The 144,179-nt window shown below is 33.5% G+C and overlaps 2 pseudogenes; both read left to right on the forward strand.

Moving 5' to 3' along the window:
- Nucleotides 1-7,643: 7,643 nt before the first annotated feature.
- On the forward strand, nt 7,644-100,358 carry LOC140955400 (uncharacterized; annotated as a pseudogene).
- Nucleotides 100,359-107,803: 7,445 nt separating this feature from the next.
- On the forward strand, nt 107,804-135,657 carry LOC140955401 (uncharacterized; annotated as a pseudogene).
- The last annotated feature ends 8,522 nt before the right edge of the window (nt 135,658-144,179 follow it).

The raw sequence follows: 144,179 nt of genomic DNA on the forward strand, positions 1-144,179 counted from the left end.
GTGGTGTGTGAAGCATAAATCCATATTCAATATATATGATGACATGAATAAATATGGATGCTAAAGCTGTAAAAATAAAATAAACCAAATAAAATAAAAAAAACAAATAACCCACAAGCATTTATAGCAATTTTAACAAATAAAGACAAAGCTTAGTCTTAGGTCCCTAGTGGAGTTGTCATTCTGTCGCACCCGACATCGCGGCGGCCTTAAAAATTAATTCTTGAATTATAAAAAAAAGAACAGATTTCTGGCATCGTGTTCTTTTAGGGGAAAAGGTCTTGTTTAAGGAGTCACCACCTAGTATTATGGTTGTTGCTACCCAATTTTTGACCCAGGTTTTGATATATTTTCAAAAAAATCCAAAAATAGAGAAAAACAATGAAAATCCAAAAAATATGTTTTTTTAATATTTTCTCGTCATTTTAGCATTTTCAACGTCTTCTAAAAAAAAGAATTTAAATTTTCAAAAGACTTTCGAACGCGTTCGACTTTTCACGCGTCATTTTTAAAATCATTGATTTTCCTCATTGAGTCGACGTTGATTTTGCTCGTTTTCAAAAAATACAAAAAAATAAGAAAAATCAAAATTTACAAAAAAAGAAAGAAGTTGAGGGACCAAGTTGAAAAACCTAGCAACATTTTGCCTATAAATACTGGTTTCCTCAACACATTCAAAGGGGGGGCAATTTTGACAAGAAAAAAAAAACACAAAAAGAAACCCTAAACCTAAACCTCTCTTCTTCAAAAAAAAAAAAAAAAAACCAAGCCGCCGGCCAGCCGCCCCCTCCCACATTCTGATTTTTCTTCTCCATCTGACCCCACACCTCCCCTTTTGATTTTTTCCTTCTTCCTCCCCCCAGCCGCTGACCAAGGCCAGCCCCCTCATCAGATTTTTCCCTTTTTCTCACCGCCGGCAGGAAAGTGAAGAGGGGAGCAAGCTGTGACTGACCCCTGCTTTTTCAGCGTTTTCTAGCGGCGGCGCGTGCACCCACGCGCCGCCAGTGGCGGTGGCGCGTTGGGAGACGCGCCGCCACTGTTCCTGCGGGTGGCAGAAGGGCTTCCCTGCAATTTTTGGAGTTTAGGGACTATTTTGTATTTTTTAAAATTATGTAATGTAATTTTTGTTTAGGGTTTAATTTTTTATAATTTTGTAATGTGATGTACAAAAAGAACAAAAAAAAAGAAAAAAAAGAAAGAGAAAGTGATAATAAAAAAAGAAAAGAAAAAGAAATGTTTGTGTGTGCTTGTATTTTTTTATGTATGTTATTGAATAAAAAAAAATGAATTTAATTTATATGCACAAATATCTAAAGGACAGATAAAAATCATGTTGTATTTTCCATGAAAATGTAGAACATGTATCTATAGATATTCTTGGAACTAATAACTGATTTATCAAAGCCTTAGAATTGAGCTAAAAATTTTATTTTTAAAATCACATCAAGTCCGCAAAGCAGCTTACCTCAGGTAGGGTGCGTTAGGGGTGCTAATACCTTCCCTAACCACAACCAGTCCCTTACCCGCGATCTCTGACGAGACCAGTATATCAGGTTTCCTAGTAGCCCTCAATGAATTACTAGGTGGCGACTCCAACGAACCAAATTCAAGCAATCAACGTGACAACGATGAAAAGTCGCCAGCCGATGTCGCGCGCGGATTTTTCGACGTGCGACAGAATGGCGACTCCACTGGGGAAGGTACTGTTTCTGACATTATTGGACTAAATTTTGTATATTTGATGTGTTTAAGTTTTTGCATTTTTATCTTTTTTGTTAATATTTATTTCCATGCATTTTATAGAATTGTCCCATGCATCACCTGTATTTATTGTTGAAAGCACACACAAGCTTCTAGGTTAGGTGGGGAACTAGCGATCTGCCCTAAGACTATTGGTCAGGGTTCAGATGCGTGAAACACCCAACTCATATCTGAGTGCCTGCTTGGTAATGGTGGGTATACGTACCTTAACCATTCCTTGCAACGCCCTCATACTGTCTTTACGAAGAACGTCACTGGGCAGATATGAGACCCTTTTGAGACCAGATAGAAAACCTACCCATGTTCACATAATGAATAGAACCTGTCCTTAGGTTGTATGTGCTATTGTTTTTTTTGCATAAGGGCAAACCCTTCTTGAAGCATCTTGAACTCAAGACTTGTGGGTGACACATTGGTCGTCGCTTCGAAAATTTTCATTGTAGAGTTTGGGCAAAAATCACGATTCTTGTTCCATCATACAAGAGTTACGACCATATTGTCACCCCTCGAAGGGTGAGTTCATCATATAGATTACATGTTCATATATTTTTCATGCATGCGCCAGAATGAAAAGTAGGTCCCCTACGAGTCTGCAACACCTGACTTTGAACGATGAAAAGTACGAAAGATGAAGAGTGTGCTCGCTGAAAAGTCCATTGTTAAGAAGAGTTGGAGTTTCTAAAGACATGTGTGACTCGCCTCTAGCTTACTCGAGCAGATACTGAAAAATAACTCTAGGAAAGTTTATTTCCAACCGACCTATCATCTTTGTTCAAAACCCAACAATGACTCAACCCGAAGAAATTGGGGGCAAAATTTGTCAAGAGCCTCGAAGGGAATGGCACTACTGGTGCATAATGGAGCCTATTCTTGTTCTACAAAAAAAAAAAACCTTAGTTTGATCATGCCTGCAAAATTTCTTGATTTTTGTTTCAACATATTCCAGTTTTTGTTGGTAACTTGGCTCAAAATTCCGCAATATTTTCCTTGTCAAATGAGCCTTTCTTGTTAATAAGATCATGTGTTTTTAACATACCTTCATTTTTGTTGTTGTTTCATGCAAATAACATATTGAGCATAACCTTTAAGCATGAAACCATCACACCAAGAATCTTTGGGTGTGTTTCCTTCCTTTCAAAGCTATGCATGATCGCACATGTTCACAAGGATTTTTGGAAATTCAAAGTTTAGTACAGAAACTGAAATCATGTTGATGTTTGTCCAAAGCAAACGAGTTCTGGAAATTCAGGTGATTTCTTAGAAAGGTAACCATACACCTAGAAAAACCCAAAAAAAAAAAAAAAAAAAAAGAAAGAAAAAAAACAGCAAGAACCCATGGAGTGACTTCAAAAGCTGAGTTTTTATTTGAATGAATAATGAGAAATCACATTACATACTCGCATGAAAGTAAGGCTTACCGATCCTAAATGCATGAGTTTGAAATGAAGAAAGGCCATCTTTGATAATCTTTTCACGAGGCTAAAATATATCATTTGCAGTCCCCTTTTGAGCCTTATGCTTTTCTTGAGATAAATAACCTTGGCTAGGATCACACCCCACACTGGGGGCAAGTGCGAAGACATAAAAGAAAATTCTCAATCATCAAAAGTGCCCAAACAAAGCTAGGGTCATGAAGAAAAAACCCAAAGGATCTAAAAGTTTTGAGCAAAAAAAAAAATTAATAATAATATAATGATGCTCAAAACCATAAGAAGAAAACAAAAGCAAAGAGAACAAGCCCAAGCCCAACACAAGGGGGCACGATAGACAATTTTTGAAAGACAGTCAAATGACAAAAGGTCAAGAAAGAAGCACAAGTGATCCTTAGTCTTTAAATCCCTTAAACACCTTTTGAGCCTACAAATATCATTTTCTTCATAGCCAAGAGCCCAAGCCTACATTACGTGCCTAATCAAGCCCTTTCTGATCAAAGGCAAGCAATCTGGATCGGTAGGCAATGCTTTCTCATGTGAACCAAATCATTATTCATGCAAATAAAATAAATGCTTTGAACCTCGGTTCTCAATAACCCTCAAATTGAAATGTAAACCTTTTCTGACAAACCAGATGCCACTTCATATTTGTTTTACGTTTTCATCACTTCTGATAACCTCTCCATAGGAAACACTTGAATTTCTTCAGAACGAGCTTGCTTTGAATCGATGTCAAAATGATTTCTGTGTTTGGAATAACTTTGGAATTTCAAAAATTCTGCATGAAAACAACTCCTTGTCAAACCTTCCTTCACATAGCCTCGTCCACAAACCCGAATTGAATACTTGGGGGCATGATCAAGCTAGGGAGCAATAAAGAAACATATGATAGGGCAGGCTCCATGATTCCCATTCTAAGAAAATGTCGAGCAAAGTTGGCAACCCTTGAGATAAGGGGGTGGAGGACAAAGAAGTATGATGATAGGTAAAAATCACAAGAGATGATTGGAGTAAGCAAGAGCGAAAAAGCCATCGAAGTCCACTGCCAACACTCCAACTTATGAGAAAGAAGAGACATCATGAAGAAAGGGGGACCTATTTTTCTCAGGTAAGTATACATGCATATTGATCATAATGCATTGCTTTTAACATTTGTCAGGTCGGTGTTTCATCATCATCTTTTGGGTAGTGTGTTTTCTAACCCTACCTCATTTTGAGTACGTCTTTGAGCTCTCACCTCTTTTTTGTGTGCGCCTTTGAGCCATCATCTCGAGTAGTGCATTTTTTCTAACCCTACCTCATTTCGAGTGTGCCGTTGAGCCCTCACTTCCCAGGTAGCGCGTTTTCTAACCCTACATCATTTCGAGTGCGCCTTTGAGCCCTCGCCAACATTTTTGGGTAGGTCACCCATTACAATGAGACCACACTTCATATTCTTTCCATCTGGGTAGGTCACCCATCATAATGAGACCATTTTTTTTCACATTCTTTCCACCTGGGTTGGTCACCCATGACAATGAGACCGTGTTTTTCACATTTTTTCCATCCGGGTAGGTCACCCATGACAATGAGACCACACTTCATCATATTTTTTCCATCTGGGTAGGTCACCCATTACAATGAGACCACACTTCATATTTTTTCTATTTTTTAGGTAGGTCACCCATTACAATGAGACCACACATCACATTCTTTCTATTTGGGTAGGTCGCCCATCGCAACGAGACCACCTTTTCATATTCTTTCCACATGGATAGGTCACCCATTACAATGACCACACTTCTTCACATTTTTTCCATTTTGGGTCGGTCACCCATACAATGAGACCAGCATTTTTCCAGGGTTCGTCACCCGTACAATGAGACCAGCATTTTTCTAGGGTCGGTCACCCGTATAATGAGACCAGCACTAGGGTTCGTCACCCGTACAATGAGACCAGCATTTTTCTAGGGTTCGTCACCCGTACAATGAGACCAGCACTAGGGTTCGTCACCCGTACAATGAGACCAGCATTTTTCTAGGGTTAGTCACCCATACAATGAGACCAGCATTTTTCTAGGGTTCGTCACCCGTACAATGAGACCAGCATTTTCCTTGGGTAGGTCACCCATACAATGAGACCATTTTTTACACATTCTTTTGTTTTGGTTGAATGAGGTCGCCAGATGGGATCTCATGTAGCTTTGGTTAAAGGGAATCGCCAGATGGGATTTCAGGTTAACCGAGTTACACATATTTTCGTTCCATTGAATGAGGTCGCCAGATGGGATCTCAGGTAAACCCAATATGTGGGCAGGTCGCCCGTGAAAATAGACCATTGGGAGAGTGTGGGTCGGTCGCCCATGAAAATAGATCAGTGTGAGTGTGTGGGCAAAAAAAGAAACCAAGCCGCCGGCCAGCCGCCCCTTCCCACATTCTGATTTTTCTTCTCCATCTGACCCCACACCTCCCCTTTTGATTTTTTCATTCTTCCTCCCCCCAGCCGCTGACCAAGGCCAGCCCCCTCATCAGATTTTTCCCTTTTTCTCGCCAGCCAGGGGATGAGCCCTTCCCCATCGTCACCCCCATTTTCCCCATTTCCTTATCTCCCGCTCACAGCCCTCTCTCCCTCACAGGTCTCCACTAACAGACCTCATCTTCAGCAACCAGATCAGCCTCCAGCAGCGCCGTCCGCACCCGAAGCAGAGGAGAAGAGGAAACCCAGCGCCCACTGATTAGTACTTAAAAGTGCATGTTTATCAAGGTTTTATATCATCATTTTGCACTTGAAGTATCAATAACTCCTTAACTAAAACATGTTTCATAATAACAAGTTTGATATTATAAGATCCCTTAATTTATGGTAAATGCTCATTTTAAATGCAGGAATATCACATAAATAAAAGGATTGATTGATGAGTTTAAGCATTGAAAGTTAAAGGACAAAGAGATGGCCAAACTTAGAAAAGAGATGTCGGTGCAGTCCAAACCGGAACATTGCTCAGTAATTGGATCATATCTGGAGCTCTAGATTTCGGATTTAGGTCCACTTTATATGGATGGAAAGGTAAGACAAAAGCCTACAACTTTCATGAGGAGCCCAAGATATGAAAAGGTCGTTTTGAAGTCCAAATTGAAGGAAAAACGAAGAAGTCCGAAGCTGTCCTGCAGCCCAAACACTATTTAGTGTTCAGCCCATATCTTGAGTTCTAGAAGTCCAAATGACCTCAAATCTTTTTTTTTGTTGGAAAGCTGAGACAATTTCCTAGAACATTCTTGAGGATTCTGGGCAAAATTATGATGTTCCCAATGACGTCTTGATCAGACAAGAAGATAAGGATTGTTATCTAGTCAAAGATGTGGCCACCCACTCATCAATTAGTCAACAAAATCAATAGTTCCAAATTTTTGGCCTATAAAAGGAGGCACTTACCATGTATTGAGGCATCTTGGTTTCCAGATCAAGATCATGCTCTTGCTTTCTCTCTTTGTATTGCTTATGTTTTTGCTTTCATATTAATATCAAGTTTATGCACTTCATTTCCTTTCCTTTACTTAGTTAACTTCTTTCTCATTTATGTTCTTATCTTGTTCATTTATGTTTCTTTGCTTTCATTATGTTTAGCTAAGTTAATTATGTCAAGGTGAAAAGGGTACACTAATTGGTGTAAGAATAAGTATAATATAAACTTAATATGGACCTTAACGTTGGATACTAACATGTTTTATATTTGTTATCTTGTTCACTTTTAATACTTTTGCTTGTTAAATGGTTTAATCTAGATTTATGTTGTATAACACTTGGTACAACAAATACTTGGTACTTTCATAGCCCATACTGTATGGTATAACCGACACCTGAGCTATGAAAGGGACTTGATTTGTTGTTAACATAAGTTATAATCATGAATGCCTGCCAACATTTACAAGTATTAGCTTTATTCGGAATAAGATAACTAATGTAATCATGTTAACAATTTTATAATATGATTGGAACCTCCTTTAATGTGTGGTTTCCAATTGAGTAATAAAAGTTTTATATTATACTTGTTTGAAGTACCATTAGTGGATCCTCTAACCTTGACATTTATTTTTATCGTTGTTTAATCCTTACATCAACTTTACATCTGAAAGCTCTCTTTATTATTACTATTACTATTATTGTTATTATTGTTGTTGTATTGTTATTTATAATTTATACAATTAACCTCTCTGTGGTTCGACCCCGGTCTTGCCGGGTTTATTTATTACTTCGACACTCCTGCACTTGGGAGAAAGACATCAAGCTTTTGGTCGTTGTCAAGGTTTTTGGCGCCGTTGCCGAGGAGGTAAATTCTTGTATAAATTATAATATTTAATTTATTTTCTCTTTTCACTTTTTCATTTTAGCTATTTTTGTTTCCTTTGTTTTGTTTTGTTTCTTTTTTCTTCTATTTTCTTTTCTTCCTTTTATTCTCTTCTTACACGTGCATGAGAGTTTGGTCACATACATTAAGTGGTCGACTTTGTAGGGTATCTTCATCATTTTCAGAAAATATGGCCGAAGAAGATAATCAATCGCTTTCATAATGAGAATAATGAGAATAACCGTATGAGAACACTTAGAGACCACATGAATCCCACAAGAACAAGTGCACCTCAATGCATAGTTTTCCCTCCTGATGCATCTCATTTTAATTTTAAAGCCAGGCATTATTCAACTTTTACCATCTTTTCATGGTTTAGACTTAGAAAATCCATACTTTGCATTTAAGGGAAATTTGAGGAGGTCTGTAATACCTATAATAACTCAAATTGTAGCATGAACACCATTCGATTAAAGCTTTTTTCCTTTTTCATTAAAAGATAAAGCTAAAAACATGGTTACAAAAATTTGAGACCAGGATCCATTCGTGCTTGGGATGAAATGCAACAACAATTTTTAAAGAAAGTTTTTTCCATCTCACAGAACAAACTCTTTTCAAAAGACAAATCATCACTTTCACTCAAAAGCCAGGAGAAACATTTTTACCAATGTTGGGATAGGTATCGAGATTTGCTTAAATACTTGCCCACATCATGGTTTTGAAACATGGAGATTGGTTTCACATTTTTATGAAGGTTTAAACACCTAGAGATAGGCAAAATGGTTTGAATTGATGTGCAATGGAACCTTTGAAGATAAAGACCCTAATGAAGCAATGGAGTACCTAGACTTGCTAGCCGAAAATGCTCAAAATTGGGACACCACAGGTACTTATGAGGCACCAAGTAAACTCAACCTCATACATCTAGTGGAGGTATGCACAACCTTAGGGAAGATCATGACCTCCAAGCCAAGTTTGCATCTTTAGCTAGAAAAGTCGAGGCACTAGAATTGAAAAGAGTGGTCAATTTAAAATCTGTTCAAGACATTGTGTGTCAAATCTGTGAAACAAGGAGCACTCAACAAATGATTGTCCAACTTTGCCTTCTTTCAAGGAATGCCTCCATGAACAAGCCCATGCTTTAAACAGTTTTCCAAAGGCCCAACCATAACCCATACTCGCAAACATACAATCCTGGTTGGAGAAATCACCCAAATTTCAGTTGGAAGAGTGACAACAATAATACACAAACTTCACATCCACGTTTCAAGCACACCATAATTTTCCAAAATTCTCATGGATATGCACCCCTTTATGCTCCACCTCTAGAAGAAATTTTGAAGGAAAAATTGCATGCATTCATTGAAAAGCAGGAGACAATCAACACTCAACTTACTCAAAGCATGACCGATTTTAAAGATGCTCTTGCAAAATTAACATCTGCTCTCAGTTTCCAAGAGAAAGGTAAGTTTCCTTCTCAACCACAGCAAAATCCAAAGGGGGCAATACAATGCAAATGCAAGTAATTCTGGAAGCCAACACATGGATCAAGTCAAATCAGTCATCACTCTTCGTAGTGGTAAAGGTTATTGAAAAAACCTATTCTTTGACTTGTGAGAAAGATGATGAGTCTATCTCTGAGGGTAAGGAAGGAGTTGAACCTAGACATTGCAAAGAAAGGCTGATTCCCCGCCAGCACTTCCATTTCCTCATGCCATGATCAAACAAAGGAAAGTTAGTCACAACTCTGAAATCTTTGAAATTTTCAAAACAGGTAAGGATCAATATACCTTTGTTGGATGCTATTTAAACAGGTTCCTTCCTATGCTAAATTTTTGAAAGATCTGTGGCACTGTGAAGAGAAAAACTGAATGTGAAAAAAGAAAGCCTTTTTAGCCGAACAAGTAAGTGCCATTCTTCAGAACAATAATGATTTGAAATATAAAGAAAGACTCCTGGTTGTCCTACAATTTCTTGCTTTATTGGAGAACATAAAATTGAAAGAGCCTTACTTGATCTTGGAGCTAGTGTGAATTTACTTCCATATTCAGACAATTTCTTTTTTCAAAGTCTCAATCTAGGTAGGTGAAGATTAGAAACCAACTTCTGTAAGGACTCTTTTACTCGCCGATAGATCTGTAAAAGTGCCTAGAGGAATAATTGAAGATGTGTATGTACAAAGTCGATAAAATTCATTTATCCTGTGGATTTTATTGTCTTGGACCACGCAATCTGTTGAAGCATGTAAATTCATTTCCTATTATTTTAGGACGTCCGTTTCTTGCAACTTCTAATGCATTGATTTAATTGTAGGAATGGACTCATGAAAGTTATCTTTTGGAAACAATGAACATTAGAGATGAAATATTTTCAACGTTTGCAAGCAGCCTGGAAGATGATATATGATTTACAAGAAGTGAGATCCTATCATATTGAAGAATTAGTTCATGATCACACTTGAATCTACTTTTAAGTAAAATTGAGTTGGATGAATCTGAAGATTTGCAAATGATTTTTTTTCTCTGGAAGCAAATCATGGATGAAAAAGGCAACGAAAAATATTGATGCCAATTCTTTTATCAAGAGTGACAACAAGATTTGAGTATCTGACATCACACCAATCGATGATTGATTACTTTCCTGAATATCCTTACTTTCTCTCAGTTCAATGCCTTGGTTTGCTAAAAATAATCAATTTTCTATGCAACAGGAGATTTGCCAGCTCACTGGAGTACGCAAAGACAAAAGGAAAAGTTTTTGAAACGAAGTGAAGAACTTTTAACTTAGATGACCCTGTTACATTATTCAAAAATTGTCCTGATCAAAATATTTCAAAAAATTGCATTCCCGACAATGAGGTAAAGTAATGTCATTAAACTTTTCGTCATTCTCTGAAGACATGTGGGAGTTCAATTCTCATGCGAAGAGAGACGACTGCCAGAAAATCTTACAAAATGGATTTTATTGGCCCCACCATGATTTCAAGGACACAGCATGCATTCTGCAAAACTTAGTGAAAATTGTCAAAAAAGTTGATACTGCCCTCTTCCAGGTCCCAAAAAGTTTTTGCTTTATATATTCTCAACTCCATTTTATTTCCTGAAAAACTAAGATCAAGATGGAGCGGTCCATTTATTTTGAACACAATGTGTATCCTTATGGGGCCCTTGATATTGAGAATCCAAAGAATGACAATGTTTTGAAGGTAAAATGAACATCGTTTAAAGCTTATCTTTGATGAGTTTCCTAGTGAAAATGAATCCATTGGTTTTGAATAATAGATCTTATTGATAAAGGGTTGATTAGTTTTGTTTTTCTCACATTTTTTTTGTTGCTTTTTAGTGTGACTTTTCGGTGCTCTGCTAGTCTCATCACCCCGGTCAAATGGCGGATAACGGTACTGCCGTTGACTCTTTAAGTCGGTTCTTTCAGTTTCCCAAAATAACTGATATTTGTAATATATTTGTACAATTCTCTGCTCTTTCTCCCGTTCTTTGAGATATTTTTCCCAATATCTAATTTTTAAAAATGGACACCACTCTTGAAAAGTTGAAAAGGTATTTTCCCGCTGGCCTTAGAATGCGATTACAAAAATTTACCGTGCTAGGTGTGCAAGATTGAGGTTGTTAATGAATCATGGAATTCCTGAAGATATTCGCTGGCTAATTGAAGCAAAGGTCCGATTATCAGGTGAGTCCTCCAATTCTTTTCATTTCACACACATGCCTGGAACAGGTAAAAAGCACTTTTGCAAAGAAACGTCGTGCAAAACGACTGAAAGTCTGTCATCGATGTGCCAGATGGACTTGTAATGCGACATGTCGTTCTTTAGGAATGGTAATCTGTAAACCGTGAAGATAAAATACAATTCATTAAGGATGGCCTGAGTAAGGGGTCTTTTAGATAATCTTTTTGTTGACCCTTGAGACGCAATCCTAGTGGAGATGTGCATCGTGTAATATCATGATTTATGGCCACAATTCCATATAAGAACATGATCGACTTAGTCTTGGGAATCTGACTAAAAAAGACCCTGATTGCCAGTTTTTAAGAAAACTGGATGGGAAGCCTATCCCCGACCCATAGAGGGCGTTTAAAGCCGTTCTTGGAGTAAAACCAAGGGAAGATGTGAGCCACAATCACAACTACCTGTACATACATGCTTTTTCCAAAATAAATAATTAATAAGAGAGAGAGAGTTTGTGAGACTACAGGCTGGCCTACATATAGGTGGTATGATTGCATTTTCACTTTTTCATCTATAAAATTCTTCTCTTCCTTCCTTCCATTTCTCACTCATTCCCATATATTCATCAAATATAGAAGTGTGTAGAAATGGCAGGTTCCTCAAGTCATCATATAAGAAATATTTGTGTTTTCGGTGGATCCAGTTCTGGGAAAGAAAAAAGAGTTTTTTAGAATCAGCAAATCATCTTGGTCGGGGTACTAGCTGAGAGAAAGATTCATTTAGTGTATGGGGGAGGGCAGCCTTGGGTTAATGGGAGGTGTGTCAATGGCTGCATTTTTAGGAGGCAGTCAAGTTTTTGGGGGTTGTCCCCAAAGCTTTAGCAACTAGGACATCATTGGAAAAACAATTGGAGAGAGGAACTACAGGTCCCAACAATGTCTGACCGACTGAATACCATGTTTAACCATGCTGAATGCCCTTCATTGCCTTACCAGTGGTCTGGGGCACATTTGGAAGAGATTCTTTCATATTTCATCTTGGGCCCAACTGCAACATTCACCATAAACCTATAGGTTTGTTAAATGTTAATGGTTTTTTATGATAAGTTGTTGTCTTTCCTTGATCAAGGCTGTGGAACAGGAATTTCTAACATCTTCGGCACGACGAATCATAATCTCTGCTGCTACTGCTGAACAATTGATTGACCAACTACAAATCTTTCATCCCTGTCATTGATCCCTGCATGAGTCGTCTAGATTGGTCAACTAAGGAAAGCCGTAAAAAAGCTTAGATTAGATTTGAGCCTTCATCTGTTGAAATCCTTGTGTGTCTTTTGGTTTTATTAATAGCATATATTTTGTTTGTTACTTCTTATGTTGTTTTAAGTGTGTTTCAGGTTTTGTCATTGTTCGCTGTTTCAAGTGATGTCTTCTATACTCTATCTTTTCTACCTTCGAACATTTGAGGACAATGTCTCGTTTTGGTTGGGGGGAGAGGGTAGTACTTCAAAAAAAAAAAAAAAAAACTAATTTGCTAACTGTTTTTGCTATTATTAAAAAACCATTTGACAAAAAATTTGTTTATTAGGATGACAAGAGTATGGAATCAATTTTATTGACTCTAAGAGACGCATCTTAGTAAGTTTCATTACCAAAGGTCTATCATAATACTTCTTGAAATATTCAGGTTTACAAACTCTCAACATTGTTATCACTTGATTCCTGCTCATATACTCATTTAACAAGTATTATTAAACCTTCATTTACACACACACACTTTAACATATGATTGTGGGTTGCACATTGGATTATTACATTATTATGTTCTTTTGTTGAAGGTAACAACTAAGGGAAAAGGATGTATTATAATTTGCAAAAAAAAAAAAAAAAAAAAAAAAAAAAAAAGATAGTATTGATGATAATAAAAACGTGGATAAGTTTGGTTTCGTAGCCTCCCTAACCTAAAGCAATTAAGCCCGAAGGGTGTTTTAACACCTAATGACCTAAAGTCAACTGACTTGGGAGCTATTGGCCCAAAGCTTGTTACATGGGTTAAGGAGAAAGCTTAAGGGAATCAAACATTGCATTTATCTACGTATCAGTATCTGCAACCCGAGTGTTAAGCTCGTAGGGGTGTCTCAACACCTAATGCCCTAAGACCAACTGGTCTGGGAGTCATTAGCCTAAAACTCGTTACATGGGTTAAAGATACATTGTGTTTTAAGTTGTATGTGTATATATAAATAAAAGAAAAAAAAAAAGAAAAAAAAAAAAGAGAAAAAAAAAATCCCAACCAAGGAAGTTCACCTTAAACATTTGAACATAATATTGTTTTCTTCCAACAAAAGCCCCATCATCTATGTTTTCATTGAGCACACAAAAAGAAGGTTTATTAATATCTTGTTTACGAAGTATGAAGCAGGAAATATAAATTTAATGAGAGTTTGTTTTATCTGGATAGATTAATGGAAGTTGAATGATGAATGCCTTGCTTTGTGGAACTTGCAAAACTGTTTCTCTATTTTTAACGCTTTAGATTACTAGGGACTAAGTAATAAGCTGGTTGGGGGGTGTGATTAGTACTTAAAAGTGCATGTTTATCAAGGTTTTATATCATCATTTTGCACTTGAAGTATCAATAACTCTTAACTAAAACATGTTTCAATAATAACAAGTTTGATATTATAAGATCCCTTAATTTATGGTAAATGCTCATTTTAAATGCAGGAATATCACATAAATAAAAGGATTGATTGATGAGTTTAAGCATTGAAAGTTAAAGGACAAAGAGATGGCCAAACTTAGAAAAGAGATGTCGGTGCAGTCCAAACCGGAAACATTGCTCAGTAATTGGATCATAATCTGGAGCTCTAGATTTCGGATTTAGGTCCACTTTATATGGATGGAAAGGTAAGAACAAAAGCCTACAACTTTCATGAGGAGCCCAAGATATGAAAAGGTCGTTTTGAAGTCCAAATTGAAGGAAAAACGAAGAAGTCCGAAGCTGTCCTGCAGCCCAAAACACTATTTTTAGTGTTCAGCCCATATCTTTGAGTTCTAGAAGTCCAAATGACCTCATCTTTTTTTTTGTTGGAAAAGCTGAGACAATTTCCTAGAACATTCTTGAGGATTCTGGGCAAATTATGATGTTAGCAATGACGTCTTGATCAGACAAGAAGATAAGGATTGTTATCTAGTCAAGATGTGGCCACCCACTCATCAATTAGTCAACAAATCAATAGTTCCAAAATTTTGGCCTATAAAAGGAGGCACTTACCATGTATTGAGGCATCTTGGTTTCCAGATCAAGATCATGCTCTTTGCTTTCTCTCTTTGTATTTGCTTATGTTTTTGCTTTCATTAATATCAAGTTTATGCACTTCATTTCCTTTCCTTTACTTAGTTAACTTCTTTCTCATTTATGTTCTTATCTTGTTCATTTATGTTTCTTTCTTTCATTATGTTTAGCTAAGTTAATTATGTCAAGGTGAAAAGGGTACACTAATGGTGTAAGAATAAGTATAAATATAAACTTAATATGGACCTTAACGTTGGATACTAACATGTTTTATATTTGTTATCTTGTTCACTTTTAATACTTTGCTTGTTAAATGGTTAATCTAGATTTATGTTGTATAACACTTGGTACAAAACAAATACTTGGTACTTTCATAGCCCATACTGTATGGTATAACCGACACCTGAGCTATGAAAGGGACTTGATTTGTTGTTAACATAAGTTATATAATCATGAATGCCTGCCAACATTTACAAGTATTAGCTTTTATTCGAATAAGATAACTAATGTAATCATGTTAACAATTTATAATATGATTGGAACCTCCTTTATGTGTGGTTTCCAATTGAGTAATAAAGTTTATATTATACTTGTTTGAAGTACCATTAGTGGATCCTCTAACCTTGACATTTATTTTTATCGTTGTTTAATCCTTACATCAACTTTACATCTCAAAGCTCTCTTTATTATTACTATTACTATTATTGTTATTATTGTTGTTGTATTGTTATTTATAATTTATACAATTAACCTCTCTGTGGTTCGACCCCGGTCTTGCCGGGTTATTTATTACTTCGACACTCCTGCACTTGGGAGAAGACATCAAGCTTTTGGTCGTGTCACCCACCGCGGCGCAACCAGCAGCAAGAGCCCCACGAACAACAGCAGCAAGGCCGACCATCGCTGCCACCAACAGGAGTGAAGACCGTCAATGCAGCGACCACCACCGGACAGCCACCCCATCTCCACCGCAGCTTCAGCAGCCACGGACGACAACCACCAGATCCAGCATCGGAGGAAGAGAGAAAACAGAAATGAGATGGATCTGAAGAGGAGACAGAACCAGATCTGAGAAAATAAAATTAAAATCAACTGTTTGTGCATTTTTCTCTTGTTGCAGGAGGCGGTGATCCTCACCACCGGCAGGAAAGTGAAGAGGGGAGCAAGCTGTGACTGACCCCTGCTTTTTCAGCGTTTTCTGGCTGCGGCGCGTGCACCCACGCGCCGCTAGTGGCGGTGGCGCGTTGGGAGACGCGCCACCACTGTTCCTGCGGGTGGCAGAAGGGCTTCCCTGCAATTTCTGGAGTTTAGGGACTATTTTGTATTTTTTAAAATTATGTAATGTAATTTTTGTTTAGGGTTTAATTTTTTATAATTTTGTAATGTGATGTACAAAAAGAACAAAAAAAAAGAAAAGAAAAGAAAGAGAAAGTGATAATAAAAAAAGAAAAGAAAAAGAAATGTTTGTGTGTGCTTGTATTTTTTTATGTATGTTATTGAATAAAAAAAAATGAATTTAATTTATATGCACAAATATCTAAAGGACAGATAAAAATCATGTTGTATTTTCCATGAAAATGTAGAACATGTATCTATAGATATTCTTGGAACTAATAACTGATTTATCAAAGCCTTAGAATTGAGCTAAAAATTTTATTTTTAAAATCACATCAAGTCCGCAAAGCAGCTTACCTCAGGTAGGGTGCGTTAGGGGTGCTAATACCTTCCCTAACCACAACCAGTCCCTTACCCGCGATCTCTGACGAGACCAGTATATCAGGTTTCCTAGTAGCCCTCAATGAATTACTAGGTGGCGACTCCAACGAACCAAATTCAAGCAATCAACGTGACAACGATGAAAAGTCGCCAGCCGATGTCGCGCGTGGATTTTTCGACGTGCGACAATGGTCACTAGGAACCCTAACTGGTCAACAGAGATTCTATGATCCGAGACTGATTACGTAAAAGGGAAGATATTATCACCCCTTAAACATTCTACCTAAGGCAGACTGCATTGCTGGTTTTGTCTTAAATTGCTAAATGTTTATTAGTTTATGCTATGATGATTTGTTTATAATATTCCTGACTCTGGCACCCGTGAATATTCGAGCTCGAATAATTCCAACTCTGGCGTTGGTAAAAATTCATAGCTGGAAAAATAAATAAATTAAAATATCATCATTTTTTATTATATTCCTGACTCTAGCGTCAGTGAATAAACAAGTATAAATCAATTTTAAAAAAATAAAATAAATTTACATTAGTATTTTTATTATTCCCGACTCTGGCGTCGGTGAATATACTAAATAAATTTATCCTATTTTATCTTATGTGAATAAAATAAAATAAAATCAATTCATTACTTTATCAAATTATTTTTTACGCATGTGAAACAAAAATAAAATAAAATAAATTTACCTTAGTATTTTTTATTCCCGACTCTGGTGTCGGTGAATATACTAAATAAATTTATCCTATTTTACTTTAGTATTTTTATTATTCCCGACTCTAGCGTCGGTGAATATACTAAATAAATTTATCCTATTTTATCTTATGTGAATAAATAAAATAAAATCAATTCATTTATTTATCAAATTATTTTTTACGCATGCAAAACAAAAATAAAATAAAATAAATTTACCTTAGTATTTTTAATTCCCGACTCTAGCGTCGGTGAATATACTAAATAAATTTATTCTATTTTACTTTATGTGTTTTTCTTTGTCAATGAATAAATAAATAAAACAATAAATTCATTTATGTATATATTTTTTACCTACACAATTTTTTTTATATATATTTTTTACATTTTTATATTTTTTTTATTTTTAGTTTTGGGCTGGGCTGGGCTGAACCCAGCCAGCCTGGCCCGGGTCACTGGCCCAAGCCAGTGACCCGGCTAAAAACAGGATGCACGCGTGAAACAAATCACGCGTGCATTCAACAGTGCGAAGGTAATTAAATTACCTCCGCACTGTTCAAACTTCAAACAATTAATTAGACACCGAAGAACAGAGAAAATATGGAAAAGGCGCACCTGTTTCTAGCAATTGAAGAAGGCTGCAGCACTGGTGGAGTTCGACTGCTTGCTGTTTCAAACGATGCTGAGGAGGGTTGCAATGCTGGTGTGGGTTCTACTGCTTTTTGTCAAATGCCCATGGTTCGGTGATCGATTGGGATCCTGTTTCAGACGGCGGTGAAGAAGGCTGCAGCGCTGGTGGAGTTCAACTGAGTTCTGTTGATAATCGATGGTTAGGGGATTAATTGCTTTCTTATAGGAACGAAAACAAGATTGATCTGTGACTCCCCTCAGTCTTTCTCTCTTTTTCTCTATTGGTATTTTGTTTGGTTTATGCCCCTTTTTTTTACTCTGTTTTGGGTTGATGTTTTTGTTCTTCTCTGTGTATTTCTGGTTCTGTTTTTGGTTGCTCTGTTTTTCTGGGATTGCCTTGCTTTTTCCGTTTCTTCCCCTTCTGCTGGGTTGTTGCCTCCCTTTTTTATAGATACACAGCCGCTAATCAGTCCTGCCTTTGCAGGACTGTTATCTTCCATGAACGAGATCATGGGTGAGAGCCGTGATCCACTATTGGATCAAATCTGTTGCAGATTTTCAGCCTGTTGACTCGGGATGGAGAAGACGAACACGGCTGTTCCCCCCACACCGACGACGTTTTGGCAACACTGGATTCCTAGTATCAACGGCACCGTTTCGGCAATAGTGGCATTTTCATTTTGACCCCTAAACTTTGGAATTGTAATAGTTGGATCTCAATTAAATAAAAATTCCTTTTAATTTTGCCCTTTTCTGGACAAATTTCAATTAAATCCCTCAATTGGTGCAATGTTTACAAAAAAGTCCTTAATTCCTGGATTATTCAATTTGGTCCTTAATTAATTCTTTCAATTTTTCCCTTTTTGGATAAATTTCAATTAAGTCCCTGAATTTATTTAATTAATTAAACCAAAGTTTAATTAAGTCCACAAACTTAATAAGTCTTCTAATTTCATTAATTAAACTAATCCAAATTTTAAATAAATTTCCAAACTTATTAATTCTTCAATTTCTGACCAATTTATTCTCAAATCTGATATTTTTATCCCTAAACTTCAAAATTTGTTGTCTTAACCCCATTCTCAAATATATATATTTTTTAATCATTGATTTTATATTCTTTATAAAAAATTGGGTTATGACACTATATATAATAAATAAATATTATCGGACGTTCATCGTTTGTGTTGACGATTAATAGATCGATAAAAGACATACAATTAAGATAGAGTGAGGTTAGAACAATTTATGCACCAAAGGATGATAAGTGTTTTGAATCAGTCGTTTGCTTCCAGCTACATATCCACCGACCACTTAGACATAAATTGTGAAATGGTCAACTGTCAGTCAGCAATTCAACTATTGATTGGTTTATGAACACTTTGTTTTGATAAAAATGATATGAATTTTCAATTAAACTATTTTTATATATGCCAGCTCTTTCCTGCATGCCATGACATCATCTACACATAAAATGCTAAACCAAAACAACGATGTATTATACAAGATGCTAGGTAGTGCGCTACCGCTCAAAAAAAGACCCTATTGACAAGAAATCAAAATACAATTTAGACTTTCATTTAAAGAAATTAAAGTTCAAGGGTCAAATTATAATTTTTAAGAGTTAAGGTGGTCAAATCAGGGGCTTAATTGCATAAATATTAAAGTTTGATGGGCAATTATGGACTTAATCCAAGAAATTCAAAACCAAGAACCAAACTGAAAAATATGTATAAATATAGGGGCTGGAATTGACCGAATTAGGGGTCAAATTAAAAAAATTAGAATTTTATTTATCAATTAAGGGTTAAAATACATAAATTCAAAACCAAGGATCAATTTTTTTTTTTTTAATGCCACGCTAGAGACTGGTGGCTGGGCAACCTTGTCGACCTTCTCTTCTTTCTTCTGGAATTCTTCTTTATCCCTGGTCTCTTTTTTTATTTCTGGGATCTCTCTCTCCGTTCTTGTTCTGTTTTTCGTTTGTCTGTGTTGTTCCCTCTGTCTTCGTTTCTGTCTTCCTGTTTTTTTCTCCAGTCTTCGTGTTTCGTTTAAGTGTCGTTCTGTGGTTCTCTGTTTATCTCCCTGTTCGTTCTTTTCCCCTGTGTTATGTCCTCTCTGCGTCCCCCTTTTCGTCCATGCATGGTGGGGGCGAGAGGGATCGTGGGCAGCTGGCAGAGACGAACCGCTTCTCCTTCCTGCACAGTCGGTTTTCCCCGTGTTAAGTAGAAGGTGATGAACAGTTTGAATTGAAACAGGGTCGTTTTCATCCGAAATAGCTATTTTCAAATTGCCCTTTAAACTTCTGATATTTAGCAATTAGGCCCTTGTTCGAGGAAAATCTCTCTTTTTTTTTTAGTTTTTCCCCTGGATCAATTACCATCGGACCCCTAGATTTTAGTGTCATTTACAAAACTATCTTTGGTTTCTGAATTATTCAATTCAGTCCTTAATTGACTCTTCTACTTTTAATTCTTTTAAAATTACCCCTGGAAAAATCAATTAAACTTCCTATAGTACCCGTGCCATTTCACCTTGATCCCTAGACTTTAATTTCTTACAATTTTATCTTGAATCAGTCTCAAACTTTGATATTTCTTCAATTAAGCCCCTGATTAATTAAACTAATTTCAAATTCAATTAAGTCCCCAAACTTATCAATTTTTCAATTAAGCTCTTAATTTCATTAATTAAACTAATTCAAAGTTTAATTAAGTCCCCAAACTTATCAATTCTTTCAATTTCTATCAAAATTGACTTCCAAATTTATAGTTTCATCTTTATTAGTCTTTAAACTTTTCAATTTGTGTTGTCTTGACCCAATTTTCAAATTATTTTTTATTTATTCATTTTTATTATTTATTTATTATTTATATATATTATTATTTTTTAGAAAATTAAAAAATTAGGTTAAGATAGTTATAAGAAAAATTATTGAATTGATAATATCCTTTATCGATCTGGATAAAAAACATCTTGTGTATGGAACAAATAAAAATAATTTTTAAAATCTCACCATAATAGCATGCCCTCAGAGTTTCTTGCTTTATTTATTAGAGTTATAATCCTAACTTTTTAATATTCATGTTGGAAAGCAAAAAAATTCAAATAAAAATAGTTTTAGTTCTCATGCAAAAAAAAAAAGAAGGTTGTATCTAACTCTAGAAAACATTATATTTAATGTCCATCAATGTAAAAAGTGAAATTTGTGTATATAGCCTAATGCACCGGATCTTGTAAGAACTTTAAACTTAAATGTGCTTGAGATAGAGTTTGCAGACTAAAAAATCTTGAAAGTAGCTGCTCACTCATAAATGACATCTAGAAGTGTATCCACGACATAAAAAAGGTAAAAAATATAAGAATTGAAAGTCTTTCTAGCTTGGTCTTATCACTATTATAATCCCAAAATGATGACTATTGCCTTTTCACTATGGTTCAAGGGAGAAGATTTTTTTTTAAGAACTATAAAAATTAAATTTTATATAAAAGATAAAAAGTTAATTTTTTATATAAAATTTAATTTTAGTACAAAAGAAATTTGTTTTTATCCAATGGTAGGGTTATTATTAATTTTTTTTTTTTTTTATCATGATGGGTCAAATGGAGTTCTTTCTATTTCTAAATTCAAGTACCTAAGAACATATTTCATCAATTATGACATATATTCTGACTAATACATTTATCCAATTATTTCAATATATATTTCACTTTGTTTTCCAATGGGAAAACTTCTTATAGGGAAAGTGTTTCTAAATTGGTGTTAATTAGATCATTTGAGGTGATCAAAGTAGTTGTACCCATTCATTTGAAGGAGATTCCTTGATCAATATTCTTACTTAAGAAGAATAATGTTCGAGCAATGTGTCACTCCTTCTTTTAATTAAAACCCAAGTGATATGTCACCTGGCCAAAACCCTAAAAATCAAGGTTTTAATTAGGGTTTTAAAAAATTTCATTCTAGTCCCTATACTTCGAGTTTTGGTGCATGCATCTTCAATTAACTTGAAAACTTTTTAATTCATGCGATCGCATCCCAAATAATATTAATTGGAATCTTTTGATTTGTGCATCATTTATTTATAAGTCCTTTATTTCAGATTGTTTAATTTAGCCCTTATTTGATCATTAAACTTTCAATTTGTCTCAATGTAACCCTTGATTCAACGATTTTAGTCCCTAATACACGCCCTTTTCACCTTAGTTCTTGATTTTGAATCTTTTCAATTAAGCTCTTAATTAATATTCAAATATCTTTATTTTCTTCACAGTTAAGTCCCTGAATTAACCAATTAACTTATTTAAATTCAAAATTGGTCCTAGAACTTGCAATTTAACCCAAATTAGGCTTTTAAACTTAGTTTTCTCTCAATTAAGTCAATGAAACCTATTAAAAATTTAATTAAGTTCTTGAACTTAATGAGTTCTTTCAATTTTGGCTAAATTGACTTTCAATCTTAATTTTGCTTCTAATTATGCCCTTGATTAAATCAATCAAGCCCATAAAAAAAACTAATTAAGTCCTTGAACTTAATTATTTTGCAAGTTTTCCCTAATCTTCAACATCTTTCTTCTATTTGGTCCAAAAATCTCATTGTTTCCTTTAATTAGGCTCTTCATTGATGCTATTAAGTTCCTAACCTCTGCTATTTGGTCTAATTTAGTTTTCCAACTTTCAATTTGTGCGATCAAGTCCTTCTTCAACCTATTTTTGTTATTTTCAATTTTTTTGTCCACTCAACCTATCTTTATAAGTTGTGCGATGAAGTCCTTCTTCAACCTATCTTTATAATTTCAAGAGTTTATTTGTGTGGCTTTGGATGTAGTAAATGGCGGTTTGTTAGAAGGGCTCTTGTACATACTCTGTCTTGAAGCTAACAATTGATTTGGGCTGCTCTCCTGCTATTTTTTTACCAGGTTTTGGGAGGATTGTTGGTGGGGTATTGCTCCATTGAAGTCCAAATTTCCAAGACTTTACCGTCTCTCAACCCAACAGCAGGCAACAGTTTGTGAATATCTAATTGCTGAAGTTGGGAGGTATTTTATCTTACATGGTGCCATGGATATAAAATTGTGGAAGCACAACACCTCGGGTGCATATTCAACAAAATCAGGCACCAATTTTTTTTATTGTGTTTTGTTTCCAGGAGAGAATTCGTTTCCTAATATTCTTCGGAAGAGTCACGCGCCTCCAAAAAATGATGTCTTCATTTGGTTACTACTTCATGGTAGTCTCAGCACTCAGGGTTTCCATGCCAGCAGAGGAGTTATTAGGTGGGAAGATGCTCAATACTATACCAATTTTTATTTTATTTTATTTTAACTAACCCATCTCATTTCCAATTCTAAATTGTCAATAATTTTATTAACATTATAAAATTTGATCAAGGTTTTATAATTTATCACCATTTCTATTTTATTTTTCACTATTCAATTCATCATAGTGAAGGTTTTTTGTTAGAGTTTTATAGAGTTTCCACCGAGTGATTCACATATTTAAATTATAAATTTTCAGAGTTTCAAATAAAGTATAATTAAATCCTTGCATTTAATTAAATTCTTTAATTAGATCAAAATTAATTCTTGAACAAGATTAAACTTTTAATTTGGCCCATGATTAAATCAATTGGCCTATTAAAAATTTAATTATGTTCTTGGACTTAATTTTTATACAGATTCTTCCAATAATCATTTAATTTGACCTTAAATCTTCATTGTTTCTTCGGTCTTTGGTATAATAAGGTACCATTAGGCTTTGAATTTCATTCAAAATTATAGCTTGATTTTTATGTAATTTTTTTTTATTCGTCTCGGTTTGCTTTCTCGACATTGTTATTTTATTTTTTATTTTTATTTTGAAAAAAAAAATTGAAGAATAACCTAGAAATGGGTTAAGACACCCAACATCGCGGCGACCTTAAGATTTCTATGGAAAAAGAATAGATATTTGACATTTTATTCTTAGAGAGAAAAATATATGGTTTAAGGAGTTGTCACGTATTATTATGGTCACTAGAAACCCTAACTGGTCAATAGAGATTCTATGGTACGAAACTTATTATGTAAAAAAAAATATTATCACCCCTTAAGCATCCTACCTGAGATAAGCTGTATCGCTGGTTTTGTCTTAAATTGTTAAAGATTTGTTGAATTATACTTTTGATTGTCTAACTATAATATTCCTGACTCTGGTGCCGGTAAATATTCAACTACAAATACTTTCAACTCTTGTGCCAATGAATATTAAGAGTTCAAAATAATTCCCAATCCTAGTATCTATTCTTAACTATGACGTTAGTGAATACCAAAGCACTCCCAATTTTGGTAATAGTGAATATGAATATTCCTGACTCTAGTGTCGGTGCATAAAGTAAAATTTTAATTGAAAGCAAAACATCATTTTTTTTGTATTTTTGCAATAAAAGAGCCATTTTTTTATTTCAAAGAAATAAAAAAAGATAGGTAAATTTTATACCAGATTCGCATTTTATGATATAAGCCTACAATCCAATACTAAGTAAAGTTATCAGGAAAAAACAAAACATGCGAGGGATCCATAAATAAATTCAATAAGGTCCCTAATTTTTTTTGAAATTTTATGATATCTTTAAAGGTCTATTTGGATAGATATTAAAATAAAGAAAAGTTAAAAACTAAGGAATTAAGTATAAAAATGTATTTACCAAACACACTCTTAACTCAAAGATCAAGCCAGCTGGACTCAAGGTCTAGGCCTAGTCTCAACGGTTCTATTTTTGGAGGGGTGGATTAAGCCCAGCCCTATAGAGCCTGGTCACTGGGAAACCCAGTGACCAAGTTTGGAACACTTAGCAAGCATGCGTGAATTATAATTCACGCATGCTTGCACAGTAAAAGGGTAATTAAAATTGCAAAACAGGGGAAGAGAGGCTTACCTGTGTGGGACGTGAGTTCCTGGAGTTTAGAAGGAAGGCAAAATTCCCTCTCCTGTGTCTTGCTCTGCTTGATTCTGGCTCTCCCTCTCATCTGCTCTCTGGTTTTCTCTTCCTCTGACTTTTGATGATCTGCTTTTTTTTTTCCTCTGCTCTCCTTTTTCTCCGCCTCCTCTCCTCTGCTTTTATAGGGCTGGACCCCTGGTTATGCCCGGCGGGTCCTTCTTATCTCTCCTAGGATAATGATCGTGAGGATAAGGATAAGCACGGCTTGAAATTGTCCGTGTTTTACGGGAATAAAAACACCAACAGTCCTGCCATTGTTGGACTGTTGGTGATGGGCTTCCTTAACTCCAGAGGCGTGTCGTAGGGCAAGAGGAACCGTACTTGCCACTCAGGTTGATGATGGATAACCTGGACTATGAATTGGATCTGGTTTGGTGTGGATTTGGTGGGGAATTGGGTTCTGGCCGAAGCCATTTTTATGGCATCTAGAACGGATTTCCCCTGCTCTCTGGAGAAGAGAATGAACAGTGCTTGAAACTATAATGTTTTATGCCGAAATGGTCATCTTTAATTTTCCCCTTGAAATTCTGATATCTTGCAATCAAACCCTTATTTTTTAAAATCTCTCCTTTTAAAAAAAATTTGCCCTTGGATCAATGCAATTGGACCCCTGGATTTCTACGTCGTTTACAAAATAGCCCTTTATTTCAAATTTAATCAATTTTGTCCTTAATTGACTCCTCAAAGTTTTAATTTTTTCAAAATTACCCCTGGTAAAATCTATTAACCCCCTTATAGTATTAGTGCTTATTCAATTTGGTCCCTAGAATTTTATTTCTTGCAATTTTGACCAAAAATGACCCTGAACTTTGATATTTCTCCAATTAAGCTAAACCAATTCAAAGTTCTATTAAGTCCCTAAACTTATAAATTCTTCTAATTTTTTATCAAATTGACATCCAACTTTATAATTTCATCCTTATTGGCCCCCAAACCTTCAATTTAAGTTTTCTTGATCAAATTCTTAAATTATTTTCCCATGTTTCTTCAATAAAACCCTATTTTTGTCTACCCCTGCGTTGTTCTGAATGAAAACACATGCCTGGTTAATATGGGTTATATTTTTTAAAAAAATATTTTTTTTTTATTTTTTATATATTATTTTAAAAAAAAAATCAAATTTGGGTTATGACACAAAACATTTTGTATAGAAAATATTTTGCATCCTTAATTATAAATACTTTATGCAAAAAAGCCCCTTAATTTATTAATTAATTAATTTTATTTACTCGTAGACCAATCAAAAAAAATTTTAATTGTGGCTATAATAAAATCAGAACTATTTCAATTTCGTTTTATTCCCACAAAATTTTAACATCCAAAAAGATTCCCCTGTATACTCTAACATGTTCTGATTACTTTTTTTTTTTTAATGATAATGTTCTCATTACTAGTCTTTAGACTACCTTGTTAAATTATGCATTCCCTCATCTTGTCGCCCCTGTGCTCTCTACCATTATCTATTTAATTTAATGTAAGAAACTTTTTATCACTTTCTTGCTTCAGTCGCGTTGAAATTAAGTACTTTATCTAAATTGAGGTCCCTGTATATGTAATGTCTGTGCACATGGTTTAACCAAACTCTGGGATTTCTTGTGCGTGGCAAATTTCGATTGATCATCATCGTTGATCTATCTTGTATTGATTCGGTCTCGCTTGCTGGAGATTCATGTATCGACTACATTGTTTATGTCTCCTTCTACATTTTCAAAAACTTTGGAATATATCGACTAAGTTCATTTGATGGTAGGGGCTCCCTCGGTGCTGTCTTGGAAGTATGCTGAGTTTGCTTCAACAGTGGAAAGTGGGTTAATAGAGTTTTTCGAAAAAGAAAAAAAGTATGGTCAATGTTTTTCTTTGCCATATCTAGGTCTCTTTGGCTTCTAAGAAACGATCAGATTTTTAACAAGAAGCAGCCTGATTACGAGACAGTTTTTCTGCTGTATGGGTCAAGGCTTTATTACCTGACTTCCCTTATTGTGCTCTTGACTTGCTTATGTGTGCTGATGGTTTGATAAAATGGTCGAATGTCAGGAAGTCACGACCGTTAGTTTCTGTGGTCAGCTCCAGAACCTCTGGTTTGATAAAATGGTCGAATGTTAGGAAGTCACGACCGTTAGTTTCTGTGGTCAGCTCCAGAACCTCTGGTTTTGAAATGGAATGTGGATGGCTCTTCTCTTGGTATAAGCAGGTCCTGCTGGTATTATTGGAGGTTTTCTACCTGATCATAAAGGATTGGCGTTGGGACTCTTTTCAATCCCTGTTGGAATAAAAGATTCTAATGAAACATAATTATTATTAGCTGCTGTTAAAGAATTGGAGTTATCTACATCGAAGGAAGATATGTTTGGAAAGGAAGTGGTTGTGGAATCAGATTCTGGAAATGTAGTCAATTGAATGACAAAGAAGTCTATCAGATCATGGTTTTACCAGAATCTCTTAACCCTTTCTCCACGTTTCTCATCATTTCTGGGTCCTGTAACTTATATTTGCACTCTGCAAGAAGCTAATCACATTGCAGATAATCTTGCAAAACAAGGTGTAAGTAGGTATGGTGAACTGGTAGCATGGCTGTGATTATAATTTGTTGTTCATTGGTTACTTGCCTCTCTTTTCTAGATAGACTGATTGGTTTATAGAAATCATATGTTCATTTTATTTAATGATTCTATGAGTTTTTGCTAAGATGCTATGTTGAAATGGAAGAAGAAAGCATTTAGGTTCACTGATGTGAGACAATGGAGTGAAATGAAGGCAGCCTTGCATCGATGAATTGGGTTCTTGAGCTTCTGTTCTTGGTTGGTGAATTCTGCTGGCAAGGTTGTGCTACAGATATGGAAACTATTTGGCCCATGAAATTCCAGAAGAGCATCCATTGAATTTTGACTTCATTTCAGTGGTAGCATCGTCTTCAAGCTTTGCGTTGATTCGTGGTTGTTTGAAGACAGATAGGATGCTACTGGGTAGAACCTGGCTGCTGCTGTTTTGTTAAGAGTTTTCTCTTTTGTATTTGCCTTCTCTTTTGTCGGCATTTTTTGGTGCTTTAAGTTTATACTGCATATCAAAAAAAAAAATATGTATGAACTATATAGCATGTATGGATTTGGCCTTCAACTTGTAATCATTGTATTGGTTTGTTTTTTACTATTTGTTCCAAGGAGCGTAGTATAATGGCAAAAAGCTTGAAATTTGCACAGCAGGTTTTGAGTTCAAGTTAGAACGTGTATCTCTTATAAGAGTCTGGGACAGCCGAGGTTTTACTCGCTCACCTGAGCCTATAAAGTACGTTTTTCAAAAATTGATGTTTCCTTGAATTCAATATATATATAGATATGGATCTGGCCCCTTCAAAATTTAAAGACTTTCACTTGGCTCGTGGCTTAGAGAAGTTGACACCAGAAGGTTTCACTATCACCGAGGAAAATTTAATGGAGAGTTAGGGTTTTAATGCTCTTGGCTCTATGCAAAAACATGTGTGGTTCTTGGTTTTTTACTGTCTTGTACTCGATTTGGTAAGCAATTATAGTCTTTCTAACGATACTATGCTTGAATTAATGAGACGATTAACATATGGGCTTGTTATGTTGATGGACACTTGTATGCTCAGGTGATGTTCCGATCCGAATCAAAATGTGTATCAACCATGTTAGAATTAAACTTACTACTATTTGGAAAAATACCTCAAAAGCATTAAAGAGTTGGAGGAGTCGTAAGGGAGCGTTAAAGAAACTTACTACTATTTTTATTTTTTTTTGCATCTTCTCGTCCCCAACTCTTAGAAAACAAATATGTACGGTAGAAGTTTATATGCACCAATGCAATAAGCAAAATTAAAAAATAAAAAGAAGGTTTGAGAGGAAAACAATCTTATTGAGTGTTTTTTCTCTTATGTATTCCTCTTTACATTTATACTTTAAGCTTTTAATTATAAATTTATTTATAGGTTTAATGTTGTAAACAATCAAGGAATTAAACTAATTATATATATATATTCTAAACAGGCAGACTTAACCGATCGATTGATTCCCAATCAACTATTATTTTGAAAAAACCTTAAAAGGCATTAAAGAGTTGGAGGAGTATTAAGGTTTTCTATGCTTCTTCTTATTATTAATTGTTGGAAGAAAATTAATGTGGTAGAAATTTAAGGATGGAAATGCAATAAGCAAAACTAAAGATCAAAAAGAAAAAAGTAATCTTATTAAGTATTTTTCTCTTGTGTAAGCTTATTTATACATCTAAAATCTTAGACAATCAAAAAGTTAAACTAATAAAAACTAAAAACTATATTCTGAATATGTTTAACTATTCAAGAAATTATTTTGTTTGTTATACGACATCAAGTGTTTCTATATATCAAACTATTTTATTTCAATCTCAAATTTCATATTTTGATTGCGTTAATTTTTTGTTTATATATTCATCTATTTTCATTAAAAAAAAATAAAAACGCAAGTGAATTCACACCCTCTTTATTCATTTGTTTATTGCTAATCGAGAATGTTACAAATAAAGCAAACGATAGTGGCAATTGTCTTTCATTGTATCTAATTTATGTATACGAAAATCAAATTCGGCACAATATTACAATTTGATTTTGAGATATCAATCTTTCTTCCGAATGAATTTATTCACGAAACTAATTAATACTTTATTAGTAAGAATAAATCACCAATATGGAGTGGTGGAGCATGCGGTGTGACCACTCCAAATCATTTGACATCAGCCCAAATATCCTTTCCAAACAATCTGATTTTCCTTTTCACTTCGATTTTGATCCATGTTCCCGTAGCTCGGTTGTTCATGACTTCCTCGAGAATGGTCACATTATCATCCACTTGAAGATTCCTTTCCCGAGCAAACTCTATCCACCCCACGGAAAGAAAACGTCCTACACTCTCATCTCCCTTGATGGAGCAAGAGAAGATCCATTCATGGCCATTACCATCGTGGACATGCATGTTCATCGCCTGGCCTTCTCGGAAAGGTAATGGACCAAGAGTGCTGGCAGGAATAGACAAGCCATTCTCGATATCAGCCTTGGTTAGCAACTTTGAAAAGAGTGTTGTCATCGCTTGGCAGAAAAAAAAAAAAAAAAAAAAAAAAAAAAAAAAAAAACAGATAAAGATGCTTAAGTAGAGCTCAACTTTGAGAAATCTGTGCTTGTAGCTAAATATGAGATGCTGCTGGAGTTGCTCCCTTCACTCTTCAACATGTTCTATATATAGGGAACATAGATGCAATCACGATTCTGCCATTAATGTGCTGTGAAAATGCAGTCACTTCTTCATGCAAAAGAACGTGGAAATTCCCGATCTCCTGGAAAGTCAGAGACTATTCGCTAATGCATCCAAACACTTATCCACCAGGCTGTTTCTGTTACGATAAAGTGCATGCAAAAATTCAAGTTTCTTTTCTGGGAAAATGCATTTTTGCTTGGATTGAATGCTTCTAAAGCATAAAATTCGACGCGGTTCGTGTTTAAAGGATAAAGAAAGTGTCAAACTTGGTATAAAATATTAATGGGGTACAAAGTTGAGACACGTCAACACTAATTTAGACTTGGTCTTTCTTATACTTGTTCTTTACGTTGAAATAGACATGCAATTTCACATCATTTTTATTTTCCACAATAATGATGACCGAGTTTCCAGCTTTAATTAGATTATCTTCCTTATTTTACTTTAAATTTGATTTGGTTAGAATTAATGCAAAAATGAAAGAAGAAACTTCAAGCCGAGAAATTTTACTGGTAACGAATATGTTTAGAAAGAAGGCTTTATTATCTATTCTATTGTTTCTAAATTCATCACAAATAAACTTGTCCAGGGCTTCTTGCTTTCAATATCTTCTTCACTGTTCTCTGAATATCCAAGAATAGAGGAGGAGTGGGTATTGGTTCTATTTTTGCCAAGAATAAGATACCATTTCTCATCACTCATTTTTGACCCATGTTTTTAATATAATTAAAAAAATGAAAAAATACCAAAATTCTCAGAAAATATATTTTTGACATGATTTGGCTAGTTTATGGTCATTTTGTAATAAATTTTAACCATTTCACATATTGTTTTTGTATTGACAAAATTTTTATGAATAAAATAATTCAGAAGAAAAAAAAAAAATTAATTTAACAAAAAGATTTTTTTAGTGAGTAAAATATAATTGAGAAAATAATAAGAACCGGTTTAGTTTAGTAACATAGAAGTTATTTTCATAAGTCTTTTTCATATTTTGTTGCTTAGAGTTTTCTAAACTTCAAATGTTTTCTTTTTATAATTTATAATTTTATTTTTTTAGAGCCCGAGAAATCCTATCTTCTTATCGTACATGTTCTTTCAAAGTTTATTTTTTTTTCTAATAAAGAAAAATGGTGCTGAGGGTTTTTGATGAGAACAAAGTTTTCGTGTTACAGTTGAATTGAATTGAATTTGTAGTCAGAAACAGAGATTTTAATAGTTTCTGAGTACAATAATAATTATTATTTATCTTAGATTAGGATAATTTTTTTTATTATTAGTGTTGTGATTTTATTTTTATTAGAATCCTTCTTAGGCTATGATATAAAGCTATATAAATAGTTCATTCATGCAATAAGAAAACATCAAATACCTTTTAGAATCCCCATGCTCATGAAGCTTATGAATCAGCAGCGATTCTGACTGCAATTTTAGAAAGAGTAGCGTCTTATCTCTAGCCAGCACAATCTTTATCCTAAAGATTAATTATTATCTGTCCCTTTCTAGAATTCTAAAGGTGATGGATAAATGCCACTAGGAGAAGATTCTTATGGTGCGGAGGGCTAGGGCTATTAAAAAGTAAATTAATACTTCAATTTAAAAAATAAAGAGTAAATTATAGCTTATTATTCAAGTACAATATTCAAAAAGAGTAAAAATTAATATTCTATGATTACAATATCACAAATACAAGAATATTAAGATCACTTTTATAAATTGTGGTTTTGATATTCTCATAAAATATGTTCTTAATTTTTATGTATTTTTTTAATTTTTTAATGAAAAGGTTCATCTTTGTTTTTAACAAATGAATAAAGTATTAGTGAATAATATAAATAATATCTTAAGACCTTACCTAACAGCTTAAACTATTGGGTTAAGATGACTCTTTGATATGATATCAGAGTCTTGATGACCAAACGGTCAGGAGTTTAAATCTCATCATTCCTATTTATTTGATAAAAAAGTCAAGTACAAAGTAATGTTGGTCTGTTCAAGTTTCAAGCCTAAAAAGCTTTCACTTGAGGAGGTGTGTAAGAGAATAATATAAATCATATATTAGGACCTCACATAATAACTTAAGCTATTAGGTTGAGATAGTTCTTTGATTTTATAGGAAAAGTAAAAGATAACTAAAATAAATTGTTAATAGTTATTGAAAATATATTTAAAAAGTATTTAAGATTATGGTAATAATTGATTTTTGTTTATAAATGTATCAAAATAATATTTTTTATATTTTTTTAAATTTATTTTTAATATCAAAACATCAAAATAATCTGAAAATATATAAAAAAAATTAATTAAAAAATTTTATTTTACTAACTTTTGTTTGTGCCCACTTAGTAATACCGCTTAACTTTTTCAAAAAAAAAAAAAATATTATGTCCGAAAGCTAAGAGGGGTATTATAGGAGGGGTGGAGACAGGTGCCTGGAAAAAAATTTTAATTTTTTCTCATGTGTAGTCCCTACAGGAAACAAAAATTTTAAGTTTTGACCCCTAGAAAATTATTTTAGCTTTAACCATCCTTGAAAAATATTCTACTTCCACCCCTGATTACACATGTGGGTTCCATCGTGGTAAAGAACAAAAACTCTCCATTTTAAATGGATATGGATTTGGGAGATGGTGGTGGTTCGGGTTGGCATAATTCCTATCCTTTGTTCTTTTTTGGGATTTGAGGAAATCCCATCTCTAGAAAACATATTTTGTAGGTTTAAAATAATGAGTAAAATTCGAATTGTTCCAGACTTTTATAAAAAATACACATTGTAATTTAAATTTGATACTTATTATTCAGATTTCAAACCTTTTAATAGTACGCTACGTTTCTTGGGAACATAATTCTTATCCTTCAAAAGTAGAAACGAACTGCTAAGCTGTTCAATTTTACTCCAATTTGGAAAGCTTTTGTGCCTGCATATACTAGTTTTGATCAATGCTCTCTTGCTACGAGTAGCTTGAGGTCTAAGATTGGTGATGGGAATAAATTTTAGTTAATTTTGTCATGATTTTTGGATCGGTAATGAAGCCTTGAAGGAAGTTTACCCCAACTTGTTCAGAGCTGGAAATTTAATTTAGAGGTCTCTTATGCAAGAGGAACTCAAGGAGGAGGCTGATCTACTTCAGCTGCTGCCCACTGCTCGAGTTTCCTCTGAATAGCTGGATAAGTGGCTTTGGGTTCATGACCTTAAAGGTGTCTGTCTACTCGGTGAAATATTGCTGCAAATTCTTCGCTGGCTGGAGAGAGCTCCATTCAATCAAACAAGAGATTTCCTTTTCCAGAGAGGAATCGTCACTGCTGCAGCAAACTTCTGTCCATTTTGTATTGTTGAGCAAGAAAAAGTACCGCAAAGTCTCCTGGGAAGCTGATTGCATGGAATATTTGGTGTTCGTATCTTGAAATGGTGGGGATCAACTAAGTTTTCCGAACAAACTTCTTAGATAAAAATCGAAAAAATATAGTTATTACTCCAAGCAAAAACACACTCCTTATTCCTTAACTTTTCCATGCTAGTGTAGCTGAGTCTATCGTTCAACGAATGGATCCAAGCTGTCGCTTTGTGAAAGAATAGACAGAGAACATAATCTCAATCCAGGTTGATTTTCTCAAGATAAATTTGTTCTTAACTTGCCAAATAAGCTAGATTATTCCATAGAAGAATCCTCGTTGCACTCTTTGTTGAAATTCACCAGAAATTCACCATAAACCAAGCCTTTTTACTGTAGAATAGATTGTCCAATGAATGAGGAATACACCACCAATTTGCTATTTTATTCCAGAAATTCCTAGAAACTGAACACTGAAAACAGCATACCAGTTACTGTTTCAGAACCAGATTTACAAAAGGGACATAGATCTTCCTGTGTTGATATAGTTTTTCTTCAAATCAAGCAGCGTGTGCATAACTCGAAGGATGCTGAAGGTCTGCAAAATGGATGACAGCTCAGGATTACGACTCCATGTATCTTGGCATGGATCTTTTCCTTAGCTCTGAAGAAATTCGATGCTGGAGCAATGTGCATAACTGCTGGCAAATTACCCAATGCAGTAGGCCTCCATGAGGTGCTTTTAAATAGAAAGCAGATGGGTCCTCTGTATTGAAGCTTTATGATTCACTATACTTTGTTATCTTTGTATTATTCTTGTGCGTTTATTATATTAAAATCTATTATATAAAATTCATTAGAGTTATATATATATATATACACACAATAAAAATAAAACCCATTTTCTCCCTTATTCTACTAGCCTGATGGGGGTAACTGGTGATGCAGGCAAAACTAGAAAGACAGCAAAACAAACACAAAGAAAATAGATTTATTGAGCAAACAGGTTGCAAACTTAAACTTTAAACTCACAGTTTATTATTTTGAAATAATGCATATCGATGTTTGCCTCTGAAAAAGGTTTTTAATATTTAAATATGCTAGAAAACTTAGGAAAATAAAATCAAAATTGGAAAGCATAAAAAAAACTATATAAAATCTAAAATAAAACAATAAATTCAAAAAGAAATTATGGAAAAATAACAAAATTAGCTCAAACAAGATTTTGTGAGTCTGATTTTAGAGGATCCAGACATCAGAGGATTTACAAAGCATGTTTCTAATTAAAATAAATCTCGGAACTTGTAAAATTTAAAATTAATTCAATAATTAAATTTTTTTTCATGGTTTTTTAGTCACTAATCTAGTCTATCATATCCAAATCTTTTTTAAAATCTAAACTTGTTTCACTAATACATAGAAAATAGTATAAAATCTAATGAACCATCTACATGGCCTATCTATGGTAAATCCTCGTATAAATACTGGGAAACTTCAGTTTTCACAAGTCTAATTGCATCAACAGGCCTCTATAAGTGATCATGGAAGACTTTTTTCATTGTATCTTCTCATGCCCAGCAAGCATTAAAGCGTCTGAAGCTTAAGCCCATAGATTTGTTTTGTTGTTTTTGATGGCTATTGTGAGGGCATAGATTTTTTTTTTATTTTTTTTTTTTTACCTAATAAAAGAAGCCCATAACTGGTCTTATACGGCGGCCTTCTCTCAAGTCTAGTTTTAGCCCATTATAAGTTTATTAGCTGGCTATTTGCTTTTAATGTGCCACGTAGCACCTCAACTACCATCACGCAGGAACATGGTTTATTGAGCACACAAATCCTAGAAAAAGAAAACAGCAATAAACTATAAGAAAAACTCACAAGTCTGAGTGTTTTTTGAAATTGATTATTGAGTTTCAAAGAACAAAAAGAACAAAGAAAAAGAGTTTGGTTAGTTTTTTATAATCAATCACGAGCTAAACAAAAAAACAAATAGTATAAAATTCAAAATTAACATTAAAATAAAAAGAAATGCTAGATAGAAAAGCTTAATTTTTAAAACATGAGCAATCTAAGATGGTTCTAAAGATTATTGTTGAGCCAACATTGATCATGCATTCACAAAACATTGTGGCCATACTATGTATTTTTTAATAATTCATTTTGATTCTTGAAGTTTTATTTTGTGTGATTTAATTCTAATTGAAAGTCAATTACATTTGCATTCTTAGTCAATAATAAATTTAAAAGAAAGAAGATCAAAAATAAAAAAAGTCATTAAAAATGGATAGTGGGCCAGAGATTACATAAAAAATACATTTAGAACCTTTATCTTTAAACATAACACATTATATACAATTTAGGTTTTCTTAGATTTTAAAAAAATTAATTTTAGTACATAGGTTCATTTTTGTTATTTTTAATCTCTGGTTAGAGAGAGGAGTTGCTGGATTCCAGTGATAAGAAAGAAAGTCATCATTCATTCCATTTTCAGCAACCAAAATGGGTTTTTATTGGTGTCTATGGGTTTCATGAGATGAGAGGGGCTTCATGATGGTTATTTAAAGTCTCAATGTTGTATAGAAAACTAAATATGAACCGAGAGAGCCAAAAGTAAACCAAATTGATTTTGGCCTTTTGGACCTTTTTTTTTGGTATTTAAAGTAAGTGAGATGGTTTGTGAGAGAGGAGTTGTTGAATTTCAATGCTGAGAGAGAAAGTCATCGATCATTTCATCTTCGGCCATCAAAATAGGTTTTATTAGTGTTCACGGGTTCCATGAGATAAGAGGGGCTTCATGGTGGTTCTTTAGAGTCTCAATATTGCATAAAACACATATATGAACCGAGAGAGCCAAAACTAAACCGATTTGATTTTGAGTTTTTGAACCATTTTTTTTAATATTTGGAGCTGATGGAATGATTTTTAGGTATTATAAAGGTGTTTATGAGGTTTTCTTGGGTTGAAATAGCTTGAAAATTGTGTTTTTTGGCCAAAAGACTAGCTACTTGATTTTCCAGCCACCATAATAGCATTAAGAATCTAGGCTTGCAAATGATGTATTGCTTGTTTTTATTTTTTTCAAAAAATAAAGACGGACAAGTTTGGGCTCTTTTTTACCCCCTTTTCTTGGGCTAAATATAAATTTAAGGGAAAAGAATATTGAACTTGGTTAAGTTTATGGTCTGAGGCGTGGGTTTTGCGAGTAAAGCTACATCGATCAGGCTATATATATGTTTTTCATAATTTATAAATTTTATGTTTTGATTAACATCCCTTATCTAAATGGTTTTTTTTTATTTAATAGTTTTTTTATAGAAAAAACTTTTTATAGTATTTTGCATATTTAATTTTTGAAAAATTATTTTAATTCTTCTATAATTTTTTTTTTATCTTTTCTATAAAAGAACTTTATTTTTTAAAATAAAAAATATATATTTTCAAATAATATTTTTTTGATATGTGCAACTCTCCATAATATTTTTATTTTATTTAATTAATTTAATATGTATTTTTATTTTTAATATCATTTAATTAAATGAAAAAAACTAATTTTAATAAATTAATTCCATAACCACACTCAAGTGAAATACTTATTTCACGTGGGCCCTTTGGATGAACATCATATGAAGCTGATTTATTAAAAATAGAAAATATGAAAACATGATTCTCGTTTTTCAAACCTGGCCCACCTTTTGTTTTTCTTTCTTTCTTTATTTGTGTTTTTTCTTCTTCATGTGGTGGGCTCACTAATGTTTTCTCTATCTGGGGATGTGGACCTACTTTCTGTTAACCAACTTTGATTTTATGGTGCAAGTCCCTCCCTCCTATCAGACATTCAAACCATTCTTTTTTATTTAACTGTTCATATCATTTAGTTAGAATTTTTTAAAATAATTAAAATTCATGGTAAAGCATTCTTGATTTTATTTTATTTTTTACAAACCTCTCACCATATACAGCCTATTCATGAGGTGCAATTCATGTCTGGCGTTATTTATTTTTATGTTTTAAAAATGTTTTTGAAAAAAAAATTATTTATTTTTTTCTTCAAATTAATATTTTTTATTATTTTTAGATGATTTTGATGTGCTGATATAAAAAATAATTTTTAAAAAATAAAAAAATATTATTTAGATATATTTCTAAGTAAAAAATACTTTAAAAAGCAACTGCAACAACACTTTTTAAATATGCTCATGGGAACCCACACTACATCTATTATTCCTTTACCTCTCATGGGAACCCACACTACATCTATTATTCCTTTAGCGAACACTCACCAAGTTGTTTCGCTAAAGCTTACGAACACCAATTATCTCTATTGGAGAGTGCAGATGAAGCCATATCTCCTTGGTCAACGTGTTTTTCACTTCGTTGACGGCTCAGTGTCGTGTCCTTCATCTCATATTTTTGACAGCTCTGCTGGTTCTTCCTCTATCATTAGCCCTTCTTTTCTTCGTTGGAAGCAACAAGATCAACTTATTTTGAGTGCTTTACTCTCCTCTCTCTCCGTGGATGTGTTGCATCTCGTGGTAGATTGTTCTACTTCGCATTATGTTTGGCGCACTCTTGAAAAAGCGTTTGCCTCTCCATCTAATTCTCGCATCATGCAACTCCATGGCTCCTTTCAAGAGCTTCAACAAGGTGACTCATCGGTTAGTCTATACATGCAGCAAGCCAAATCATTCTTTGACGAATTGGCTGCTTCTGGTCGCCCCATGTCTCTTGAAGATTTCAATCTTTATGTGTTTCGTGGCCTTCATGGTGAGTTCAAAGACTTGGTAACAAGTCTCATAACCAAGGCAAAATCGTTATCCTATGTTGATCTTCACAACCACCTTCTTACCCATGAATTTCTGCACAAGAACTCCTTCCATTCCATGGCTGCCACTCCCTCTCTACTGTCTTCTTCTTCTCTACCACGGCAGCCACCTTTGCTGCCAACACCACAGTTTTTTGCACACCATGCTATGTCTCATCACAGCCCCAACTTCAGCCGCAACAGGGGTCGCTCTAGAGGTAATTGGCGTCCCCACAACAACCGTTTTACTCCCCATAACAGGAGCCAATCTGCTGCAGATTGGCGGCCAAACCACTAGCAGCAAACCAAGCACAATTCCGGTGCTGGACAGTGGTCTGGACAGCAGCATGTACACTGCCAATTGTGCTTCGGTTTTGGGCACACAGCTCCCCATTGTTCCTAATTTCGTAGCAGCCCTCTGCTCATCTTGTTGTTGGGAATATTTCTGCTGCGACTTGGTTCCTCGACACCGGCGTAAATTAACACGCCACACCTAATCTTGGATCTCTGACCGATTCTGCACCCTATCTTGGAAATGATTATTTGCATGTTGGTGACGGTAAGGGCCTTGATATAACCCATATTGGATATACTAAATTACATTCCCCAAAACGCATGTTTACATTATCTAATGTTCTCCATGTGCCTCACATTACCAAACCGTTGTTATCTGTTCAAAAATTTTGTCGTGATAATCATGTTTATTTTGAATTTCACGCTTCTATGTTTTATGTGAAGGATCTCGTCACCAAGGAAGTTCTCCTTTCCGGACAGAGTCATGATGGTCTTTATGTCCTGTCCGAGTCTTCTGCCACGTCAGTTCCTCAAGCTTTTTGGTCTCCTTGCATCTCTGCGACTACCGACCTGTGGCATTGTCGTTTGGGTCATCCAACCCCTCGCATTTTCAATTTGTTAGTTTCCGGCAATAAAATCGTATGTACTTCTAGACGTTCTCTTACTCATTGTCAAGCTTGTCCTTTAGGAAAGTCGTCCTGTTTGTCATTACGACCTACGGGTCACAAAACTTCTGCCCCACTTGAATTAATTTTTAGTGATGTTTGGGGTCCTGCCCCTATGTTTTCTTCTGATGGCTTCTGCTATTTTGTTATTTTTGTTGATGCGTATACCAAACATATATGGTATTATCCGCTTGTTGCGAAATCTGATGTCTTTTTCATTTTTCAACGTTTTCAAACACTTGTTGAGCGTCAGTTTTCTCTTAAAATTAAATCTGTTCAAACTAATTGGGGCAGTGAATATCGTAAATTAAATACATTTTTTTCAAACCATTGGTATTCATCATCGGTTAATTTTTCCTCATACTCATGAACAAAATGGCATTGTTGAACGTCGTCATCGACATATTGTCGAAACTGGCCTAACCCTTTTAGGCCAGTGTAGTGCCTCATTTCGATTTTGGAACTATGCTTTTAAATCATCGGTCTACCTTATTAATCGCATGCCTACTATTGTTCTCCAAAATACATCTCCGTTTGAGTGTGTTTCGACGCACTCCTGATTATAACTTCCTACGTACTTTTGGGTGTCTTTGTTCTCCCTTTTTGCGTTCATATCATGCTCATAAATTAGATTTTCAATCTTCTCCTTGTGTGTTTTTAGGTTATAGCTCATCCTATCTTGGTTATTGTTGTCTTAACTTAGAGTCTGATCGTATTTATATCTTCCGTCATGTTCGTTTTCATGAAAATGTCTTTCCTTTTACAAAGTCTGAATAGGTAACATCCTCACCGGTACCTCCCACCCCACATACCTATCTTTCATCCTTGAACCCTCCTCCACCCTTTCAGCCTACTACTTACCAAACCGACCCTAACCACAACCCAATTCTGCCCTCTACCGCACCCCACCAGACTATCCCTTTGCCCATAGATTCTGCCACCCCTTCATCACCATCCAACACTGTCGTACTGTCACCATATGCTTGTCTTTCCAATGATCATTATGTAGGAACAGGTTCTCCATCACCGGATGTGCATGTTCTCAGGTCTGCTGCAACAGAGCATCCTGTTTTTGCAGCAGATCATCCTTGTTCTGCCTCCACCTCACCAATGTCTGCAGTGCCAACCAGTCCCTCCACTTCTTCTACAGCTAGTCTGCAGCTCTGTGTAGACCTCTCCTCATATCCTCTTCAGCAGCTTCTAGGTACAGGTCACACTTCTCCATGCCCAGCTGCTCGTCAACATCCCATGATTCTTTATCCACGGCAGCCCAAGACAGCGCTGTCCACAGCCACTATCGCAGCCTCTGCTGTCTCCTCTAACCTGGTAGTTTCTCCTCCCTCTCATGAGCTACTTGCTTTTAATTATGCTAACAGATATGAGGCATGGCATAGTGCTATGCGTGAGGAAATTCAGGCCTTACACGCAAATATAACTTGGACCTTAGTGCCGTTTCACCCCTCCATAAATGTTGTTGGTAGTTGGTGGGTATACAAGATTAGTATACAAGATTAAACACAGATCTGATGGAAGCATCGAGAGGTATAAGGCGCGTCTGGTTGCTAGAGGTTTCACTCAGCAAGAAGGTATTGATTACTCTGAAACTTTTAGTCATGTCATCAAACAGGCGACCGTCAGATTGGTCTTCTCCATTGCAGTTTCGTGTGGTTGGAAAATTCATCAGCTTGACATCCATAATGCTTTCCTCAATGGTGTTCTTGATGAGGAGGTCTATATGAAACAACCTCCAGGTTTTGTTGATTCTACTCTCCCCTCTCATGTGTGTCGATTGCATAAATCTCTATATGGTTTAAAACAGGCTCCGTGGGCTTGGTACAATCGTCTGAATGATTTTCTGTTATCTATTGGTTTCCGTGCCTCTAAGGTGGATACCTCATTGTTTATCTTCTCTGTTGGTGCTAATATTTGTTATCTTCTGGTCTACGTTGATGATATTCTACTTATGGGTAGTAACTCTCTTCTGCTCCAATGCCTCATTCAGCTACTGAGCTTAGAATTTAAGCTTCACGACTTGGGTTCTGTTCATTATTTTTTGGGTATTGAGGTTCAGTCTACTAGTATGGGTCTTATGCTTCGCCATCATAAATATATACTTGACATCCTCACTCGGGCTGGTATGTTATCTTGTAAACATGTTGATACTCCTATCTCTACATCCAAAGCTACCATTCTGCCTGATCCATTATTTTCTGATGCTACCTGCTTTCGTCAAATTGTGGGTGCTCTTCAGTATCTCACTTTTACGCGCCTAGATATTTGCTTTGCTATTAACAGAGTCTGTCAGTTTATGCATGCTTTTACAGATTCTTATTGGGCTGTCGTGAAACGCATCTTGCGTTATCTTCGGGGTACAACATCACATGGCTTACATATTACTCGCAGTTCTTCTTTTGCCTTACATGGTTTTACAGATGCAAATTGGGCAGGCAGTGTTGAGGATAGAAAATCTACGGGTGGTTATCTTGTGTTTTTTGGTCAGACGCTGATTTCATGGAAATCCGGTAAGCAACGCACAATTGCTCGCTCTTCTACTGAAGCTGAGTACAAATCCTTAGCTGATGGCACTACTAAGGTTATTTGGCTTCAGTACTTATTAACAGATCTCCAACTTCCATCTGCTTCTGCTCTTATTATTTGGTGTGACAACCTTGGTGCCACTTATTTGTCTGTGAATCCTGTTTTTCATGCTCGCACAAAACATGTTGAGGTCGATTATCATTTTGTCCGAGATAGAGTTGCAAAGAAGGAGATTCAGATTCGTTTTATTTCCTCTCAGGATCAACTTGCCGATGTCTTCACTAAGCCACTTCCTACTTCTTCGTTTACTGCTTTTCGTTTCAAGCTTCGGGTTAATCCTCTACTCTCAGCTTGAGGGGGCATATTATAGAATATACTTATATAGGAAATATTGTAGACATACTCTTGTGTGGTAAACTCCACCATTACTATTGTATATTGCCCTACATATATATATATATATATATATATATATATATATATATATATATATAAAAGGTTGGCTACCTATTAGGTTAACCCTCCCAATTATTCTCAACTTAATATTACCTAATCATTGATATCTGGTGTATTTTATAATACGATTAATCATATTTTTTTTAAATGTATTTTAAATTATTTTTTATTAGAAGAAATATCAAAATAGTATTTTTTTTATATATATATATATTCAAACTGTCATGATAGGTTTATGACGAATAAATTTTTTTAAAAAATGATTTTAATAAATTTTTAATTAAAGAATATTTTTAAAAACGACTTCCAGTTAATGCCAATCTCTTCGGTGAGTGTGTGAGTTTGTGTGGAAAGAGACAACTTTTAGTGGAGTCCAAGAACTCGTTAGATGATCGTGCGATACGTACGAAGAAATGATAGTGATGTTAGATGATCTTGCAGAAACATGGGACCTTTAATCATGCTTTCTTTTATGGACCTTTAAAATAACCAATCAAACAAATATTGATTATTTCTTTTCTTTTCTTTTCTGTTCTTTTTATTTCGATCACAATTCACAATCAGACAGAAAGATGAACATCCGATGACATGATTCTGGCTTTTCTTTCTGTCTGTGGACCCACCACTCACTTATTAGAACAAGGACCTTAACGCTCGCTTCCTTTTCACAGTTTTGCAGGCTGCGGCACTATATAAATCCTCCTGCAATGGGCACTTTGCCTCATCAATCTCTCTTCTACTTCTTCGAGATAAGCAATGGAAAAAAGCTTCACGAAGAAACTCAACGACATTGATATTGAGAGAAGGCTACTGCTATCAGAAAACTGTATAAAGGATTTCCCGAGAGGCCATGAAGCTTATTTGAAGTTTAAAGACGAGGATGGCCAAGTGTGGACATTTCGTTGTCGAGTCCCGCCAGGAGGGGGTTCGAAACCAGCCCTTTCCGGGGACTGGTTTCTATTTGTTCGCTCGAAGCATCTCAAGGTCGGCGACGTAATAGAAATTGCCTTGGATAGAGAGAAGGATCAAGCTGCCGGAGAACAATTCACAATCAAGATCATGAAAACAACCTCAACAACTCGGAACTAGTCGATCGAGCCTCTTTGATCAAACTATATATATTGAGCTTTTCTGGGCTGATCAGTGAAGATGAAACCAGCTCGATGGGTGAGTCTATGACAGCAAATCTTGACGACGGGATCGGCCTTTATAAGTATCTGCAGCATCAAGCAACCGCTAATTATATATAGAGAGAGAGGGCTTCGACATTGTAATTCACTGTAAAGGGTTGAGATCATATCCTTGTATTTGGAGTGAGCTTTCGCTGTACATTTCCCGTTTTCCGAATACAATTTATCCTTCCAATATAATTTAAGAGTTTCCGGCCAATATATTTGCTTCTGGATATATAGTGTTTAGATTAAACACAGTATCTCTTGATCAACTTGGGGGTGGCAGTAAGGCTCTAAAAAAAATTATATTTTACTAAGTTTTGTTTGTGCCCACTTAGTAATACCGCTCAACTTTTCCAAAAAAAAAAATATTATGTCCGAAAGCTAAGAGGGGTATTATAGGAGGGGTGGAGACAGGTGCTGGAAAAAAATTTAATTTTTTCTCATGTGTAGCCCTATAGGAAACAAAAATTTTAAGTTTTGACCCCTAGAAAATTATTTTAGCTTTAACCACCCTTGAAAATTATTCTAACTCCGCCCCTGATTACACATGTGGGTTCCATCATGGTAAAGAACAAAAACTTTCCATTTTAAATGGATATGGATTTGGGAGATCACGGTGGTTCGGGTTCTTTTTTATTTTTAGATTCGAAGAAATCTCACCTCATAAAAAACGTATTTTATGTGTCTTTGTTGGTGAGTAAAATCCCAACTATCCTAAACTTTTATAAAATATATACGTTCTAACTCGAATTTAAGATTTAGTATTCAGATTTTAAATCTTTTATCATCATGATATGTTCTTTGGGAACATAATTCTTGTCCTTCAAAAGTAGAAACGAACTGCTAAGCTGTTCAATTTTACTCCAATTTGGAAAGCTTTTGTGCCTGCATATACTAGTTTTGATCAATGCTCTCTTGCTTCGAGTAGCTTGAGGTCTAAGATTGGTGATGGGAATAAATTTTAGTTAATTTTGTCATGATTTTTGGATCGGTAATGAAGCCTTGAAGGAAGTTTACCCCAACTTGTTCAGAGCTGGAAATTGAATTTAGAGGTCTCTTATGCAAGAGGAACTCAAGGAGGAGGCTGATCTACTTCAGCTGCTGGCCTCTGCTCGAGTTTAAGTGGCTTAGGGTTCATGACCTTAAAGGTGTCTGTCTACTCGGTGAAATATTGCTGCAAATTCTTCGCTGGCTGGAGAGAGCTCCATTCAATCAAACGAGTGGCGTTATTTGGAGCCTTCAAAGGTAGAAACTCCCTTATAGTTGGCAGTACTGGGGAGATCTAGCACAAGAGATTTCCTTTTCCAGAGAGGAATCGTCACTGCTGCAGAAAACTTATGTCCATTTTGTATTGTTGAGCAAGAAAAAGTACCGCAACGTCTCCTTGGATGCTGATTGCATGGAATATTTGGTGTTCGTATCTTGAAATGGTGGGGATCAACTAAGTTTTTCGAACAAACTTTTTTGATAAAAGTCGAAAAAATATATTTATTACTCCAAGCAAAAACACACTCCTTGTTCCTTAACTTTTCCATGCTAGTGTAGCTTAGTCTATTGTTCAACGAATGGATCCAAGCTGTCGCTTTGTGAAAGAATAGACAGAGAACAATCTCAATCCGGGTAGATTTTCTCAAGATAAATTTGTTCTTAACTTGCCAAATAAGCTAGATTATTCCATAGAAGAAATTCACCATGAAATTCACCATGAACCAAGCCTTTTTACTGTAGAATAGATTGTCCAATGAATGAGGAATACCCCACCAATTTGCTATTTTATTCCAGAAATTTCTAGAAACTGAACATTGAAAAGAGCATACCAGTTACTGTTTCTGAACCAGATTTACAAAAGTGACATAGATCTTCCTGTGTTGATATAGTTTTTCTTCAAATTAAGGAGCGAGTGCATTGCTCGAAGGATGCTGAAGGTCTGCAAAATGGATGACAGCTCAGGATTACGACTCCATGTATCTTGGCATGGATCTTTTCCTTAGCTCTGAAGAAATTCGATGCTGGAGCAATGTGCATAACTGCTGGCAAATTACCCAATGCAGCAGGCCTCCATGAGGTGCTTTTAAATAGAATGCGGATGGGTCCTCTGTATTGAAGCTTTATGATTCACTATACTTTGTTATCTTTGTATTATCCTTGTGTGTTTATTATATTAAAATCTATTATAGAATCTATTATATAAAATTCATTAGAGTTGTGTATACACACACACACACAAATATACATATTCATACAATAAAAATAAAATCCATTTTCTCCCTTATTCTACTAGTCTGATGGGGGCAATTGGTGATGCAGGCATAAACTAGAAAGACAGCAAACAAACACAAAAGAAAATAGATTTATTGAGCAAACAGGTTGCAAACTTAAACTTTAAATTCACATTTTTATTATTTTGAAATAATGCATATCGATGTTTGCCTCTGAAAAAGGTTTTTAATATTTAAATTTGCTAGAAAACTTAGGAAAATAAAATCAAAATTGGAAAGCATAAAGAAAAACTATTTAAAATCTAAAATAAAACTATAAATTCAAAAAGAAATTATAGAAAAATAAAAAAATAAAAAAATTAGCTTAAACAAGATTTTATGAGTCTAATTTCAGGAGATCTAGACATCAGAGAATTTACAAAGCATGTTTCTAATTAAAATAAATCTCGGAACTTGAAAAAATTTAAAATTAATTCAATAATTAAATTTTTTTTCATGGATTTTTAGTCACTAATCTAGTCTATCATATCCAAATCTTTTTTAAAATCTAAACTTGTTTCACTAATACATAGAAAATAGTATAAAATCTAATGAACCATCTACATGGCCTATCTATGGTAAATCCTCGTATAAATACTGGGAAACTTCAGTTTTCACAAGTCTAATTGCATCAACAGGCCTCTATAAGTGATCATGGAAGACTTTTTCATTGTATCTTCTCATGCCCAGCAAGCATTAAAGCGTCTGAAGCTTAAGCCCATAGATTTGTTTTGTTGTTTTTGATGGCTATTGTGAGGGCATAGATTTTTTTTTTTTATTATTTTTTTTTACCTAATAAAAGAAGCCCATAACTGGTCTTATACGGCGGCCTTCTCTCAAGTCTAGTTTTAGTCCATTATAAGTTTATCAGCTGGCTATTTGCTTTTAATGTGCCACGTAGCACCTAAACTAGCTTCACGAAGGAACAAGGTTTATTGAGCACACAAATCCTAGAAAAAGAAAACAGCAATAAACATGTCTGAGTGTTTTTGAAAATTGATTATTGAATTTCAAATGACAAAAAGAACAAAGAAAAAGAGTTCGGTTAGTTTTTCATAATCAATCACGAGCTAAAAAAAAAAGTATAAAAATTCAAAATTAACATTAAAATTAAAAAAAAATGCTAGATAAAATATCTTAATTTTTAAAACATGAGCAATCTAAGATGGTTCTAAAGATCATTCTTGAGCCAACATTGTTCATATACTCACAAAAAAGTATGGACATACTGTGTATTTTTTAATAATTTATTTTGGTTCTTGAAGTTTTATTTTGTGCAATTTAATCCTAATTGAAAGTAAAATACATATGCATTCTTAGTTAATAGTGAAATTAAAAGAAGAAAGATCAAAATAAAAAAAGGCATTAAAAATGGATAGTGTGCCAGAGATTATATGAAAAATACATTTAGATCATCAATCTTTAAAAATAACGCATTGTATACAATTTAGGTCTTCTTAGATTTTAAAAAAATCAATTTTAGTACATAAGTTTATTTTTGTTATTTTTAATCCCTAGTTAAAGAGAGGGGTTGCTGGATTTTAATGATGAGAAAAAAAATCATCATTCACTTCATTTTCGGCTACCAAAATGGGTTTTTATTGGTGTCTATGGGTTTCATAAAATGAGAGGAGTTTCATGATAATTGTTTAGAGCCTTGATGTTGCATAAAAAACCAAATATGAGCCAAGAGAGCCAGAAATAAACCGATTTGATTTTGGATTTTTGGACCTTTTTTGGTATTTAAAGTCAATGAGATGGTTTGTGAGAGAGGGGTTGTTGGATTCCAACACTAAGAGAAAGTCGACAATCATTTCATTTTCTCCCATCAAAATAGGTTTTATTAATGTCTATAGGTTCCATGAGATGATAGGGGCTTCATGATAGTTATTTAGAGTCTTAATATTGCATAAAAAAACCAAATATAAGCCGAGATAGCCAAAAAGTAAACCGATTTGATTTTGGCTTTTTGGACCATTTTTAGATATTTGGAGCTGGTGAAATTGTTTGTGAGAGAGGGCATGCTGGATTTCAACAATGAGAAAAAAAAAAGTCATCAATCATTCCATTTTCAGCCACCAAAATAGGTTTTATTAGTGTTCACGGGTTTCATGAGATGAGAGGGGCTTTATAATGGTTCTTTAGAGCCTTAATGTTGCATGAAAAACCATATATGAGATTTGAGAGCCAAAACTAAACCAATTTGATTTTGGGTTTTTGGACTTTTTTTGGGTATTTAGAGTTGATGGAATGGTTTGTGGATATTATGAGGGTGTTCATTAGGTTTTCTTGGGTTGAAATAACTTGAAAATTATCTTTTTTAACCAAAAAACTAACTGCTCGATTTTCCAGACACTATAATGGTAATTAGAATTTAGGCTTGCAGATGACATGTCACTTTTTTTTTTTTCAAGGGGAATTTAAACTTAAGGGGATATTTTTTTTTTGCAGATGATATAAATTTAAGGGGAAAAAAATATTAAACTCGGTTGAATTCATGGTTTGGATCGTGGGTTTCTTGAGTAAAGCCACAACAACCAAGTTATTATTGTTTTACTAATATCTTTTTATGATATATATGTTTTTCATCATTTTTAAATTTATGTTTTGATTAACATTCTCATTTATATGTTTTTTTTATTTAATTTTTTTTATAAAGATTTTTTTTATAGTGTTGTGCAAATTTAATTTTTGAAAATATTATTTTGATTCTTCTATAAATTTTTTATATCTTTTCTATAAAAGAACTTTATGTTTTAAAATAAAAAATATATATTTTTAGATAATATTTTTTGATATGTGCAGCCCTCTATAATATTTTTTATTTTTATATTATTTAATTAATTTAATATGTATTTTTATTTTTAATATCATTTAATTAAATAAATAAACTAATTTTAATAAATTAATTCCATAACCACAATTAAGTGAAATACTTAGTTCAAGTGGGCCCTTTGGATGAACATCATATGAAGCTGATTTATTAAAAATAGAAAATCTGAAACATGATTCTCGTTTTTCAAACCTAGCCCACCTTTTGTTTTTCTTTCTTTATTACTGTTTTTCTTCTTCATGTGGCGGGCTCACTAATGTTTTCTCTATCTTGGGGACGTGGACCTACTTTCTGTTAACCAACTTCGATTTTATGGTGCAAGTCCCTCCCTCCTATCAAACATTCAAACCATTCTTTTTTATTTAACTGTTCATATCATTTAGTTAGAATTTTTTATATAATTAGTGTCGCACCCCACATCGCGGAGACCTTAAAAAATTGTTTTAAAATCTTTGGAAAGAACGAATTTCTGGCATCCTGTTCTTTAATGTGAATATTCTTGTTTAAGGAGTCGTCACCTAGTATTATGGTCACTAGAAACCCTAACTGGTCAACAAAGATTCTATGGTTCGGGACTGGTTACGTAAAAGGGAAGATATTATTACCCCTTAAACGTCCTACCTAAGGCAGGCTGCATTGCTAGTTTCGTCTTAAATTGCTAAATGTTTATTTTTTTTTATGTTATGAAAATTTGCTTACAATATTCCTGACTCTGGCGCCAATGAATATTAACTACAAATATTCAAATGTTTTTTTTTTATTCCCAACTCTGGCGCTGATAAATATTACGTAGCTAAAAAAATAAATTTAAATCAAATGTTTTTTTTTTATTCCCAACTCTGGCGCCAGTGAATAAATAAATAATAATACATTTATTTTTACGCATGCACATATTGTTTTATTTTTCTAGCTAAATAAAATAAAATACAACGAATTAAAATAATATAAATTTAAACCGGTATTTTTATTCCTAACTCTAGCGTTAGTGAATAAACCAATAAATTTACATTATTTTTATTTATGCATACACCTTCTTTTTTTTTTTTTTTTCTCTACCTCTTTTTTTATTTTTTGTTTTTTTTTTTGGGCTGGGCTGGGCTAAATCCAGCCCAGCATGTATATTGGTGGCTGGGCCCAGCACAGCCCGGCCACTGGCCCAAGCCAGTGGCCTGGCTATGCTGAGCAACACGCGTGCGCTAAAGCACGCGTGTTGCTACACTGTGCAAGTGAATTAAAATTCACTTGCACAGTGTACATGTCAATTACTGAAACAATGCAAGAGGAAGAAGTCGCGTACCTGGCGATGGGGACGATTCTGGCTGGAACGCTGGTGGTGACTTTCGCCTGCTTGATACCTTTTCCTCTGCTTTTTCCGTTCCTGTGCCCGCGGTCTGCTTTTTGTTTTTAACAGACTTTGGGATGACGAAGGAGACAACAATGGAGATGCCGGTTTACTGTGGATGCCGATTGTTGTCTTTATTTTTTGTTTTTGCAGGGATAACACGATGGCAGGGATAATCAATCCTTGTCTGTGTGTGTGCTTCCCTTTTTCTCCCCTGCTCTGCGTGTTATTTCTTTATGTATTTCTGTGTGTCTCTCTATTTTTTCTCTGTTTCCCCTTCCCCTGTGTCTTCGTTCCTCTCTCTGTATTTTCTTTTTTTGATTGTGTTTTGTTTGCTCTGTCGGGTGCAACAGAATTGCTCTGTTTTTGTTGTTTTTCTTCTTTGTTTTTCTGGCTTTTTCTTTCGTCTTTTTTCTGGGTTTCTCTTCTGGTTCTGGGTTTTCCTTCTGCCCCTCTTTCTGTTTCCCCAGGTTTTAGTCTCTGTTCGGCTCTGTTTTTGGGTTGTGTTTCTTGCTCTCGTCTGGGTTTTTGTATCAGTTTTTGTGCTGTGAATTGCTCTCCCTCTCCTCTGGTGTTTTCTTCATCCTGCCTTTTATAAGGCCAGAGACCTTCAAAAAACCATCACCTCCACCTACGGGATTGTGGCAATCGTGGCAGAAGACATGGTCACGATTTGGATCGGATGCACTGGGATTTTCCTGTTGAATCGGCTGCCTCCGTGCGAAACGGAAGGGATGAAGAACACAGCTTCCAAACGGTGCCGTTTGTGTGTTTGAAGCACTTTTTCACTTTGGTCCCTGCTTTCTTTGGAAATTTTGATAGTTGGACCTCAATTAAAATCCCTTTTAATTTTTCCCTTTTCTGGATAAATCTCAATTAAGTCCCTCAATTGGTGCAATGTTTACAAAACAGTTCTTAATTCCTGGATTATTTAATTTGGCCCTTAATTAATTCTTTCAATTTTTCCCTTTTTGGATAAATTTCAATTAAGTCCCTGAATTTATTTAATTAATTAAACCAAAGTTTAATTAAGTCCACAAACTTAATAATTCTTCTAATTTCATTAATTAAACTAATCCAAATTTTAAATAAATTTCCAAACTTATTAATTCTTCAATTTCTGACCAATTTATTCTCAAATCTGATATTTTTTATCCCTAAACTTCAAAATTTGTTGTCTTAACCCCATTCTCAAATATATATATATATATATATATATATATATATATATATATATAATCATTGATTATTTGTTCAAAAATTTGGTTATGACAGTTGCCCCCTCTTTATAATATTTACTATGCAATGATATTAGAAAATTTCATTTTCTTTTAGCTTTGTGTAGTAAATTTATAAAGAAAATTAGATACAGAAAGAACTTTTGCCTTTTTTTTAGAGTTTTGAAAACTTCGAAAACCAGAGATTGACATATGACTTTTATAGAGAAAACAAGTCATTTGGAAGACAGCCTATTTTTTCTTTTTTCTTTTCGTTTTTTTTTTTTTTTGTGATGGTATATTGTAATGGGTTACCGGCCCAGATGGTCACATTGTAATGGGTTACCTGCCCAGTATAGGATGGTATATTGTAATGGGTTACCGACCCATATGGTCACATTGTAATGGGTTACCTGCCCAATATAGAATGGTATATTGTAATGGGTTACCGGCCCAGTTGGTATATTGTAATGGGTTACCAACCCAGGTGGTCACATTGTAATGGGTTACCTGCCCAGTTGGTATATTGTAATGGATTACCAGCCCAGTTGGTCACATTGTAATGAGTTACCTGCCTAGTGGAAAAATACAAGTTTATATATATATATATATAAGACGAGGGCTCGAAGGCGCGCTCGAATGGAGATAAGACAAGGGCTCGAAGGCGCGCTCAAATGGAGGTAGGATAGAAAATGCACTACCTTTGATGTTCGAGGGCTCGAAGGCGCGCTCGAATGGAGGTAGGATAGAAAATGCACTACCTGAGGTGGTCGAGGGCTCGAAGGCACGCTCGAATAGAGATAAGACAAGGGCTTGAAGGCGCGCTCGAATGGAGGTAGGATAGAAAATGCACTACCTTTGATGGTCGAGGGCTTGAAGGCACGCTCGAAAAGAACTCAGACGAGGGCTCGAAGGCGCGCTCGAATGGAGATAAGACGACGGCTCGAAGGCGCGCTCGAATGGAGGTAGGATAGGAAATGCACTACCTATGATGGTCGAGGGCTCGAAGGCGTGCTCGAAAAGAAATAAGACAAGGGCTCGAAGGCGCGCTCGAATGGAGATAAGACGAGGGCTCGAAGGCGTGCTCGAATGGAGGTAGGATAGGAAATGCACTACCTTTGATGGTCGAGGGCTCGAAGGCGCGCTCGAATGGAGGTAGGATAGGAAATGCACTACCTTTGATGGTCGAGGGCTCGAAGGCGCGCTCGAAAATAAATAAGACGAGGGCTCGAAGGCGCGCTCGAATGGAGGTAGGATAGAAAATGCACTACCTTTGATGGTTGAGGCTGAAAAGTGGTGAAAAAATACAGAGATTTTTCTGGTGGCCTAATTCTCATGGGCGGCCTGCCCAGGTTGAAAAATTCTCAAAAATGAAAAATTTTTCAACATCAATTTTGATCTTTGGCCATTTCAAGTTGGCCTTCCACTTGATGGATTTCGTTGAAATTTTCTCATATGAAATTTGCAAAACTCATTGTCCAATGTCTCAAAGTTAAATGATATGCATGCATCTTTACCTGATTTGAAATATAGACCCCCATTTCTTCATAGTCTTCTTGTTGATTGATTGGTGAGATCTTGCTAACTGACTTGAGTCATCTTTGTCGTTTAGCTTTCTAGCCCACTCGAGTTGGCTCATGTAAGTCTATTTCCAAATTTGTTTGCACAACTCAGCATTTGTGGTGCCCATCGTGACCCACTTGCTTGCTAGAGATTTTCTGATTCGTCAAATAATTTGAGAGGATTATTCATTACCCCTCGTCTCACTGCTAAAAAACATTCGGTATCACTTGTTGAAAGGATCAAGCTGTCTTTTGTAAAGCAAAATGCCCCCTTGTCTTGTTGTAAGGGATGATAGATTTTCCTTAAACACAATGTTGTCCCCTTGTACTGGTCATTGCCCCCAAGTGTGCTATGTCACTGACTTAGATGAATAATGATTTTAAGAGGTCATTCTCTCATTTAGTGAAGGAATACGAGTCTAGAATGAATCTTGAAATCTTGATCTTGCATTTTGAAAACAAAATTTATTTCGATGTGAGTCTAAAATAATTTGCTTTTGAAATCTTGCAACTCCTTGGTTATTTTCTTTCTTGGAAAAGAGATTATTTGCTCTTGTGTTTGGTAATGAGGTCTTCGGTGAAAATATGTCATGAGATGACCTTTTGTTTCGAAGTGAAGGGCTCGAGAAAAAGCTCGAGGTTTTGTAAGAGAAAAACTTGTCTCTTTTTTTTAACATTTATTTTTATCAGCATGAATAATAATAAGTAGTTTATTCTTGATGTCATGAATCTTATGAAAAAGTATCTTTGCATTTTGAGAGCATTGTTTATTGTTCTAGATTGCTTGCTTGCTTGATTAGAAAGGACTTCTACAGGCACGTAACGTAGGCTGTGGTTTTTGGCTATGAAAGAAAAGGATTCATAAGGCTCAAAGAGTATTTCAGGGTTCCAAAGACTGAAGATCACTATCAATAGTTTGACTCTTGACGTCATTCATAGTTCTTTTGCCGCTCTTCTTTGATTTGCCCCTTTTTTTCCTTTTTCATTGCTTTGCTAGAGCATACTCACTTTATCTTGGTTATCACTTTTTCTTGTGATTTAGGCATGCCCCCTAGCATTTGAGTTTCTTGGGTTCTTTTTCCTTTTGGCTTTCTCACGGTTTTATCCTCTTTCTTGATCATTGAAATTTCACTTGCCCCTTTTTTTTTATGTAGGCCTGATCCTTAGCATTTGAGTTTCTTGGGCTCTTTTGCCTTTTGGCTTTCTCACGGCTTTATCATCCTTCTTGATCATTGAAATTTCACTTGCCCCCAGTGTAGGGTGTGATCTTAGTCGGGATTTTTTATGAAAGAAAAATTATTCAGGCTCAAAAAGGGTTTGCAAGGGATGTACTTATTTTAGAACATGAAAGGAATAACAAAGATGACCTTTCCTCATTTCAAGCGCAAACAGCTATGATCAATAAACTTTGACCTCGTATAGTGTGATGATTTATTCTTTGCAAAGATGCATTTCATGAGTTATGAGCAACAAGTTCACTACATACCATTATTCATACATTTAAAAACACATGATTCAAGAGTAATGGGGTAAGGGTGTTTATTCTTTTTTTTTTTCACAATTGTTTTTATAATTTAGTCACCTCAATGATGGAGTTGCTTGATTCACTTGTCATTCTACAAGCAGAATGTCAAAAATATTGTTTTTGAATAAACATCAAATTATTTTTTGAAATCAAAATGCCAGGTCAATTTTTTTCAAAACTCTAATAGGGAAACTGATTTTTTTGGTAAAAGAGATGAATTGCGTTTATGAGATCGCATAAGGCTTCAAAGATGTGTTTGTGAATCTTTATAAGAAAACTCTCTTAGAAAAAAAATGAATAATGCTAATCGTAAACACGATTGAATGACAAACTCATTATTTTCATTGAAACTTTAGAAAATAAGTTCAACAAGAAAGAACTTATGACAACATCTTGGGCTGTGAATACTGGCAAGATAACATATAAAGGGGCTAAACATTTAGCGATCATTGATTGGAATTTCTGGAATATTTCAATCATTCATTCTCCTCGACAAGGGCATCTTTTCGACAGTCAATTGAAATCAAATGTAGATCATTCTCGACCTAATATCACCATAGCTTTATCTTCAAGATAGTTGATTTCTAGGAGTCGATGTGAAGCAATTAGCTATAGAAATGATAAGTGCCTTGGCAACCATCTTTAGTGAAATCGTTCTTCTCAGTTGGGTTAGCGATCTTACCTAACCCAATGGCTTGTTCAATCCTCTCAGCTATAACAACCAGGTCAGTAAAATATTGTGCAGAGCTTCTAACCAAGTATTCAAAGTATGGAGCTTTAAAGGTGTTGGAAAATAAACTGATCATTTCTTTTTCCAACATGGGAGGGTTAACTTGTGCAGCTACCTCACTCCATCTTCGGGCGTATTCTCTTATGGATTCTTTGTTATCCTTCTTCATAGCTCGCAAGCTTAATCGATTAGGGCTCACATCTATATTGAACTTATATTGCCTCATGAAGGCATCAACTAAATCCTTCCATTTTTTAACCTTGGTATTGTCCAACCGCATATACCAAGTGAGGGCAATATTACTCAGACTGTTTTGAAAGAAATGAATCAGCAGCTTCTCATCATGAACCACCTCAGCCATTTTGTTGCAGTATGCTTTGAGATGAGTTATAGGGCATTGAGTTCCCGTATATTTAACAAATTCTGGCACTCTAAAATTTTTGGGAATGACAACGTTGGGCACCAAACACATCTCAGCAGCCTTTATAGGATCATATAAGTGAATTCCCTCAAATGCCCTTATCCTTTGTTCTAGGGCAATGAATTTATTCAGCTCATCTTCTTTTACCATTTTGCTCTTTTGAGATTCATTCTCTGTAGAATCAATGGTAAACGACATTCTCGTGGGGTATGCTGGTTGAAAATGCGTGGCTTGTCGAAAATCAGATGACAACCCATTTGCCCCTAGATTCTGTGGATTGAAGGAATTTACAAGCATAGGTTCAGGCTGAGCTATAAATGTTGCTTTTCCAAATTTATCTCTCAAGGCCTGCTCGAGTAGACTAGTAAGCCTTGCGACTTCTTTTTTAAGATTGTCCACCTCTTTTTGATGTTGGGCTTCCAACTGGGCTCTTTCTTCGTTTTCCATTTGTCTTTTCTCGAAAGGGTTTATTATATGTAGGTTCAAATGGGAACCTATATTTCAACCTGTAAATGTAAATCATGCAATTTATGCAAAAATGTTGATTCAATTAAAAATGTGTATGGAATGCAGACACGTCCTTCACGGGATGACAACCTAATAGGAAGATCCTAATTGTTAAGTGCATCAAAGGGTTGGTCATTATCTAGTTTCAAAGGGTCTCTCGCATGCTTAGTGATCGTCCATGAAAGGTCGATATGAGGCTTACAAGTAGTGTGAAAATAGAGGCCCTGAGTAATATCAGTTTGACATATCAACCACTTCCAAGTAAACAATCAAGTGAGAGTTGGATGGTTTCACGAGTCTTACCCAGGCTAAAGCCATTGGGGTACCGTTACTTTCCCACTTATCCTAGATTTTCAGGTGTGTGCTCTCAACGTGATGCATGACAATATAAACATGGATGCATGACAATATAAACATGGATGCATGCTAAAGCAGTAAATTCAAGAAAAATAAACAAATAAACATAACATAAAAAACATTATAACAATTGATAAACAAAAGGCAAAGCTTAGTCCATTGGTCCCCAGTGGCAAAGCTTAGTCGCACCCGACATCGCAGCGGCCTTAAAAAATTGTTTTAAAATCTTTGGAAAGAACGGATTTCTGGCATCTTGTTCTTTAATATGAATATTCTTGTTTAAGGAGTCGTCACCTAGTATTATGGTCACTAGAAACCCTAACTGGTCAACAGAGATTCTATGGTTCGGGACTGGTTACGTAAAAGGAAAGATATTATCACCCCTTAAACGTCCTACCTGAGGCAGGCTGCATTGCTAGTTTCGTCTTAAATTGCTAAATGTTTATTTTTTTTTATGTTATGAAAATTTGCTTACAATATTCCTGACTCTGGCGCCAGTGAATATTAACTACAAATATTTCCAACTCTGGCGTTGATAAATATTACGGAGCTAAAAAAATAAATTTAAATCAAATGTTTTTTTTTTATTCCCAACTCTGGCGCCAGTGAATAAATAAATAATAATACATTTATTTTTACGCATGCACATATTGTTTTATTTTTCTAGCTAAATAAAATAAAATACAACGAATTAAAATAATATAAATTTAAACCGGTATTTTTATTCCTAACTCTGGCGTTAGTGAATAAACCAATAAATTTACCTTATTTTTATTTATGCATACACCTTTTTTTTATTTTTTATTTTTCTCTACCTCTTTTTTATTTTTTTGTTTTTTTTTTGGGCTGGGCTGGGCTAAATCCAGCCCAGCATGTATATTGGTGGCTGGGCCCAGCCAGCCCGGCCACTGGCCCAAGCCAGTGGCCTGGCTATGCTGAGCAACACGCGTGCGCTAAAGCACGCGTGTTGCTACACTGTGCAAGTGAATTAAAATTCACTTGCACAGTGTACATGTCAATTACTGAAACAATGCAACAGGAAGAAGTCGCGTACTTGGCGATGGGGACGATTCTGGCTGGAACGCTGGTGGTGACTTTCGCCTGCTTGATACCTTTTCCTCTGCTTTTTCCGTTCCTGTGCCCGCGGTCTGCTTTTTGTTTTTAACAGACTTTGGGATGACGAAGGAGACAACAATGGAGATGCCGGTTTACTGTGGATGCCGATTGTTGTCTTTATTTTTTGTTTTTGCAGGGATAACACGATGGCAGGGATAATCAATCCTTATCTGTGTGTGTGCTTCCCTTTTTCTCCCCTGCTCTGCGTGTTATTTCTTTATGTATTTCTGTGTGTCTCTCTATTTTTTCTCTGTTTCCCCTTCCCCTGTGTCTTCGTTCCTCTCTCTGTATTTTCTTTTTTTGATTGTGTTTTGTTTGCTCTGTCGGGTGCGACAGAATTGCTCTGTTTTTGTTGTTTTTCTTCTTTGTTTTTCTGGCTTTTTCTTTCGTCTTTTTTCTGGGTTTCTCTTCTGGTTCTGGGTTTTCCTTCTGCCCCTCTTTCTGTTTCCCCAGGTTTTAGTCTCTGTTCGGCTCTGTTTTTGGGTTGTGTTTCTTGCTCTCGTCTGGGTTTTTGTATCAGTTTTTGTGCTGTGAATTGCTCTCCCTCTCCTCTGGTGTTTTCTTCGTCCTGCCTTTTATAAGGCCAGAGACCTTCAAAAAACCATCACCTCCACCTACGGGATTGTGGCAATCGTGGCAGAAGACATGGTCACGATTTGGATCGGATGCACTGGGATTTTCCTGTTGAATCGGCTGCCTCCGTGCGAAACGGAAGGGATGAAGAACACAGCTTCCAAACGGTGCCGTTTGTGTGTTTGAAGCACTTTTCACTTTGGTCCCTGCTTTCTTTGGAAATTTTGATAGTTGGACCTCAATTAAAATCCCTTTTAATTTTTCCCTTTTCTGGATAAATCTCAATTAAGTCCCTCAATTGGTGCAATGTTTACAAAACAGTCCTTAATTCCTGGATTATTTAATTTGATCCTTAATTAATTCTTTCAATTTTGCCCTTTTTGGATAAATTTCAATTAAGTCCCTGAATTTATTTAATTAATTAAACCAAAGTTTAATTAAGTCCACAAACTTAATAATTCTTCTAATTTCATTAATTAAACTAATCCAAATTTTAAATAAATTTCCAAACTTATTAATTCTTCAATTTTTGACCAATTTATTCTCAAATCTGATATTTTTATTCCTAAACTTCAAAATTTGTTGTCTTAACCCCATTCTCAAATATATATATATATAATCATTGATTATTTGTTCAAAAATTTGGTTATGACAATTAGAATTCATGGTAAAGCATTCTTGATTTTTTTTTTTTCAAACCTTTCACCATATACAACCTATTCATGAGGTGCAATTCATGTTTAATCCTGTTTTTTTTTTTTTTGTATGTTTTAAAAATATTTAAAAAATTAAAATTTTTCTTCAAATTAAATTTTTTTTGATATTTTTAGATTATTTTGATACACTAATATAAAAATGATTTTTTAAAAAATAAAAAATATATTATTTTGATACATTTCTAAGTGAAAAGCACTTTAAAAAACAACCGCAATTATACTAACAAATAAACTCTAACATTGCCTAATTATTGATGGATATCATGAATTATCTTGGTGTATTTTATAATATAATTCATTTTATTTTTTAAAAAAGTATTTTAAATTATTTTTTATTAAAAAAATCAAAATTGTATATTTTTTTTTTATGTCTTCAAACTGTAAATTTTTAAAACGTTATTTTAATTAAAAAATATTTTTATGAACGACTTTAGTGAATGCCAATCTCTTCAGTGAGTGTGTGAGTTTGTGTGGAAAGAGACCAACTTTTAGTGGAGTCCAAGAACTCGTTAGATGATCGTGCGATACGTACGAAGAAATGATAGTGATGTTAGATGATCTAGCAGAAACATGGGACCTTTAATCATGCTTTCTTTTTTGGACCTTTAAAATAACCAATCAAACGAATATTGATTATTTCTTCTCTTCTCTTTTCATTTCGATCACAATTCACAATCAGACAGAAAGATGAACATACGATGGCATGATTCTGGCTTTTCTTTCTGTCTGTGGACCCACCACTCACTTATTAGAACAAGGACCTTAACGCTCGCTTCCTTTTCACAGTTTTGCAGGCTGCGGCACTATATAAATCCTCCTGCAATGGGCACTTTGCCTCATCAATCTCTCTTCTACTTCTTCGAGATCAGCAATGGAAAAAAGCTTCACGAAGAAACTCAACGACATTGATATTGAGAGAAGGCTACTGCTATCAGAAAACTGTATAAAGGATTTTCCGAGAGGCCATGAAGTTTATTTGAAGTTTAAAGACGAGGATGGCCAAGTGTGGACATTTCGTTGTCGAGTCCCGCCAGGAGGGGGTTCGAAACCAGCCCTTTCTGGGGATTGGTTTCTATTTGTTCGCTCGAAGCATCTCAAGGTCGGCGACGTAATAGAAATTGCCTTGGATAGAGAGAAGGATCAAGCTGCCGGAGAACAATTCACAATCAAGGTCAAGAAAACAACCTCAACAACTCGGAACTAGTCGATCGAGCCTCTTTGATCAAACTATATATATTGAGCTTTTCTGGGCTGATCAGTGAAGATGAAACCAGCTCGATGGGTGAGTCTATGACAGCAAATCTCGACGACGGGATCGGCCTTTATAAGTATCTGCAGCATCCAGCAACCGCTTATATATAGAGAGAGGGCTTCGACATTGTAATTCACTGTAAAGGGTTGAGATCATATCCTTGTATTTGGAGTGAGCTTTCGCTGTACATTTCCCGCTTTCCGAATACAATTTTTCCTTCCAATATAATTTAAGAGTTTCCGGCCAATATCTTTGCTTCTGGATATATAGTGTTTAGATTTAGTTCAGCATCTCATGATCAACTTGGGAGTGGCAGTAAGGCTTTGAAAGAACATATATAATTGAGGATATCCACAACTTGAATTTGCATACAAGTGACTCAGTTTGGGTTGCCGTCCGGCGGTGATGCTGGGGGTTTCCCGACCTAGACTGTGGAGTTGTGAGCCACTCCGCTATTACAATGATTCAATCCTCATGGTAGAATAGCGCCATTAACGGTCCACCCATTAAAGTCGTGGGTAAGAATGATTGGTTTGGTTTTGGAAAAAAAATCCAACTATGTTAATTTTTAAAAATAAAAATAAATTGAACCGTTTTGAATGACCCGCTCAAATGAATGTTACTGATTTAATTCAATTCATTTTTTATTGAAAAAAACCCAATTTCGTCCGCGGGACCAAACAATTTCGTCCGTGGGTTTTTTAGTTAATCTTTTTAGATAGACTCACGTGTAATGGGTATGTTTTTTTTAGGTTTTTATTTTAAAAAATAAATTGTTTGGTTTCATTTGGTTTAATTTTTTTAATCTTTTTAAATCTAAAACCAATTTAAAATATTCTAGTCAGTTTTTTTTTTAATTTTATATTCCAGGTTGGTTTTTTCAATTATTTTTATGTTGATTTTTTTAACTTATTTGATTATTTTTGTCGCACCCGACATCGCGGCGGCCCACAAAATAATTCTCTTGAATTACAGAAAAAGAACAGATTTCTGGCATCCGGTTCTTTTAGGGGAAAAGGTCTCGTTTGAGGAGTCGCCACCTAGTATTATGGTCACTAGGAACCCTAACTGGTCAACAAAGATTCTATGACTCGGGATTGGTTACGTAAAAGGGAAGATATTATCACCCCTTAAACGTTCTGCCTAAGGCAGACTGCATTGTTGGTTTTGTCTTAAATTGCTAAATATTTATTCGTTTATGCTATGATTATTTGTTTATAATATTCCTGACTCTGGCGCCAGTAAATATTCGAACTCGAATAATTCCAACTCTGGCGTTGGTAAAAATTCGTAGCTACGAAAATTAATTAGATCAATATTTTTTTATTCCATACTCTAGCTAAATAAAATAAAATACAACGAATAAAAATAATATAAATTTAAACCGGTATTGTTATTCCTGACTCTGGCGTCAGTGAATAAACCAATAAATTTTCATTATTTTTATTCATGCATATACATTTTTTATTTTTTCTATTTTTTTATTTTTCTGTTTATTGATGTTGCATGGTAAAAAAAAAAAAAGGTTCGGGTCACTGGTCCAAACCAGTGACCCGGCTGCCATCGTTACATGCATGCGTGAATCACTCACGCATGCATGCAACAGTAACAGGTAATTAATTTACCAAAAGAAGGAAAGCTGAAGAACTTACCTGGCAAGGCTGAGGGAGATGGCTGCTTCAAGGGAAAACTGCTGGATGTCACGGTGAGGAAGAGCTGCTGGGGTGGCGCAGCTGCGGGGTGAAGGTGAAGACGATGTCGATAGTGACGGAGGCTTGCCCGACTGCTACTGTTTCCCCCTCTGTTTCTGTTGTTCTGCGTCTTCTCTAGTCCTCCCTTCTTGTGCTGCTGCTTACGCTATTTATGGGAAGATGAAAGGCGATGGTCGATGGTGATGGAGGTTTGAACAAAAGAGATGGGGGTTCTTCTCCTCCCTGTCTAGGTTCCTGGGGACTGAAGAAATCAAAAGTAAAAAATCATACTTAATTTCAGACTCACTTTTACCTAGTAATTAAAAAAAATATGTCTTGTAGGGGGGGCCCGGGCCCCTGCTAGCCCCCCTTGCTTCCGCCCCTGGTGGTAGATGTCATGGCACGATATTCTACTTCAGTGGATGATTGAGAAACAATAGATTGTTTCTTGCTCTTTCAAGAAATAAGAGAATCACCTAAAAAGATACAAAATCTGGTAACAGACTTGCGATCTGTGGGATCACTACCATGATCAGCATCAAAGTATGCACGCAACTCCAAGGAAGAGGTGGATGAGAGTAAAAGACTCTGAAAAACTGTACCCCAAAGATATCGTAAAATACGAAGAACAGCTGCCCAGTGAACAGTAGTATGAGAAGCAACAAACTAACTAACAACATGAACAGCATATGCAATATATGGACAAGTAATAGTGAGATATACCAAACTCCCAACAATAGTGCGGTATAAAGTAAGATCGATCAAAGGTAAACCATTAGAAGAATAATACCTTGCATTAACCTCAATAGGAGTATCAACAGTCTTGTTATCAGTAAGTCTAGCCCGCTCAAGAATATCTGCAACATATTTCAACTAAGAAAGAAGGTAACCTCTAGGTGAATATGCTACCTCAATACCCAGGAAATATCAAAGATGACTCAAATCCTTCATTTCAAATTGTCTAGCCAACTCTGTTTTCAAAACTGAAATACTATCAATGTCATCACCAGTAATAATCATGTCATCAACATATAAAGACAGAATGATACAACTTGCATCAGTGCACTTGATAAAAAGGCAAAATCATGATTGCTAGAAACAAAGCCAAGATATGAGATCACAATAAAGAATTTCTCAAACCAAGCACGGGGTGCTTGTTTAAGACCATATAATGCTTTCTTAAGCTTACAAACATATCCAGAGTCATGTGAAATACCAGGAGGGGGTGTCATATAAACTTCTTCTTGAAGATCTCCATTCAAGAAGGCATTTTTAACATCAAGTTGAGAAATATGCAATTGACGAATCGAAGCTACAACAATAAGAGTACGAATAGTAGTTATTTTTACAACTGGGGTAAATGTCTTCTCATAGTCCATACCATACTGTTGAGAGTATCCTTTTGCAACCAGCCTAGCTTTGTATTGCTCAATAGACCCATCAGAATTAGTCTTGATCTTATACACCCAACGACAACTAACAACACTCTTACCAGAAGGTAGAGGAACCAGATCTCTAGTATCTGTCTTATGCAAAGCAGAAAGTTCCTCATCTATAGCTTGCTGCCAAAACGGATCAAGAATTGCCTCTTTATAGGAAGAGGGCTCAAAGAGACAATGAATAGAAGCTAAAAAGGAAGTAAATGATGAAGAATAACAAGAATAAGCAAAATCTGGTAGTTTTGTAGACTTACGAATACGGATGGACTAACGTGGAGGTGGATCCACAATCTCAGATGAAGCTTGAGGGGCTGTAGATGAGAATGGAGCTTCAGGTGTGCTAGAGAGTAAAATACCACTACCTGCAGAGTTATGAGTACAAATTGATCGAACATGGGGAGAGATATCATTATCAGAAACCTCAGAAAACAGATCTATTTGAATAACATCATATTTAGTCAGGTTATGAGTAGTGGATGGAATAGAAAAAAAAAGGTATATGCTCAAGGAAGACAACATGATGAGACACATAAAGTTTCTAAGTTATTGGATCAAAACAACGATAACCCTTTTTACAGTCACCATAGCCTAGAAAAACATAAATAACGGATCGAGAGGATAACTTACTTCGTTCTACATGAGGAAGAAGAACGAAACAAGTACAACCAAAGACTCTAAATGAGGAATGATCAGGAACATACCCATATAACTTTTCAAAAAGAGATAGACCCGAACTATGAGAAGATGGAATTGTATTAATTAAACTTACAGCAGTAAGAACAGCTTCTCCTCAAAACTCACTAGGAACAAAGGCAGACAATAAGAGAGAACAAGCAGTTTTAACAATGTGCCTATGTTTTCTTTTAGCAACACCATTTTGCTCAGGAGTATCTGTACAAGAAGTTTGGTGGATGGTTCCATTTAGGGCAAGCAATTGGAAAAATTTATTAGAGGTGTATTCCCCACCCAAATCACACCTAAAACATTTAATCACAGCAAAATATTGAGTTTTGATAAGAGTTCGAGAAGCTGTATATATCTCAAAGAATTCAGAACGATGTTTCATTAAATAAACCCAACAATAACGAGTATTATCATCAATAAAAGAGACATAATATCGAGACCCTCCTTTTGTGGCAAGAGAAGAAGGTCCCCATACATCAGAATGAATCAAATCAAATGGTGAAGAAGAGACAGAAATACTTCGATAAAAAGGTAAGGCAGAAAATTTTGCCAATTTACATCCACTACAATAAAAAATGTCATAAGTTTTCAAATTTCCTAAAGCTCCCATGGATGCCAAAAATCTCAAACGAGAAGATGAAACATGACTTAGATGGGAATGCCATAAATAAAAACTAGAAGATGAAAGACTCAAACGAAAGGAAGACAAATCAACGGTAGTAGCAGCAGCGGCAACAGTAGCAACTAGCACTTTTAACTCATCCAAAATATATAGTCCATTCTCTCTATGGCCTATCCCAATCAGCTTCTGAGACTGCAGATCCTGTATACAACAAAATGAACCAGAAAACATGACTAAATAATCACCATAATCACATATTTGACCAACAGACGCAAGATTCAATTTGAGTTTTGGAATAAGATAAACATTAGGGAGAGACAAGTGAGGTGTGACAACAGAACCAACACCTGCTAAAGGCATAAGAGTGCCATCAGCAGTCATAACAAGAATGGAGGACAAAGGGGATACAGAGGTAAAAGATGAGGAATCTGGAGACATATGATGAGAAGCACCAGAATCCAAGACCCGTTCAGAGTGTGACATACCTGAGGAACTATGAGGCAACTGACCTATGGAAGAAGAAGCGGACATTGCTTGTGGTTGCAAGGAGAGAAACTTCTGAAATTACTCAGCCAAAATATTAGGATCCGTAATAGAGCTTGAGGAAGCTACTGTTGTAGTATTGTGGTGTGGTGGTTTATAACCCTAAGGTAGTCTATGAGCATTAGATTGTGATTAATTGCCAGACTTCCAAGCTTGATTCTGCTGTTTTAACTTAGGACATTGAGCCTTCCAATGACCTTTCTACTTACAGAAACTGCACTCATCGAAGCCAACCTTTGTGTAAGGCTTATTCTGATGATTAGAGAATGACTTAGAAGGCACTACTAATACTAAAGGATTTGAAGCAGAAAGAATTTCCTTTTTCAGAACAAGACTGAAGACATATTTCTTCAGCCAATAACTCACTAACAACAGAGTTAATAGAAGGCAATGGAGAACGATGCAGAATTAAACCTCTAAGTCCTTCAAAATCATTGCGAAGTGCTGTTAAAAACTGTACCAAACATTGCTGCTCTCTACGCTCAATATAGGCACCATATGCCTTTAATTCTGTCGATTTTGTAAGAGCTAATTGATCCCAAAGATCTGTCATAGCAGAATAAAACTCTTGAATACTCATATTCTTTTGATGAAGAGCTCGTATGTCATTCTCTAATTGATACTGTTTTGCAAAATTTGATTGTGTGAATAACCTTTGCAGATGATCCCAAATCTCTTCTGTTGTCTCATACTTCGCCAACTACATACCTATCGAATGCTCAACAGAATTGTTGATCCAAGTAATAATCTTTGCATTATTTGCTTTCCATGTATCTATCAAAACAATATCCCCCTCCTCAATATTCTTAGGTATCATATAAGTTCCACTAACATACCCCCACATTTTCTTACCCTTAAGGAAATTTCGCATGACATAACTCCAATACGAATAGTTCTTCCCATCCAACCTCACACTCACAGATTGAAAGTGAATCATCTCTTTCAGTAGCCATAATCAACAGTCACAAAGAACCAGAATGCAAAAGCAGCGGAAAACTAAATACCAATTTGCAGAAACTGAATAGAAATTGCAGAAAACTAAACAAATATCTTCTCGAAATTATATGATTACTCCAAAGCACAAAATAAATTTGCAAAAACTGAATGCAAATACCAAATTACAAAAGCTGAAGGGAAGATAAAATACCAAAATAACTGCAGAAACTATCGAAATACCCAATTTTACAGAAGCGGAAGACAAAATATCACTCCAAAAAAAAATAGTTGGATTCGCGAAGCTGTATTTGGGATTAAGCCTTGTTTTATAAAACCATCTCTGATACCATATTAAACTTATTGAGATCAAACACAAAAATGAGGCTAAAATTCTGAATAATCCATATATTATGAATGCATTAACTTAACCTAAATACAAATAAAGTATATATAGGTTAAACTGAAAGTACTATTCTACCCTTAATAAATATTATTTAACAAATGGATATATATATATATATATATATATATATATATATAATATATATATATATATATATATATCTGTGTGTGTGTGTTATTTGGGGATAGAATATGTGATTTTTGGCATTGAAATTATGTGCTTTTTGGCATGGAAATTTTTTGTTTTGAGGTTTAATAGATACAAAACATGAAAGATTGTTGTAAGACATGCTGCTAATTATCTCTAGCTAATTTCTTGTGCTATGAATACATAGTCAAATTCATATTCAATAAGTATATTATACAATTAAACTAATAAGATATGGGAGAGAAAGTTGTCAGCAGCGAAAGCCATGTTATAACAGTTGATGCATAATACTATTTACCACAAAATGTTCGGTGGGCCCCAAATGTGTTGAAAATTTTAGTCGGCTACGTCGTCGCTCTTTTTATCGGACGAGTTTGGTTTTGCTGAGCACAATGAGCCAACAGAGGGCTTTGCTTTCCTGCCGGTAGAATCTGGAACATTGGATTTTTTAATCTTAAGGCTGCCTGTTTCGACAAAAAGAAAGAAAAAAACCTCGGTCATGTGTATTAATCTGAACAAACTCGATCATGTATTTCCGTGGGTGCTTTTAATTTTCTTGTGGTGGGTCAGCTTTAAAAAATATTCTTTTAAGAAAATAAACAGTTTTTACTTAGAAATAATTAAACCAAGTTGAATAAGTGATTATTAAAATAAGCCGATAACTCAAGTATTTTTTGGGTTAATCTTTCAGCCATCTAGTGATTTAAGAAAATATGTTTTTTTTTCCTCACTTAAATCAATACTTAAAAATATTTACTGAATTTCTCTTAAATGGACATGAAATTTACATTTATCTTCTCAAAAATGATTTGGTTTTGATCGGTGATAGGTCGAAGATACCATTTTATGTAAATTAAAAAAACGAGCTTGAAGGGTTGCAAAGACAAAAACAACATGCGACTCATGATGGCTTTAAAGCGGCGTGCTTCTCTGAAAAGTTAATATGAAAGTGATTTTAATTTCTTCAATGCATGCATTTTGCAGCTATGTTTTCACATGGCCTACGTAAAGTTCCAACATTGAAATGGTATATAGACAATAATAACCTGTTTGTAAGTATAGCAAAAATTATTTTTTAAAATATATTATAATAATATTTTTTATTTTTTTAAAATTATTTTTAACATCAATATATTAAAAAATTTAAAAATACTAAAAAAATAATTAATTTTTTTTATAAAAAAAACTGGTTCAACTACCAAACTAAAATTGTATTTGAAAATATGCCAGGGTAACTTTTCAAAATTATTTTTACTTATAAATACATTAAAATAATATTTTTTAAAAAAGTTATTCTGACACTAGCATATTAAAATAATATAAAAATACTAAAAAAATAAAAAATTTCAAAATAAATTTTAAATACAAAAACAAGTAAAAAATAAAACCATTCATGTTAAATTAGATGACCAGATGGTTGGACACCGAGAGAGAGAAACCACAAGTATTCGAGACAAAGGGCAAGCTTGGAAAACAGAGAACAAAATTTCCAAGACGCTGGTAGATATTCGACAATGACTGGTCGTACGATGAACGTGGTGGTTTATTGTCCGTATACGAGTGGTCGGCTGGATAATCGAACGATCCATTATGAACCTATCTCACTGACGTGGATCCCCTGGAGAGTGTGTTTGTCTGATGTGGCTAACCGCATTTCAAATCATGATCGCCAGTTTTATATTTTACCTTTTTAACATAGATATTTTATAGGTATTAACCACAAACTAATAAAGAACATAATGAATTTATTAATTAATTATTTAATATGAAAGTTTTATTTCTAAATTAATTAATTTTTTTGAGACTTTATGAATTGCAACCATCTATGATGTAAAATGCTAGTGTAGAGCTAACATTTATTATTGTGTTAATGATTATTTTTTAAAATATTTTTATTAAATATATTTAAATAATATTAAAAAAAATAATTAACATGACACATAAAATGATGTTAAATAATTAAAAAAAATAGCATTTCTTTCGATCATTGTCGGTCGTTTCTTTTGGTTTTATTAAGACTTGGACAACAAGTATTCAACATGACGTAAGCAGGTACTATTGTCATGAATATTCTAGAAACAGGGTCCGTTCATGCTGCTCGTGTGTAATCTGGTCTTCATTCCATGTGAATCGCACGTCTTGTCCATATCTTTCTTATTGATTACAAATAGCATTGAGAATTAAAGAATATTATCTTAAGTTCCAATTTATTGGATTGTTAATCATCTTTTGAGTAATTAATTCGATTAACTAGATTATTTTTTTTAAACAAAACAATAATATTTTTCTTATAAAAAAATTGATTCTAACCTAGTTAGATTTAATTGAGATAAAATATAAAAGATTGTTAAAAGAAGACATGTTAATTATCTTGATGAATATAAAAATAAAAAAATTTATTGATAAAAAATCATCATAATATATTAATAAAAAAATTTCATCATTATTTTTGCTTGTATTTGTTAATTTTCTAGTAATGAATAAAAAAAAAAAGCTTATTTTAGATTTATTATATATATATATAATAAAATATGTGTTTTTTGGCATGGAAATTTTTATTCTTGAGGTTTAATAGATAAAAAACATAAAAGATTGTTGCAAGACATTTCTGGCTAATTTCTTTTGTTTCTCAAGCTATATGCAATTAAATTAATAAGATATGAGATAAAAAGTGGTCGGCAGCTAAAGCTAAAGCCATGTTATAACAGTTGGTGCATACTATTTACCACAGAATGTTCGGTGGGCCCCAAAAGTGTTGAAAATCGGAAACGTCAATTTAGTCGGCTCGTCGCTCTTTTATCGGACGAGTTTGTTTTGCTGACCACAATGAGCCAACGGAGGGCTTTGCTTTCTCGCCGGTAAAATCTGGAGCCTTGGATCTATTAATCTTTAGGCCGCCTGTTTCGACAAAAAGAAAGAAAAAAACTCGGTCATGTGAAGTAATTTGATCATGTATGTTTTTAGGAATATTCCGTGGGTGTTTTCAATTTTCTTATAGCGGGTCAGCTTCTAGAATATTTTTTTTCAGAAAATAAACAGTTTTGACTAGAAATGATTGAGCACTTGATAATTATTAAATTGAGCCGATAACCCGAGTCTTCTTCAAGCCAAATCTAGCATTTATGATTTAAGAAAGTATGTTTTATTTTTTTCCTCAGTTAAATCAATTCTTAAAAATATTTATTGAATTTCTCTTCAATCACCAAATTAACATGAAATTTACATCAATGAATTTGTCTTATAAGAAAATGATTTGGTTTTGATTGGTGTTAATTCGAATATACCATTTATGTAAAAAAAAAAAAAAAAAAACGCTTAAAGGATTGCTGCTCATGTGTGTTGATTTTTCTTCGTGGACGAATTTAATGGGGGGGAAAAAACCCCTTAAAGTACCATTAATTTTTCAAGAGAAGCATGTAGCCTTCAATGCCTCTCAAGGGTTGCCGGGCCCATATGCATCGATTAGTCGGATGGGGTGGAGTCATGGAATTATCTGTACCATTGACACCTAGAAATATAATATTAGAAACTTAAACGTTATTGATTATCAAAAACTCCATGGAAAATTTAATTTTGAAATAGATATTTGTAAAATTAAACATTAATTACGGGAAGTTTGTTTGAAATTACAAAATCTTTATAAAAAACAAACATAAATAGATTTATTAAATTCAGTGGAGTTCACGATCAGGATCATGAGTTCACCAGATTAAATCATAAAGCCCTGATTGATTTAATCTGTCATTATCTCAATAAAAAAATATATTTAAAAAAAATTAACTTAGACTATGTTTTTACCTGTTATTTGGGTTGTTTTTAGATTCGTTAAGTTGACTAGACCATATCAGAACAATTTCTATATAATTTAATTTGAAACTCGAGCTAGACAAGAAATTAGGTCAAGAGATTTTAAAATTGATTTGTTGGATTGGATTTAATAACAATAATAAAGATTTGGGTATTTTTTTATCTAAAGAAAATTTTAATTTAACTCACAGTTTAACGCAGTAAAATAAAATAAAATAAATAGATATAAAATATTTTGGTGGATCCTCGGAATAAAAGATTGTTTTAGGACATTTTGCTGATTTCTTTTGTGATCTAATCAATCAAGATCATAGTGAATAAGTATATAAATATATACAATTAAATTAAAATAACATATAAGAGACAAATTAATGGTCGAAAGCTAAAGCTAAGGTGATGCGACGTCGAGCCAAAAGTCGACAGTTGTAACGTCAGTTTGTTGGTTCGTCGTTCGTTTCTCGGGCGAGTTTGGTTGTGCTAAACACAATGAACCAATAGAGTGCCTTGCTCTCTTACTTGGAGAAACTGGACCCTTGGATTTAATATTGATCTTTAGGTTGTCTGTTTCTAGAAAAGAAAGAAAGAAATATTTATATTATCTATGCAATGCACTGACTAAATAACATTTAAATATTATCATAGCGTTGTTTCATACCTAAGGAAGTATACTCCTTATTTTTTCTTCATTGTTTGAGTTAATTTGAAATTATATTTGCGAACCTATTTATCTAGAAAAAAAATAATAATTGGACCAATCCTTGAAGTCATCATATCTTATCTGAATTTGTTTTTATTAAAATGATATTATTTTATTTAAAAATAAATTTATGGTGTTAATTGAATCACTAAAAATACAATTAAATCAACTAGGTTTTAATTAGTCATTGTCTATTTTTTTTTCTGCTTAATTTGAAACTCAATTTAAATTAAATTTGAAATTTATGAATTTTTCAAATTAACATGTGTAATATCTAGAAGAATTTATTAAATTTATCTATAATTAGTCAACAGTCAATGATAAGGGAATTTAGTGTTGATTGATGGAGAAATTAATTTAAAAATACCATACAAGAAAAACAAAAACATTTAATTAAAGTGAAACGGGCCCATCATCGATTATTGTTATTCGTTTAATTATAAATAGGGTGAAGAGAATGATGCTCGCTGCACTTTTATCAGCAGCTAAAGTAGTTTCCCTCTTAGATACAGTTGGAATCTCCCATATCTGTCAACATGCCAAAAATGCTATTCGAAAAGAAACTCTCAAAAACAGACATTGAGTATAGAATGGCAGTTCCGATGAAAAGCCTCGACGCTTTCAAAATCCCAGAAGGAGAACACTCTAAAGACTTTGGTGTCACTGACATCCATGGCAAGAGGTGGAGGTTCCGATGTTGTACAAGAAAAGCTGACCCCTACCCTAAACCAGTCCTGTCTTCAGGTTGGATAGAGTTCCCCAAAACAAGAATTCTCAAAGAAGGTGATGAAGTCACCTTCTCTGTGGTGGACATGAAGGGAGCTGAGGATCTGGAGTTGGAAATTCAAGCTCGGAAAAAAATCAAGTTATTCGGCGAAGAGATTTGGACTCCTCTGTGAAGAAGAAGAAGAAGAAGAAGAAGAAGAAGAAGAAGAAGAAGCTACTCCACGCATAAAATACAGGTGTTGGATCGATGTAGCTTTATCTTCTATCTTACTCTTCTAGTATCAGTTCTTTCTTTCTTGCTTGTTTTTTCTTTTTTTCTCCTGGGAAGGAGGGCTAGCTTGGGGGTGTTTGATGCTAGCTGTTTCTTAAAATGTCTATCCTAGAACTTAGAATCATGTGAGTAGAAAAAGTGATTCTTCCTTGCATGATTTTACTTGTAACCAAATATATATAATATATCCTTAATTACAAGAAATGTTTCATGCTTTTTCTTAATTATAAATTAAAAAGAAATTGGTTATAACATGGTTAAGGAACACAGACACGATAGAAAATAAACAGGTGTATTTTTTACATAGATTCTTTTCTTTTTTCTTACATGTTTTTTTACCAGTCAAAATGTACTCTTATTATTTTGATTTTCCATTGGTTTCATGAAATTCTCTCAACAATTGAACAAAAAACACTACATCAGAGCCCACAAACATAAATTTTATAAGTCAATTAAGCCTCTTGTTTTTCTCATGTTTCTTGTTTATTGTAATCTCTGCAAGGTGACAGCCGGCAGAGAAATCTGTTGATCGGTCCAATTCTGCTTTATGTTTTTTTTTTTTTCTTGCTGAGCAAATAAAGGTCATGGGTTTCTCTTTCTTTCTTTTTTCCCCCTATAAAAATAGTCATGCGGCCATAGACAGTTGCAAAAGGGTACTTATCACTTATATGGTAAGTACAGGTACTTATCAGCATAGTTATATACCCTACCTAGGTTGACCCGGCCATGAAGCTAGGTTCCGAGTTATACTAGTTGACCCAGGTCAATCCAAATCAACCTGAAAAAATTAAAAAAACAATCACATGAATATAAATTATACCTATTATAAATAATAAAAGTTTTAAAAAATATATCATATTAGTATGTTATCCTTTTAAGTTAAATTATTTAAACTAAAAAGATTTTTTTATTTTATATTAAAAAAATAATATTTTTCTTGTGAGTATAGAGTATATATATTAAAGGGTTTCAAATCTTACATTGAAAAATAAAATATTTTTCTAATATTTATATAATAAACTTTGAAAAGGTTAACAATCACTAAGAAAAAAAATTTAATTAAGAGAAAAAACACATTTGTTTACCTTAGTCTTTTCACTTACACGAACGGTGATTAACCAAGTTTTAAAGTCAACGGCATGACTTACCAAAAACAATCACCCATTATAAATTAACGTCAACAACAGCAAAATTAAGAGTTACCGTGACTTTCCAACATGTAACATTATAAATTAAGTATCAACAACGATTAAGATTAATTGTTTTACCAGGATTCTCAACCGTTGATTTTTTTTTTAATCTTTGATTAATATCTGATGATATATTCATCTTTTGCCTACCTTAATGATATCTCTTTTTTATTTTTATTTAATTATTATCTACAAGCTTTCTCTTACAAAACCATGCATCATCTGCCGTACTCTTCTTGTCTATATATATATATATATATATAAAGCTAATAAAGGGTACAATTAATCATCCTTGAAAAAAATCACCGAACAGAAGGGACGATCATGGACCACCTCATAGATGTTGAAAACGGAGACGATAAATGCATAGATTTTTTAAATTGATGAAAAATGTATAGATTTTTTAAATTGATAAAAAATAAAAAGATTTTTCAAATTAATCTTGTTGTAATTGGCGATCTATTCAGGTAAAAAATATAAATTTTTTTTTAAAAAAATAAAAAATATAGAGATTTTTTAAAATGATAAAAATACAATAATTTTTCAAAGTGATTTTTATTATAATGAGTGACCTGCTCAGATAAAAGATTCTGAAAATTGTAAATATTTTTCAAAGTGGTGAAAAATATAAAAAAAACTTTTCAAGATGATTTTATTGTAATGGGTGACTTGTTAAGGTGATATATTTTTGAAAATTATGAGAAATACAATTAATTTTTGAAATGCTTTCATTGTAATAGATAACCGGCTTAAATAGAAGTTATTGAAAGTGATGAGAAATACAAATGGGTTTTTTTATATAATTAGAATTCATGATAAAGCATTCTTGATTTTTTTTTTTCAAACCTCTCATCATGTACAACCTGTTCATGAGGTGAAATTCATGTCTAACATTGCTTAATTATAGATATCATATAAACATGTTTTTTAAAAATATTTTTTATATATAAAAACATCAAACTAATATTTTTTTTTAATAAAAAAGGGGCTCAACTGCGGGGGCTAAAAATGGTATGTTTCATATGATTGAATGGAAGACGGGACGATCGGATTGTAGAGAGAGAGAGAGAGAGAGAGAGAACAAGTACTCGAGTCAAACGGCAAGCATAGAAAATAGAGAACAAAATTTCCAACAGGCTGGATGATTCGACAATGACTGGTCGTACGATGAGCGTTGTGGTTTATCGTCAGTATAAGAGTGGTCGGCTGGATAATCGAACGATTTTAAAAGTTCATCGCCATGACCATCTTCAAGGTCTCGCGTTTGGCAGCCATTGATACTTGACATATTCGGAATTGAATTATCTGATCCATTATGAACTGACATGGCAACTTTTTCCCTTGCAAGGTGTGTTTGTATGGTGCGGCAACTTTATTTTTTACCTTTTCCACGATATTCTCCACTTTTATAGAAATTAGGTGTTTGAAAGTGTGATTGTTGTTGTTTTTTAAAGTATTTTTTATTTAGAAAAACCTGTCAATAATATTTTTTTTATTTTTTAAAAATTATTTTTAAGATCAGCACATCAAAATAATTTAAAAACATCAAAAACATATTAGTTTAAAATAAAATAAAAAATAAAAAATTTTTAAATTTTTTCGGAAGTGCTTTTAACAGGAAAAGATTTATTTTTAGGCTGGTTAAATTTTTAGAACTTTATCAGTTGTGACCAGTAATTATTTTTTAAATTATTTATTATATTAAAATAATATTTTTTAAAAAATTAACATGGAACATAAACAAAGCAAAATCATTTTTAAAAATAGCATTTCTTTCTATCATTGTCGTCGTTTCTTTTGATTTTATCGAGACTTGGACAGCAAGTATTCAACAAGACCTGTGCAGGTGTTGTCATGAATATTCTAGAAACAGGGTTCGTTCATGCTGCTCGTGTGTAATCTGGGCTTCTAGAAACAGGTGTTGTCATGAATATTCTAGATAACAGGTTTTATCTTTCTTATTGATTACAAATAGCATCGAGAATTAAATAATATTATCTTAATAAGTTCCAATTTATTCTACAAAAACTATAAAGATATGACAAAAAGATGTATACAAAGTAGCTATTTATTGTTTGTAAGTATTATTGTATTGCAAAGACAGAAATAAGATGCAACTCATGGCGTAGGTTTTGATCATCAACTTGCAAATTATTGGATTAATTTGATAATTTTTTAAATAAAACAACATTATTTTTTGTTATAAATATTTTTTTGTTCTAGTAAGGTTTATTAAATACAAAATATAAAAGATTATTATAAGACATGTTGTTAATTATCTTGATGGATATAAGAATGAAAAATTTTATTGGTAAAAATAATTGTAAAATATGAATGTAATTTTTCTGTTAGTATTTTTATTTGTATTTATTAATTTTCTAATAGTAAATTAAAAAAAACTATAACTGATTTTGGATTATATACATAATTGAGGATAGAATATGTGTTTTTTGACATGGAATTTTGTTTTTGTTTTGAGGTTTAATAGATACAAAACATGAAAGATTGCTGTAAGATATGCTAATTTCTTTTGTTATCAATACTGAGTCAAATTCATAGTCAATAAGTATTTAGCTATATACAATTAAATTAATAAGATATAAGATATAAAGTAGCATGGTTGTTTTTTTTTTTTGGTTTTAAAAATAATTTTAAAAAAAATTAAATTTTTTTTTAATTTTTTTTACTTTAAATTAATATATTTTTAGTGTTTTTAGATTATTTTGATACATTAATATCAAAAATAATTTTTTTTAAAAAATATAATCTTAATATATTTCTAAATAAAAAAATCACTTTAAAATATAATCATATTCATACTCACATGTTAAAATGTTCGGTGGGCCCCAAAGGTGTTGAAAATGGGAAACGTCAATAGTCGGCTCGTCGCTCTTTTATCAGACGAGTTTGGTTTTGCTGAAGCACAATGAGCCGACAGAGGGCTTCGCTTTCTTGCCGGTAGAATCTAGAGCATTGGATTTTTTAATCGTAAGGCTGCCTGTTTCGACAAAAAGAAAGAAAAAAAACTCGGTCATGTGTATTAATCTGAACAAACTCGATCATGCATATTTTAGTAATATTCCGAGGGTGTTTTTAATTTTCTTGTAGTGGGTCAGCTTTAAAAATATTCTTTTTAAGAAAATAAACAGTTTTTACTTGGAAATGATTAAACCAAGTTGAAGCAGTGATTATTGAAATGAGCAGATAACTCAAGTATTTTCGGGTTAATCTTTGAGCCAGATCTAGCATTTATGATTTAAGAAAGTATGTTTTTTTTTTTTTTTTCTAGATTAAATCAATACATGAAAATATTTACTGAATTTCTCTTAAAAAACAACAGTGTTTTTCTTATTAAAAAATTGGTTCTGATCTGATTAGGTTTAAAAAAATCCAAGGGTTGCTGCTCATGTGTGTTGATTTTTCTTCGTGGACGAATTTAATGAAAAAAAAAAAACTTAAGTACCATTAATTTTTCAAGAGAAGCATGTAGCCTTCAATGCCTCTCAAGGGTTGCCGGCCCCATATGTATCGATTAGTCGGGTGGGGTGGAGTCATGAAATTATCTGTACCATTGACACCTAGAAATATAATATTAGAAACTTAAACGTTATTGATTATCAAAAACTCTATGGGAAATTTAATTTTGAAATAGATATTTGTAAAGTTAAACATCATTTAAGTATTTGAAAGTTTGTTTAAAATTACAAAAATTTTATAGAAATAAACATAAATAGATTTATTAAATTCAGTGGAGTCCATGATCAGAATTATGAATTTAGTAAATTAAATCACAAAACCATAATCGATCTAATATGTTATTGTTTCAATAAAAAAAATATACATTTTTAAAAAATTAAGTTAGACAATGTTTCTATCTATTATATAGGCTGTTTTCAAACTCGTCAAGTTAATTAGATTATATTATAGCAATTCTCATATAATTTAATTTGAAACTTAAGCTAAACAAGAAATTAAATCAGGAGAATTTAAAATTGATTTGTGTTGGGTAGATTTAATAAACAAAATAAAAATTTAAATATTTTTTTTTTTGATCTAAAACAAACTTTAATTTGACTCACAGTATGCAGTACAATAAAATATATCTTGATGGATCCTTGGGATAAAAAGATTGTTTTAGGACATTTTGCTTATTTCTTTTTTTATGTAATCAATCAAGCTCATAGTGAATAAGTATATACAATTAAATTAAATAGCATATAAGAGAAAAATTAATGGTCGAAAGCTAAAGCTAAGGTGATGCGACGTCGAGCCACTAGTCGATAGTTGTAACGTCAGTTTGTTGGTTCGTCGTTCGTTTCTCGGGCGCGTGTCGTTGTGCTAAACACAATGAACCAATAGCGTGCTTTGCTTTCTTACTTGGAAAAACTGGAGCATTGGATTTAATATTGATCTTTAGGTTGTCTGTTTCTAGAAAAGAAAGAAAGAAATATTTATATTATCAATGCAATGCAATGACTGAATAACATTTAAATATTATCGTAGCGTTGTTTCATACCTAAGCAAGTATACTCATTTTTCTTCATTGTTTGAGTTTGAAATTAAATTTGTGAATCTATTTATCTAGAAATTAAAAAAAAAAAATAATTGGACCAATCCTTGAAGTCATCATATCTTATATGAATTTGTTTTTATTAAAATGATATCATTTTATTTAAAAATAAATTTATGGTGTTAACTGAATCATTAAAAATACAATTAGATTAACTAGGGTTTAATTAGTCATTGTATAATTTAATTTTTTTTCTGTTTAATTTGAAACTTAATTTAAATTAAATTTTAAATTATGAATTTCTCAAATTAACATGTGTAATATCAAGAGGAATTTATTAAATTTATCAATAATTAGTCAATAGTCAATGATAAGGGAATTTAGTGTTGATTGATAGAGAAATTAATTTAAAAATACCATGCAAGAAAAACAAAAACATTTAATTAAAGTGAAACGGGCCCATCATCGATTATTGTAATTCTTTTAATTATAAATAGGGTGAAGAGAATGATGCTCGCTGCACTTTTATCAGCAACTAAAGTAGTTTCCCTCTTAGATACAGTTAGAATCTCCCATATCTGTCAACATGCCAAAAATGCTATTCGAAAAGAAACTCTCAAAAACAGACATTGAGTATAGAATGACAGTTCCGATGAAAAGCCTCGACGCTTTCCAAATCCCAGAAGGAGAACACTCTAAAGACTTTGGTGTCACTGACATCCATGGCAGGAGGTGGAGGTTCCGATGTTGCACAAGAAAAACTGACCCCTACCCTAAACCAGTCCTGTCTTCAGGTTGGATAGAGTTCGCCAAAACTAGAAGTCTCAAAGAAGGTGATGAAGTCACCTTCTCAGTAGTCCAAGCTTTCATATTCAATCAATTATTTATTTATTTATTTATGATTCAATATTTATACACCGATGAGATGGACAGTCCAAGCTTTCATATTCAATCAATTATTTATTTATTTATGATTCCATCTGTATGCTTTCGAATGTATAAAATAGTTTGAATAATTGTTATCTTGTACAATATGAAATAACTTTGACAAATTTATAATTTAAATCATAGATACTAGACTTAGTTTTGAGATCTAACTAGTTTAAAGCTCAAGTCATAAGTTTTTCAGGGTGAAATTCAAGATAATATCATTTTGTTTTTCTTAAATGAAAAAAAATATTATTTTAGATAAAAATTCTTTTTAAAAATATTTGAAATCAAGTAGTCTAGTCTTATTTAAGATTAATTAGTGACAACTAAGTTTAATTAAATTAATTTTCAATCCAATTTAAAATAAATCTCAAGTTGAATTATAAACTAATAATTTATTAAATCAACTTGTTAAAGCTGTATTCACTATAACATTGGTCCACGCTTCGCCGTGAATTTGATCATTTTTTTTTTAATATAAAAAAATATTAAGAGGATAAAGAATTTTTTAACAATGTTATTAAACCTGACGAAGTGAGTTAATTCTAAAATCTCTTGACTCTACTTCTTATCTAACTCAAGTTTTTTAATTAAACCATGCGAGAGCTAACTCAACTTAAATCGATTAATTTCATAAGTCCATGTGCAACCTTGATGATCAATAAAAACATGACTTAGCTTTTAAAAAAACTTCAAAATGATAATTTTTTAAAAAATAATGAGACAATGACGGATTGGATTGACCTCGCTCCCCAAGCGAACCATATCATGGGCTCTACTGGGTTTAATAATTTTTTTATAAACTTTTTAATTTAATTATATGATAAAAATAGATCCTCACAAGATTAAGCATCAACTTAAAAATAGATATTTATTTGAGACAATTATCCCTAGAAAGCAAAAAAAATCAATAATGCAGTATGTTTTTCAATCAATCCAATATTAAATGATGAAATAAAAAAAATAACAATTAAATGACCAAAAACAAAAAAAAACATATCCTAATGGTGAGTAAACTTGTCAAACCTGTGAATCAGGTAAGCCGGGCATACCAAACTTGTGAACTGGGTTATGGACTCCACTGAGATTATATATATTTTTTTAAAATTATTTTTTATTTAACTATATGATAACAATAATAGATGATTGCAAAATTGAACACCAACCCAATACCAAGATTTGTTTTTTAAAAAAAAAATTGTGATAACCTCATAAAAGGTGATACCAAACCAAATATGAAATTGAATTCTTAATTAACCCAGCATCTAAGGATGAAAAAAACATTAATTAAAAATAGTTAAACTTGCCAGACCCGCAAACCAAGTCAACTAGATTAACTAGCCAGACTTGTAAATAGGTCTTGGACTTTATAAAGTTTAATAATATAAATTGTTTCTGAAACTATTTTTTTTAACTATATGAGAAAAAAAATAAACAATAAAAAAATCAAGTTCAATTAGAGAAAAAAAACACACCCCACCAAATTCATAAACCAAGGCAACCTAGGTTACCCTAGCATACTTGCAAACCATGCTAATCTTATAGAAAGTTAAAATAAAAGGAAATAAATTATAAAGCTAAGTTCTTAACCATCTCAATATTAAAAGATGAAATCGATAAAAATAAATTAAAAAAAAACGATAACAAAAACTCGAAAACAAAAAGAAAAAAGAAAGAAAGCAAAACACTATAGATTACTATTGTCATTCACAATGCAATGTGTGTGGGTGAACAATGGTTTCCTCACACCTTTTAATTTTTGTTACTTTATAATATTTAATAACATGACTTTTCTTTAAAATTATTTTTTTAATTATATGAAGAAAAAAATAGACTATAAAAAAATTAAGTTCAATTAAAAAAAGAAAAAATAGACAACCTACAATCTCATAAATCAAGGCAACTTAGGTTACATTGACAAATCCGTAAAGTACTGCACTAACCTCATACAAAGGTAAACTATGGAGCTAAATTTTCAACTATCTCAATTTGAAAAGATAAAATAAAAAAATAATAGATTTGAGAAAAAAAATCAGAACAAAAATTCAAAAAAATAAATAAATTAGGAAAGCAAAACATTGTGGATTACTATTATAATCCACAATGCAATGAGTGTTGGGTGAATAATGGTTTTCCCTTATATCCTTGAATTTTGGTTACTTCATGAAGTTTAATAATATGTTTTTTTTTTTTATCTAAAACTATATATTTTTTTAACAATATGAGAAAAAAATAGACTATAAAAAAATCAAGTTCAATTAAAAAAAAAACATATTAAATCTATAAATTATGGCAACCTGAGTTACTTCGACAAATCAGCAAAACCACGTTAACCTCATAAAAAAAAACATAAAAAAAATAAAATTACAAAACTAAATTCTCAACAATCTCAATATTAAAAATAAAATAAAAAAAATAATTTTGAAAAAAAAGAAAAAAAGAAAAAAAATCATATAATCAAAGAAAAAAACAATATAAAGAAACACTATATCGTAACTTTTCTTATAGTAATTATAGTCTCTCTTGTCTCACAACTTTCTTTGTTTTTTCTTGAATAAGTGCTAATGTTTTTTTGAGGGTCCACGCACCACATATTGAAAGAAAGAATCTCTCGTCTCACAACTTTCTTTGTTTTTCTAGAATAAGTGCTTATGTTCTTAGAGGGTCCATGTGGGGCTGCACAGATCATCGAGCGTTCTCTCCCTTGTTTCGCACTATATATCTACAAGAAATAAAATAATAAAATCTTCAATCTTTTATGAGATATATAGATCTTTCAAAGGTCTATCGGTCTCGTCTGGCATTTCTTTCTACGCACATCTTTTCAATAAATAGAGCTTCGATTTTGAATCATTTAATAGTTTTCTCGTACAAACTATATAATATATTCCAACAAGTTTATATTATATGGTCGATCATCGAGGCCTGTGCTCTATCTCGTTCGATCATGGGAAGGATGCGATAGATCTTGGCACCATCGCAGTGAAAAATATGTTTTTGCTCTCTCTCTCTGTTGGTAGAGAGAGAAGGTTTATATATATATATATATATATATATATATATATATAAAGAAGATTTGAGTTATTTAATAATAAGTTGTTTAGTAAATAAACTATATTAAAATAATCTCGTTTTTATGTTATCGTTGTCTTTATAATTATATTTATTCATATAGTTTTTATTATGTTTGAACAAAATATTAATAAATCCCGTACTTATAAACAATACTCAACTAGAATTTTATATAGTTTTTATAGTAATCTTTGTTTAATTTGGTATCAAGTTTGATTGAGACTGAATTTAGAAAGTCTATCCTAGGAGTGATATCTAAACATGATAGTTTTTAAACAAAAACATAATATATTTTATTTTCACGTACCATATCATATTTAAATTCTTAATTATTTTTTATTCTTAACATAAATAATATTGTATCACTTGATTTCATAATTTTATTAAAAATGGTTTAATTGAAAAACAATAAGGGTTCAAAGAATATATAATTCAACTCCTATATCATCATAAGCTTTTGAATAATTTTAATGACTTTGATGCAGGTTAGTCTAAGTATAAAAGATTTTTTTTTTTTTACTTCTTTTGTATCTTATGTACCTAAAAATATTGAAGATCACATGGAATTTTAATTAGTTTTAATAAAAAAAATTTATAATAAATCTAAATTAAAAAAGTTGTAATTCAAAGTATTTAGTTTTTAAAAATTCATATTTTTTCTTTTTTCAACTCGCTATCAAAGGTTTACATTTTGTCTTTTCTTATCCGCATACTACGTAGCAAGAGAGACTTAGCATTGTGTTAACAGTTTTTAATAAATGAGAAAAAATAATTTGTTAAAATACAAATATATTGACACTCATGAAGAGACTAAACTAAGAAATTGAACGAATATAAATGGAATTGCCGATGATTTTTTTTATTTTTTATTTTTTTGTAGTTATATTTACCAACCAAATTTTTTCCTTGCTAAAACTGTTAGTATATACAGATAAAAAATATTTCGTCAATATATACCAAGGAATCACAGATAAAATATAAAAAATTAAAAAAAATAAAGCAATGCAATGATGTAGAAATTTTTGTAGATGATTTTACCGATGAAATTATAATGGGATTCAAACCAAGATATCCATACAATGACGTGTCTAATACACAGAAAAAATCACTGACAGAGTTACAAACATAATCATTTTGTCTGCAATTCCATCGATAATATTTAATACCCTGACTATCGATCCCCCCTCCCTTATTTCTCTTTCTTCTTCCCCCCGCATCTAAACAAACTCCCCTACTACAAACAACCAGCCCCCCTAAAAAAAAAAAAACTCCACCCTCATCTCAGCACAACTCATCATTCTTTAATTTTTTTTAGTCACATCATCCGTGTTCTGATTTATTGCGGATTTTTTTTTTTTTATTTTTAGTACACACACACACACATTTAATTTTAACATAATTTTAAAATGTCAATTTTATTATTGAAAGTTTTTTAGTATATGTATTTTGTTTGGGTATTTACTTGTTTTATTGTTTTTTTTCTCAAACAAACTTGCAGTATGGATTTATAATTTTGTACTTGTTATGGTTTGTTTTATTTTTTGTAAAATTATATTTGTTTGTAAATTGTTGAAACTTATGTTGAATTATCGATTTAGGTGTGTTGTGATGAAATAAATAATGGCTTGTTTAACGGGTCCGTTTTAATTTTTATCAATTTTATTGCCGAGTTGTAATTTTCATAAATTAATGTGTATAAATTTATATATACATAGATAATTGATAATGAATGTTTAAAAGAGGTTTGAAAGCAAGTTGGATAATCTTAAGCTAAACTAATATGTCAAACTTGTGAACTGGGTTATAGACTCCACCAGGATTATAAATTTTTTTTTTTCAAAACTATTTTTTATTTAACTATATGATAACAAAAATAGATGATTGTGAAATCAAACACCAACCCAATACAAATGTGTTTTTTTAGATCACAATAACCTCATAAAAGACGAAACAAAACCAAATATGAAATTGAATTCTTAATTAACCCAACTTATAGGATACAAGATATTGACAGATTGTAACAGATTGTATAGCTATAATTTAGGCATTTGAATGTATCTCTTAGCTGACGTCTAGGCTATAAATTAGGTAAGTGATATGCTATTGTATAACTAATTGCAAATTTGCATGGCTTTGTATAATGACTATAAATACATAGAATCCAACATTAAAGGGTTGAGTCATTCTTCTACAATATTTTCTTTATTCTTTTACCAACATTTAAGGATGAAAAAAAAACTAATTAAAAAAAGTTCAACATGCCAGACCCGCGAACCAAGTCAACCAAATCAACCAGTCAAACCTGTAAATAGGTACATGGACTTTATAAAATTTAATAATATAACTTTTTTCTGAAACTATTTTGTTAACTTTATGAGAATAAAATAGATGATAAAAAAATCAAGTTCAATTTAAAAAAAAGATAATCCACCAAAATCATGAACTAAAGCAACCCAAGTTACCCTAGCAAACCCGCAAACCATACTAACCTTATAAAAATGTAAAATAAAAAGAAACAAAATATGAAGCCAAATTCTCAATCATCCCAATATCAAAAGATAAAATCGATAAATTTTTTTTTTTAAAATAAAACCATAACAAAAACTCAAAAACAAAAAGAAAAGAAAGAAAGAAAGAAAAACACTATAGATTACTGATGTCATTCATAGTGCAATGTGTGTGAGTGAACAGTGGTTTCCTCACACCTTTTTAATTTTTTGTTATTTTATAATGTTTAATAACATGATTTTTTTCTAAAACTATATTTTTTTAATTATATGAGAAAAAAATAGACTAAAAAATTCAATTTCAATTAAAAAAGAGGAAAAAAAAAAGATAACCCACCAAACTCGTAAACCGGGGCAACCTAAATTACCTTGACAAACCCGTAAACCACACTAATCTCATATAAAGGCAAACTAAAAAGAAGCAAATTACGAAGCAAATTGAGATTCTCAATAATTCAATTTGAAAAGATGAAATCGACAAAAAAAAAATTTGGATTAAAAAAATATCATTGTAAAAATTAAAAAAAAAAAAAGAAGAAAAAAAAGCAAAATATTGTGGATTACTCTTATAATCCGCAATGCAATATGTGTTGGGTGAATAGTGATTATCCTCACATCTTTAATTTTTGTTACTTCATGAATTTTAATAATTTTTTTTTTCTCTAAAACTATTTTTTTAACAATATGAAAAAACAAAATAGACTATAAAAAAGTTAAGTTCAATTAAAAAAACCTATCAAATTCATAAACTGGAGTAACCTGAGTTACTTTGACAAACTCGAAAAACCACACTAAACTCATAGAAATAAAAAATGAGAAAAAATAAAATTATGAAGCTAAATTCTCAACAATTTCAATATTAAAAAATAAAAATAAAAATAATTATTAAAAAAAGCATAAAAAACAAAAAAAAAAAAAAAAAAAAAAAAAATCATATGTTCTAGGAAAAAAAAAAGAAAAACACTTTAATAATTCATATTATTTTATAATAAAAGCTATAATGCTTTCAACAAGACATTTTACTTATATATATATATATATATATATATATATATAATCTCTCTTGTCTCACATTTTTTTTTTTCTTGAATAAGTGCTAATGTTTTTTTCAAGGGTCCACGCACCATATATTTTGAAAGAAAGAATCTCTCTTGTCTCACAACTTTCTTTGTTTTTTCTTGAATAAGTGGGTAACGTTCTTTGAGGGGTCCAGGCACCATATATTGAAAGAAAGAAAAGTCAAACCTTTCTGCTTCAAGTGGGGCTGCAGAGACCATCGAGCGTTCTCTCCCTTGTTTCGCACGATATCTCTACAAGAAAGAAAATAATAAGATTTTCAATTATTTTATGAGATGTATAGATCTTTCAAAGGTCTATCGGTCTCGTCTGGCATTTGTTTCTACGTACATCTTATCAATAAATAGAGCTTCGATTTTGAATCATTTAATAGTTTTCTCGTACAAACTATATGATACATTCCAACAAGTTTATATCATATGGTCGATCATCGAGGCCTGTGCTCTATTTCGTTCGATCATGGGAAGAAAGCGATAGATTCTCGCACCATCGCAGTGAAAAATATGTTTTTGCTCTCTCTCTCTCTCTCTCTCTCTGTTAGTAGAGAGAGAAGGTTTATATATATATATGCCATTTAAGAAGATTTGAGTTATTGAATATTAAGTTGTTTAGTAAATTAACTATATTAAAATAATCTCGTTTTATGTTATCGTTGTCTTTATAATTATATTTATTCATATAGTTTTTATTATGTTTGAACAAAGTATTAATAACTCCCGTACGTATAAACAATACTCAACTAGAATTTTATATATTTTTTATAGCAATCTTTTTTTTAATTTGGTACCAATTTGATTTAGACTGAATTTAGAAAGTCTCTATCCTGGGAGTGATATCTAAACATGATAGTTGTTTTTAAAAAAACATAATATATTTTGTTTTCATGTACCATATCATATTTGATTATTCTTAATTATTTTCTATTCTTTACATACTTAATATTGTTTCACTTGATTTCATAATTTTATTAAAAATGGTTTAATTAAAAAAAATAAGGTTCAAAGAATATATAATTCAACTCCTAGATCATCATAAGCTTTTGAATAATTTTAATGACTTTGATGCATGTTAATCTAAGGATAACCTTGTCATTATTATTTTATAAAAGTTCAATAGAAGTCATGGATAATCATTTATAGATGTTTTGAGATTCATCCTAAGAATTGCGGATGATGAATTATTATAATGGGGTTTAGAGTTTTATTAATTTCACAATATCTATTTTGAAAAATATTAGTGGAGGCGGTATTAGGTATCCATGAAAGATGTGTAAAAATAAAAAGTTCATCCAGATGTTGTAATGATGTATCTTCTACATAAAAGGGTTCATGGAGGATCACCTATGTTGGTATGCACATACAGAACTATTTGTTCATAACAAGAACATGGTAGAAAGGATGGTTGGGTCAACTTCTAATGCTAGCAACGTGCATGGAGTTGTAAATGACAACAATAATCCTTACATGAATATGGTTATGGATGCAATGAGAATGAATCAAGATAATATCAGTCAGTGTTCAATCATAGAAGAAGAACTTAATGCAGATGCAACCATGTTTTTTTTATCTTTTAAAAAATTATGATGAACCATTATGAGATGGTTGCACAAATCACATTAATTATCGGTCGTTGCACATGTGTTAACCATCAAGTCGGATTATAGGTTGAGTGAGGCCGGTTATGACAGAATTGTCGAATGGGCGAGAAGCATTTTACCTTAAGGAAACAGGTTACAAGAGAACTTATATGTTGCTAAATTCATGATGAAACCCCTTGGTTTAGGATACTAGAAAATTAACATGTATCCAAACTTTTGCATGTTGTACTAACTTCAAAATACTGAGATGACCGAGTGCATGACATGTGGGTATTCTCGTTACAAACCCAGAACTGACATACAAAAGACTTTTGTAGCCTATAAAAAACTTAGATACTTCTCAATCACACCTAGATTGCAAAGGTTATTCATGCCATCAAAGACTACTGAGCACGTGATATAACACCAATCACATGATGCGGTGGATGGAGTGATGGTGCATCCTTCTAACAACGAAGCATGGAAACACTTTAACAGTGTGCATCCTTACTTTTCAGCTCAATCAAGTAATATGCATCTTGAGTTGTGTACAAATAGATTCAATCCATTCGGGTCATTTGTTACTCCATTGGGGATGTGTATAAGGATAGAGTTCATGTGTTTTATCTATGGTCATACCCGGTCTTATTAGTCCAGACCAAAATATAGATGTTTATCTTCGATCGTTGATTGATGAGTTGATGCAGTTTTGGTCCTCCAGGCTTTGACTTATGATGTATCGAGAAAGCAAAATTTTCGTATGAGGGCAGCTTTGATTTGGACTATCAATGATTTTTCAGCTTATGGAATGATTTCTGGTTGGAGCACGCATGAAAAAATAACATGTCCATATTCATGGAAAACAACAAGGCATTAATGCTAATAAACAAGGCTAAAACGTCATTCTTTTTTTACCACCACCAGTGTTTCTTGCCAACAGATCATAGGTACAGAAACAAGAAAAAAGACTTTTTTGTTAGTAAAGTTGAAAAAGATGTTACACCCCCGTGTTTTTATGTTGAAGAATTGCATGACATGGTGTTAGAGTACGGTGACATTGTGTTTGGTTTCCAATCTTGTAAGAAGAAGTTTCTTGATTTTGGTTTGACTTACAACTTGGTAAAGCGAAGTATTTTCTAGGAACTCCCTTATCAAAAGACCAACCATAACCATGATATCATGCACATAGAAAGTAACATGTTTGAGAACATTTTCAACACAAATATGAATGTAAAGGGGAAGACAAAGGACAACATTAAGGCTACAATGGATATAACGTTGTTTTATCACCGTTAAAAAACAGAGTTGGTTTTTGATAGGTTACGGGTTGCAAAGCCTAAAGCAAGCTTCGCCTTAGAGAAGAATTTGCAACTCCTAGTCTACTAATGGCTTAAGAGTCTGCGTTTTTCCGATAGACATGTGTGTTAAACATATCAAGGTTAGTTAATTTATTGCCAAAGGGGAATGCAGATTATATGGAATAAAGAGCCATGATTGCCACATGTTTATGCAAACACTTATTCCATTGACTTATCGTGATTTATTGTTAAAGGGGATATGGGATGCATTTACAGAGATCAGTCATTTCTTTGGAGATAGATGCTCCAACAAGTTGCACACACATCACATTGAGAGGCTTTAAACAAATATCGTCGATGTCACACCCGAACATCGCGGTGACCAATTAAAAATTTCTTGATGGAAAAAAGAACATATATCTGGTATTTTGTTCTTTGGGGGGAAGGTCTAATTCAAGGAGTCACCACTTACTATTATGGTAACTAGAAACCTTAACTGGTGAACAAAGATTCTATGATATGAGACTGATTACATAAAAGATAAGATATTATCACCCCTTAAATGTCCTGCTTGAGGTAGGCTGCATTGGTGGCTTTGTCTTAAATTGCTAAAGGTTTGTTTTTGTTTTGGTTTTATGGTCTTCCTATAATATCCTAACTCTGGTGTTGGTGAATATTCGCTTATGAATATTTCCAACTTTGACGTTAGTAAATATTGCGTAACAAAAAAAAAAACAGTATTCCTGACTCTGGCGTTAGTAAATAAATATGTGAAAATTAGATTAAAATTATTTTAAAGAAAGGGAAACTATTTTTTTTACGTTTTATTTTTTTAAAATTAGGCTGGACCCAGTTGACCAAACCTGGTTACTGGCCCAAACTAGTGACCCGACTGGGCAAAGCAGCATGCATACATGCATGAATTATTCACGTATGCGTGTTGTATAGTGTGAATGTAATTATAATTACCTTTGCATTGTGTATTGAGAAGTGAAAGTTGCAAAAAGCAGGGTAATAACATAACTGGAGTCGAGGTTTGAAGACGAAAATGATGATGATGGAGGGTTGGTTAACCAATGTTCTCCTATGTTTTGGTTTTTTCTTATTTTCACGACCATGGTAGCAACATCTTCGCCAATGTGAGAATCAACAACTCCGGCAGCCAAACTCTCTATCAACACCGCCACTAGCCGTACGTCATCCTCCAAGATCAGACTGCCACCGCACCAATTAGCTTTCTCATATTCCCTTTCTCCTCCTCCTCCTCCTCTTTCACTATCTCTGTTCACAACATGAATAGTAGACGTGAATTACAATTCACATCAACTGCTCACGCATGAACAATGGGTGTGAATTATAACTCATGCCCACTATTCATGCAGTGGACGTTGGGCTGGGCCAGTTCTGGCCAAACCCAACTATATGGGTCGGAATCGACCCGGCCTAAAAAAGAAGGAAAAAAGATCTGTTGGGCTAAGATTAGCCCAGCCCAAGTTTCCTGGGCTCGGCCCAGCCCATATATTTTAATACTATTTAATTAATATAATATAATATTAATATATACATTTCTTAAAAAAATAAAAAAAATAAAAAAATCCTTTTTAAAAAAATTATGATTTTCTTGTATGTTTTTCTACCAGTTTTACTTAATTCCTGGTTTTCTCAGTACATTTTCTAAAAGTTTTTCAAAATTTTTTAAACAAATCTAAAAAATTTTAAATTAATTTCTATTTAAATTTTTTGTTTTGTTTTCATGCATATGGTCAAATCCTAAAATTGTTCCAAGCATATCTTCATAAAATCAAAAATTTGCATCTTTCTCATGTTTTAAAATGCAAAATGGATATTGTAATCAGTTTTATAATTATCCATTAAAGTTTGACCAAAATATCAAAAACCCTTTTACAATTTTTTTTAGGGTTTAAATGTAGACTTTAATGACTCGTAGGGTGTAAAACTACAAGATATGATACACCCTTAGGTATTAAAGATACAAGGTGTAGAAAATGCGATGTTAATGTTCAGACTTTAGAACAGTTAGGATTTAACCCGATAAGGTAATGACTCTTTCATGAAAAGAAATCTATCTTGAACCGTAGATGAGTCCAAAAAATAAAAGCCTGAGCTAGAAAAACAATCAAACAATAATGCAACTTACCTTAGATAGGGTGTACTAGGGGTGATGTGTCTTTTCTTTACACAACCAGTCCTTAACCTAGACTTTCACACACCATAAGTTCATAGTGACCATAATATTAGGTGGCGACTCCTAAATATTAATCATAATTTTATGATTAAATCCAAAAAGGTTTCCAACACCACACCTAATTAAGAGGCATGATAAAACCTCATCGTCGACGACGACATCACAACGCTCACCGCGACAACACCATTTTGGATATTTTTTGCTAACCATGGGATTTCTTGCTCTATTTTCCTTTTTTTTATTAGCAACAAAGATTTCCAATCCTACCCAATGCTTTCTAGCAGCTGCACAGCGGCTCTGTTTTAGACCCCAACAAATTGCAAGTAGAGCGAGTGCGTAACTGACGTACCTTGTTACTCCAATTAATCGTACCTAAGGCTTTTTCCCACAACTCATTAGGTTTTTCATATTCCTCATCCAAGGAGCGCTCCAATTGAAAATGCTTAATGAAAATCTTTACAATTTTACCTTCCAATCATCTTTAGAAAAATTCTCCCACTCGTTTGATATGAACAGCTCGAGTGACTTTTGGTTGAACCACCAAATTTTTTTGAATACTGGCATCTTAGTTTCTACATGGCTTACTAATAAGATAAACAATAATGAGACATAACATCTCGTTGAAACTTTACCAATTCTCTTGCAATGATTAAGAGATATAAAGGTTTCGGCCAAAATCACAGCAAAGAGGTTGATCTTGATCTTTTCATACTCTATAAACAAATTAATAGCTTCCAGACTGATAATTCTTGTAGTAGAAGGACACAAAACTAACCCAAATACTCCCAAGGCCAATATTCTTTATTTAACTATTTTAGCACCCAGATTAGCTTTCTTGACAATCAGCAGCTCTTCTAGTCGTTTCCATCCCAAACCCCCAGAGTTTAACTGTATTATCTCTATACGAGTTTAACTGAGGGATCTCCAACAGGTTAGCAAGCTCATCCATAGTGTCATCGATTTTCTGGCGAAAGTATACTTTAGGGGCATCCTTGGGGAATTCAGTCAACACACTGTATTCTTTAATGTTAGATGTCTTATTGATATTTCAAAATGTGAAAAGACAGTAATCGAGATCCTAAAAATGGATCAAAGCTTTTTATGGCTGATGGTAACACTGATACTTTTAGAAGGTGCAAAATCCTTCCATATTTCATGGCAAATTCCGTCTCGTCTACTTGATACTTGGTGAGCGAGAACAATCGGTTGGTGTCATTTATTATGCATTGAATGTCTTTGAGTAGCAGTATCTCACTGACATCCAGTCTAGGGAAGTCTCCCTTAGTCATTTGCAAGGATTTAGACTTGAGTCCATACTTAAGAGTTGTTATCTCACGAATAGCGACCATTATGTCACTCGAAAGCCTTCTAATAAGGATGCTTACATGTTAAGCTTATCTCAATGAAATTACATAGGGATTAACCTAAAGGGTAGGTTCTAGTCATTAAATGCATCGAGGTAGTTTTGTTATCTAGTCGTAAAGGGTCTTTCGCGTGCTTAGTGATCATCCTTGAAAGGTCAAGATGCGGTTTACATGCAGCTTTAAGATATAGGCCATGAATAATATTAGTTTGAAATATCAACCACTGTTGAGCAAACAATCACATGGGAGTTGGATATGCATGATAAACATGAATAACTTCGCATTCTAAAACAGTAAAAAGAGCAAAATAAGAACTAATAAATAAAATAAAAATTGATAAACACAAAAAAAAAGAACAACACGACAAACATTTTAGCAATAAGAAGACAAAAAGCAAAGTCTAGTCCTAAATTCCCTTGCGGAGTCATCATTTTATCACACCCAAACTTTGCGGCGACCAATTAAAAATTTCTTGATGGAAAAAGGAACAAATGTCTGAAATCTTATTTTTTTGGGGGAAGGACTACTTCAAGGAGTTGTCACCTAGTAGTATGGTCATTAGGAACCCTAACTAGTCAATAGAGATTATATAGTATGGGATTGATTATGTAAAAGGAAAGATATTATCACCCTTAAATGTCATGCCTAAAGTAGATTGCATTGATGGTTTTGTCTTAAATTACTAAAGGTTTGTTTTTGTTTCGCTTTTATAGTCTTTTTATAATATTCCTAACTTTGGTGTTTGATGCAACCATATTATTCGATAGTTTCACCCACATTTAACTAGTGTTTTGCCTATGTTTTATATATAAAATGCCTTGATATTCTTTGTTTTATGTTTTGAAGGCACTTTTGGATGAAAGATGCAAAAATGAGTAAATTGAAGGTAATTGGCAGATTTGACGTTCAGTCGATGTTTTGTGCAGAACGTGAGCTCTAAAGGTCGAAATCAAGTGATTCTAGTGGCATTAAAAAGCTAACATCCATACCTTTTTGAAAATCTAAGGCAAGACAATAAAATAAGAAAGAGCATGAAAATCGCAGTTTTCAAAGTCAAATATCGTAATCTGCTAATGTTGACCTTCAGTCATTCCAACTTGAATATCTAGAGCTAAAAAAGTCCAATTGATGCAAACTCAATTGTTTTGGATTCCTGACTCAAAGGTCTATAAACGCTCCAAATTGCAGCTAAAAACAATGTCATATGAGGGAGATATGATTTTTCAAAGATGACAACTGAATTTTGCCAGCAAACAGGTTTCGTGAAGAAACGAGTCCAAATTACATTCCGAAGCATCTAAATTGATATCCAAGTTTTTATTTCAGCAATGTAGCTCCTCTAAGTGAAAGCTTGAAGATTTCATGCAAAGCGATTTCTTCGTTTTTAGGAAAATAGTTATTGAACTACTTAAATGTAAATTGTCTACTTAAGGGAGGACTATTTTGTAAAAATAGAGATTAGGGTTTCCTAGCATATAAAAAGAATGAGAGAAGAGAAGGGGGGCAGCCACCCAAGAGGAGAAAAATGCCCCCCTACTCTAAGAAATCCTAAATCATGCATTCTTCCATCTTTTTGATTAGTTGTTCAACGAACATGCAAGGCTAAACTCATTTTCTTGGTTGTAAGGACACGGAAACCTTCGGATTTCAAGAACTGTGAGATCTATTTTACCTTTTCTTTTCAGTTTATATTATGAATATGCTTGTTCTCTTATGCTTATTTTTCCTATGATTGTTTATTTTAATTGCTAGAGCGGACTCTAAGTTATTATTGTAGACAATTTATTGCTAAGTTTGATATTAAAACCGGAGTTGTGGTATATGAACTTGTGAAGCAACTGAGTTTAATAATTGTAGCGAATCTACGTTATTAATCTTAGGGAGAACATTCGATCAAAGCAACATAAGCAGACAACTTAGTTGTTAAGATTAATGAATTTATCTAGATCTTAAGGCTGCCATTGGATTAAATCATTAGTGCGAACACTGTGATTATTTGTTGGTTAGGGTTAGTTATACGGCGGATCCGTTAATTAACCAACGTTAAGAAAAGATAAAAATTCAGAATATAAACTGGAGTTTCGTTTCAAGGATCAGTTATGATTTCTACAGGTGGATGTGTGATTGCGACCAAGGTTTGTTCTCTTGATAATTTTCTGGTTTTATTAAATTTCATTTTTCTTTTGCTTTAACCTAGATAACATCCAAACCCCCTCAAACTGCATAACGTATAGCATAAAAATCTGAACTAAATCTTCCTCGTGGGATCGATCCCTTGCTTGCTCTATACTATCTTGTGTGTTGTGTTTGAAACTAGGGTAATTAATTTGTGCGACCGCGACATCGCAACAGTGTCAGTGAAAATTCACCTATAAATATTTATCCAACTTTGACGTTAGTAAATATTACGTAACCTAAAAAGTACGGTATTCTTGACTCTGACACTAATGAATAAATCTGTAAAGTATGGATTTAAAAAAAAAAACTATTTTTTGTACCTTTTGTTTTTTTTTTGTAAATTAGACTGGATCTATAGGCTGAAGCTGGGCTAAACCAGTTGGCCAAGCCTGGTCGAAGCAGCATGCATGTGTGAATTATTCACGCAGGCGTGCTGCACAATGCAAAGTTAATTATAATTACCTTCGCACTGCACTGTGTATTGAGAATTAAAAGTTGCAAAGAGCGGGTCAAGAGAAGAAAGAGCATACCTGGAGTCGCTGCTTGAAGACGGAGAAGATGACGAGGGAGGGCTGGTTAACCAATGTTCTCTTTTTCTGTTTTTTCTTATCTTCACTTGTTCTGGTCTCCAGTTTTCTCTCTGTCTCTCTGTTCTTCTTCTTTTCCTCCTCTCTGTTTTTCTTTTTCTCTATTCTCTCCCCTTTTCCTTTCTGGTTTCTGCTGCTCCTCGCCGTTATGGAAGGGGAATGGAGCTGTTGGTCACAGTCTGAGAATCCAACTTTCTGGTCACAGTGGAGACAGGGTTGCTCGCGTGAGGAAGAACTTCCAGACGTTGCTTCAATGGAGGCTGAGAGAGTGTTCGGCTGCCGTGCTGCCACTGCTATTGCTGCTCTGGGAGGAAGGAGCTATGGTGAAAGAGGCTTTGATGGTCTAGACTAGATGGAAGGGAGTTACAGTGGAGGAGGCTACAGCTGGGATGGTGGATTGGCTCGTTGCTGGTTGTTTACTGGTGCAGGCCACGGTGCAGCAGAGATGGCGTTGCTACTGCTGTTCACGACTAAGGAGACAATGGACGCGGTCAGGAGGAGCACGGTGAAACTTGCTGGCAGGACCTCCTGTCACCAGGGAGAAGAGAGATGGTGCAGCCCCGGCCGAGCTGTGATGGGGAGAAACCAAAATAGAGAGAGGGAAAGAGATTCTGGTTGCTTTCCCTTTTTGAAGGATTCAATTTAATTAAAAATATTTAGAAATTCTTATTTGATGAATTTCAATCCGTCATTAATTTTATCTATATAAAAAAAATAACTAACAATATAATTAAAAAGTAAATAATTCTAGAATTCTTTAGAAAATATCAATAGAATTTTTAGTCAATGATTTTCTTTGTAGTTGATATGATGAATCATACAAGGAAAAATAAATAATTTACCAACGAGTTTACGAACCAATTTTACCAACAATAATTCCATTAGTATAAATGATACGTCATTATACTTTTTGACTTTGTTTTAATTTTTTATTTTTTTAATTCTCCTGGTATATATCAAGGGAATATTATTGTTGGTAAAATTCACTATAATTTACTGACAGAAATATTCTCTCAAAATTTTTATTTATATTTATCAATTTTTTTATAGTAATTTTTTTATTAAATTAAATTTTTAGAATATTAATATAAATAAACAGCGTTTAAAGATAACATGCAATCGGTTATTAATTCTGATGATACTTTACATAATAAGTTTTGTTTGATAATTCTTGTGATTTTTTTATATTTAAAGTGTTTTTTATTTGAAAAATATGAAATTAATATTTTTACATAATTTTAAATAATGAATATATTAATATGAAAAAAGTAAAAAATTTATTTTGATACAATTTCAATTATTATTTTTATTTGCATATCATTACCATTTCCATGCATAGAAGTTAAATTTTGAAATGGATTAGTCTAATTCACTTTTTTTCACAATATAAATTGATTAAGTAGGGGTGAGTAAAAAAACCAAAAAACCGATTAAACCATAAAAACTGAAAAAAAATAACCGAAAAAACCGAACCATGAAAAAAAAACCGATTAAGAGTTTTTGAAAAAACCAATCAGTTCGGTTTCGGTTTTATAAGCCTAAAACTAAAAAAACCGAACCAAACCCAAACTGAAAAAAACCGGAAAAAAACCAAGACAAACTAAAAAACCGAGCCAAACCGGGAAAAATCGAGCCAAACTAGTTTGAACCAGTTTTTTCCTGAAAATAACCAAATCGAACCAAAACCGATCGGTTTGAACTGGTTTCAATTTTTTTTTTTATATAAAAAAACCAGTTTTAGTTTAGATTTTTACTATACATGAATGCACTATAGATTAAGAGATAATTCACTATGGACTTACTGTACGTGTTTTTATTGTGGACTAAGAGACAATTTAACTGTGGACTTGCATAATTACTTTGTTGTATATTAAAACGTATGAGGATTTTCTACTGTACATGCAGTGTGGACCAAGATACAATTAATTATGGACAACACTGTAGTACCCTGAGGGCGTTCCTTTCTTGTGTTTTTAGTCAAGAATTGTGGCTGGGGGCGTGGTCCATTTGACTTTTTCCATTAAGATGAGAGCAATGCAGCAATAGAGGTGATATTAGAATCGCTGGGTTTGGCTTTGGTAGCCGGACCCAACACTGTTGGGGTTGGTTGATAAGCCAGACTCAAAACACTTCAAAAAAAATATCAATAGTGTTGGGTCCTAACTCACTGTTGACAACACTATAGGGCCCGTTGGGGGGTCGTTGTCTTTACTATTTGTAAATCAGAAATGTTGCTAGGTCATTGCAACAGGATTCAATAGCTTTGGGTCTAGCTTCCATCAGGACCCAATGATGTTAGGTCTTGTTGGACCTATTAGAGTTGGGTCCTGCCTCAAGCAGGACCCAAGACTTTAATTTTGTTTTTTTTTAATAAAGTAAATATGAAATAAAGAGATGAAATTGTTTTTTGTTTTTTTTTTTCATTTGAGGCTTGGTTAGATTTCCTTATTTAAGTATACTTGTTATTGAGGAAACATTGCATGCATTCATTGAAAAACATGAGACAATCAACACTCAAAATGCTCAAACCATGGCATATCTAAAAGATGCTCTTGCAAAATTCACATCTACTCTCAGTTTTCAAGAGAAAGGTAAGTTTCCATCTTAACCACAACAAAATCCCAAGGGGTAATACAATGCAAATGCAATTAGTTCTGGAAGCCATCACATGGATCAAGTCAAATCAATCATCACTCTTTACAGTGGTAAGATTATTGAAAAACCCACTCTTGAACCTTACGAGAAAGATGATGAGTTAATCTCCGAGGGTAAGGAAGAGGTTAAAGCTGAACATTGCAAAGAAAAGACTGATGTCCCCCATCACTTCTATTTCCTCATACCATGACCAAACAAAGGAAAGTCAATCACAACTCTGAAATCTTTGAAACTTTCAAACAGGTAAGGATCAATATACCTTTGTTAGATGCTATTAAATAGGTACCTTCTTATGCTAAATTTTTAAAAGATCTGTGCACTGTGAAGAGAAAATTGAATGTGAAAAAAGAAAGTCTTTTTAGCCGAACAAGTAAGTGACATTCTTCAGAACAATAATGCTTTGAAATATAAAGACCCTGGTTGTCCTACAATATCTTGCTTTATTGGAGAACATAAAATTAAGAGAGCTTTACTTGATCTTGGAGCTAGTGTGAATTTACTTCCATATTCAGTCTTTTAGAGTCTTAATTTAGGTGAGTTAAAACCAACTTTTTTAACTCTTTTACTTGCCGATAGATCTGTAAAAGTGCCTAGAGGAATAGTTGAAGATGTGTTAGTACAAGTTGATAAATTCATTTATCTTTTGGATTTTATTATCTTGGATACACAACCTGTTGAAGCATGTAATTCAATTCCTGTTATTTTAGGACATCAATTTCTTACAACTTCTAATGTATTGATTAATTGTAGGAATGGATTGATGAAGTTATCATTTGGAAACATGACATTGGAGATGAATATTTTCAACATTTGCAAGCAACCTAGAGATAATAATGATTTACAGGAAGTGGATTTTATTAAAAAATTAGTTTATGATCAATTTCAAACTACTTCCAATGAAATTGAGTTTAATGAATCTGAAGATTTGCAAATGGTTTATTTTTAAGAAGAATCAAAGGCAAGTAATTGGAGATCATAAATTAAAGAATTACCACCACGATCAATTGAGTCTATACCTTCAAGTGTTTAACCACCAAAACCTGATTTGAAGCCATTACCATTCAATTTCAAATACTCATTTTTGGAAGAAAATGAAACTTTTCTGGTAATAATCTCTTTTAAACCTAATGCACATCAAGAAGGTAAGTTATTACAAGCTCTGAAAATGCACAAAAATGCAATATGATGGACTATAGCAGACATAAAAGGAATTAGTCATTTGATTTGCACACACAGGATTTATTTAAAGGAAAATGCTAAACCCTCTAGAGAAATGTCACAAAGGCTTAATCTTAATATGAAAGAAGTAGTGAGGAATGAAGTTATTAAGCTTTTAGATAATGGAATAATTTATCCTATTTCTGACAGCAAATGGGTAAGTCCTACCAAGGAAGTCTGGAGTCACTGTGATAACAAATAAGAAAAATGAGTTAATTCCAACTAAGATTATTACTGAGTGGCGCATGTGCATTGACTATAGGAAACTTAATTCAATGACTAGAAAAGTTCATTTCCCTTTACCTTTCATGGGTCAAATCCTAGAAAGAGTTACAGGTCATGAATTTTATTGTTTTCTAGATGGTTATTCAGGTTATAATCAAATTGAAATTGCATTAGAAGATCAAGAGAAGACTACTTTTACATGTCCATTTGGTACTTTTGCATATCGAAGAATGCCTTTTGGATTATGTAATGCACCAGCCACATTTTAAAGATACATGCTTAGCATATTTAGTGATATGGTTGAATGTTTTCTTGAAATTTTTATGGATGATTTTTCTATTTTTGGTGATTCATTTGATGATTGTTTGACTAACTTAAAAAAGGTTTTGAGCAGGTGTGAAGAGAAGAATCTTGTGTGAAATTGGAAAAAATGTCATTTTATGGTAACAAATGACATTGTACTTGGTCACATTATTTCATCGAAAGAAATTGAGGTTGACAAATCTAAAATCAAGTTAATTGCCAACTTGCCAACACCAAAATCTGTTAAAGATGTTAGATCATTTTTGGGACATGCTGGTTTTTATAAAAGGTTCATCAAAGATTTTAGTGTCATATCTAAGCCATTGTGTAACCTTCTAACAAAGGAAAATGTTTTTGAATGGATTGAACAATGTGAAAAAGCCTTTGTTAAACTTAAAAACTTGCTTACTTCTGCTCCTGTCATTCAACTTCCTGATTGGTCATTACCTTTTGAAATAATGTGTAACGCTAGTGATTATGTTGTGGGTGTTATTTTGGGAGAAAGAAAATATAAGAAACCTTATGTGATTTACTATGCAAGTAAAACTTTAAATAGTACTCAAATGAATTACACCACCACTGAAAAAGAATTACTTGCAGTAGTATTTGCATGTGAAAAATTCAGGTCTTATCTTGTTGACTCACCTATTATTGTTTTTAGTGATCATGCAGCTTTCAAATATCTTCTTTCAAAAAAGGATTCTAAGGCTAGATTGGTACGATGAATTTTGTTACTTCAAGAATTTGATATCACAATCAAAAATAATAAAGGCATTGAAAATGTTGTCGTAGATTATTTGTCAAGATTAACAACAGATTTGAGATCTGACATCATATCAATCGATGACTACTTTCCTGATGAATCCTTATTTTCTATATCTACAATACCTTGATTTGCTAATATTGTTATTTTTTTTTGTTTCAGGACATTTGCTACCTCATTGGAGTACCCTAAACAAAAGAAAGTTCTTGAACGAAGTGAAGAACTTTTATTTGGATGACCCTTATGTATTCAAATATTATCTTGATCAAATATTTCAAAGATGCATTCCTGACAATGAGGTAAGTAGTGTCATTAAATTTTGTCATTCTAAGGCATGTAGGGGCCATTTTTCATCAAAAAAGACAACTGCAAAAATCTTACAAAGTGGATTTTACTGGCCCACCTTATTCAAGGACTCACATGCATTCTGGAAGACTTGTGAAAATTGTCAAAAGTTGGGATCTATTTCAAAACGTCATATGTTGCTTTTAAATCCTATTCTTGTCATTAAGATCTTTGTATATATTTTATAGGTCCATTTCCTCCATGATTTGGTTTCTTGTACATATTAGTCATAATAGATTATGTTTCAAAATGGATAGAGGCAATTCCAAGACGAAATAATAATCACAAAACAGTGATAAAGTTTTTGAAAGAAAATATTTTAAGTCGATTTGGAATCCCTTGAGCCATGATAAGTGATGGTGGAACACATTTCTGCAACAAGTCATTTGAGTCTTTGATGAAGAAATATGGAATCACACACAAAGTTGCCACCCCTTATCACCCTCAGACAAGTGGACAAGTAGAACTTTCTAATAGGGAGATCAAACAAATCTTGGAGAAAACAGTGAACCTTAATATGAAAGATTAGTCTTTAAGACTTAATGATGCACTTTGGGCTTATCGAACTACTTATAAAACATCATTAGGTATGTCACCTTACAGACTAGTCTATGGAAAACCTTGTCACTTGCTTGTGGAACTTGAACATAAAGCTTATTGGGCTATTAAAGCTTTTAATTCAAATATTGATGATGCTAGTCAGCTATAAAAATTAAAAATAAAAGAGCTTGAGGAAATAAGAAATGATGCATATGAAAATTCAAGAATTCATAAAGAAGGAATCAAAGAGTTTCATGACAATAAAATACTGAGAAAAACATTCAATGTTGGTCAAAAAGTCTTGCTTTATAATTCTTGACTCCATGTATTTCTTGGAAAGCTAAGATCAAGATGGAGCGGTCCATGTATTTCTTGGAAACATGTGTATCCATATGGGGCCTGTGATATCGAGAATCCAAATAATGGTAATTTTTTCAAGGTAAATGAACATCATTTGAAAGTTTAGTTTGACAATTTTTCAGTTGAAAATGACTCTATTGAATTGGGTGATCCTGTATATAAAGATTGATTCTTTTTCTCACATTGTTTTTGTGTTTCTTTTTTGTATGACTTTTGTTTTACTAGTTTCTCTTACCCCGGTCAAATGGCAGATAACGGTACTCTATGACTTTTAACTAGTTCTTTCAGTTTCCCATAATATCTTATATCTATGTATATATTTGTTCAATTCCTTGGTCCTTCTCTTTTCTTTACATCTCTTTTCCACTTCTCATCTTAAAAAAAAAAAATGGACACCACTCTTGAAAATTTGAAAAAGTATTTTCCCGCTTTGCCTTAAAATACGATTGCAAAAATTTACCGTACTAGGTGTGAAAGATTGAGATTGTTAATGAACTTTAGAATTTCTGAAGATATTCGCTGACTAATTGAAGCAAAGGTCTGATTATCATGTGAGTTCTCCAATTCTTTCATTTCATACATGCCCGAAACAGGTACAAGCACTTTTGCAAAAAAAACGTCGTGTAAAACGACTAAAAGTCTGTTAAAATACAGTTCATTTCATAGATGTGCTAGATGGACTTGTAATGCAAAATGTCGTTCTTTAGGAATGATATCTGTAAACCGTGAAGATAAAATACAGTTCATTAAGGATGGCATGAGCAAAGAGTCTTTAGATAATCTTTTATTGACTCTTGAAACGCACCCTAATGGAGATGTGCATTGTACAATTCATGATTTACGGCCATAATTCCATAAAGAACATGCTCGATATAGTATTGGGAATTTGACTAAAAAAGACCCTATTCGCTAGTTTTTAAGAAAACTGGACGGGAAGCCTATCCCCGACCCATAGAGGATGTTTAAGCCATTCATGGAAGTAAAACCAAGGGAAGATGTGAGCCACAATCACAACTACTTGTACATATATATGTTTTCAACCTTTACATACACATGTCTTCAGAGAGAGAGAGAGAGAGAGAGATAGAGATAGACTTTAGTTGGCCTACATATAGGTGGTATGATTGCATTTTCAATTTCTCATCTATAAAATCTTCTCTTCCTTCCCTTCATTTCTATTTAACCTACACATTCAACAACTATCAAAGTTTGTAGAAATGGTAGGTTCCTCAAGTCATCAAATAAGAAATATTTGTGTTTTTGGTGGATCCAGTCCTGGGAAAGAAAAAGAGTTTTTAGAATCAGCAAATTATCTTGGTCAGGTATTAGCTACAAGAAAGATTCATTTAGTGTATGGAGGAGACAATCTTGGGTTAATGGGGAGTGTGTCAACAACTGCATTCTTAGGAGGCAGTCAAGTTTTGGGTATCGTTCCAAAAGCTTTAGCCAAAGGGGACATCATTGGAAACACAGTTGGAGAGGAACTACAGGTCTCCACAATGTCTGATCAACTGAATACAATGTTTAAACATGTTAATGCCTTCATTGCCTTACTAGGTGGTCTGGGTACATTGGAAGAGATCTTTCATATTTTCTCTTAGACCCAACTTCACATTCACCATAAACCTATAGGTTTGTTAAATGTTAATGGTTTTTATGATACATTGTTGTCTTTTCTTGATCAAGCTGTGGAACAGGAATTTCTAACATCTTCGACATAACGAATCATAATCTCTGCTGTTACTGATGAATAATTGATTGACCAACTACAATCTTTCATCTTAGTAATTGATCCCTCCATGAGTCACATAAATTGGTCAAATATGGAAAGTCGTAAAAAGCTTAGATTAGATTTGAGTCGTCGTTTGTGAAACCTTGTGTCTTTTTGTTTTATTATTTTGTTTTGTTATTTTTTATATTTGTTTAAGTGTGTTTCAAGTTTATCAGTGTTCGTTGTTTTAGGTGATGTCTTCTATACTCTATCTTTCTACCTTGGGACATTGAGGACAATATCACGTTTTGGTTGGGGGGGGAAGGGTAGTAGTTGATACTTAAAAAAAAAAATTAACTAATTATGTTTTCTATTTGCAAAACTGTTGTTACTAAGATGGGAGAGTCAAGGAGTTCTTTTGTTAAAGTAACTCTTGAGACGCATCTTTGTAAGCATTGTTAAAGGTCTATCAGAATACTTCTTGAAATATTCAGGTATATAAACTCTCTCATTATTATTAATTGCTACTGCTCATATACTCATTTAACAAATATTCTTAAACCTTCATTTTCACACATACACTTTAACATATGATTGTGGGTTGCATATTCAATTATTACATTATTTATATTATTTTGTTAAAGGTAACAACCAAAGGAAAGGGATAGTATATAATTTGCAGGAAAAAAAATAAAAACAATGATAATAAATGTAAATAAATAAAAATATGGATAAGGTTGGTTTCATAGCCTTCCTAACCTAAGTAATTAATCTCGAAGGGGTGTTTTAACATCTAATACCCTAAAGTCAACTGACTTGGGAGCTATTGGCCCAACGCTTGTTATATGGGTTGATGAGAAAAGCTTAAGGAAATCAAACATTGCACTATCTACATATCAGTATCTGCAACCCGAGTTATTAAGCTCGAAGGGGTGTCTCAACACCTAATGCCCTAAGACCAACTGGTCTGGGAGTCATTAGCTGAAAGCTCATTACATAGGTTAAAGATGCATTGTCTTTTAAGTTATATGTATATAAAAAATATAAAAAAAGAGAAAAAAAAAGAGAAAAAGATAATAATCCAAACCCAAGGAAGTTAACCTTAAACATTAGAACAAAATAATGTTTTCTTCTAATAAAAGCCCCATCATCTATGTTTTCATACATTGGGCACATAAAAAAAGAAGGTTTATTAATATCTTGTTTCAACAGTATGAAGCAGATATATATAAATTTAATGAGAGTTTGTTTACTTGGATAGATTAATGGAAGTTGAATGATGAATGCCTTGCTTTGTGGAACTTGCAAATTGTTTTTGTATTTTAACACTTTAATTACTAGGGACTAGTAATAAGCTATTTGGGGGGGTGTGATTAGTACTTAAAAGTGCATTTTTATCAAGGTTTTATATCACCATTTTGCACTTAAAGTATCAATAACTCCTTAACTAGAGCATGCTTTATAATAACAAGTCTGATAATATAAGATACCTTTAATTTATGGTAAATGTTTATTTTAAATGCAGGCATATCTCACAATTCAAAGGATTGATTGTTGTGATTAACTACAGGAAGTGAAAGGACAAATAAAAGGCTAAGCTTAGGAAGGAAATGCCGATTCAATTCAAATTCGAACACTGTTCAGTTATTAGGTCATATCTGGAGCTATAGATCTTGGATTTCAGTTTGGTTTATATGGTTGGAAAGATAAGAAATAGGCCTAAAACTTTCATGCATAGGGAAAGACCCAAATCTACCGTTTTTAAATTCATACTTTGGCCATAAAAGAGAAGTCAGAATCTGTCCTACAATCCAACCCAAACACTGCTAAGAATTTTACATATATCTGGATTTTTAGAAGGCCAAATGATGTGAACTTTTGTGGGTGGAATGAAAATACAATTTCCAACAACTTTCATGTAGAAGACATGCTCAAATTCTGATGGTAGCAATGACATTTTATCCAGACAAGAGCTTGAGGGCTATCCACCACGTCCACCAGCAGCACTACTCAGTATTTTAGACATATTGCAAGCTGTAGTGATCCAAATACTTTGAAATTTGGTGAGTGGAACGAAAAGACAATTTGAAACAACTTTCATGAAGAACACTTTTTCAAATTCTGATTGCATCAATGTCATTTCATCCAGCCCAAATGCTTGAGTGGTGCTGTCCACCAAGTCCACTAAATCAATAGGTGGCCAATACATCAATAATCAATTACCAAATGAATAGTTCCAAATTTTAGCTTATAAAAGGAGGCATTTGCCATTCATTTAGGCATCTTGTTTTTCAGATCAAGATCATGTTCTTGCTCTCTCTCTTTATATTTTTGTAATGCTTAAGTTTTGCTTTAATTAATCTCTTGTTCATGCTTTTCATTTCCTTTACTATAGTTAGTTAACTTATATCATGTTTATGTTCTTATATTGTTTATTTATGTTTTTCTTCTTCATAATGTCTAGCTAAGCTAATTATGTCAAGGGGAAAAGGTTTCACTAATAATGTTAGGATAAGTATAATATAAACTCAATATGGACTTTAATACTTATATCCTAAACAACTTGCTATTAACATGTCTTATCATTTTTATCTTATTAATTATTAGTACCTTGCTTGTTAAATGGTTAATCTAGATTTGTGTTGTATAACACTTGGTACATCAAATACTTGATCATTCATAATCTTTGGCCGATATCATTGTTATGAGAGGAACTTGATTTGTTGTCAACATAAGTTAGCATCATGAATACCTGATAAAATTTATAACTATGGTGTTACATAAATAAGATGATTAATATGATCATGTTGATAATTTATAAAGAGTTTATATGTTACTTATCTCTAAAACTATTAATAGATCCTCTAACCTTGACATTTGTTTTTATCATTATTTAATCTTCACATTTATCTTACATCTCAAAGTCCTCTTTAACTCACCACTACCACCACCACCACCACCACCACCACCATCATTGTTGTTGTTGTTGTTGTTGTTATTTATAATTTATATAGTTCACCTCCCTGTGGTTCAATCCCGGTCTTTCTGGGTTATTTATTACTTTGACACTCCTGCACTTGGGATAAGACATCAACTCTTTGATCGTGTCACCCTACTTACCACTATGACCCAACACCTAATTGGACCTTATCACCACTAGAACACAACATCATTGGCTCCTTTTCAACTAGGACTCAATAGCTTGGGCCATGCCTAACAGGATGACCCAATATCTTTGGCTTCTTTTCAACCATGACCCAATAGCTTGGGCCATGCCTAGCAGGAGGACCTAACGCTTTATGTCCTGTTAGGACGCTAGGCCTAATAGCGTTGGGTGGGTCTGTTACATTCAACATTTAGGCCTACAATTGACTCAACGTAAGCCAGTCGACTCACTAGGTCAACCCATAACTCGAGTGATTCGGCAAAAATTCGGAAGGGACCTTTTTTTTTTAAATGTGTTTCTTCTCCTACCCTAAAGTGACATGACGGGTTAAAAAACCAAAAACTAAAAAAATAGATAAAATCTCTCTTTTATTTTTTTAGGAGCTTCTTTTAAAAAATATTGATTATTTGACCTGCGGCGAAGCATGGGTCACATAGTTAGTCAAATCTATTAGTTGAGTTGGTTCAACTTTAATAACTATATCAAGAAATGAAAGTGCTATTACCCGTCATGATTTTTTTTAAAGTCCATTATGATTTCTTCTCAACTAGTTAATAAAAATCTAAAAGAAGTGAACACTTAATTAGAGAGCTTGCAATATTCACCCACTCATAAGATACCGTGGATACACTATTTACAAAGTCTTTTTTTTTATCCTTTTTTTTAGTTAGCCTTTATTAGACCAAATTACAAGCCAATTTATTGGGAAAGGATGGAATTGAAAGACAAGAAACTAAAGTGAAAAACACAAAGAGAACGAGTGGGTTTAACAAAGTTTAGGTAGGAAAATTCATTATAATCCCTAGACTTTCCAAATTATAAATATTGAGTTTCTTCCGTTTTTAGAATTTAAGGGCAAAGTTAATTTTGATCTCAAGCTTTATTTTCTTTATTTTTTGATTCCTGGTTTGAGAGAAGCTAGAGAGTCATTGAAATACGATGCTAGAGAGAGAAAAGTTTTGTCGGCACGAATTCTAACCATAATAATGGTCGATATTGGCATTAAACTATTCCATTTGATGAGGGGAATTTTCCTAGTTAGGATTCTTTATAAGAAGTGGGAATAGCCGGTTCCTGATGGGAATGAGAGATGAGATCAAGGCAATAGCTACCTTTCTCGCTACTGGTATTCAGAGATAGGATAAACAAGACTGACTTGACTTCAAACTCTTTCAATCAGTCCATCAGACTGAATCCGCCTGGCAGTGCAAAGCGATTCCTAAGCAATTGATCAATAGGTATCTTTCTGCTTGCCCCACTTGGTTAGCTGCTTTGACCAGTGATTCTAAAGGGTAGATCAGGTGTAAGTACAGCTAATAAGCTTCTTAGTTTGAGTAGTTGACCATACTAGTCGATCAAAATTTATGCTTTGTTATTCCCATCATCCAGTAATCACAGGATGATCCACAAGAAAGGTGGCAGGATTTGAACCTATAGTCGGCCCGCCCCTGACCTGTTGGGTTGGGTGACCGGGTCCCCTCGTCGCCTCTGTACCCGAAACAAATGCGCTGTGCTACCCACCTTTAGCTAGGAGCATCCTTTTCCTTTTGCCTGAAAACGCGTAAAATTAGCTTCTGAGAATCTTCTTTCAAGAATTGAATATGGAAGAGAGCTTGAGCTCCTTCGTCAAGATTTTTCGATGTTGTTGCTTACCTACAGAACTAGCTCTTTAATTCACCGAAGCACTCGCTGATTCAAAGAAGCCCACTGCCACCCGCATTCTGGGATTGCTGAAAGTCTAGTTCTAACGTAGGATTTTTTCAACAGGAAATTCTTTGTTTGAATGTTGTCTTTCCACCGTTTTCTTTCTCTAAAACTTTATTTTGGGGGGTGTACATGATACATGGGCTCCGATCACATCAGTTTTTTTTTTTTTTATCCTAGAATTGCCTAGAAAACATATCTAAACTTGTGAAGATTTTTTGTTTTGGATTAGTTTCGGATTTTGAAATGATTTTTATTTTAGTTTTTTTAAGGTTATGAATGGATTTATCAAGTTGACTAAGATATTTTCTAAATGTTTTGGGTCAAAAATAAATTTAAAAATAAGTTTGTAGATTGCAAATACTTCTACCCTGATTTTTCAGGCACCACAATAATCAAAATCTAGATAACATTAAAAGCCGTGTTATTTAACTTAATTTTTTTAAAAAAAATTATGATAAGCAATATGTCATTCAACACATTTCAAATAAAAATATTTAAGGATTTAGTCGTGTAAACCTTCATAAATGATCCAGGCCCAACAACCCCTGGGATTATAAATGGATGATTTGTTAGAAAGAAGTTCATTTGAAAACGTAATTTGATTTTTTTTTCCTTGTTCATGATAATGGACCGGGATCATAAAGACACTATTAGAAAATCGGTGAAAACCAACAAAATTACTGATGAAATTTTTTTGTCAGTAATTTTTACCGATAAAAAAACTTTAATCTCTACTTCTATCGGTATTTACCGACAGAAAATATTCGTCGGTGATATGGTCGGTATATACCGACGTACTATTTTCGTCAGTATATACCGACCGTATCATCGAAGGATTATATAGTTTTTTGGAAAGTTGCAATGGTGTGGTGACGTGGATTTTTTTCAGACAATTTTATCGACGAAATGACCGATGGATTCAAACCAGGATCTCCGTATAGTGACGTGGCAAATTCACAGGCAGAATCACCGACTGGTATACCGATGGAACGTGTGCGTCGGTGATTCCATTAGTAAAACCTAATATATACCCACTCAGTCAACACTCTCTTCCTCAATTTCTCTATTTTCTTCCCTATCTCACCTCTCCCCTCTCGAATTGCAGCCAACCATCCATCCCAACTCTCCCTCTCTTCTGAACACAAGCACTCAAGTTTCTTATACTTTTATACGTGGTCACAACAATATTCGTTCTTATGGATTTTATCATTTTTTGTAAGTAAATCTATCCCTTTTTATTTTAACATTTAAATTTGAATTTTTTTAATATATGTTTTTTTGTTAATGTATGTACTTGTTTGATTGTTATTTGTCAAAGAAACTTGTAGTAAGAAAGTATAATTTTGTAGTTGTTATAGTTTGTTTTAGATTTTTATCAAATTATATTTGTTTGTAAATTGTTGAAACTTTGTTTGAATTACACCAAATTAGATATGTTGTGATGAAATAAATAATAGCTTGTTTAACGGGTCGGTTTTAATTTTTATCAATTCTATTGCGAAGTTGTGATTTCCGTAAATTTATATATGTATAAATTTGTATGGGCATTGATAGTTGATAATTGATAATGAATATTTAAAATAAGTGTTTTTTAGTTTGTTGGATAATGTCAGGGCAAACCAGTATTTTTGTTATGTTTATTTATGTAACATAGTTAATTAATACATGTTGTCATCATAATTTTTTGATAGAAGTCATGGATGATCGTTCATGGATGTATCGGGACTCACCCCAAGGATTGTGGATGATGGATTATTGTAACGGGGTTAAGGGTTTTATTAATTTCGTAACATCTATCCCGAGAAATTTTACTAATGGCAGTATTAGGTGTCCATGTAGGAAGTGTAAAAATAAAACATTTTTGCATCAAGATGTTGTAATGATACATTGTCTAACCAAAGGGTTTACGGAGGATTACCTGTGTTGGTATGCACACGGGGAACTATTTGTTCCTAATGAGAGCATGGTAGAAAGGGTGGTTGGGTCAACTTCTAGTGCTAGAAACATGCATGAAGTTGGAAATGACAACAATAATCCTTATATGAATATGGTTATGGATGTAATGAGAATGGGTGAAGGTAATGTCAGTGAATGTCCGATCGTAGAAGAAGAACCTAATGCAGATGTAGCATAGTTTTTTGATCTGTTGAAAGATTCTGACGAACCATTATAGGATGATTGCATGAACCACAATAAATTATCAGTCGTAGCACAGGTGTTCACCATCAAGTCAGATCACAAGTTGAGTAAGGTCGGTTATGATAAGACTATCAAATGGGAGAGAAGCATTTTACCTGAAGGGAACAAGTTGAAGGAGAACTTCTATGCTGCCAAGTCCATGATGAAACCCCTCGGTTTAGGATACCACAAAATTGACATGTGCCCTAACTTCTGCATGTTATACTACCTTGAAAATGGTGTGCTGATCGAGTGCATGACATATGGGCATTCCCTTTACAAACCCAGAACTGGTAGATAGAAGACTCTCGTGGCATATAAAAAACTTAAATACTTCTCAATCACACCTAGACTGTAGAGGTTATTCATGTCACCAATGACTGCTGAGCACATGACATGGCACCAAAGGTGCATCCTTCTAACGGCGAAGGAAATTGCGTCCTCACTTTTCAGCTGAATAAAGGAACGTGTGTCTTGGGTTATGTACAAACAAATTCAACCCATTTGGATCATTTGCTATTGCTTATTCTTGTTGGTCGGTCATACTGATGGTTTATAACTTGCCACTGGGGATGTCTATGAGGTTGGAGTTCATGTTTTTATCTATGGTCATATCAGGTCTGAGCAGTCCGGGGCGGAATATAGATGTTTGTCTTTGTCCGTTGATTGATGAGTTGACGTAGTTGTAGTCCTTTGGAGCTTTAACTTATGACATCTCGAGGAAACATAATTTTGTTTTAAGAGTGGCTTTGATGTGGACTATCAATAATTTCTCAGCTTATAGAATGGTTTATGGTTGGAGCACGCATGGAAAGCTAGTATGTCCATATTGTATAGAGAACAACAAGGTATTCATGGTAACAAATGGGGGTAAAGCTTTTTTTTTTTTTACTGTCACCGTCATTTATTGTCACCGAATCACAAGTACAGAAAGAACATAAAGGATTTCTTTGTTGGAAAAGTTGAAAAGGATGTTGTGCCCCTGCGTCTTTCCGGTGAAAAATTACTTAATGTTGTGTTAGAGTACGGTGACATTGTGTTTGGTCTACAATTAGGTAAACAAAAGTTTCATGGTTTTGGTTTGACCCATAATTGGGTGAAGCGAAGTATCTTTTGGGAGCTTTCTTATTGGAAGACAAATCTTCTCCACCATAACCTTGATATCATGCATATTGTAAAGAACGTCTTTAAGAACATTTTCAATACCGTCATAGATGTGAAGGAGAAGACAGAGGACAACATCAAGGCTAGATTGGATGTAGCGTTGTTCTGTAACTGTAAAAATATGAAATTGATTTTTGATGGGTCACGGGTCGCAAAACCAAGAGTAAACTTCGTGTTAGATAAAAACACACAATTACTAGTCTACAAATGGCTTAAAAGTTTGTGTTTCCTCGATGGACATGCCTTGAACATATCAAGGCTGGTTGATACGGAGGAATGCATATTATATGGAATGAAGAGTCATAACTGCCATGTGTTTATGCAAACACTCATCCTATTAGCTTTTCATGATTTGTTGCCAAAGGGGATATGGGTTGCACTAACAGAGATCAGTCATTTCTTCAGAGATATATGCTCCAACAAGTTGAATGTTGATTGACACGACCAAAAGATTGATGTCTTCTCCCAAGTGCAGGAGTGTCGAAGTAATAAATAACCTGGCAAGACCGGGATCGAACCACAGAGAGGTTAATTGTATAAATTATAAATAACAATACAATAACAACAACAACAATAATAACAACAACAATAATAATAGTAATAATAAAAAAAAAAATCAGTACGTGGCGTTGTTATACCTAAGAATGATCTAAAAGATCGGGTCACAGATTTCCAGCCTATATACTGATTTTATGAAAAGATCAAAGAGATATATTATATAATATAAACATATTTCTGATGCGAATGACAAGGCAAGACCAACAATGTCAGGATCCTTGATCAAACACAGAGCATACTTAACGTACATAAAATATAACAAGAATGTAAATAATAATAATATTAATAGTAATAATAATAATAATACTAGTAGTAGTAGTAGTAGTAGTAGTAATAAAAGAAGAAGAGGAAGAAATTAATGAGAACTTTGAGATGAAAAATTAATGTAAGGATTAAACAATGATAAAAACAAATGTCAAGGTTAGAGGATCCACTAATGGTATTTCAAACAAGTATAGTATAAACTCTTATTATTCAACTTGGAAACCACACACGAAGGAGGTTCCAATGGGATGATTTGTCATTAATAGCTCATTATAAATTATTAACATGATCATATTAATTATCTTATTTACATAACACCAAACTTTTAAATATTGTCAGGAATTCATGATGTTAACAACAAATCAAGTTCCTTTTATAGCCCAGGTGTAGGTAATACCATACGGTTGGGCTACGAGAGTGCCAAGCATTTATTGTACCAAATGTTATACAACACAAATCTAGATTAACCATTTAACAAGCAAGGTATTAAAAATGAGTAAGATAAAAAGATAAGACATGTTAATATTAAACATTAAGGTCTATGTTGAGTTTACACTATACTTATTTTTACACCATTAGTGTAACCTTTTCACCCTGACATAATAAACTTAGCTAAACATAATGAACAATGTCGCTCCCGATATCGCGGCGGCCTTAAATTTTTTTTAAAAAATCTTTGAAAAGAACAGATTTCTGGCATCCTGTTCTTTGATGGGGAATGATATTGTTTAAGGAGTCGCCACCTAGTATTATGGTCACTAGGAACCCTAACTGGTCAACAGAGATTCTATGGTTCGGGACTGGTTACGTAAAAGGGAAGATATTATCACCCCTTAAACGTCCTGCCTGAGGCAGGCTGCATTGCTAGTTTCGTCTTAATTTGCTAAATGTTTATTTTTTATGTTATGAAAAATTTCTTATAATATTCCTGACTCTGGCGCCAGTGAATATTAACTACGAATATTTCCAACTCTGGCGTTGATAAATATTACGTAGCTAAAAAAAAAAAAATTAAATCAAATGTTTTTTTTTTATTCCCGACTCTGGTGCCAGTGAATAAATAAATAATACCACATTCATTTTTACGCATGCACATATTTTTTTATTTTTCTAGCTAAAATAAAATAAAATACAACGAATAAAAATAATATAAATTTAAACCAGTATTTTTTTATTCATGACTCTGGCGTCAGTGAATAAACCAATAAATTTACATTATTTTTATTCATCCAAATGAAATAAAATACAATAAATAAAAAATAGTATAAATTTAAATCGGTATTTTTATTCCTAACTCTGGCGTTAGTGAATAAACAAATAAATTTACATTATTTTTATTTATGCATACACATTTTTTTTTTAATTTTCATTTTTCTCTACTTCTTTTTAATTTTTCTGTTTTTTTTATTTATTTTTTTTGGGCTGGGCTGGGCTAGACCCAACCCAGCATGTATATTTTTGGGGCTGGGCTGGGCTAAAACCCAGCCCATCCTAGTCACTGGCTTGGGCTAGTGACCAGGCGGCTTTTGTCTGCCAACGTGCGTGAATTGTTCACGCACGCTGACTGCAGTCACCGTTAATTAAATCTCAATTGCACAGTACTGGAGGAATTATTTTGCAAAAACTAGAAATACTTACCTGTGAGCAGGATGGAGGCGAGGCCGTGTTGTTCCTCCTTTTGTTTTCCAAGCTTCTTCCCCTGGTTTTGGAGGCTGGCGCTGGGAGCAGGATGGAGCTGAGGGCGTGTTGTTCTTCCTGACTCTGTAACTATTGGAGACGAAGATGAAGGTGATGGAGAAAAAGAGAATGTCTTGAAGGGCAGCGTTCATTAGGCGAAGAAGATAAGTCTTGCCATAGTCCACCGATAGCTTGAATGTATCTGGATGAAGACAGCGATGGGGAAGCAGACGACGTGATGATTCTAGCTCCGGCCGAAGAACGTCCTTCTCCTCCTTTTTAGTTTCAAACCCACTCCCCTCTGTTTTCTTGTTCTTTTCAGTTTGCCTATTCTGCTTGAATCCGTGGACAAAGACAAGTCTGGGTTTTGCTTGTTCTTTTCAGTTCTGCCTATTCACGCTTGAATCCATGGACAAAGACAAGTCTGGGTTCTGTTTTTCTCTGGATTTTCTGGTTTAATTGCTCTGTTTTTCTGGGATTTTTTTTTTTTGGTTTCTTCCTGCCCTGTTTCTGGTTTTTTTCCCCTCCTCACTGTTGATTTCTGCCTCTCTTTTATAGGCATCCCCACGATTGCCTCTCTAAGCCGGATTCTTCTCTTCCATGCCATGATCTGGGGCGAGAGACATGGTCCATGGCGATCAAATCTCTTGCAGATCTTCAGCCTGTTGAATCGGGATGGAGAAGACGAACACGGCTGTTCCACCCGCCACGGCAGCGTTTCGGCAGCAACGGACTCCACCAGGAACGGCAACGTTTTCAAGCAACCCGTGGACAGTTTCAGTTTGACCCCCGAACATTGGAAATTTTGCAATTGGACCCCTGAGCAATTAAAACATTTCTTTTAATTTTGCCCCTTTTGGATAAATTTCAATTAAATCCTTAAATTGGTGTACTTTTTACAAAACAGTCCTTAATTCCTGGATTATTCAATTTGGTCCTTAATTAATTCTTTCAATTTTGCCCTTTTTGGATAAATTTCAATTAAATCCTTAAATTGGTGCACTGTTTACAAAACAGTCCTTAATTCCTGGATTATTCAATTTGGTCCTTAATTAATTCTTTCAATTTTGCCCCTTTTTTGATAAATTTCAATTAAGTCCCTGAATTTATTTAATTAATTAAATCAAAGTTTAATTAAGTCCTCCAAACTTATTAATTCTTCTAATTTCATTAATTAAACTAATCCAAAATTTAAATAAATTTCCCAACTTATTAATTCTTCAATTTCTAACCAAATTATTCTCAAAATTTGATAATTTCATCCATGAACTTTGAATTTGTGTTGTTTGAACCCCATTCTCAAATATATTTTTTATTTTTATTATTTGTTCAAAAATTGGGTTATGACAAAGAAAATAAACATAAATAAACAAAACAAAAACATAAATAAGATACAAGTTAACTATGGAAAGGAAAGGAAATGAAAAGCATAAACAAGATATTAATGAAAGCAAAACTTAAGAATTACAAAAAAAATATAAAGAGAGAAATAAAGAGCATGAACTTGATCTGAACAACCAAGCTCCTAAATATATGGCAAATGCCTCCTTTTATAGGCTAAAATTCAGAATTTTTTTTTGATCAAATGTAAGAAATGTATAGATAAAAAAAGAGCATGACAAGCTTGCAGTACAAGCTGGAAACCAGTAGAACAGTACAGATATCAACATAGGTAATAGACTCCCTGAAACAAACCATAGTAAACACAAAAGATAAGTACAGGGGAACATTCTCCCTAGCACCAACCAATCTGAAAAAAGGAATAAGATCCCATAAACAGAAACATGGACAACCCCCATGTAGGTAAAATAGAAGACCATAAAGCTCAGGGGAACATGGTCCCACAAAACCGAACAATAAGCAACCAAAAACAGCATCAAGACAGCCTGGACCACTGAATTCCCAAGTAGACCAGCATCAACCAACCAAGCCAGCAGTAGAATTCCATGCAGGCCCGTAAAACTAGGAAAGGAGCCACTCATCAGCTCCAACACCCGAACAAACCAGTAGCAAGAAACATCCTGCAACCAGTGCATGAAGCTTATTATAACAGAGCTGCACAGTGCAGCTACACAAGCTCTTCTATGGCAAGCCAGAAGAACATCCTCAAAAGCAACCCTACTCCAGCTGTAAAGATAGAGTAGTAAACCCAGCTGCAGCTTTAAGAAGCTCAGCAAACAACCTGTATATAGCAACAACAAGACTAACAAAAGCCAGCATAAAATCCAGCAGCCATATAGCAGCACCAAACCATCAATCTCAAACAATATGAGGGATCATATCAACAAAGCTACATAGAGCGGCAAAAACAGGAGCCACTCATCTGCTCCAGCAATCCTAACAAACCAGCAGCAAGAAACATCCCACAACTGGTGCATGTAGGCATCATCCAGCATCCATAGCTTAGCAAGAGCAGCTAACGGCAACTGCAACCAAGCTGCATATAACAGCATACCAAGCTGCATATAACAGCAACCAAGACCAGTCCCAATAGGGCTAGCAGCACAAGCAATCTGTAGAAAACCTGCAGGCCTAGACAAACAAAATAGTAAACCTGGCTAGAAGCCATGCAGTTTTAGCAATCCAACCACAGCCACAGGCAATAACAAGATATCCTCACTTAAAATAGCCAGAACTCTGGAATAAAGTCCAGCAATCCAGCCAGCACAACATTGTAGCCAGCCAATCAACATACCTACGGATCAACCCAGAAGCCATTGACAATGGAGGCTACATCCAGTCAAGTAAGCTTGAAATACTCTGCAGTGGTGACAACAGTGCCACCAGAACATGCGCCATGAAGCTCCTCTATTGCAAATATGGCAATACAACAGAAGCAAACCAACAGAATATGGTGCATGAGTGATGGCTGCTATGGACACACTCCATAAATACTGGCAAGCTAGGGATTAGATAGAGCTGTCAAGGCTGGTAATCAGTGCAGCAAAGAAATCCAGCCAGCTTCAGGAAGGGTGGCACAATGCAATCCAAGCAAGCAGAAGGGGAGAGAACCTTACCCAAACAAGTTCCCACAACAGGCAGAAAAAGTCCTATACCAAGCAGGACTCCACACATAACCAAAATCACACCCACAGCTGTACACAAATAACTGACCAGATGATCATTAACCAGAGGTTTAATGCTAAGCAGACTCCACTGAAAGCAATCAGCAGGATGAAGAATCCTAACAGAGGCGTACCAATAACCCAACATAGTGCTCACACCACCGAAAGATAGGAGGCCAACAAAGCTCCATTTTCTCCAGAAAAAGAGCGTCTTTGCAGATACAAACAACAGTAGGCAGACAGAGAACAACGCCATGCTAATAGGGTATAGACATGGCAACCTCAAAAATTCATCTACTCCAGCAACCCAATCAAAGGGGGAACCAAAGACAGAACCCAATGAAGACAATAACAACAACTAAAAAGGAGCAACCAGTCAAGCAATACAAAAGCTCCAACAAACAAAAGGGAGCTTCTACCATCCAGAAGCCATAGACAATCAGCCCCAAGGAAGTCGATGCATATAGCTAGAGAACGAGACAAAATTGTTTCCAGAGAACAGACCATTCACAACTGAACGCAGGAACCAACACACCAAAAATTATTACAAAGGGGAAGCGGTAGGGGATGCCCTACCACTTTCAGGTTCAAAGAATGATTCTAGCCATAGCCTTAGAACAGGTTCAGAGTTACCTGAGCAAGGATTACACCCATTGGCATCAGCAGCTGAAGTAACCAAGAAGAGAGAGACCTCAGTGGTGGTGACCAAGAGAATATGTCCGCAAGCTCCAAATAGCAGATTTGTATCATTGTGGCAAATCGGACCCATGAACAAATCTTCCTTCAGATCCCTCGCCAAGGAGAGGATCATGTTCACAAAGCCAAAATTCATAATCACATCCCTAGAACAGGGCCCACCAGCTAGGGTTTCAGGAGATAGAGATGTTGCAAGATTTGGGGGAACATTCTCAACCCAGGATCCAGCACAGTCATCCATGGCAAAAGACCCATCAGCAAAGTAGTTGAGGGCTGGGTATTTGTGATTTGGGGAAGACAAGCCAAAAGGAACTTGATATGTAGAGGGCACACCAAAAGCCAAAACCGGGTGTTGATAAACAAAAATCCAAAACTTCCCTTGGAGGTTAAATCAAGAGAAGAGAGACAAAAAGGGCGGTTTCACGATGGCCACATAATGACCAACGGAGAAAGAGACCCATGAAGAAAAAGGCTTCAATCGGGTTCTCATGAGCTGCAGCTCACCAGCGGGAGGAGAAATTTTAAAATTTAAAAAATTGAAAGAGAGCATCTCTCTCTAGTTTCTCTCTTCTAACTTAGAGCTCTTTTTTAATTGCTGATTTGATGACTAATTGTTGAGTGGGTGGCCAACTCTTGATTTTATAAAAATCCTTATCTTCTTGTTTTAATAAAACAAAAATGCTAGCATCAGAATTGCGTCCACTTGAAAACATGAAAGTTGTAGGAAATTGACTTAGCTTTCTAGGAAAACAAATAGAGGTCATTTGAACTTCTAGAACTCCAGATATGGGCCAAACACTGAACAATGTTCGGGCTGCACGACAAATTCAGACTTCTCTGTTGTTGCTATAATTTGGACTTGCAAACGGCCTTCTTAGATCTTGATGAAAACATGAAAGTTGCAGGCCTATGTCTTACAAAATCTGTGTAAAAATTTAAGGTCATTTGAACATCTAGAACTCGAGATATGACCCAATTACCGAACAGTGTTCCAATTTGGACTACACCAACATCTATTTTCTAAGCTTCACCCTCTCTTTATCTTCATAAATTTTAGTAGTTGAATTCATCAATCAATCATTTGATTTATATGACATGCCTGCATTTAAGATCAACATTTACCATATATTAAGGTATCTTATAGTATTAGACTTGTTATTATAAAACATGTTTTAGTTAAGGAGTTATTGATACTTCAAGTACAAAATAATGATATAAACCTTTGATAAACATGCACTTTTAAATACTAATCACCCCCCCCCAACCAGCTTATTACTAGTCCCTAGTAATCAAAGTGTTAAAATAGAAAAAAACAATTTGTAAATTTCATAAAGCAAGGCATTCATCATTCAACTTACTTTAATCTATCCAGATAAACAAACTCTCATTAAATTCATATATCTGTTCAATACCTCTTAAACAAGATATTACTAAATCTTTCTTTTATGCTCAAAATATCAACATATAGTTATGAGGCTTTACTTGGAAGAAAAAACAAATTTTTGCTCTAATGTTTAAGGTTAACTTCCTTAGGTTAGGATTATTATCTTTTACACACACATACACATACACACACATATAACTTAAAACGCAATGCATCTTTAACCCATGTAACGAACTTTCGGTTAATGACTCCCAGACCAGTTGGTCTTAGGTCATTAAGTGTTGAGACACCGCTACGAGCTTAGGAACTCGGGTTGCAGATACTGATATGTAGATAGTGCAATGTTTGATTCCCTTAAGCTTTTCTCCTCAACCCAAGTAACAAGCGTTGGGCCAATAGCTCCCAAATCAGTTGAATTTAGGGTATTAAGTGTTAAAACACCCCTTCGTGCTTAATTTCTTAGGTTAGGGAGGCTACGAAACCAAACTTATCTACCTTTTTATTATCATTATTTTTTTTGTTTTTTTTTTTTTTTTGCAAATTATTTACTATCCATTTCCCTTAGTTGTTACCTTTAACAAAAAAACATAAATAATGTAATAATCCAATGTGCAACCCACAATTATATGTTAAAGTGTGTGTGTGAAAATGAAAATTTAAAAATACTTGTTAAATGAGCATATGAGCATAATCAAGTGCTAACAATACGAGAGTTTGTAAACCTGAATATTTCAAGAAGTATTCTGATAGACCCTGTTAAGAATGTTTACTAAGATGCGTCTCAAGAGTCACTTTAACAAAAGAACTCCTTTTACTCTGCCATCCTAGTAACAACAGTTTTGTAAATAGTTTATGAAATAGAAAACACAGTTTTTTTTTTTAAATATCAACTACTACCCTTTCCCCCTAACCAAAATGAGACATTGTCCTCAATGTCTTAAGGTAGAAAGATAGAGTATAGAAGACATTACTTGAAATAGCGAACACTGATAAACCTAAAACACACTTAAACAAATATAAGAAACAACCAAAAACAATAATAAAACCAAAAGACGTAAAGTTTTTACAAACGAAGGCTCAAATCCAATCTAAGTTTTTTACGGCTTTTCTTAGTTGACCAATTTATACGACTCATGGAGGGATTAATTCCAGGGATGAAAGATTGTAGTTGGTCAATTAATTGTTCAGCAATAGCAGCAAAGATTATGATTTGGTGTGCTGAAGATGTTAGAAATTCCTGTTCCACAGCATGATCAAGAAAAGACAATAGCTTATCATAAAAACCATTAACATTTAACAGACCTATGGGTTTATGGTGAATGTGCAGTTGGGCCCAAGAGGAAATATGAAAGATCTCTTCCAATGTGCCTAGACCACCTGGTAAGGCAATGAAGACGTCAGCATGGTTAAACATTGTATTCATTCGATCAGACATTGTGGAGACCTGTAGTTCCTCTCCAATTGTTTTTCCAATGATGTCCCATTGTGCTAAAGCTTTGGGGATAACCCCCAAAACTTGACTGCCTCCTAAAAATGCAGCTTTTGACACTCCCCCCATTAACCCAAGGCTGCCTCCTCCATACACTAAATGAATCTTTCGCTCAGCTAGTACCTGACCAAGATGATTTGTTGATTCTAAAAACTCTTTTTCTTTCCTAGGACTGGATCCACCAAAAACACAAATATTTTTTTATGTGATAACTTGAGGAATTTTCCATTTCTACACACTTCTATATTTGATGAATGTATAGGTTAAGTAGAAATGAAGGGAAGGAAGAGAAGGTTTTATAGTTAAGAAAAAAGAAATGCAATCATATCACCTATATGGAAGCCAGCTGGAGTCTCTCTCTCTTTCTTCTCATTTTTTTTTTGTTTTTTTTTTTTTAAAAAAATATAAATAAAATGTGTATGTACAGGTAGTTGTGATTGTCGCTGACATCTTCCCTTGGTTTTACGTTCAAGAACGGCTTAAACGCCCTCTATAGGTCGGGGATAGGCTTCCCATCCAGTTTTCTTAAAAACTAGCAAATAAGATCTTTTTTTAGTCAGATTCCCAACACTATGATGAGCATGTTCTTTATGAAAATGGGGCCATAAATCATGAATTGCCCGATGCACATCTCCACTATGATGAGACTTAAGAGTTAATAGAAGATTATCTAAAGACTCTCTATGTTTTGAAATAAATCCTACCTTTTGACAATTTTCACAGGTTTTGTAGAATGCATATGAGTCCTTGAACATGGTGGGCCAGTAAAATCCACTTTGTAAGATTTTTGCAGTCGTCTTTCTTGACGAGAAATTATCCCCACATGCTTCAGAGTGACAAAATTTAATGACACTACTTACCTCTTTGTCGGGAATGCATCTTTGAAATATTTGATCAGGAAAATATTTGAATAAGTAAGGGTCATCCCAATAAAGGTTTTGCACGTCGCTCAAAAACTTTCTTTTATCTTGGTTATCCAAATGAGCTAGCAAAAATCCTTTTTCATCATCGATTGCTTCCTGTTTGGTCATGGCATGAGGAAATGGAAGTGCTGGTGGGAAATTAGTCTTTTCTTTGCAATGTTCAGATTCAACCCCTTCCTTACCCTCAGAGATTGACTCGTCATCTTTCTCATCAGGTTCAAGAATGGGTTTTTCAATAACCTTACCACTACGAAGAATGATGACTGATTTGACTTGATGCATGTGTTGGCTTCGGAACTACTTGCATTTGCATTGTATTGCTCCTTTGGATTTTGTTGTGGTTGAGATCGATGGAAACTTACCGTTCTCTTGAAAACTAAGAGTAGATGTGAATTTTGCAAGACCATATTTAAAACTTGTCATGCTTTAAGCAAGTTGAGTGTTGATTATCTCTTGCTTTTCAATGAATGAATGCAATGTTTCCTCAAGATTTCTTTTAGAAGATGGAGCATAATGAGGTGCATATCCATGAGAATTATGGTGTGCTTGAAACGGTGGCTGTGAAGTTTGTGCATTATTGTTATCACTCTTCCAACTCAAATTTGGGTGATTCCTCCAACCAGGGTTGTATGTTTGTGAGTATAGGTTATGATTGGTCATTTGAAAACTGTTTAAAGCATGGGCTTGTTCATGGAGGCATTCCTTGAAAGAAGGCAAAGTTGGACAGTCATTTGTTGCATGTTCATTTGTTTCACAGATTTAACACATAATGTCTTGAACAAATTTTAATTGACCACTCTTTTTACATTAAGTGCCTCGACTTTTCTAGCTAAAGATGCAAATTTAGCTTGGAGGTCATAATCTTCCCTAAGGTTGTACATACCTCCACTAGATGTACAAGGTTGAGTTTTACCCGGTGCCTCATAAGTACCCGTAGTGTCCTAATTTTGAGCATTTTCATCTAGCAAGTCTAGGTACTCCATTACTTCATTAGGGTCTTTATCTTCAAAAGTTCCATTGCACATCAATTCCACCATTTGCCTATTTTTAGGTGTTAATCCTTTATAAAAATGTAAAACCAATCTCCATGTTTTAAAACCATGATGAGGGCAAGTATTAATCAAGTCTCGATACCTATCCCAACATTGGTAAAATGTTTCTCCTAGTTTTTGAGTGAAAGTGGTGATTTGTCTTTTGAAAGAGTTTGTTCTGTGAGATGGAAAAAACTTCTTTAAAAATTATTGTTGCAATTCATCCCAAGCATGAATGGATCCTGGTCTCAAATTTTATAGCTAATTTTTAGATTGATCTTTTAAAGAAAAAGGAAAAAGCTTTAATCTGATGGTGTTTATGCTACAATTTGAGTCATTATAAGTGTTACAAACTTCCTCAAATTCTATCAAATACAAGTATGGATTTTCTAGATCTAAGCCATGAAAAGAAGGTAAAAGTTGAATAATGCCTGGCTTAAAATTAAATTGAGATGCTTCAAGAGGAAAAAATATACATGATCGCGCAATTGTTCTTGTTGGATTCATGTAGTCTCTAAGTGTTCTAACCCGATTATTCTTGTTGTAACCCATTTTCGGGTCCCCACAAAAATAAATAGCCAAAGGAGGTTAGAAAATAATCGGAGGCAGAAGCGCTCAGAAATTGGTCAGAAAAATCGCTCAAGGAGGTTAAAAATACAGAGATGAATTTTTGACAATATATTCTTGAATGATAAGGGCCTGGTGGATAAGAAAATTTGATTTTTGAGGAGAAAAGTCCAAATTTGGAGGTTTATGGACTTCATTGGATTTTTAATTGAATTTATAGAGGATTTGAGTGCAAGAAAAATTGATTTTTAAGTCAATTTGGGCTTTAATTAGAAGAAATTAAAGTTCTGGGGCCAAATTATAATTTTTAGGAATTTATTAAGTCAAATCAGGGGCTTAATTGCATAAATATTGAAGTTTAAGGGCCAATTAGGGACTTAATTGTGAAAATCCAAAACCAGGGACCAATTTGGAGAAGGCGCAAAGATAGAGGGGGTTGTTTGGAATTGATTCAGGTGCTTAATTGAAGGAATTGGAAGTTTATTGATCAATTAGGGGCTTAATTGTGAAAATCAGAGGCCAAGGACCAAAGTGAAAAACGCGGCCAGCTATAGGGGTAGGGACCGAATTTGGGAGGGATACAATTGAAATGAACAAGAAATGATGGAGGGCTGATTTGAAGTTTGGCTCATTTAAATGAAACGGCGCGTTTTATCCAAAACGACGTCGTTTCATATATATATATAAACAAAAAAAAAAGACCAGAACGGTGTCGTTTTGAACGACACTGTTCATCTTCCTCCTTCCCCCCGAATGAGCAGCAACAGGAGATGAAAACCATTTTCAAACCTTCCCGCCTCTCTCTCCTCGCCCCCACCGAAGCCCCACAAGACCACCGAACGGGTCACTGGCCGACCAGTCGTTGCATGATTGAAGGCGCACTAGCAAAAGGCACACCTGCTCTTTTTTTTCCCCTATAAATAGAGAGAGACCGAAGGAGAGAAGGGACCCGAGGAGAGAGGGAGAGGAGAAAAACGGACAAAGAGGGGGATTTTTTTTGGACGAGAGAGGGCTTTTGGAAACTGAAAGGAGAGGGAAGTTTGAAACGATGAAAGATACTGTGAAAGTATAGAAAAGAGAGAAACCAAAACCGAGGACGGGAGGTGAAGTTTTTGAGTGGAGACAGAGGAGAGGGCCAAAAAACAGAAGAGAAGGAGTTGTTGCAGAGGAACAGTTGCTGTCACCGGGCTCCCTAGCCACCGACCACCATCCAGGCCACCTCCCAGGCCGCCGCCACCAGCATCTCCACGAAGCTGCTGTAGGGATAGGAGAGCTTGGTTGACAGAAGGAGTAAAGGCAACCAAAGAGAAGAAGACAGGGAAGCTTGAAACAAAAGCAGAGAAGAACACAAAAGCAGCAGAGAAGAGGAAGAGCCAACCTTCGGTCAGCAACCGCCACAAAAACCGCCACCAGCTCCACTGTCAGCTCCTCTACCCAAGCTCATCATCGCAGGTAACTCTTCCCCTTATCCCGTATTCGTCTTCTTGCATGCAGAACGTGCATTGTGCACGTTCTGCAAGCAAGAAATTAATTAGTTGGTTACTGTGCATGTGCACAGTAACCAGCTAATTAATTCCCCGGTTACTATGCAAGTCTAATTAATTAACAGGTTACTGTGCAGGTGCACAGTAACCACCTAATTAATTAACTGGTTACTGTGCAGGTGCACAGTAACCAATCCATGTTCATTTCGGGCTGGAATATCAGCCCAGCCCAGGTGGTTGGACTGAGTCCAGCCCTGTAGAAAGTAGGCTTGTTTTATTTCGGGCCAATTTCGGCCCAGTCCCCTTTTTGGGCCGGGTCTGGTCTAGTAAAAAATTTTAAATTCCAAAAAAAAAAACTTTCAAAAAATACGTGATTTTCCACAATTTTGTTATTGTATTTTGATCAATACCGGTTTGTATTTTTATATTGTAAAGATATAAATTCAGTGTTTAAAATACCCGTTTTCATCCAAAAAACATGTGTTTTCTTGCGTGTTGCATACGGCCAATACTCTAACATGTTTTGAATGTTATTTTTACAAAAAATATATATATTGGAAGCTTTGAAAGTGTGTTTTCGCATTGGTTTCTTAAACACAAATTATTTTCTTGCATTTCTGGATTTTACAACATGTTTGTAAAACTCCAAAGGGTATTGGCCAATATTCCAAAAACTATAAAAATTTTATTTTTGGGGAGGGAATTCATTTATTATTTTAAGACTTTTAAGATGGGCAGGTCACCCGATATTGAAACCGTTTCTTAGAAAAGCGTGGAGTTTTCTAAGACTTTTAAGATGGGCAGGTCACCCGATATTGAAACCGTTTCTTAGAAAAGCGTGGAGTTTTCTAAGAATTTTAAGAGGGGCCGATGACCTGATATTGAAACCGTTTCTTAGAAAAGCGTGGAGTTTTTTAAGAATTTTAAGATGGGCAGGTCACCCGATATTGAGACCGTTTCTTAGAAAAGCGTGGAGTTTTCTAAGAATTTTAAGAGGGGCCGGTGACCTGATATTGAAACCGTTTCTTAGAAAAGCATGGAGTTTTTTAAGAATTTTAAGATAGACAGGTCACCTGATAGGGAGACCGTTGTTTAGGAAAAGCAGTGAGATTTAGCATGATCATACAATTTATCTTTACAACACTTACTACGCGAATCGCTTGACAAGTTTTGCTTCGTAAGCATTGTAAAGAGGGGGCATCTGTTGTTACTCAATTTTGGACCCCACGTGTTGTAGACGGTGTATACCTTTTGAACAGAGTATAGGAGTTTAGCTCCTGTTTGCTAGAAAATTGACAAAAAAAAAAGAGCACAAAAATAAATATTTTTTTTTAAAAAAAGCCTTGTTTGAGCTGTTTAGATTGGTCAGGAGTCTTCATAATGTTAAATTCGTTCTTTTTTATCTGGTCTTTATGGTTGAATAAATCCCTCAGAATTTGCACTAAAAAAAATGGTTCTGCTGCTGTGGCAATTTTCTGTTCCAACTTAGGCTCTGATTCTGACTCGGTTTTGTACGACATCTGACCATCCTAGGTATATTCTGTCACTCATGACATGTTGAAAAATTAACGTACACCTTTATTAGGTCCTAGGGATCATTGTTCTTAGAGCAGATGCTCAGTCAGATTTGGATGCCCAGCATTGTCAGATCAAGAACTTTTTTTGACTAACTAGATTACTGCTAGTTTCTGTTCTATAAAAAGTTTTTATCTCACTTCGACTCCTTCATTAAAGTTGTAGTCCTAGATGCATAGATGAATTTGAGCTTTTGAATCACTTGATTCCGATATCAGAGGCTCAAGATGTTCCCGTTTGAATATCTAACGTGAAGGCAGAGAATTCTGCCGCGAGAAGGATATTGACCCGAGTCTGCACTAAAAAAAAACTCTATTTTTGGCCTAGTTTTTGTGATTTTTGTTCTTAGTTCATACTCTCAGTCATATTAGGATTCTCGGCATTCGTCAGTTTTTGAGTTAGACCCGGAGATCCCTTTTGACCAACTACATTACTGTCAGTTTCTGTTTTGTAAAAAGATTTTATCTCACTCTGACTCCTTCATCAAAGTTGTAGTCCTAGATGCATAGATGAATTTGAGCTTTTGAATCACTTGATTTCGATATCAGAAGCTCAAGATATTCCCATTTGAATATCTAACGTGAGGGCAGAAAATTCTGCCGCAGGAAGGATATAGCCCAATTTCACGGGACTGATTCGAAGGATTTTTTTTGGACCAAGGACTGAATCGAAAAGTGTTAAAATGAGGGATTGAATTGAAGAATGATATTGAAAGCTGGAGAGGGGGGTTGGATCATCATAAATGACAGGATTTTTTACCACACTTTTTACCACACGGAATAAGGAAAATAAGACCTTGCAGCTGCACCCTCCAGCTGATTTCTTTCTTTTTTTCTCTGCTGTTTTCCTTTCTCATCACACCTGATTTTTGGACCTGAAGACCACGTTTTTGTTGCCTCATTTCAAAGGTAGCAGCTGGCCCTATGGAAGGAAAGAAAAGAGCCACACCATCCTCTAACTAGGAAAGAAATCACTGCTGATCACAAAATCAGAATCAAACATTCTGGTTTCCTATTTCTGCTCACCCGAGAATACACCCTAGAGTTAATGTAATATTTGTTTCCCAAGTAAGGCCGTGTATAGGCTATATAGAAGCCTCGGCTGCTGACCTAACGGGGGGAGGTGAAAAACGCAAAAAGAGAGAGCACAAAGAGGAGAGAAAGAAAAAAGAGGAGAGAGGACAAAAAGGAGAGGAACGAAAGAAAAAAAGAGAGCAGAACTACACTGTCGAAAGCAAAAAAAAAAATACAGAGGCAGGGGCGTGAACTCAACCAGCATAACACGCTTCATCGCCATCTCCCTCATCATCTCCACAGAGAGGCAGCCAAAAAAGAGAGCAAAAAAGGGGAGCAGAAAAATAAGAAAAGAGAGGAGAGAATAGAGAACGGGAGAGAGACAGCAAAAGAAAACAAGAAAGAAGCCTTTGCTCCACTTGTTTTCTGCAAATAAAAACTGCAGAAACGGGAAAAGAAAAATAGGAATCAGTAGAGAAAGTGACGGAGGCGCAGAGTAAAGAAGGAGGCAATAAGCAGACCCAAACACAGAAACATAAGAAGAAGGACAGACGCAGACCGAGCAACCATCACTCTTCCAACGCCACTGCAGTTTCTTCGTCGCCAGGATCCGCAGCAGGGACGAAGGAAGTGTAGGAACCCGTTGTAGAGGGACTGACGAAGACGCAGAGGAGAGGGAAAACCAGAAAAAACAGGCGCACATACAGAGCAGGAGGAAAAGATTTGAAACGGACGAACACAGATCAACCATCACGCCTTCAACGTCGCTGCAGCTTCTTCGCTTCCGTTCCCAGGTCTGTTTTTTCTCTTCACCCCGCAGCATGCATTTTTCTGTTTTAAGTTTGCACTGTTCAAGTGAATTAATTCACTTGAACAGTATTTTATAAACTGCACCACTTTTCTTTTTTTTCTTTTTTTTGTCCAACCGGGTCACTTGTTTGGGCAAGTGACCCAGCCGGACTTACTTTTTTTTTTAAATAAAATAAAGAGAAAGTGATTTATGATTTTTTTTTGTTTGTTTATTTTAAGGTCTGAATTCTTTTTATCATAAAAATATTAGTCTTGTGTTTAGAATACCCGGTTTTTTTTTGTTTTTTTTTTTTACGCAATGTGGTAAATATACATATATATCAAATTTGTTTTCTTATGTGTTGCATACGGCCAATACCCTAACATGTTTTGAATGTCTTTTTTTTATATATACAAAAAATATTGGAAGTTTATTTTTTTAAAAAAAGTGTTTTCGCATGGATTTCTTAAAACACAACAAAAATTGTTTTTCTTGCATTGTTGGATTTTACAACATGTTTGTAAAACTCCAAAGGGTATTGGCCAATATTCAAAAAAATATAAAAATCTTATTTTGGGTAGGGGGAATTCATCTATTATTCACCGCTAATGTTTGGATAAAGAAATCCTTAAGGGACGAATATCCAAAATATTATTGGGAGTAATAAATCCACACACATCCTTGAAAAAAGCCTTGATTATAATCGAGGACATTTCAATTTATTTGTTTTTGCTCCATGGTTTACAAGCCATGATAGTATAAAATACTAAAACATATAGGTTTTTTTTAGCGCCTTAGATTTCTAAATTTTTTGGTCCCTCCTCGTTGCGATTTACGAGTCGCAAACTCTTGAAATACTAAGGGAAAAATAAGCTTTCAAAGCACATGGAATCTCCTTGGATTTCTATCCAAATAAATTTTATTTGAATCAAACCTAGGAAAACTGATGGGATTAGAAAACACTAACACCATAGCAATTATAGTGCAAACCAAACACCAAGCAGCTTACCTTAGGTAGGGCGTACTAGGGGTGCTAATACCTTCCCTTTACGCAACCAGTCCCTTGCCTTAGAATCTCTGAAAGACCAGTTAGGGTTCGTAGTGACCATAATACTAGGTGGCGACTCCAAAGCACCAAATCAGCAAAACAAACAAAAAATCGCCATCAGACGCCGCACAAATTTTGACGTGCAACAGGAGTAATAAATCCGCACACATTCTTGAAAGAAGCCTTGATTATAATCGAGGACATTTCAAAATTTTAATTTTTTTTTATTCCACGATTTACGAGTCGCAAACTCTTGAAATACTAAGGGAAAAATGAGCTTTCAAAGCACATGGAATCTCCTTAGATTTCTATCCAAAATCAATTGACGAGACTAGAAAACACCAACACCATAGATTATAAGAGCAAACCAAACATCAAGCAGCTTACCTTAGGTAGGGCGTATTAGGGGTGCTAATACCTTCCCTTTACGCAACCAGTCCCTTGCCTTAGAATCTCTGAAAGACCAGTTAGGGTTCCTAGTAACCAAAATACTAGGTGGCGACTCCAAAGAACCAAATCAGTAAAACAAAACGAAAGTCACCAGTCGAATGTCGCAAAACAAAAAAATTTTATTTTTTGTGGGGTGCGACAATTCTCATTATAAAGCGATTGATTATCCTCTTCGGCCATGTTTTCTAAAAAAGATAAGGATACCTTACAAAGTTTGTACGCGACCAAACTCTCATGCACGTGTAGAAAGAAAAGAAAAGGAAGAAGAAAAGAAAAGAAAAGGCAACAAAAGAAAAGAAACAAAGTTAGATACTAGAAAAGTGAAAAGAAAAAATAAAATAAATACTATAATTTATACAAGAATTTACCTTCCCGGCAACGGCGCCAAAAACTTGACACGACTAAAAGATTAATGTCTTCTCCCAAGTGAAGGAGTGTCGAAGTAATAAATAACCCAGCAAGACCGGGGTTAAACCATAGAGAGATTAATTGTATAAATTATAAATAACAATACAATAACAATAACAATAATAATAATAATAATAATACTTAGTACATGACGTTGTTATACCTGAGAATGATCTAAAAGATCGGGTCACAGGTTTCCAGCCTATATACTGATTTTATGAAAAGATCAAAGAGATATATTATATAATATAAACATATTTCTGATGCGAATGAACAAGGCAAGACTAACAATGTCAGGATCCTTGATGAAACACAGAGCATACTTAACATACATAAAATATAACAAGAATGTAAATAATAATAATAATAATAATAATAATAAATAGTAATAGTAATAGTAATAATAATAATAATAATAATAATAATAAATACTAGTAGTAGTAGTAGTAGTAGTAGTAGTAGTAAAAAGAAGAAGAGGAAGAAATTAATGAGAACTTTGAGATGGAAGATTAATGTAAGGATTAAACAATGATAAAAACAAATGTCAAGGTTAGAGGATCCACTAATAGTATTTCAAACAAGTATAGTATAAACTCTTATTATTCAACTTGGAAACCACACACGAAGGAGGTTCCAATGGGATGATTTTTCATTAATAGCTCATTATAAATTATTAACATGATGATATTAATTATCTTATTTACATAACACCAAACTTTTAAATATTGTCAGGAATTCATGATGTTAACTAAAGTTAACAACAAATCAAGTTCCTTTCATAGCCTAGGTATAGGTAATACCATACGGTTGGGCTACAAGAGTGCCAAGCATTTGTTCTACCAAGTGTTATACAACACAAATCTAGATTAACCATTTAACAAGCAAGGTATTAAGAATTAGTAAGACAAAAAGATAAGACATGTTAATATTAAACATTAAGGTCCATGTTGAGTTTACACTATACTTATTTTTACACCATTAGTGTAACCTTTTCACCCTAACATAATAAACTTAGCTAAACATAATGAAGAAACGAAACATAAATAAACAAAACAAGAACATAAATAAGATACAAGTTAACTAAGGAAAGGAAAGGAAAGGAAAAGCATAAACAAGATATTAATGAAAGCAAAACTTAAGAATTACAAAAAAAATATAAAGAGAGAAATAAAGAGCATGAACTTGATTTGAACAACCAAGCTCCTAAATACATGGCTAATGCCTCCTTTTATAGGCCAAAATTCGGAATTATTGATTTGATGACTAATTGTTGAGTGGGTGGCCAACTCTTGACTTTGTGAAAATCCTTATCTTCTTGTCTGCATAAAACGAAAATGCTAGCATCAGAACTGGGTCCACTTGAAAACATCAACGTTGTAGGAAATTGACTTAGCTTTCCAGGAAAACAAATGGAGGTCATTTGGACTTCTAGAACTCCAGATATGGGCCAAACATTGAACAGTGTTTGGGCTACAGGACAGATTCGGACTTCTTTGTTGTTGCTATAATTTAGACTTGCAAACGGCCTTCTTAGATCTTGATGAAAACATGAAAGTTGTAGGCCTATGTCTTACCAAATCTGTGTAAAAATTTGAGGTCATTTGGACATCTAGAACTCGAGATATGACCCAATTACCGAAAAGTGTTCCAGTTTGGACTACACCAACATCTCTTTTCTAAGCTTCACCCTCTCTTTATCTTCACAAATTTTAGTAGTTGAATTCATCAATCAATCCTTTGATTTATGTGATATGCATGCATTTAAGATGAACATTTACCATAAATTAAGGTATTTTATAGTATTAGACTTGTTATTATAAAACATGCTTTAGTTAAGGAGTTATTGATACTTCAAATGCAAAATAATGATATAAACCTTTGATAAACATGCACTTTTAAGTACTGATCATTAATCACATTGAAAGGCTTGAAATGAATATCATCGAGACATTATGCAAACTTAAGATGATATTCACTCCATTATTTTTTGACTCAATGGAGCATCTTCTCGTATATTTACCGTTTAAGGTAAAAGTTGGAGGACCGGTCCAGTATAGATGGATGCATCCATTCAAGAGGTTAGATATTACAATTGCTATGTAATTCATAATTAAACATTTTTTTTTGTTTTTTTTTAATTGATAATTTTTTATTAATTCTATATATTTATATAAATGTAGGTACTTGTTCAATCTTAAAAAAAAAAGGTTAAGAACAAGACACATGTTGAGGTGTCAATATATGAGGCCTATATTATTGAGGAGATCTCAACATTTATCTCATACTATTTCGAACCTCATTTGAGATTGAGGATCAACCGTGTTCCACGGTATGATGATGGTGGTGAAGTGCCTTCAAGTGGGAACTTGTTAATTTTCTCCAATCCTGGATGACCAATACCTAAAAATGCCGTGAGGGGAAGATATTTGTCTGAAATAGAGTTCAGGCAAGCACACAATTATGTCCTATTTTACTGTGATGAGCTAAGACCTTTTATTAAGTAGTTGTTCGACTTAAACTTTGTCAAGAGTGTACTATTTATGTTTTGTGATACCATAAACTCATATAATTTGGAACAACCTTGTAGGGAACATCGACGATACTTACTGTCCAATAACACACAGCTGACTGAATCCCAGATCTTTCAATTACAAGATGAACGATTTACCACATGGTTTAGAACACATGTAAGTCATATCACAAACTCATTATCTCTTACAATGTAAGTAAATGTACGTCAATATTATATAATATCCGTTTATTGATTATTGTTGTATTTAATATACAAGGTTTATCAAATGGAAGGTAATGCTGCTATTTCAGTGTCTTTACTAAGCCTAGGCCCTGAAATAAAAGTCATGTGCTATAACGGGTATTTTGTCAATGGATATGTCTTTCATACTAAAGAATACGAGCATGGAAGAAAGACATACAACAACGGTGTTTGTATTAAGGGATCGACTTCTAGTAAGTTTAAAGTTGACTACTATGGTAGATTGGATGAGGTCATCGAACAACAATATCATAGCTAGCAAAATAGAGTGTTTTTATTCAAATGCTATTGGTATGACACAACTGATAAAGGAATCAGAGTAGATCCTCTCTATGGTTCGTTGAAATCAACTCAAAAGCTAGACACTGCAACGTAAACGATGTCTTTGTTTTCGCAAAGCAATGCCAACAAGTTTATTACACATACACCCCTTCCTATAAAAGGGACCGATTAAGAGTTGATTGGTTATCATTTTAAAAACCAAACCCAGGGATCGTGTTGAGGTTGTTCAAGATGAGAACAAAGATACAAGTGTGATAGATGAAGTCTTTCAAGCTAGTGTGTTGGTTGAACCATACTGAGTTGTTGCTTCGATTAACTTAGAAGAAAATTTAAATTTTTGTGTTTTCGATGATAGTCTTGTTAATGTAGACGCAAAGGAGGTGAATGTTGTTTTGATCTCTAATGGACTATAGAATGTTGATGAATAAGATGATAACCACATTGAAGAGTGCAATGAAGCTGATGATAAGAATTCAATTGAGGATGAAGATGAAAATTCTGACTAAACATATTATAAAGCCTTATTTTTATAATGTAATATTAAGGATGATATTTTGGAACATGAAATATTTATTCTTCTTTAATTGTCAGCTCTTATTATTGTGTTGTGCATGCTATAAGTTTGCAATTCAAGATTTTGTGTGAGAGGATAGACATAAATACATGGAGGAGCTGCAAAAATATTGGCAATTTCACTGACGGCATTATTGACGGTATGGAACCTGTCGGTATTAAACCGAGAGTTGAAAAATATTTACAGAATTTTGCCACAATCATCGATGGGTACATCGACGAACTGGTACCAGTCGGTGATTGCAGAGAGTTGCAAAAAAAGTACAAAATTTTGCCACTATCACCAATGGCTATACTGACAGCCTAGCACCCGTTGGTATTTGACCGAAAGTTGCAAAACAATTATAGCCCCTGCCATAATCATCGATGGATCTTCCGATGGTTAGCGCACCTCTCAAAGCACACGCCTGGTTGGTCGGCACAGTTACCGATGGATTAGCTGACGGACGCGGCGAATTCAAGGCGCTCGTGCTCTGACACGCTGTTACCAACGGATTTGCCAACAACCCGAAAAGTTTGGCGGGATTTTCAAAATTTTGGGTGCAAATATCAATTAATTACCAACCGATATTACCAACAAAATTTAATGCCATCGACAATAATAAAGTTTCGTCGGTAATTCCGTCGAAAAAATTGCAATATAAATCCTCCATCCCTTTCCTCTAGATTCAATTTTTCTCCTAGCTCTTCATCTCTATTTCTCTTCTCCTCTCCGTTTATATTACGTTTTTGTAAGAGATTTTATTGTTTTGGTGGTAGTTGTAGCATATTAAAACATATGTATTCTTCTTTCTTTATCTATGTTTTTTTTTTTTAATTATGATTTTTTTTTTGTTCTTTGTTTTGTGTATTGTTTGTAGATAAAATCTTCAAATCAACTATTAAGGTAAGCATTTTTTATTCCTAAATTTATTTTGAATTTATGTAGTGTTTTTTAGTTTTGTGTATTGTTTGTTTTGTGTTTATGAGGTTTTGTGTAGTGTTCTTTGATTTTTTTTGCTTTTTATTTATTAATTTTATGATATTATTGTTTGTATTGCCATAAATGTTATAGTTTATCTTAATTTTAGGATATTATTGATTGTTTTGCCAAAATTGTTATTGTTGAATTTATGTTTAATATGTTAATTGAAATATAGAATTAAGTTTAATTAGTTTTATCTTAATTTTAGGATATTATTGTTTGGTTTGCCATAATTGTTATCGTTGAATTTATGTTTAAAATGTGAATTGAAATATAGAACTAAGTTTAATTAGTTTATCTTAATTTTTGGATATTATTGTTTGTTTTGCCATAATTGTTATTGTTGAATTTATGTTTAAAATGTTAATTGAAATATAGAATTAAATTTAATTAATTTATCTTAATTTTAGGATATTATTGTTTGTTATGTTGTTTATTATTTTGATTAATTTTAATTATTATTTATGAATTTGTATTGATGTTAGTTGAAAATATATAGATGTTGAATTTCTATAGATGTTAGGTTGTATAGAGTTGATTTTGCAATATTTGTGTAATTATTAATATTTGTAGGTTTGGAAACTGTAGGTAGTCTCCAGTATAGGGGAGGTGCTATCGAATTTTTTTAAATGATTGAATTTCTATAGATGTTAGGTTGTATATGATGTTGTTGGGGTCAATTGGATTGTGGTTATTATAAAGATTGCATGTTTGAAAACTATGAGTAGTCTCCATTATAGGGGAGGTGCTGCTGAATGTTTTTAAAATAATCAAAGTTAATTATGTAATAATTCGTATATATTTGTGTAGATGCGTCAAATGAAATCTACAGCACGTCGTCAGCAGACGACTACAACTAGTTCTTCTAGCAGTGAGGAGGACATCTCCTTAGGTGTTGATCACAGCGAGGCATCTGCACCAACTTGTGATGCTGCCTCTTCTAGCGTGGTTTCACAGCGCAGAGGCGATGTGCCTTTACAACGGGGTCAATTCACCCACAAGTACTTGGCACAGTGGAAGGATGACCTCTCAATGTAAGTTTGTTTAGGTTTTAGTTTTTTTATATATACTTATAACATAATTTATGAACAACTAATTAATACTTTATTAATTTTATTTAATTTCAAGTTCACAAATACTAAGGTTGCCAGGACAATAACAGTGGCATTTAAATCGTCGATGGAGATTCTATTGTTTCAATGGAGTCAGGTCTCTAGACATCCTGAGTGGAGACCTAATATCGATGCCTGGTTTCGACGATTTCAGGTCGGTGTTAATTTTTAATTTCCTGCTTATTTTTAATAAATAATTTTTATAATTTTATATCTTGTAATATTTTTATTTTAAATGAATTATTTATATACACATAATAAATTTGATTGGGATAGCACGGACAATAATGTTGTTAAGAGGGTATAAGATCATCACACGGCAACTAAGTAACATAAAAAATAATATTTTCTTTTTTATTTCTAATTTTATACAAGTAGGTTGCATGATTTTTGGTATGAAATCAAAAAAAAGCAAAAAGAAATGTGAAGGACAACCGTCTTGAAGGATGGAATGAGATGGCGGTTTGGTGGGAATTCAAACCGCCATTCATCTCGGGAGATATATGGATGGTATATATTAAGCACGTGACGTCTGAGTAGTTCTCACAGTGCTCACAGTCCAGAGCCGACAACTAGAACCAGCAAATTCATGGTTCGGTGACCATACACACCGATGACTCTGTCTTGTTTACCGCACATGCGAAGCGGATGGTAAGATTAATTCAAATAAATATATTGTTAATTAATTTGTTGTTGCTTATAAATATATTTAACTTGCAACTTTTTTTTCTTATAGGCTACGTTTCTTGGATGTGAGCCGAGTCCAATGGAGCTATTTGTAGAGACACACGTGCGAAGTCAAAACCGCCAAAAGGGGGTGTAGCAGTACATGGACACCCGTGCTCAACACTTTCTGATATGTTCGTTCAATCATTTTATTTCGTAAGTTATTGTTTTCTTGAATTGAATATGATGATTTAAAAAAAAAAATTCAAGAGACCTATAATAGCTGATTGAGGGTGAGATATGAGGACAATCCTTCGACCCATCTGGATTTTGATCTAAATTTATGGATGAAGGCTGGATCGTTCGGTGGACCCGATAAAAATCAGGTCTACAGCCTCTCTAGCACTACGACTGAAAATTTGTTGTCGGCTCATTGTGTCTCAACCATTGGGAGCTCTCCATCAGTATCAAGCACCTAGTCAGAGGAGTTCATTGTCTTGAAACAACAATATCAATGCCTCTCGACGGATTATGATCAGCTCCATCCAATAGTTATGGAGATTAGATCAAAGATGGGTGATGATCCATGTGCTCCCTTTTTGCCGTACGGTCTCGGCAACAACTAGCCTCTTCCTCCTCCTCCTACAGCTTCGCTGTTATTTTAGTTTTTTTTTTTTAAAAAAAAAAACATTAAATTTGTAATGAATGTTTGGATTAATATTATTTAACATTTTTAATGTTTAATACAAATTTATTTGGTTATTAAGTTTTTTTCCTGTTAATAAATAATTTGTTTTTAGTATTTTAAATAAATACCGATGGATTTCGAGATGGAAACATGTCATCGGTATTATACCGAGAGTTGCAAAAAAATTACTGTTCATGCCACAATCGCCGACGGATATATTCTGTCAGCATTTTCCATTACCATTACTAACGGATATATTTCGTTGGTATTTGACAAGAAGTTCTAAAATATTTACCATCCATGCCACAATCACAAATGGATATTCCGTCGGTAAATACCATTGGAAACATAAACAAACTTATTCCAATCGTAAAATTCTCACAGGTAATTTTTTTTGGCGTGCTTCATCATCTATAATACCATCGGTGTTTGGTTTTTTTTATTATCGACAGAATTGGCGACGGAATAAGAAATTACCGATGTTCAAAATTTCGACGAATAAATTTCATCGGTGAGACCGTCGGTAATATTTTTACCTACGGTTTGCGTGCCTCACACTGATGGACCTAATCCATCGTCGGTAAAATTATTTAATGGTGTAGCGAGAGTTGTCCAATAATGATTTTCTTTTTTTTCTTTTTGTTTGAATGTTTTTCATTTTTATATAAAATAATTAGATGTCCATCCCGTGACTTCATCTAGAAAAAAGTCAGGGTGGATGAATCAACTTGCAAGTTATTCAATCAATTCATATCAATTATTTTTTATTAAAGTAATATTGTTTTTTCTTTTTCAAAAAAAATCTTAAATGTTAACCTGGTAGGATAGATTTTGGATTGAGTTTATGTTGACAGCCATGGAACGTAGTGGTGTTTTATTTTCTTTTTAAAACTAGGGTTTGTAGTTTGAAAGGTTTAGATCGAAGATTAGCCCTTGCACTGGCTAATGTTTGTGTCTTTTTGTTGGTAGATTGAGTATTTTTGGATTTCATAACAACACAGTAATTCAACAAGGCCAAAACAATATTTTCACATTTTAACTAATACATTGTAACTATTTGTTTTTGTGTTTTAAAAATATTTTTTAAAAAATTAATTTTTTTATTTTTGTATTGATTTCAAATTAATATTTTTTATATATTTTTAGATTATTTTGATATGTTAATATTAAAATTAATTTTAGAAAAAATAAAAAATAAAAATATTTTAATATATTTTTAAATAAAAAATATTTTAAAAACCAATTGTCGCACCCGACATCGCGGCGGCCCTAAAAATTATTCTCTTGAATTACGGAAAAAGAACAGATTTTTGGCATCCTGTTCTTTTAGGGGAAAAAGGTCTCGTTTGAGGAGTCGCCACCTAGTATTATGGTCACTAGAAACCCTAACTGGTCAACAAAAATTCTATGACTCGGGATTGATTACGTAAAATGGAAGATATTATCACCCCTTAAACATTCTGTTTAAGGCAGACTGCATTGTTGGTTTTGTCTTAAATTGCTAAATATTTATTAATTTATGTTGTGATGATTTGTTTATAATATTACTGACTATGGCGTCAGTGAATATTCGAGCTCGAATAATTCCAACTCTGGCGTTGGTAAAAATTCATAGCTACGACAAAAATTAAGATCAATATATTTTTTTATTCCCTATTCTAGTGCCAGTAAATAAATAAATAAAAAATAAATTTATTTTTACGCATGCACATATTTTTTTATTTTTCTAGCTAAACAAAATAAAAATACAACGAATAAAAATAATATAAATTTAAACTAGTATTTTTATTCCTGACTCTGGCGTCAGTGAATAAACCAATAAATTTACATTATTTTTATTCATGCACATTTTTTAAATTTTTTATTTTTTTTTTTATTTTTGGGGATGGGCCAGCCCAGCCCATGGGGCTGGACTGGACCCAGCCACCTGGGCACTGTTGCCCAGCATGCGTGAATTACTCACGCATGCTGGCAACAGTGCTAATGTAATTAAAAAGGAAAGATGGGGGAAGAGGAATGCTACTGACCTGCACCTTGAAGACCGAAGACGAAGACTCTGGTGACGACCTGGCCGAGCGACGTCCTCTCCCTTCTTCCGCTTTATCTCTTGCTTTCTTCTGCTCTCAGGATTCTCCCCCTCTCTCTCTGTATATCTTTTTTTGTTCTTCGTCCGTGGGTTTTATTTTCTTTGTTAGTTCCCAGTCTTCATTTTTTCTTCATTCCCCTGTGTGCTTCCCCTGTTTTTTTTCTCTGTTCGGCTGGTTTGCGTCTGTCTTCTCCTCCAGTTTTTATTTTCTGCCGTTCGTGGCTCGTTCTCTGTCTCCCCTGTTCTTTGTGGTTCTGTGATCCCCTGTCTCCTCCTCTCTGCCTCCGTTCTCAAAGAAAGAAAGAAACGCTGTGGTTCCTGTTCCTGGTAGTTGCAGAAGACGATGAAAGTGTAGAAGGGCTATCCCACCAACACTGCCCCTTGGTTCTGTCCCTCCCCAGTTTTCCTTTGGTTTTAGTCTCTCTCCCTGCCGTGCATGGCTTTCTTTCTTTTTCTCCCCAGTTTTTCTTCCCCTCCTTTCCTTCTTTTCGTTGTTTTCTCCGGCTTTATAGCCACAGAATTCCACCGTTACCAGGTAATTAATCGACTGTTATTGAAGGAGTAATGGTGGCGGTCGGCAGCTGAAGCGTTGAAGAAGATGAACAGTGATGTGTTCAATGGCCATTTTCATTTTGGTCCTTGGAATTCTGAAATCGTGCAATCAAGCCCCTGGATAAAAGTTAAATTTGGACCCCTTTATTTCTGGGCTTTTTCAATGTAGTCCTTGGAGTTTAAATTTCAAAATTTGGACCCCCAACCTTAATAGTTCTTCAATTAAGCCCCTGAATAAGTTAATTTAATTAAATCCAAAGTCCAATTAAGTCTAAAACTTATCAATTCTCTAATTAAACCCTTGATTGAATTAATAAAATTAATTACAAACTTAATTAAGTCTCCAAACTTATCAATTCTCCAATTAAACCCTTAACTGGATTAATTAAATTAATTCCAAGCTTAATTAAGTCTCAAAACTTATTAATTCTCCAATTAAATCCTTGATTGGATGAATTAACTTAATTTCAAGCTTAATTAAGTCTAAAAATTTATCAATTTCTCCAGTTAAACCCTTAATTGGATTAAATAAATTAATTCCAAGCTTAATTAGATTAATTCAAAAGTTTAATTAAACCCCAAAACTTCCATTCATATTGCCCTTAACCCAAAATTTAATTCATTCTTTATTTATTTCATTTTACTTGTTTTTTTCATTATCATTATTTTTTTATTAATTTTTTTATTCTTTTCAATAAATAAAATAATAATAAAGATAAAACGGTCAAAATTTGAGTTATGACACCATTCACTTAATATTTTTTTAAAAAATGTTACATGGCTTGTACATGTAAAGGATTAATATGTGCTTGATCGTGAATATTTGACGAGGAAGCACAAGCAAGGACACAAAATACAAATACTGTATAATACAGTTACATATACATGTATTTATATGCATATATACACACACAGCTAGACCTATTTCTATTTATTTGATAATTTTTTGAATTATGTAAATAAAAACTATTGAAGATATATAAACACAGTGACTTAAATTGTAATAAACTATAAACTAGTTTGAATAACACCATGAAGTAAAAAACATGTTAAAAATCACATTCATCATTTCTTTAGCGCTATGTATTAATTGTTATAGGACGTAATTCTAAGATATGCAAAATATTACTTTTTTTAAAATGAAATTGTAATAGTTAATGAAGTATTTATGAGTAGGTATTAATTTTTTTATTCAATAATTATATTAAAATTCATAATATATATATATATATATATATATATATATAACTGTTTGTATTTCAATTTGAAGAGCATTGCTATTGCTTTGTGGGGCCATTTGCGCACAAGGAACAAGCTTCGCAGCTTGAGTCTACTTTGGAAGAAATTTCTGCCCACCTTTAAGCCAACTTCACGCGGCCTAGGTGACTGCGGGTCCTTATTTAATTGGAAAAGGAGATTATTATTTTGCAGGTCATCGTTTTACTATCCATCAAGATATAGATAATTATGAAGAGAAACATAATGATATAATTGTGCTTGTTAAAAAAAAAAATATTAAGCATGTAGTTATGGTAAAATTATTTTTTTCATATAATAAATTTTAACCTTTAAATTTAGGGTTTCTTTTATTTTTTTTTTTAAAAAAAAAAACAATAAAGACACAATCATATTCATAAAGAAAAATATATATGTTTGCTAGACCCAACCAATATAGGTGTAGCATACTTGCCCGACCTATTTAAACATTAGTAAGATTTATTTATTATTATTATTATTAATTATTAAAAAATTTAAAAAATTATTATTATTTAAAAAATAATAAATTTGATTTAAATGATAAAATTAAAAATTATTAATAATAGTATTATTATTCATAATAATAATAACCTATTACATTGTTTCATTAATAAAGTAATAGCTATGCTACTAGAATCTTCTAAAAGACATCGAATTAAAAGCTTGAATTGTCTTTCACTTTTTGATCGTGTCGACTCTAATTATTTTTTTAATAAATATTTTCTAATCAATTTATATGTAATTAAGATTAATTATATTTTTTGGATGATTTTAGTGATGCATCAACCTCATCAATCTAAATTAATTGATATATTTTGCCACTCCATTCTAAATTAAACAAATAATAATCTAACACATACAATAGAAACAAAAAAAATGTTAAACACTTAATCAATTTCTATTTGTATGGTCTAATTATTATTGGAAATTTAAAAGAGTGCAAAATTATAGTTATTAGTTTCAACTAACAACTCCCACTAATCAAGTTGCAAATATTATCATATATATATGCATATAATGTAATTAAACTTAAATTACATAAAATATTCAATTCACAATTAAACAACCAATCATCTTAAAAAAAAAAATTAAGAATAATACATTTCATAATTATTTTATATTTTAGGCACATAAGTAAGGCTTCCAATTACATCATCCACTTCATCAAAGTCATCCCCTCCAAGTTCATTCTGCTCAAACCATGGAATGAATTTAGCAGCAGAATCCAAACGACTTGTGCTTCTTCCAGTGCGTCGTATGCGCTATTCAGTATACTAACGTTCCCTCTCAAGCAGCATTTCATCTATGAGATTGTTGAAATCCAAGGATTCCAGTCTATATTCCAACGATAGTCGCATCGGCATCCATTCTTCATGTAAAGAATTAAGAACGATTAACATTTGATGTTCCATGTAGAATTCATAAACATCACTCATAGCCAGACTACTCATCCAATGATACATATAATCAATGTGCTCTTGAAATTTATGAATATGATTAAAGGTATAATCCAACAAATGATACCAATATTGATCGATTTGTTGTTGCCTATCCACTACAACAAAATATTCCAAAAGCTCATAAATATTATACTTAATATTTAATTAAAGCGTGTATCATCATAAATGAAAATAAAATTACAGAAATTAGCAATTTATTTTAACAATAAATAAATTACTCCACATTTTAACAATTTATATTAACAAAAAATATTAATTGTCTTAATATTATTCTTAATATTAATATATATTAATAATTATTAATATATATTAAGTGCCACACATCTTTTAACTAAGAATTGGAAATTGACACGGTAAGGAACTAGAAAATGGAATACTGCAAAAAAAAAAAAAAAGATGTGTATATATTAACATTTAATATATATTAACTGTCGAATGGCAGTTAATATATGTACACATCTTTTAAAATTAAGATGTGTACATTCGGTTTTTTTTTTTTAATAACTGCCAAATGGCAGTTTTCAATAGACTACGGGAATGAAAATGGGCAAATTCCCATTTCCTTTCAAATTATCAATTAACATAGCCAATGTTTTTTTTAAAAAAAAACTATCAAATGGCAGTTAATTAACTGCCAAATGACTCCAATTGACTACTGCAATTGTAGTCAATTGGAAATGGAAATAGAAACATTCCAATCTCCATTTTCATCATGATAATAAAATTAGTCATCAATTTACACATGAATTGATAAAAAAATTATACAATTATCATGCAAAAAATCTTTTTTTAATTAATTATAGAAAAGACAAACTCAAAACTAAATTACTTCATAAAATTTTGTACATTCAAAATTCTCAATGAAAGTAATCTTTTAACACAAAATTTACATCTATCATTCATATAATAATTGATATACTGCATAAAAAACAATATTAAAAACCAAGGCTCTAATACCAATGTAGAATTAGAAAAGAAAACTTTCTTATGAGAATTCGCTTTCTTATTCCTGGATCAATTACTTTAGTGCCACTTCAATTACTAGAACCAAAGTGATATTCCACAGTACGAACGTCTTTATAAATCTTGTCAGGTTAATACAAAGAGTAAATATGGGAGAAGAGAAAGAGAGAACCATGTTCTTTCAATAATGAAAAGTTGTTATTCCATATGGGTTATCTCCCTTTATATATAATTAGAGAAGACGGTTACTTCCTTTAGTAACTTCTCTAATAACTTGGATCAGGTCCATCCATCATGGGCGGACCAGACGTAACCCAATAACCAACAGAAAGGTTTAAATCGTAGATGAGCCCTTGCACTGGCTAATATTTGTGTCTTTTTGTTGGTAGATTGAGTATTTTTGGATTTCATAAAAACACAGTAATTCAACAAGGCCAAAACAATATTTTCACATTTTAACTAAGATATTATGTTCAAAGAAAATACCTATTTATTTTTGTATTTTAAAAATATTAAAAAAAAATTATTTTTTTTATATTTTTGTATTTATTTCAAATTAATATTTTTTTATATTTTTAGATTATTTTAATATGTTAATATAAAAATTAATTTTTAAAAAATAAAAAATATATTATTATTTTAATATATTTTTAAATAAAAAAATATTTTAAAAACCAATGTAATATTTTTTTTTAAAATGTTACATGGCTTGTACATGTAAAGGATTAATATGTGCTGGACTAAATGATGATCCTGATAGTGAATATTTGATGAGGAAGCACAAGTAAGGACACAAAATACAAATACTGTATAATACAGTTACATATACATGTATTTATATGCATATATACACACACCGCTAGGCCTATTTCTATTTATTTGATAATTTTTTATTGAAGATAAATAAACACAATGACTTAAATTGTAATAAACTATAAACTAATTTGAATAATACCAACAACTAAAAAACATGTTAAAAATCACATTTATCATTTCTTTAGCGCTATGTATTCATTGTTATTGGACGTAATTCTAAGATATGCAAAATATTACTTTTTTTAAAATGAAATTGTAATAGTTAATGAAGTATTTGTGAGTAGGTATTATTTTTTTTTATTCAATAATTATATCAAAATTCATAATAGCACAAAGCAATAGCAAATATATATAACTGTTTGTATTTCAATTTGAAGAGCATTGCTATTGCTTTGTGGGGCCATTTGTGCACAAGGAACAAGCTTCGCAACTTGAGTTTACTTTGGAAGAAACTTCTGCTCCACCTTTAAACCAACTTCACGCGGCCTAGGTGACTGCGGGTCCTTATTTAATTGGAAAAGGAGATTATTATTTTGCTGGTCATCCTTTTACTATTCATCAAGATATAGATGATTATAAAAAGAAATATAATAATATAATTGTGCTTGTTAAAAAAAAACTTTATTATGCACAGTTATGGTAAAATTATCCTTTTCATATAATAAATTTTAACCTTTAAATTTAGGGTTTTTTTTGTCTTTTTTTTTTTAAAAAAAAACAATAAAAACACAATCATATTCTTAAAAAAATATATGTATGTTTGCCGAACCCAACCAATATAGATCTGGCATGCTTGCCCGACCTATTTAAACATGAGTCAGACATATTTATTATTATTATTATATTAATTATTAATAAATTTTAAAAAAAATTATTACCATTAAAAAATAATAAATTTAATTTGAAGGATAAAATTAAAAATTATTAATAATATTATTATTATTCATAATAATAATAATAATAATAATAAACTATTACATTGTTTCATTAATAAAGTAATAGCTATGCTCCTAGAATTTGCTAAAGAACATTGAAATTTTGACCGTGTCGACTTAATTATTTTTTTAATAAATATTTTCTAATCAATTTATATGTAATTAAGATTAATTATATTTTTCGGATGATTTTAGTGATGCATCAACCTCATCAATCTAAATTTAATATTTTTTATTCTTGAATTTTAGCCTTGAACTCAAGATGGTTAAGAAAAGAAGCACAACTTCTTTTCCACGGTGACACCTTTTCGAGGTTATTTCCACACACGCTGTTTCCTGGAAAACTCACTGAACCTCCTGTGCAATCCCTCCTACGGACGGCGTCTCTCTC

Source organism: Populus alba, chromosome 3, assembly GCF_005239225.2.
Source record: "Populus alba chromosome 3, ASM523922v2, whole genome shotgun sequence".
NCBI lineage: Eukaryota > Viridiplantae > Streptophyta > Magnoliopsida > Malpighiales > Salicaceae > Populus > Populus alba.